This window comes from Rhipicephalus sanguineus, chromosome 10, assembly GCF_013339695.2.
Source record: "Rhipicephalus sanguineus isolate Rsan-2018 chromosome 10, BIME_Rsan_1.4, whole genome shotgun sequence".
In the NCBI taxonomy this organism is placed as follows: domain Eukaryota; kingdom Metazoa; phylum Arthropoda; class Arachnida; order Ixodida; family Ixodidae; genus Rhipicephalus; species Rhipicephalus sanguineus.
In genome coordinates, this window is record NC_051185.1 from 81,987,231 (window position 1) to 82,131,409 (window position 144,179).

General features: G+C 47.2%; 2 protein-coding genes across 3 annotated transcripts; both read right to left on the minus strand.

The window, feature by feature from the left end:
- Positions 1 to 17,023: 17,023 nt before the first annotated feature.
- Positions 17,024 to 77,496, minus strand: LOC119372164 (uncharacterized). 2 transcript variants are annotated; one of them, XM_037642627.2, is made up of 5 exons: positions 77,374 to 77,496; positions 58,346 to 58,482; positions 58,221 to 58,288; positions 31,869 to 31,931; positions 17,024 to 18,026 (listed from the first exon to the last, which is right to left on the minus strand). In XM_037642627.2, exons 1-5 carry the CDS (start codon positions 77,476 to 77,478, stop codon positions 17,875 to 17,877), a joined length of 525 nt encoding a protein of 174 aa, XP_037498555.1. In that variant the 5' UTR covers positions 77,479 to 77,496; the 3' UTR covers positions 17,024 to 17,874. The 2 variants fall into 2 exon arrangements, 1 of the variants encoding a protein (XP_037498555.1); XR_007417785.1 differs by lacking the exon at positions 31,869 to 31,931.
- Positions 77,497 to 83,218: 5,722 nt separating this feature from the next.
- Positions 83,219 to 114,275, minus strand: LOC119406987 (uncharacterized). The gene is made up of 5 exons (XM_037673807.2): positions 114,213 to 114,275; positions 106,303 to 106,439; positions 106,164 to 106,231; positions 100,041 to 100,127; positions 83,219 to 83,441 (listed from the first exon to the last, which is right to left on the minus strand). The coding sequence occupies exons 2-5, from the start codon at positions 106,434 to 106,436 to the stop codon at positions 83,290 to 83,292; spliced, it is 441 nt and encodes a 146-aa protein (XP_037529735.1). The 5' UTR covers positions 106,437 to 106,439; positions 114,213 to 114,275; the 3' UTR covers positions 83,219 to 83,289.
- Between the last annotated feature and the right edge of the window lie 29,904 nt (positions 114,276 to 144,179).

Below are 144,179 nucleotides of genomic sequence, written 5' to 3' on the forward strand. Positions count from 1 at the left end.
CGACGATAAACTGCTCATGGTTGTGATGCGCCGATACATCATACATCGAGAGAGAGAGCGAGAAAACTTTTATTTGTGGAGGCCTCAAGGATCATCCTCGTTGGGTGGAGCCCTTAGTTCAGGGACCCATTGGCTCGCGCCACACCACGTGCCCGCTGGATCAGCCGACGCTGCTCCTGCGGCTCTGAGCTACATCGAACTTTCCAGTCTTATCACTGGTTGTCGAGCAAGCACTGGAATAATCCAGACTATTCGCGTCCTGCGCGCAATAACCGTCCTTGCTGGTCAAACCCGAAAACATCAAAATAAAAGAAGCGGGTGTGGCAATATAAACAATGACAGCAAGTTGCCAGCACTGGTCTTGTGTAGTCTCCCCTTTGTCTCCTGTTACTCAATATTTGTTCATGAATGCTACCCAAGTGGCCCAGGTGCCTCCGGGCACCCACGTACCCCCACCGGCAGTAATGTGACATAATTATCCGGGAACAGCGCACGTTCAACAATGGCGAATGCAAAGCAGGTAATATTCCGGTAATAGCAATCTCAAAAAACTATGTAGAATGGCAGAGCAGATCTTAGAAGCATCTGAAACACACACAAGCTGGTGGGTAAGGTAAGCATCGGGTAGCATTTTATAAAAAAAATACTTGAAGTACATGATAACATTGGCAGCATAGCTTGCCTGCTTTGTTTCTACTTCAGTGCAATACATTTTGTGGAAATTCGTTGGATAATTGCGTTTTCTCAGAAGTCCGCAAACGGTTCGAAGATAACAGTAATGAACCTAAGACTTATTATTCTGGCGTGCCTAGCAACACCCTCAAAGTTTATTGCGCGTATGCGCACGAAGTTCGCAAGCTGGGATTAAAGAATGAAATGTAGATCCATGGCATAAAGCATAGCAGAAATTCGGAACGGGACATTACGTATTAACAGAATACGAGAAATATTACGATAATTACAACATGCACTGGTGTGAGAAATACCTAAATTAAGAACCTTAGGACCAGAGCTATAGAGGATACTCCTCTGAATTACACGATTAAATAATGTTTACTACTTTTTCAATTCGAAGAAATGGAATGGAAAATGATGAAGGCACAATTTCGTTTTTGGATATAAATTTCAAAAATATTGTCAGGTTAACTGTATCGACTTCTATCCCTCAAATCTTTCGAAGGGCAGCAAGCCGATGCAAACACATTACCGATTGTTGTATCAATACAAGAACAAGCCTATGTAAAATCAAACCAGTCGGCAAGTGTTCTTGAAGAGCCTTTGACTGTCTAAATCTATTACCACAACCAAAAAAATGCAAGAAACTTTACAAAAGAACCAGAGCAATGTAAGGGTAGGAATGCTGTTAACTAATTACGGGAAAGTATTACAGATTTCACTGTACCATCATTTCTCACATACATCCAGTTCCTGTGCAGTGCATCAAATTGCCCACGCAGACTAACAGTGCGCCTGTAAAATAAACATTAGAAAATAGTCAATTAGTAAATTATTACATAGACACAAGAGACAGCTTACCATTCTCTGCCGTAATAAGAGGTTCTGTTGTAAAACATTTCCTGCGGAGTTATCCTACGCATTATATTATACTGGCAGCGGGCGCGTCCTCCTTCACTAATTTTGTACGTCCATAGACGTCGTGGCGTATTTACAAACTGAAATATGAATACAGGAGAAATATCAAAAACAAAGTTCGCACTAGCATTTCCTACGAGATTTAAAAAAAAGGCATATTGCCTCCAATTGAGCCGTTACATTAAAACCATCGTGTCAACAAGGCCAGCAATGAATTATGAAAACTATGTTAATGAGCCCAGTGACTTCGTCGATAAAAGGTGCGTCGGTGTTTCAGCGTATAGGCCGGTAAACGTAACGTCCATCCAGGCGCTGATCTTGTCTTCGAGAAAGGCCACATGGGGTTCAAGAATCTAGTGCTCAATTGCATAGAGGTTAATTCAGGAGGTCGGCATCTTGCTCGTAAAATAGTATTGCGCTAAAAAACGACGAGCACAAGATGGGGAAACAGACAACGGACTGACGCCTTTCGGTCGTCGTGATTTTTTAGCTCTATATTCTGTTTGTATTCATGGATAGCCAAATAGCCCTACGGTGCGCTCTGATAAAGTTCATCTTGTAACATTCACCAAAACAAGCCATTCAGCCATTCGTGCATTTCTCTCTTTTAATAAAATCCAGCTTCGCACGAAATGGTGCTCTTCAAAAAAACACAAAATACTTTAAGGAAAACTATCACAGATATATAGACTTTCTTCGTACTTAGCCAACAGAGACTAATGTGCTTCTTTTCGCAATTTTTCTCTGGAAGTTGAGAAAGAAACACGCCAGAGTTTCGTTCTAGACCCTCGGCTATTTCCGTGGTGAGTTATTGTTCTTGTGATTCCTGCTTATGTAAAGTGTTAAGCAGTTCATTGCGTATGAATCGCAAAGCAGCGTTCATGTGCCATTTGTGTCACCTGGATACACGAATGACCACTGGGGTCCACACTAGACGCCAAGGTAAACTGCGCCCGCTGTTTTCTGTGTGGTGTCTGCTGGTGCAGACAGCATATTTCTAAAATAACATCTAGATGACTTAACGTGCACCTGCCCGCAGTGCGTGTTCATCGGGACCTCCGTCCGCTACGCGGCAACCAGAATCAACCACTGGGATATGCCCACCACTCTTCCTAGTATTTCGGTCATGTGCCTAGAGTTTTTCTATATAAACTCCGGCCTACTGCTATACATTAGAGCCAAAGGTGTCAAACTGCAAGTGTTCTTTCGCACTGTTTTCGAATGCGTACAACTTTCTTACGGTGTGTGAGTCCCACAAGGAACATCTGTTTATTCTTTTTGTCGGCAGTTTGTCTTCACTTCTTGCAAAGCTCACTGCTCCTTACGCGCAGTGAGCCACAAAATAGTGCGGACCACGCACGCACGGCGAAATTGCCGTCTGCGCTGTCTAGTGGCGAGCCTTCTGCAGTTGAGAGCGTCGCTCTGGCCGCGCAGCGTCAGAGCAATGCTCTCGACAGCATACGGTCGACACTAGAAGGCGCAGACGGCGATTTCTCCGCGCACACGCATAGTCTGTATTATTTTGTAGCGTACGGCGCGTGCACCATGTCCACATAATCGGAGAATGAATTTCCCTTTTGAAAAGTAGACTTCCTATTTCTACCGTTATGTGTAGCATGCGGTTGCATTCGTACACGCTAGGAGCCCTCACGTCGGGGCTATCCTAGTTAGTAGATATGATTAAGAGGACACTGGATTATGCAGGCTGAGCATGTCGACAAGATGAAGTCGAGCCTCAGAAATTTGGAGCTTGGCGATGGTCTATGCTGTGGGGAACGTTTTTCTCTAAACAAAATTTCGTACTTGTTGCGGTAGCACTAATTTTCGTGCTGCCCTTAGCATTGGAGCATTAGTTTGGAGTTGAAGAAGTCAGGCAAGCCCTACACGACCTAAATGGCAAATCGGCACCCGGTCCAGACAAGATCACTAACAAGGCCCTAAGGAACCTGGATGACAAATCAATAGAGCACCTCACTGAGTTCATCAACATGTCATGGAGCAACGGAAATGTTCCAGCACTATGGAAGAAGGCCACCGTCATCCTTATTCCCAAGCCTGGAAAGCCACCCAGTCTCGACAATCTTAGGCCCATCTCGCTCACTTCGTGTGTGGGCAAGGTAGCCGAGCACGCAATCCTGAACAGGCTCTCCCGATACTTGGAAGACAATGACGTCTATCCCCACCACATGATAGGCTTCAGACCTGGGCTTTCTACTCAAGATGCCATGAAGCTAATCAAGAATCAGATCATTGATCGCAACACGAGGGACACGAGAGCCATTCTTGGCCTTGACTTGGAGAAGGCTTTCGACAACATCCTACACTCCTATGTTTTGGGAACGATCTCGAGCCTTGGTCTGGGCAAGAACTTTTATGACTACACGAGATCCTTTTTGGCGGGCAGAGAAGCCACCCTCAAAGTGGGAGACCTCGTTTCAGACTCCGTTAAACTTGGTTCTAAAGGTACGCCACAGGGGTCGGTCATATCCCCGACCCTCTTTAACCTCGCCATGATTGGTCTGTCCAAAAAACTCTCGGAGGTCGACGGCATTAATCATACTATATATGCAGACGACGTCACCATATGGTGCACCGGGGGCAGCGATGGCCATTTGGAAACTGCGCTTCAAGATGCCATCGAGGTCACAGAAAGCTACCTCAGACCTACTGGACTCCGATGCTCACCGCGGAAATCAGAGCTGCTACTTTACAGCCCCAAGCGCAGGGGCCCCAAACCGAAAGGTTGGAGGCCTGTAGAGGACATCGACATCACTCTAAGGACAAGTGAGGGTGGTATCATTCCCAGGGTGGACACCCTCCGCGTTCTGGGTATGATGATTGAGTCAAACGGTTCAAATAACCAGACTGTACTGAAGCTTACAAGGAAAACAGACAACGCCCTGAGGTTGATAAGAAGGGTTGCTAACCGGCAGCAAGGACTATGCGAGGACAACCTCATCAGGTTGGTGCATGCTTTCGTGATGTGTCACGTCACCTACGTAGCGGCAATGCACAACTGGCAGAGGTCGGAGCGGGACAAATTGAACACGTTGATAAGAAAAGCGGTGAAGAGAGCCCTCGGGCTTCCCATGTATACGTGCTCGGAGAGGCTGCTTCACCTCGGCGTGCACAACACGCTGGAAGAGATAGCTGAGTCACAAGAGAGGGCGCAGTTTACGAGACTTTCTACCACCAGTGCCGGGAGAAACATCCTGAAAGAGCTTGGAGTTCACCCGACAGAAATCGATACCCGCTACTGCAGCGTTCCTCGAGAACAAAGAGAGCGTATTACCGTGGCACCCATACCTCGGAATGTTCACCCTGAATACAATGTAGGCAGACGACGGGCTAGGGCTAAAGCCCTCCTGGAGAGTGCCCATGCACATGCCCGGAGTTGCTGTTTCGTTGACGCTGCACGGTACCCAAACGGAAAAGCATTCGTTGCAGTCACTGTTGATCAAGATGGCATTATTACAAACTCCTCGTCGGTCCGGACCACAACGGCTGAGGTTGCCGAACAGGTCGCAATAGCCTTGGCCCTGCTAGACGACGGGAGAACAACAATATACAGTGACTCGAGATCAGCAGTTCGAGCATTCGGTAGGGGCACCATCTCAGAATCAGCCTTGCGGATCCTGCGAAATAAGGAGGTACAACAACACACAATCGTCTGGTTCCCAGCTCACATGGGACAGATCAAGGGCGCTCCGTCCAACCTCAACGAGAAGGCCCATAGAGCTGCGCGAGGAGTCGTCGACCGCGTAGCTACTGAACGGCATGACGATGAGGTTGTTGACAACAAAGATCCCCCAACGACGTACAATGAACTTTGCAAGAACTTTTATCTGAGGAGGCGAAAGTATCCGCCACCGCACAGTAAACTGAACAGGCCTCAGGCATTGACGCTCAGACTCCTGCAGGTCGGGGCATATCCCAGTCCCGCACTCTTGCACAAAATTTACCCAGAAATTCAGACGTCAAACACGTGCGCGCTTTGCTCAGACTTTGCCAGCTTAGATCATATGCTCTGGCGGTGCCCTGCGTTACGGGTTCAAAACGTTACATCGTCAAAGTGGGATGCTGCGCTACGCAGTACGGATTTCAGGACGCAGCTATGGGCAGTCCAACGGGCCCACGACGTGGCGGACAGGTTAGGCCTATCTGTCCCGACGTGGGAGCGGCCCGCTACGTGCTAGTTCACGCCCCGACGGACCTAAATAAAGTTTTTCCATACCATACCATACCTTAGCATTGGCTATCAGCACTAAGGTGATAACTGCCTTTCCAGCAATGACGTCACCATTATTGACGCAGTAATGGTGCCTGCCGTGCAGAGTTTACAAACTACTGGTTAACACTGCCTACGCAGTAAAACTACAGTTGCAATACCTCATTCTGTGTGGCATACGTGCCGCAGCTCTCCGGTTTTGGTCAACACAAATAGCGCATTACGCTTGTCCGAGCCTTAGTTGGTCCTGGTGCACAAAGTGACGCCAACCGCCTTGTTTCCTTGTGCTGTTCATGTGAAGTCCATAAACTTGTTTGTGTTAATTTGTAAGAAGAGCAGGCCTGACTTGACGCTTATCGTACGACATCATGGCGTACGGCTGCTGTGTCCACTCTCTCGCACCTGCTTAGTTATCATCGCGACGGATTACCTGAGAAAGAGAGAGAGAGAGATAACTTTATTTCATAAGTTCGACTTTTGACGCACAGGTAATGTTCAGACAGTTCAGCTACATCTTCAGTTCTGTCCACAGTCCGGAGTTGTGTCTCAAGACTGGCATTGCGGTGGATCCCGCCTTACTAGGTGGCGCGTGAGGGAAAGGTCAGGAGGTCTTTCGGTAGCGGGTTGTGCTAAAGCCTCACAGGATGTGTGCGAGGTTTGCAGTTGCACGTCGCCTCGTGCAGCTTTGGTCGCGGACGTAGGGGTATATGTGACTGTAGAGCAGAAGATTTGAGAATGAATATGTCGATTTTGACAAGGTTAGAGCCGCACAAGATGCTTCGGTGGAGCATCTCCTTTCCAATTTGACTTCCTGCATAATTATCCCACATCAAAAGCAGGCATTCGAATGACTTATTGGTAACGCTTTTAAAAGAAGGCCTGCATATATGCGCGGTACCGAAAGCGTTGCCACCGCTCTGGAAGACTTCAGATGAATAGACAACTAAAGTTCGCCAACCACAAGACTAAATGCGTGGCCTCGTGTTACGTTGGTATTAATCGTGACCAGTGACACGTACATTGTCACTGCAGTGTTTGCTTTCAGCACATTGACTGCCACATGAGGAGGAGGATGAGGAGAAAAAAAACGGAAAGACAGGGAGGTTAGCCAGTTCTTAGACCGGCGGGCTACCCTGTGCTGGGGAAAGGGGAAGGGGGAGTGAAAGATGATAGAAAAGAGAAGAAGAAGAAGAAAACAAAGAACAAAAATAAGATAAACGACACTGCTTAAGGTCTGTCTATGAGACTTGTGCGCAAAAAACGCGACGCTTTCAAAGCTTTCCATGCCGAGGACGGTTTCGGCCAGTGTCCAAAGATCTTTTCCTCCGACAGTGGACGGTTGTAAAATCTACGAAACACTTTGGACAGTTCTCGTCTTGGTGCACTGAAGCGAGGACACTCACAGAGAAGATGGGCCATTGTCTCCTCGCAGCTACAGTTATCATATGTCGGGCTGCTGGCCATTCCAATTCGAAATAAGTAGGCCTTCCTGGAGGCCACCACGAGCCACAGGCGGCCACACGATATTTCCCATTAGAGCTTGTGTAAGGCATAACGCATGAGCTCACACAGCATATTCGAGCAGCGTTGACGTTGTACTGCTCACAAGGAGCCGCAGACACAGGGTGCTCTAACTCACTTCAAAAGGCACGCCTGAAATCACGGCTATAGCTGAATGGAACCAACAGTTTTTGTTACGAATATGTGGTGTTCCCTCTACCATAATCTTCGTTGGCTCAATAGGCTTGCTAGACAAGATTAATCACCAGGCCAAATAAACACCGACGAGCACAGCTGCACACGCTCAGGCATCATTCACAAACACTACTCTGCGGGTAGTCTCTCTGACGGAGGGCCATCGACTCCCACTCGTCCACGATTCCCAGCAGATTGTGACAGGTTCATCTTACCACATGCTAAAACAATTTCAAGACTGCTGGCATGGTGCTTGTGGGTAGTACCCAGGGTGTTCTCCGGCACTACGGATACTTCTGCTGTGCTTATTTTGACGTTTTCTAGAGAACACCTGAATATTGCTACAATTAGCTTAAAAGCAGCGCGCAAGGTTCACCAAGACCAGCTGCAATAGCGTGTTTAACGATCACTGAGGCTGCACTTTGCTCGGGAGATTTTCCAGGTGTGTTGCCACTACACACTCTGGGAAAGAGAAAGCGGTCAGTGTCACTCACGAGATGTAGGCAAGCAGAGAAATATCTGTAGATTCTAGAGAAATAGGGAAGAAAAAAAAAGCCTGGAATGTTGTATAGGGAGGATGGTTAGCGTAGAAAAATTCACTTTCAGTTTTGAAGGATACCGTTGTACCTTTAACACTTACGGAATTGTGCCTTAATTTAAGCAACTCCATGCCTTTCCTAGGGCATGTAATTATTCGCTGTAATTGTTTACATTGCTCCAGAAATACACAATAACTAAAATACCTGCGCTGTTTCCTTAACTTGTACGTCTCTGTCTCCGTAACTCATGCAAGCCAGTGTCTGGACTGCATGTTTCAAATAATCATCTGACGGTGGATGTCAGAGCGTAAAATATGGTTGGTAGTGAAGTGGACTCTCTGTATTGCCTTTTTACATATTAATAATCTTACTATCGATTGTGCTGAATTATGGCGACCGCGCGGTGAACTGTTGTGACGACTCTACTTTATATCTAGCTCAAAAATGGATTCGGTGGAGGCTTATATTTCGCGTAGTCACCATTGTGTCGTTGAGAAAAGCCGTACCTAGTAATACATGACTGCTTGTACAGCAAAAATCTCGAAAGCAGGCATTCATTGCTCTAAAGTGGGGGATCGGAATATAAGCATACAGTGGTCCTTTATGGACTGCATTTCCTGATTCATTGTACTTCTCCTTGGCAGTGTCAAGGCAAGCCAGAATTCTCCAAAAATACTTCGCGAATCAAGCTTCTTTGTTACCTCTGGAGACTTGCTCTTTGCGAAGCCCAATAATAACGCTTAATCGTCAGTGTCCAATTGTGCACGCTCATGCAGCTCGCGGGGACGAACGTGGAAGTATGCCGCTGCGGAAGATCCACGTGGCATACTGGCGCGGCTCGTGTGGCTGCAGTGAATTCCGAGACACTGCAGTGTGACATGCTTATTACTATCCGCCGGCACCTACAATAGCAGCACACCAACCTACATGTCATGCGTGGGTATTGGTTACCCGTGACCGCTGCGCTCTCTATATCAGACCAGCAGAAGGCAGGGTTGCAACCGTTGAGCGTCGGGTGCGTGTGTTTGCAGGACCACAGGCATCGCCTCGGACTTGCCTCCGGCAAGCACTTCTCAACATTGTGAATTAGAGAATTGCACAACTGTTCCAGCAGTGCAGTGCCTCTGAAACAACGCGGGAGGACTACCGAGCTGCTACCGCTCTCATGGCCTGCCGATAGACAGGCGGAGACCCTCCTATGGCCTTGCGCCCAATTCTATGAATGGGAAGGTGGGAGGGTGCTCACTGAACTCTATAGTGATATGCCTGAGCAGTCGGACCTCACCTGCGGACTGCTCTTCATGACGTGACAGTGCCAGCGTGCATGACCTGGTGGCAAACTGTTTCGAGCAGGTCATTTTCGGAAGTGAAATCATGCATGACGTCCTTCTGTGTACATACGTAAAAAGCTATCACACCCATCTGTCGACTTATGTAAATAGTCCTCTTGTAACCTCTCTCTCTCTCTCCCTGTCCTTTTCTCTCCCCTCATCCAGTGATGCCAGATATTCAGGTGTCAGCTGCTCGAGCCAGAGGGTTACAGCGTGGTCATAGTTACATGCTCTTTCCTTTTGTTTCTTCCTTTTACCAGCGCAGCCCTATAAGCCGACCGTTAGTCCGTGTAGAGAGAACAGAAACCCGTCATCATCCTGAACCGGCACACGTTCTCTTTGTCCTCTTTTTTCTATTCGTCCTCTTCATCTCCAGCTTCGCTCCTAGAACACGCGCACCGATTCGTCCGGCGTGGGATGCAGTAAGTTTGACGGGCGACAGAACTAGGACAGATATCGGTTGAATATGTTTACTTCCGACAATTTTCATATGTTTTCATTGCAAGTATTTCCACCAAATGCTTTTGTAGCGTGGTGATTGCTCTACGTTGTGCGCACGTTCCGCGCATGTGTTTCAACATAAAATGACGTTTAATTCACGATCAGTTTTTTAAAAATTTTCCAAACGTGATGTACCTTTTCTAGAAAACTTTCCGACCGATCGCGCTGAAATTTCCTCAGGTTATACTTAACCCTTTCGGCCCTGGTGTCGTCAATTGACGACACCGCACAAAAGTTCCCCTAGCACCTCGGGAACAAAACCAAAACTGCTATTTCTTGGGGCAGTAATTCTTCAGTAATCCCCACTGCGATTGACACCACAAGTGTGGCATTCTTGTGGGGCTGGGAGCCACAAAGAACAAGAAGCTTGACCGTAGTCGTGGATGACGCCGAGGCGGGTACGCTGAGGCGTGTAAGCCCCATTTTTGAGTCGACGTAACGAAGCTGTTTCAATGAGTATCACACTGAAAAATTAGACGTGGTTCACATTTTGTGTGCTCTAGTGAGTAGCAGGAAAAAAGAGGCCATATTTCTCATTTCACAACCGCTGAGCCCTGATGACCTAATTTGATGCAATGTCTGTAAATCCATTAATACTTGCACCACTGGCTCAATTTTTCGTTTTTAGTCTTCTGAGATCCTAAATATTAGTAAAACACACACAAAAAAAGTCTCCAACCAAAATAAAAAATCCAGGGCTGAAAGGGTTAAGTCCTTTCCAAATTGCCTGAAGCTAATACTAAAAAAAAACACAAAATATGAGTCACGCAAGTAAATATTCTTTGGGAAGTCTCTCTCAAGGCACGTGACAAGTGAGGACAATATTTTTTTTACCTGTGAAGTAACCGTAGGAGCTCATTCTTATTGATCGCGCAAAATACGTACCAATATCATGTGGAATAAGTATGTCAAAATTCATAGTCATACTGCTTTTTTTGTTTCTCGGAAAAGGTATATATATTTCGTACACCAGACTAAAATTTGGTACTCAACCAGAAAAAAATAATAAAAGCTACATAATCACAATTGATCAAAGTGAAGGCCACACGCTTTCTTATTAAGCACGCAAAATTTTACAATAAAATAAAGAACAGTTCGTGAGATATCAAACTAAAACCAGGACATCCTTTTTACCCTAACATGCCCCTTTAAAGAGACGTTCCATTTGTAACAATAACGTTACTTACATTCATGATAGAGTAGATAATGGGCCGACGCCTCGGAAAACATTGCATTGGACTCGTCTAAATTGGTGCAAAAAAGGATCAGCATCGCCAGTGACGGTCGCACGTGCATCTTGTAACAGTTCATGGCTCGTTATTTTAGTGGGCACTTGTTCTGAATAGGAATCGGTATGTCCTTGAGTACACTAGGTTGGCGCACGCCTATATATATTTTTTGCATCTGGACATGAACAATAGAACGCAGAGCTAAAACAATGCCGACGTCACCTTGTCAATTTCTTGCTTTCACATTTGCGTCACTCAGCACGTACGTATCGCGTCATCTGGGTTGGAGGAGCTAAACAAAAGAACACGAGTTTTACATAATGCAAGTTGCACTTCCTGCACTCTTTGGGCGCAACTGTGGAAACAACTGACTAGCAGGGAAATTTTATTTCCTCCGAATGTGGCCAATTTTTGGTAAAGCCTTTGAAAAGCTGCAATGCCAGAACCACCAAGGCGTATTACGCCATGCTATTTCCCGTACCTCTGTGGGCACTACCACTACAGGTTGAGCAGAGGAGGGTGGCGGGGGGGTTCGGAAATGCGCAATATTACTTAGTTGACAGAATGCCAGCCCCACTTACTGAGCATCATGTATATGGCGCCAGTGTTAGATATATTGTTACCAAAAAGGCACAATTCGCCTACAGTAAAGGGGTAGAGTAAGGGGTGGGAGCTTTTTTGGTGTTAGATGCGCGCACCGATGACACTGAGCATTAAGGTGGTTGGCCGGCACATGGCGCAGGTAAGTGATGGCGAAAGAAACCTGCAATACAGCGCAGCATAGTAGCGACAATCCAGGCGAAGGAACGACATGGCGCAATCTGCTGCACTTACACATATCCTTCTACGTTTGAGTAGTGACTCTCTTGTGAGTCGCCCAGAGGTCAGCTTCAATCTGGCTCAACAATTGAGAGGTAGTGACAGCCGGTAGGGTGATTGACACATCGCTCCTTCGGAAGCATTGTGTTTTTCGCTTGGGCAGGGCTTTATATTGCCATCAATTCGTAGGTTAGCCGTATGTATGGCGAGGTTTGCTTCAAGCAGGCGTCATAAACACACGTAGGTGGATATTTTATGTTTAGACCATTTCTGTAGATAACACCCGATACTTCCCTTTGTATTAAAAGAAAATTTAAGCGGGATATTTTCTTATGGAAACACAGCTATGAAAGAAGCGGCAGCTTGAGAGCAATGCTCTCAGAAAAAACTCCCCGAAAGTGGGGTAAAGGAGCCCAAAAATTCGCCGCGAGTAAGCAGAAGGCAGCAAAGCACAGATGCATGCAATGTAGAAATCCGAAATACTGCATATTTTCATTCCGCTCCCAGCCCCATTCATCTCCACCTGTCTGCAAGCATTTGTGAAGGGAACCAGGTGTCCGAGATGTTGGCTATCTTCCCAATTTTGTTTGAGGCTGCGTGTAGTCCTGCCTCTCCCGCTTGTCAATTTGTCCTAAGGTGTCAGATCTGCGGCATCGAATTTTGTTTCACCGCGCCTATGTGCTCTCGACACGCCTCGCTGAATTTCACCGGCGTTGTTACAGCACTGCGTCGTCTCCGATAGATAGAAAGATTTGTCGTGGACACACTCCACGACAGCTGTTCGACAAAAACCGTAGTTAGCATGATTCTGTTTCCCCGAGGTGTCACCTACCCAAGGAAAAAAGCGACGAGAGCGACAAGGAAACCCCAGCGCTGGACGGCCATTCCGCTGCTCAGTTGGACACCCAGGTGAATCTCCAGCGTCTCCCGCTTCCTCAACACGTCGCCGTTGCTTGGGCCGTCGCTGTCGACTTCGGTCCTGGCATTAGTGATGCTGGCAAAACAGTGAGAAGCACGAGGCGGGGCGGTGTAGGTTAGTGGCACTCCAGTTACAGGGGCTAAACACTGAGGCGCCTCCGAGACGGTGGCGACTCAGCCGTAGGTGTAACAAAGGGGCGGAGTGGCCGTCCACCGGTCCGGCTTCGTGCTTCAGCTCGTTTTTTTCTTCCTCGCACGCGCGAACCTTCGGGAATGCAGAATTACGTAGCCATTTACTCTTGCGCGTAAAATAGCTATTGTAGCTGTATAGCAGGATCCACCTTAAACATTTTCCTCTGCGTAGTCTTCAGCCTGGCCACCGATAAGGAAATATATTTTAAAGTGAGAGTACTTGCTGTGCGTGAACTTGCATGCCATGGTGCTGTGAGAGCACTGATCTCGCTGGCCATCCTGGATTTCTGCTGGGAAATTATTTGTCAGAAATGTGCAGCAAATGTGTCCAGACTGCTCGTGGCTTTGGTAATACAAGGTTTACCTCAGTGCATGCGTGTAATATTTATGGTAATATGATGTTCAGCTGCGTAGATGACAGAGATGTTTGCAAGAAACTGCTTGTTAACTTTTCTAATCTATTTTCCGCTCCCGGCCTACTTTTGAAGTGGAGTTATTTCATGAGATTTTGTAATAGTCGGTCAAAGGCAGGGAAAAGCTACAGCAGCAGGAAACTCATTTTCCCTGTGCATTGCTCGCCTTTGGTGTGTTTCTGGCTCTGCTACACGACAGTTGTGAAGCAAAATATTGACAGTTATCAATCTTTATTCACTTTTTTTTTACCGCGGCGCCTTTTCTTGCAATAAGAAATACGTGGACACTATCGACGGGCTTTTGTCGTCGCCACCATGTTCCGCATAAAGTCGAAATTGATAACATCCCCCTCCGCGCATCGCATGATCTACCCGCGGTGGCGAAGAACGCGGCTGAAGCAGAGATCAAACGATCCGGCCCTTCTCCCTCGCTCGGAGGGCCAAAGCGATAACATCCCCTCGTGTCTAAGGAGTGCCGTTGAATGCTGCTGAAACATAGAGGAAACGCCCCACCCGTCTTTAACGAGCATGAAAGGATGCGGGAGAGGAAATCGGCGGTTGTCGCTGGAGCAGCAGCTGTGAACTTTGATTCTAAGGGCGCGTTCCTGATCGCTGGCTCGCGCGCTATTTCGGCGGGCATCAGCGGACTACTCATCTACCCTTCTAGGTGCTGCGCTCTCCACCCGAAGAGACTGCGAAATCCGCTTCTCACCCTGGAGGGCTCTATTTTACATTAGCGTTTTGTAGAGTTACGCGAGACTGGATCTAAAATATTTGCTGCAAGCTTTTCTTTGCTTAACATTACAATTTGTTGCTTTCGCACTCATTGCTTCGCCCTTGCGGTGAAACTGTGATTTCTTTTGTTTGCTTATTACTCATATTATAGGCCTCTTTGCGTTAAAGCACAATTCTATAGAAAAGGCGAGGAAAGCTCACTTCTGCTTCAATATAGGCTGAACGAGTTGCTCGGGAGGCTAAAACTCCGAATTCCGTCTCTGTTTAATATCTGGCCAGCACGATGCTTTCCAATCTGCGTTTTCTTGACTCTTCAGACCTGTGCATAATGTGAGAAATCAGCTACAACCGGAATTGGATAGCTATTATAGGTACACAGAGGAGCATGCAGTACTGTGAGCTATCCCTCCTGTTTTCGCATGCAAAATTATGTTATGCTATAAAAACACATGGGGCCAAGGATATAAAGACATAGTCGCTTTCAGGTTCTATATGGAAGCAGCCAACCTAATATAATTCGCTGGTTTTCATTGTTGCCATAATCCCACGCTAGATGACTACACTAACTTCGGAAGAATTGAAAATCATAGCTGTCATTCGCTTCATCCTCTGTGTTTACAGGCGCACACGACAGTGGTAGGTGCTTTGGTATTCTCTAGATTTCGCTATGCGGTTCCATGTCTTATCTGCGTATTCGAAACGCAAAGCCATGAGCTGTCCTTCTAGGTGATGATTGAAATGTGAAGCCAAGTACATTATACATTCGCGAATCGAGTCGTTTCCCATTCGATTGCACTGCATTCTAGAAGGGCCGTCAAGGGCCGTTTCCTTCGGAGCGTAAATAAAGAATTCTTTTTTTTTTCACTTGAAGATACATACCAGGAACCACTTCAATCGTACATTAATATGCAAGAAAGACAGAGAGATGCTCTAGAGTAAATGCAAAAGGGGTAATGTAGAACGCACTCAATAATCTATTTCCAACGCCGATTAGCCATCGCACCTACCGCTATATCGAGGGCGCCCACGTTGACACGATCACATGCACAAGCTCGAAATAACATTTAAAGCGCAGCATGTCTGAAAGCTATTGCCCCTAGAAAATATCAAGTTATTGTGTGCTGTATCTTCATGCCACGACCACAACATGAGCGACATAGAAGCAACACTTTTTCCTTTCTGAGATAAGCTGTCTCAGTTGTAGTAGTGTAGTATGCAGTAGTTGTGGTAGTAGTAGGTGTCAAGAGGGTCGCGTGACCATAGAGGGAGTGAGTAATGAAAAAAAAAAATAAAACAGACTGATGATGACGATGCTAAGTAATAATGAAGGCGACGAGGCTAATTGATGATATGATGGTACACCTGATCTCGCTCCCTTACATCTTCGCTCTCCGGCGGTTGTTTTGGCATGGAACTGGCTGAATTTTTACTTTTATATAAGTGAGCATTTGTTTAAAAGAAAGAAAACTCATGGTTATACAACAGTAGACGGTACCATATTCGAATACAATTTAACACGCTTGTGGAGGCCCCGCCCGTGTAACCCAAGAGCAATCACCTATGCCTCTGCGAATGAAGAAATAGTCTCGCTTATGAGCCGCACGGTGGAGTCACTGGTTGTCTAGTCTACAACGTCAGTCTAGCAAGCTCGTTCATTCGTGCAGGCTGATATTCATCCGCCCCTGTCTGCTTAAGAAATTTCATTGTCTGCTTAAGTTTTACCAGACTTTAGAACTTTTTAGGAGATGACTCACTTGTGCCGTTTTCTGATGTGCTCAATTTTCTGAAAGAATGTGGTTTTTTTAAGTAATTTGTAGCACCATATTCCTGTCATAGTTATGCAGTTCTATAATCACGACCACATTGTCACTCATTGTCAGGAGACACATTTCACATCACACTCATGATTTTATTATTCATATACGTTTTATCCGCCTTTTGCGCGTGGAATTTTAGGCCCCTCTACAGCCACCTCACATAACCATCGCTCACACTCGCTGTAATGTCATCATGAACATCTAGCTCAAGATCACTGTCAAAAGTCATCTCCCAAAACCTTGTGGCTGGCGCATCATAGCCTGAGTTGCTTTTGCGCCAAAAAACCCGACTTAACTAACTAACTTTAGAACTTTTGTTAGGCCAGATTATCTCGAGCGTATCGATAACGGACTATCCAACCAGGGCCGCTCGTTTAAAGGGAGACTAAAGGCAAATATTAAGTCGACGTTGATTGTTGAAATAGCGGTCCAGAAACCTTGTAGTGCTACTTTAATGCCAAGAAAGTGCTTATTTTGAAATAAAATCACGTTTTAGTGGGTGGTCCGCATTGCGTTAGCGCACTTCAAATCACCCGCCTGAAATCAGACTTTCATACGTCACTGCTACCGTGCCCAACGTTGCCCTCCTTTACTGTGCGGCCGCCGATACTAGTAGCAGCAGAGCGAAAGTAGCGGGACCCACAGCAGCAACAACGGCCATCGAAGCTTGCCGCAATCGCCGCAATGGAAGTGGACGGAGAACTTGACAACGAGACATTGGCTCGCGAGGCTGGGCTTCAATTCAGCGACTTGAGCCCCGGTGAACGTGGTTTGCTGCTGAGGGCTCGTATTGCCGGCGTCGTTGCATGCGGCATTTTGTCTAACTTTCTGTCAGAGCGACTTTCACGAGCGCGCAAAACACACGCGGCAGTACGCGATCCCGAAACTACCACTGAGACGCGACTGCGTGAGCGAAGCATTGCGCCGTGCGAAGCGCAGTTCGGCGAAAACGAAATCTTTGAACCACGCGCGCCGTTCCACATGGCAACGCCACAGAGGATCTTTTTTCCACGAATCAAACGGAAACGAACAAACATCATTTTATTACGTCTTTTGATGCACGGAAGGTTCTTTTTTTATTGCTGCTAGTTTGATTACTAGTGATTTATTGTAGGCAGACTCTCATACGTCATCGGTATCACTTCGAAAATGTCCCACTCGTGGCGCGCATCACGTGATACATTTAGCTTAATTTCTCGGTAAGTAGGACACTGCTGTTGATAATATTGCAGTTTTAGAAGTTGTCATACATTGAGCTTTCACTCTGACATAAATTGGTATTTGCTTTTAGTGTCCCTTTAAAGCAAAGTGCGGCGTGTTGCGTCGCGCTTAACACATATGCGCAAGTGGGAACGCTGTGTTTGCAATTTCATCCGCGTTGGCGCTAGTAGACGTACAGCCATGCACTTTTAGAAGAAAAATTAAACAAAAAACTACAGCTGTGACGTCCGTGAGACGCTATATGTCCGCCATGCCGAGGAGCCGCTGCGTTTCATAGTACCATTAAACGACAAGAAAGGATGTCAACGTCGGCGTCCACAAGTTATTGTATGTCACTGAATGGCTTTTAACGGGCAACTGATGAAATAGGAAATCATTCTTTCCAAAAAAAGTAAAGCGTACGAAGGAGTGTTGGCGACCGGATTGCCGATGATATTTTCCAAGAGTTCGAGACTTCTGAAGAAAACCCGCAAAACAAGGACACTCATATTTTCTTTAAACCACCTTAGTGCGACCCGTACTGCGACACCGTAGCGGCAACGCACTCAACTATAGGCTGCGCCCGTTGTTTTCGGGGCACGCATTAGGCCGCACCTGTTCTTTTTAATCGAGCAGTTGTGGTCCAACGTACTTCGTGATGCATTCAGTGGCGTAGCCCTAGTAGATGGTGACAGTCCGGACTGTAAGTAAGCATTTCAAAATTAGCGACACGGCGGAAGCGACTCGTACATTTTCGATCAGGCATGGCTCCAATGTATGCGTTCTTGACACGAAGCTCGTAATAAGTCGTTCCATCTAGAAAATATAAATACCATCACGTCACATTAATGAGATATACGCTTCTTTCAATGTTGGTGACACAAAAAGGAGTGAAAATTATTCGGAAACAAGAGAGATAACAAGCAAAGTGAATGCAGTCAGACGGATCATTGAGTATGCCTTTTATATTCTTTCCGCATGAAAAACAGCCTTATAGCTGTCATCTCGGAAGGCACCATCTTCTCACGAATAAGCTAGTTTCACCCCCGTTTTCTGGGTTCAGGAGCCTCATTTTTTATGTTAAAATTTAAGTTTAATAACCCCCACCGTAGCCTGGTGGTTATGGTGCTCGACAGCTGACCTGAAGGTCGCGAGATCGAATCCAGGCCACGGCGGCAGCATTTTCGATCGAGGCGAAAATGCTTGAGGCCCGTGTACTTGGATTTAGGTGCACGTTAAAGAACCCCTGGTGGTCTAAATTTCCGCAGCCCTCCATTACGGTGTCTTTCATAATCAGATTGTGGCTTTGGGACGTGAAACCCAAACACTTATCGTTAAGTTCAAGTTTATCGCTTTCTCAAAGTACTGCATAGCAAAAAAAATTATACGGAAAGATGTCCCAGAGTTAAAACCTGTAACGGGACATATTACATATTCCAAGTTACATATTCCTTACAATGATAAAGCAACATAGGGTAGCGCCACACTACACTGCATACCACCAACGAGACAAAAAATACACTGAAAAGGTAGAGTTTGGCAAAGAAAAATGCCGCAGATCCCACCCTTCGTGGTATTCGGTTTAATGCGAAGCGGTCAACGAGTACTTCTGAGCTGTATTTTATGCCTTTGAACCAAATGTTATGAGGGGGATCGACGTGTTTTTGTAAGTGTAGTAGCTTGTGCGCACGTCGTGCGCTTACCAGGCACGCGACAACACTGGCGTTTAAAGAGTAGGTTGTGGTGCGACGTAACGTCAGCCCTCACGTTAGAGTACATACGTCAGTATTATGGAAACTAAGTGCACTTTATGGTGCAATCATGTGAATATCATACGTAACTTTTGTTAATGTATTCCTCCGGGGTCGAGCAATGCTTCACTATAGCTTCATAGAAATTCAAATGTAATATTTATTAGAAGGGTGTAAAAGCGGAGCCAACACTGGAACCACGGACGTTAATCCGATATGGCGCCCGTATCGTAGGAGCGCATATGTAGTATTCATTGCTTTATTATAACATTAGATAGCCAGCAATGCAACCACAATCGACGTTGCACTGATATTACGTCTTCATAGGCTGTTTTTCTAAACCAGTTTTTCCAAACCTCAATTGACTCTGTGGTAGACAGGGCTTAAAGTCTCACTTTATTATCACTTCATGTATGTATGTATGTATGTATGTATGTATGTATGTATGTATGTATGTATGTATGTATGTATGTATGTATGTATGTATGTATGTATGTATGTATGTATGTATGTATGTATGTATGTATGTATGTATGTAGGTAGGTAGGTAGGTAGGTAGGTAGGTAGGTAGGTCGGTAGGTAGGTAGGTAGGTACATATACAGGGTGTTTCAAGAAATGTGTCGAACTTTCTAAAAAATCAGGAAAAAACGATATTTGATTGCTGCCTTCAGAATTGGTTTTTCTGTAGTGGCATGGATTTTAAGGTGGTTAAAGAAATTATTTGGGTCTGTAACTAAAAAAGTTAAATTAATTAACTTTTTAATTAGTGGTGTTAGGTGGTTGTGTCAAATGGGAGAATTGAAGTTCTTCATGCCAGAAACCCAACCCAACTTTGAGATTTCGAAAAAGTGGCATCTAGTAATAATTACAGAGGAATGAAATTCAACCGAATCCGATGGCTTTCGCTGTTGAAAGCCTTTGCATTTCGTTGAACTTCATTACGCCACAACAATTACTAGAGGACGCTTTTTCGAAATCTCAAAGCTCAGATGGGTTCCTGGCATGAAGGACTTGAATTCTCCCATTTGACAGAATCACCTAACTCCACTAATTAAAAAGTTAATTAATGTAACTTTCTTAATTACTATCCTAAATGATGCCCTTAACCACCTTAAGATTCCTGCCGTTACAGAAAAAGCAATTCTGAAAGCCCCGAGCAAATATCGCATTTTCTTGATTTTTTGAGAAGGTTGGACACATTTCTTGAAACACCCTGTATATATATATTATATATATATTTCACAGATTTGTTTTCCAGGGTCACAGTGTAGTTACGCCAACTGTCACTGTTATAGACGCAATGCTTCTTGCACTTTGGGCATTTATGCAGCGTGCCAATCCAAGAAATTGGCATTTTGAAAACGGTTTTTAAAAATAACTCGGCGCATAAAGGGCTAAAGATATGTGAGCTGAAAGCAAGGAATTCAGAGAAGATAACATTAGTTGACTCACTGCATTGAGAACCTCAGGCAGGAAAGCTCTGTACTTTATTTTCACACCTACTTGCCTAAACAATTAGGCAAAATACATGTGTTTTTGGCATTACGCCAGACTTGTAATGCATAACTAAATCTATTAAAACTGACTGGTAACATAGGGAGACGAAGGTGAACCTTCACTGATTCACGAGCTGGTAGCTTTACGCTCAGGTGCCTCGTTAAATATGCTGTGCCAAGAAGGTTAGTCGAATGTTAGTCGAATGAAAGAAGGTTAGTGACCCGTGGTGTGCCCGGTCTCAGGAAACTGCATCTAGCAGTACAACGGTGAACGTCTTTTTCTCCTTTTCTGAAGCCCCGTCAATCGAATAATCATCACTGTGTAAATATTAAGAAAGTTGGACAGTTATAAACTTCCCTCAAAAAGCACTACTCCAAAAAAAAAAACTCCAACGCTTATGAAATAGGTGGCACAGTGCTACAGTTGACCTGCCGGCCCCCCCTCCTTAAAAACCGTAGGGGGGGGGCTGGGCCACCCTGCCCCCCCTGACTTTAATTCCAGGTGATAGAATACCTGATGGCCCCACAGAAGTATTCGGTTCGATTCATGCTGGGATCCTAATTTTTATTCTTTTCATTCGTCGAGTCAACGCTGCCGATGTCGGTTTTTCCTAACGCTCTCGCATTTATATTAGCCATGTCTGTTCTCGAAGTCCTGGGTAGATATAAACTTTCAATCATTTGTGGCACATACCCGTATACCGCAGTCCGTGGTGGACGGGTATGTGCCACAGGTGTCTGGAGGAAAGGGTTTGACGACGTACGCGACCGGATTTTCACGTTATTCATGTCATGACCCGACGGTCATATTTGTTAAATCTTCTTACCCTCTCATGCCAATGTTGGTCTACACCAAGTTAAAGGGACAATCATGAGAGCACCCAGACGTAGGCGGCTAGATAGATACGTAGATAGAAACGCTCATAGTGCCAAAGATTCGCAAAGAAATGCTTCACAATTATTAATGAAAAAAATTGAAAAGATTAAACAATTCGTCAGATCCCACGTACCGTGGGAGTCGATGTTACGCGAAGCATGCGGCGGGAAGGTGACTGTGGCATAATTTTTTATTGAGCAAAGGTTTACACAATCACGCTAAAGATTTGCATAAATTTTATACGCACATATATATGTTGAAGAGACGCATGTGCGTTACATGGCCAGTTGTTTACGTTTGGGTAACGCTTAAAACGCCAGAAGCGGTAAGCTGGTATGTAGTGCTTATACTAATCTTGTACGTTATGATCACCGTGGTCAGTCAGAACGAGCAGGTGGTCATGACTTCTTGGATCCGGTCATGATCGCGGTGACGAGGGGTGCATGTGTAGGGAAGTGTGAGGTATAGTACAGCTGTTGGAAATCGTAGATGCGTCGCTCATTTCGTCGACAAATTTTCTATCGATAGAGCCGGCGACATGTCGCAACATGAAGTCACCCTTCTGTTGGCGAGGTATTGGCCGTCGAGGATTGAAGGCCTGGATAGTGCTACGTAGACCAACATCAAGAGATGGCCCTTGTCCTATTCGTAGGCTACCTGGGCGTATGTGGCCTACGTAGTCTTCTCTACAAAACGGCTGTCAATCATAAGGCATCATCCTCGGTCAGCATGAGGCCATCGCCCAGCCTCGTAAGAAATGAAGAGGACACTGCGTTGTTCTGGTGGGCAAAGTGCGTTTTACGTTGCGATGATGTGAATATGACACGTAAGTTTCGTTAATGACATCCTCAGGGGTCGAGCAATGCCTCAATATATCTTGCTGAATCATAGGAATACAGATGTAATGTGATTATAAATAAAAGGGGAGCCAACACTCGAACCATAGACGTTAATCTAATATGACGCCTGTGTCACACAGTAGGAGTACCATGTAGTGTTCATTGCCTTCTCGCAAAAATAAATAGCCAGTACCATAACCACAATTGACGCTGCACCGTCGTTACGTCTGCACAGCCTGTTTTTCAAAGCCAGTTTATAGACCTGGCGTGGCTCTGTGGCGTGACCTGACTGCCACGCAGAATGCTTGGGTTCGATTCCTGTTGGGATCCTAATTTCTATTCTTTCCATTCGTCGGGTCAATGCTACCGGTGTCGGTTTTTCTTTACGCTCTCGCATTTAAGATACGAATGTCTTTTCTCGCTGTTTCTGGGTAGATATCAACTGTCGGTCACCTGTGGCGCATGGCCGTACACCGCGGCCCGTCGGAAACGGGTATGTGCCACGCGTGTCTGAAGGAAAGGGTTTGACGACGCACGCGGCAGGACTTTAACGTTATTCATGTCATGACCCGAAAGTCATATTCATGAAATCATCTTACCCTACCCTGCCAATTTTGGTCTACACCAAGTTAAGGAGACGATCATGAGAGCAGCCACACGTAGGCGGCTAGATAGATAGATAGATAGATAGATAGATAGATAGATAGATAGATAGATAGATAGATAGATAGATAGATAGATAGATAGATAGATAGATAGATAGATAGATAGATAGATAGATAGATAGATAGATAGATAGATAGATAGAAACGCTCAAAGTGCCAATGGTTCGCTAAGAAATGCTTCGCATTTATAAAACAATGACTAGGTAGAGCTTGCAAAGAAATATTATCAGCGTTGAATGATCGTTGGTATGATGACTTATCATGCCTGATATGTAAATGGCGGACGCTGATGATGGCTGATTTGTTCTACCATATGTTCAAGGGGACGAAGATGATCTTCATGGTAGCCCCACTAAAAGTTTCTATTGATGTACTCAATGGGGCAGGGGGAGGTCATATATAAAACGGAGAAGAAAAATGATTGCTTTTTCATCTATTTCCCCGAGAAAACATCTCGGATGGCTATATTTTATTCTCCTCCGCACATAAAACACGGTACTAACCACAAATATTTAGGTGTCACCCTTTCAGCCACATGCCTTGGAACCTTCGTGTCCAAGATGAAAACATTTTTATTTGGCCAAACCTGTGGCCAGGAACGAAAAGTCAATCTACAGCAATACTCACTGCATTCTGATAGCGGCGAACAGAGCGCCGGCCGTCGATAAAACTCCACATGGCTGGGGCGCGCCATCTTTTATACATCACGCATCCAACTTTCCAGTGTTATCAGTGGTGGTCACGCAAGCTCTGGAATAATCTATACTATCGGCGTCCTGCGCGCAATCTTAACAAAGTGATTTACTACAACTGCGAAGCTTCTCGAACACTGCGGCGCGGTCAGCTTCGAGCGTTGCTAACCGTTCTTGCTTGTCAAACCCGAATACATCAAAATAAATGAAGAAGCAGTCGTGGCAATGCCCCCTCTGAAGAAGCAACGTACCGATGCTTGTGACGGAAAATAGACGGGAAAAAAAGAAAAAGTGCATACACAAATAAATTACAATAACAAAGGAGAAACTAGAGTCCCCAGGTTCGTTAACGCGCAAAAAACGGCTTAAGGCGCACGACATGCACGACTTCAGGTCGTGCGCGGCGTCGATGGCAGTTCGTAATGCCGTCCGGGATGACCTTGTAGTCAAGAGCGCCGAGACGTCGAAGCACCTTGTATAACCCGAAGTATCGCCGAAGAAATTTACAACTGAGCCCACGTCGGCGTTTCGGCGTCCAGGCCCAAACACGGTCTTGGGGCTGGTATTCCACGAAGCGTCGTCGAAGATTGTAACGGTGCCTATTGTCATCTGCTGATTCTTTATGCGTTGGTGGGCGAGCTGTCGGGCTTCTTCGGCGCGCTGGATGTAAACAGTGCTCGACGTCGACGTACAGTGGTCAACTCTCATACCTATAACGGCGGAGCCTCGTGCTCCGAACTGCACGAGCGACATCTACAGTTGAAAACGGGTCACCTCTGAGCATGCGCAGCCCCACTGATGCGCCTACCTTGCATTTTCGAGCGTTGGTTATCACCGCGAATGCAACAACTGCTTTGGCCGTTGGAAGCGCTGTCAACAATTTATCACAAAAACAAAAAAGAAAAAAAAAGAAAAAGGAAACGAAGCGAAGCGAACCGTTCTCAGCGCGCGATGAAAGCTATGCTGCGTGTTGATTTGCCGTTCGCGGTCACATTAGGCGGTTTTAGAATAGCGTACGCAAAGCTTTGCGTTGGCTTTTCGCGCAACTGCGCATGCGTCGTACGCTAACCGCTTGCGGGCGCCCGTTAAGTGACGGAAATAGCGGGCCGCAAAAACTAACGCTAACTTAGCGTACGCTATTCTAAAACTGCCTATTGTCCCAGCAGCAGATTTGCGTCCACTTATAAATTTATCCATTGTCCGGAGCACTTTCAGTATGATATGATACTGCGAACCGAGAATAAGTGCGCAGTATAAAACACGCCGATCCGGTGATTGCACTCTCTCTTTTTTTAGGCGCTATACGGTTGTCAGCGCTTCTGGCGGCGAAATCAGTTGTCGCGGCAGCGGCGATAACAAAGACGGAAATTACATGGCGAGCGCGTCAGTGACACTGCGCATGCTCTGATGTGGCCCGTTTCAAGCTGTAGATGTCGCTCATGCAGTTCCGAGCACGACGCTCCCGCGTTATAGACATGAGAGTTGACCACTGTACATGGCCAGCATGTCGGCGATGGTCTCGTTTAGACGCTCCGTTAGGCCATTGAACTGTGGGTGGTCCGGTGGTGGCTTGTCTGGCTGTATCTCGAGATTGCTTGAGTTAGCGCCGCAGTATATGCCGTACCTTTGTCGGTGATGAGGACCTCTGGTGCGCCATGACGCAGGACGATGTCCTTAACGAAGAACTTCGCCACCTCGGCGGCACTGCCTCTAGGTAGGGCCCTTGTCTCGGCGTAGCGGGTGAGGTAGTCGGTAGCTCCTATGATCCACTTATTTCCGCACGTCTACTTTGGGAACGGACCCCGTAGGTCCATCCCGATTTGCTGGAACGGTCGGCTGTAGAAAGCCTGCAGGTCTTCATGGCAATGTCTTTCGTCGCTGGCACTTTCGGTATGTCCTTACGTAGCGAGTGACGTCGGCGGCAAGGCGCGGCCTGTGGTACTTCTGTATTTTGCCAGTGTGCGGGAAGCACCGAGGTGTCCAGCCGTCGGGTCGTCATATAGGGCCTGGAGGACTTCTGGTCGCAATGCTGAAGGCACCACGAGAAGGTTGTGGGCTCGAAGGGGCAAGAAGTTCTTCAGGACAACGCCGTTTCGCAAGAACGACGCCAGTCCATTCTTGAATACCTTCAGAACAATGTTGGTCCTGCCCTTGAGATACTCCACAAGGCCCCTGAGTTCCGGGTCGGCTCGCTGTCGGTTAGCGTAGTCATCGGCACTTATGGTTCCCAAGAAGCAGTCATCGTCCTGGTCGTCCTGCGGCGGCGGGTCGACGGGGGCGCGAGACAAGCAGTCGGCGTCAGAGTGCTTTCGTCCGGACTTGTAAACGACGGTAATGTCAAATTCTTGAAGTCGCAGACTCCACCGTGCGAGGTGAACTGAAGGGTCCTTGAAGTTAGCTAGCCAACACAAGGCGTAGTGACCGGCCCCGGGTTGGGCCAGTGTATCGTCGGCGTTGGGGTGTGGCGTAGCGTCCTGGCGATGGCGATCGGCAAGCCTGGCGACGGCGATCGGGTCCTCGGGGCGGTCCACTGCGCTCCTGCGAGATAGTCGGTAATGTCACGTGGCCGTTCACCTTGTTATGGACCTGGCGCTTTGTTGGCGAAACCACGCAGTCCCATCTGTTGGTACTGGTAGCGGCGGTAGGTGTAACCAGCATCTCCGCAATGTTAGCAGAATGGTCGGTGGTCGGGGGCACGGCAGACGTCTGTCTTCCTCGGGGTGTAGCGCTGGCGGACAGGCGGACGGTAGGGTGTCTGGGGCGGCGGCGGCGAGTGGCGACTGTACTGCGGCGGTGTGGCGCTTTGGCGTGGGCGTGGAGGAGGAGCATGAAGGCGGGGTGCAGCAGCATAGCTCATAGCTTGCGCCTGCGGCTCTGCAAGCTGAGGCGCACTCAGTGACTGCTGGATCGCCTGGCGTACGACGTCGGCGAAGGTAGCAGTCGGCTTGTCCAAGATGAAAACTTTTTTATTTGGCCGAACTTGTGGCCGGGGAACGAAAAGCCAAACTATAGCAATACACCTGTATTCTGATAGCGGCGAAGAGAGCGTCGGCCATCGATAAAACTGCTCATGGCTGGGAAGCGCCGTCTTTTATACATCACGCATCGAACTTTCCAGTCTTATCACTGGTGGTCGCGCAAGCTCTGGAATAATCTAGACTATCAGCGTCCTGCGCGCAATCTTAACAAATTGATCTACTACAATCGCGAAGCTTCTCGAACACTGAGGTGCGGTAAACGTCGAGCGTTGCTAGCCGTCCTTGCTTGTCAAACCCGAATACATCAAAGTAAAACAAGAAGCGGGCGTGGACATATCTCTTTCACCGCTTTCCATCAACTGCTTTCTGATATGCAAGGTTCAACAGCCCTACGCTCTGTTAGACTCCTCGCTAATAACTACTTCATTGAACAGAAGCTCGAGTGCATCTCTACTGTCTGGGATCTCAACTCATAATATAACATAACTAGATCGATTACAGAGGCATGCTATCCGGTCGAGGTTTTCTTCGTCCCTTTATAATTTCAGATGTTTCAGATGTTAAGTAACCATATCAGCTCGCAAGTGCCATTGGCATTGTAGGTGTGACTGCAAAAAACCCCGGTGACTGCAAAGAAATGCGGGCCTCGAATGTGCGCGGTCACATGCTTGTTTGTATGCGCGGTTTTTCAATAATTGAATGTTCTCTCGATCGTGGGCTTATCGGGGATCAACCATCTCTAATACGGGAACCAGATCTTTTATCGAGGTTACGGAGGTGAGATGTAATTTCTCATGCCAACATTTCATTCTTGCCTGGGTATGAATGCATGACCATCGTTGATGCCTGTAGCAATGAAGTGTTGCGCTCCTAAGCACGCGAATGGTGGTTAATTCCGCGGCATGGATCAAGGCAACAGTACGCAAGAAGCATTGTGTGATGCAATAGAAATGAGGAAAGAAGCAACGAAAAACAAAAAAATGGAACGTAGTACGTCAGGCACACACGCGGGTCTTCGCTTACCGCCATTTTGTCACTAGGGCTAGGGCTCCTCATTTTTTAAATAGGCTTCGGATCCATGCTCAATAAACGGCAAGCATTGAAAATCGACAAGAGTATCATATATGTAAACACGCTAGCACGAAAGGAAAACCAAAATCACACCTGGTATTGAAAGCAGTAACGTCTATTAAATGCGAAGCATTTCTTAGCAAACCTTTGGTACTTTGAGCGTTTCTCTCTACGTGCCTACTTTCTATCTATGTAGCTAGCCGCCTACGTCTGGGTGCTCTCAACATCGCGTTCTTAACTTGGTGTAGACCAGAATTATTATGGGAGGATACGATGATTTGACGAATATGACTGTCCAGTCATGACATGAATAACGTGAAAATCCTGTCGCGTACGTTGTCAAACCCTTTGCTCCAGACACGTATGGCACATACCCGTTTACTACGAACGGCGGTGTACCGGTATGCACCACAGGTGATTTGACAGTTTATATCTACCCAGGAACGGCGAGAAGAGACATTGGTTATTTAGATGCGAGAGCGTTAAGAAAAACTGACATCGGCAGCGTTGACGCGACGAATGGAAAGAATAAATATTAGGATGCCAGCAGGAATCGAACCCAAGCATTCCGAGTGGCAATCAGGTATTCAAACACATAGCCACGCTAGGTCCAGAAACTTCTTTCGAAAAACAGCCTCTGAAGGCGTAACGTCGGTGCAACGTCAATTTTGTTGTGATGCTGGCTATCTATTTTACAAGAAAACAATAAACACTAGATATGCACTCCTACGATACAGGCGTCATATCAGATTAACGTCTGTGATTCCAGCGTTCGCGCCGCTTTTATAGCAGTTTAATAAACATTACATTTACAATCCAATGATTCAGCATGCTCTATTGAAGCATTGCTCGACCCCGGAGGAAAACATTACCGAAAGTTTCAGTGATGTTCACATGATGGCACCATAAAGTGCATTTAGTTTCGATATTATTGACGTATGTACTCTAACATGAGGGCTGACGTTACGTCGCACCGTAAAAAACCCTTTAAACGCCAGTGTTGTCGACGTGCCTCGTACGCCCACGATGTGCACACAGCCACTACACTTACAAAATCACGTCAATCCACATCGTAACCCTTAGCTCAAAGCCATAAAATATTGCATAGAAGTACTCGCTGACTACTTCGCACGAAACCGATTCCACAACGCGTGGGTTCTGCCGAATTTTATTGCTTGTACTAGGCTTTTGGGCACACGATATGCACCATTTCTAGACGTCCACGGTGCCGTCGCATGGCGTTGTCTCATTCCAAACAACTTCATTGTCCAGTTCACTAACATGACATGACAACTTGCAATGTCCGAAATAGCGCCGCAACAACTCTTCACCGAATCCTCGGTGGCCAATAGGCGTCCTAATCCACACAGTCACTGGGTTTGTATTCCGTGTGGCGGTGCGCTGAGCCGGTGCGCTCCGTTGCGCTGTTGGTCTTTAATCTGGAGACGTGCAAGTATTCTGCCTTGTTCTGCGCGTTGAATGTGGGTGCGACGTCATTGTTCTCTTTTGTGACGAATGGGAACATGAAGTTAGGCGTCTTAGCGTCCTCGCTGCCGTAAACTAGGATAAATGGCGTCATACATGTATTCTGTGTATCCGTGTATACTTGTATCTAAATACGTCGTATGCAAGGACGTTATGCCAGGTTTTATTTCCTGCATCGGCATACATGGCAAGCATGTTCCCAGTGCCATTATTCAAGCGTTCCACGTGATTGTTAAATGCGAAGCATTTCTTAGCGAACCTCAGGCACTTTGGGCGTTTCTATCTACGTATCTATCTATCTATCTATCTATCTATCTATCTATCTATCTAGCCGCCTACGTCTGGGCGCTCTCCTGGTCGTCTCCATAACTTGTAATATACCAAAATTGGCACAGCAGGGGATCAGTGTATGACGAACACCATTCACTGGTCATGACATGAATAACGCAAAATACCTGTCGCGTACGTCATGAAACCCTTTCTCTCAGTCACGTGTGGCACATACCCGCATACCAGAGTTCATGTTATGCGGGTGTGTGCCACAGGTGATACAAAGTCTCAACCAACACAGTAACCGCGAACACACACATTGATACGCAAGGAAAGTGATAAAATTAATAATTGTTGGGATCCCAAAACCACGATATGATTATGAGAGACGCCGTAGCAAAGAGCTCCGGAAATTTTGACTATCTGGTATTCTTTAACGTGCACCGAGATCGCACAGTACACGGGCATCTAGCATTTTGCCTCCATCGAAATGCGACCACCGCGGCCGGGATCGAACCCACGACCTTCGGGTTAGCAGCCGAGCACCGTAACCGCTACACCACCGCGGCGGACGCAAGCAAAGTGAGGAAGCTGACGACATAACACCCCTGGAAGACGCTCAACTACCATGCACTCGTTCATGTGGTCCGCAACGTGAACCCCGTTGATTACGCAAAAAGCGGGGTCAATGCTTCCTACAATAAATCTGCTGAGAGAACCAGGCCTCTATCATTACCAGTGAATTAGACATTGATTTATCAAGACCCAACAACGCCTGGTCTTTATACTGCGTGAAAGGCGGCATGAATGTGAACAGGGCATCGAGAAACCTCGCTGCCACGCCCGAGGACAGGAGGCATCATAGATCATTTCATCCTAAGACGCACCCAGAATTTCCACCAGCTTTGCTATACCTCGCACTTCACTACACTTAGACCCATCGCAGCCGCGATCACAAGCGGATCCGATTAACAAGTCCGGTCCAGCTACTGGTGCTCACTGATCACGGTGATAATGACCTTCTTCAAGAACTGTCAAGAATCCCTTCTACACATACACACGGGTTCGTGAAACGTGCGTGCGTGTCCGTCATAACGGACAAGTATAAGCATAACTGTAACTGCGACTGTAACGTACGTGCAGTGCGCCTGCGCGTGCCACTCGGCTGTGTGTATATCTAGGGAAACATTCCTGAATGAAGCTTAGTTGTGAGTAACGGCTGTCTTGTGCATCTCTGTTCCTTCTTTGTCCTGTTGGGATTCGCGCTATCTAGTATTGAAGATTATAACCACTACATATCAACTTACCGCGTCCGGTGTTGGTAACACTCATGTTGGCATCGTCACGCAACAGTGAATAACTGGTTATGTAATACACATACTCTTCAACGCATGAGTGTGCGTATACCACTTCCACATTTGTCTAGAGTCATTCCGTAACGTTTCGCTCAATGTGAAAAATTACGCCAGTCACCATCACGCGCATGCTTCGCATGACATCGATTCCCACGGTACGTAGGATCTGCCGAATTTTTTTTTTTTCTGGGCTTGTCTGCAGCTGGTTTGATCAATAAAGTGATGCAGGATAGCTTGTGTCAGCTCCACCGTGACCGCCGTTACCCTCTCCGTGATAAGCACCTCTGGTGCACTTTGGCGCAAGAGTATGCACTGAACAACATATTTCGCGACCTCTTCTATGGTTCCATTACGTAGGGCTCACGCTTTGGCATCAATGGTCAGGTAGCCAGTTCCCTCAATGATTATTCTGTTCGGTCATTTTGGCTTTGCAAAGGCGCCAAGAAGATACATTCGAAACTGTCCGAAAGGCTTTGTTCGGGGTCGTATTCGGTTAAGCTGACCTGCTGGCCTGATCATTGGCTTCTTTCTTCGCTGGCACTCGCGGCAGGCCTTTACGTACCGTGCGACATCGATGGGCAATCGTAGTCAGTAGCGCTTGTTTTAGATTAGGGGGGGAGTACGGGCATATCCTAGGTGCCTAGGCGTTGGTTCGTGGTGGTGCACCGGAAGAATCTCTTCTCAAAGGCGAATTGGTCACTCACAACCATGAAAGGTCGTTTGTAAACGTAGTGGCAGAATCTCGTTCTCGCCTAGACAATTTCCAGGCACATCTCTTTAGTGTTTGAATAGTGACACATTTGACAGCGGGCGGCTAGCGCACGCTATCACTTTTTCGAACTTACAGTTTCTCTGAACAAGGACAGCGCCTATACCCGCTCTGCTTGCCTCAGTATGAATTCATTCGATTTTCGGTATGTTTTTTGCAGAAATAGAGCCGTTCGTTCGTTCGTTCATTCATTCATTCATTCATTCATTCATTCATTCATTCATTCAAATGAGAGCTTAAGCTTTGCTTTTGTCTTTTGCGAAGATGAGCATTTGTATTGATTTTTTACTCAAATTCACAAAAGAATACTTCAATGTAGTGATTAGAGTTCATGTGAGCAGGTAGTGTTGTGTTCTTAAAAGTATAAAAAATTACCCTTCCCTGTAAAAGGAGAAAACGCCAAACATACTTCTTGCGGGCTCGATCCTCACAACTCCACATGCCGTATTATTAGCCAGATATATCAATGTTTCTGTAAAGAAATATCGGTTTTGCATACCTGGAATATGTAACGAATACGACTTGTCATGTGTTGTACATATTTCAGCGGCACTGTTCTTACACCTAGATAAATGAGAACAAAGTATAATAATAAAAGCATTCAAAAACTAACACTGTATGAAAGATGTATCTTCCAGAGATCACCCATTGCATGACTTAGAACAATATTGAATCACTAAACATATTATTTTATCATCACAGCTCTATCTCTGCTAAATACTGTAGAACTGGTTTTGCCTTGCCAGCCACCACCTGTTTTATCGCAATAGCAATTATATGGGCGCTCTCCCCTGATTTCCCGGATATGTGTATGTTTTCATGTATAAATAAAAGCCACAAAGAAAAATAAATGAGAAGAAAACAATTTCCGAAGCGCGCCACCGGGATTTTAGCCTGCGACCGGTCGCTCCGCAGCGCGCCACTTTTTTTTCTTTATTGCCTTGTTGACTACAGGTCAAGATAGTGTAACAATCACACATCATACCCGTTTCATGTGCGTTAATGCATCAAACAAAGATATCACATCTTCACCGCAGTCAGTCGCCTTGTACACATCACGCACTTTGACAATTTGCACGAAATACTTATGAACAGAACAACTTTAACAACACAGTGTCTATAGCCTAACATGCTGCGCCATAGCGAATGCACACCCAATAAAAAGATAACATGCAAGTGCGGAGAAGAACATTCAAAGGCGAAAAGCGAATTGCGTGGGTATTCATCATCATCATCAGCCTGTCTACGCCCACTGCAGGGCAGAGGCCTCTCCCATGTTCGGCTAATCAACCCGGCCCTGTGCTTTCTGCTGCCACGTTATACCTGCAAACTTCTTAATCTCATCTACCAACCTAATCTTCTGTCTCCCCCTCACGTAATTGCCATCTCTTGGAATCCAGTCAGTTACCCTTAATGACCACCGGTTATCCTGCCGACGTGCTACGTGCCCGGCCCATATCCATTTCGTCTTCTTGATTTCAACTATGATATCCTTAACCCCCGTTTGTTCCCTGACCCACTCTGCTCTCTTCCTGTCTTTTAAGGTTACACTTATCATTTTCGTTTCCATCGCTCGCTGCGTCGTCCTCAGTTTAAGTTGAACCCTCTTTGTAAGTCTCCAGGTTTCTGCTCCGTAGGTAAGTACCGGTAAGATGCAGCTGTTATATACCTTCCTCTTGAGGGATAGTGGTAGACTACCATTCATGATTTGATAATGCTTACCGAATGAGCCCCATCCCATCCATATTCTGCTAGTTATTTCACTCTCACGGTTCGGCTCCGCGGTTACTACCTGTCCTAAGTAGACGTACTCCTTTACAACTTCCAGTGTCTCGCCACCTATCGCAAAGCGCTGTTCTCTGCGAAGAGTATTCCACATTACTTTAGTTTTATGCATATTAATTTTCAGACCTACTCTTCTACTTTCCGTATCCAGTACAGTAATCACGAGCTGTAATTCGTCTCCCGCGTTACTCATCAATGCAATGTCATCAGCGAATCGCAGGTTACTGAGATACTCTCCATTAACTCTTATCCCCAATTCTTCCCAATCAAGGGCCCTGAAAGTCTCCTGTAAACACGCGGTGAAGATCGTGTCTCCCTGCCGTACGCCCTTCTTTATTGGGGATTCTGGGTATTAAGAGGTAATTATTTCTTTAATGGGTCCTCTGCAATATGTCACAAAACAATATGCCATTATTACAATCAATGAAGACATGTTCAATAGTTTCAGGCGTATTACACAGGAAACACATAGTTCCCCATGATACATAAATTTCTCTGTCTTCCCGCCACGTATTCACTGCCAAGGTTCCTGGATGCAACTTGAAAGAAAAGGTCTTTACATTAGGCCGTATTCGCATATTTTTAACTCGTTTTAGAACGTCTTGGCCGAGTGCTTTTTTAAGCATTAACCGGCAAGCGGGTACATGTAATACATTCTGAATTAGATTCGTCATAAGGCTCTTTCTTTTCACGTGAGATAAGTAATCCATAGAAAACCTTGCCCTTTGTAAGCGATCAGACAACACAACTTCGTGGAAGAACAGCGACAAGGAGTGTCGTTCTCCCCTCTCTGACGATACAAAGAAGTCAGGTATGTAATATCATGCTTTGAATTAAACAACATAAAAAGGCATCTCTTTGATCCCCTATCAGCATGAAATGCGATGACACAAAGAAAGCCCTCCTTGCTTAACTAGACGAAACATATTAGTACTTTATGTGCACTTTCATGCAGAGCTCCAGCGGAATGTATCAAATATCCTGCTAATTGCTTTAATGTTTTACGCGTACAACTAAGTGCTTGCAAAATGTACATAATTCTAGCAGCCAGAAAAAAACGCTACATATTGCGGACCGAGAGGAAATCGATAATTCTCGGCCACCCCTTGCTTCAGCTGTCGCACGCAGTTCCTCTGCCTTGCGAAGCCAACACGATTCGCTGTCCAGTGATACCCCGAGATAACGGCTAGGTATCGTGAGCCACTGAATATTTCCAAAAGAAGTGGGCGTGAGGTCCCAGTTATATGCCACAAATCTACACATTTATCCTTATTCATCAAATTTCCACTTGTGTCGCAAAACCTTTCAGTGATCATCACTAATGAATTGACGCTCTCTCTATCAACAGCAAAAAGAGCAATATCGAAACACGCACGTCACATGCCTGTAACATAAACCCTTTAATTCCAGCGCTGCTAATAACGTTCCCACAGTTTAATTTTGAAAAATAAAGCAAAACGTAAAGGGCTTAATAGACACCCCTGGCGCACAGAGGAAAGCACTTGTATGCGCTGTGAAAGTTCTCCATTCACAATCAGATTTGCAGTTTACCTTTTGTATGCCATTCAAATACATTTACACAGTACCGAAACAATGCCAACTTATTCAATTAACATAAACAGAATATTGTGTGGCACCATGTCAAAAGCTTTGGCTAGACCTATTTTAACATGGCTACTTTAGGAAGTGCAATATCGCAATACTCCAAGATGCTCCTGGCGACGTGAATATTAGTAAATATGCTCTACCCTTAATGCCGCAGGTCTGATGCGGCCTAACCAACCTGTGTATAACTCCCTGCAACCTCCTCGCCAGCACGTCCATTAATACCTTTAATTCATGTTCGTCAAAGTTATTGGCCTGTACCCTGTCACTTTATGCAAGACATCTTTATCTTTTCCTGTTGGAATCAATACAGTGGGCGCACGATCGAACGATGGAGGCAAAGTCTCCCGATATGAAGACTTTGAAAATACCTCATGCATTGCTGCGGCTATATCTGACTTAACCGCTTCGTAAAAAGCGGCAATAATCCCATCTAGACCAGGTGACTTGCCCACGCTAAGATCTTCTATCGCCGTCTCAATTTCTCCTATAGGAATAGTCATTTCTATTAGTTTTGTTTCCTCGTCATTAAGTATCGATATTTCGGTCAAGAACTCATCTGCATAGTCCGGCTCATCTTGCTCACGATAAGAAAACAATTGTTGAGAGTAACTTTTGAAAGCTTTCATGATGTCATTATGTTCTCGCAATATCTTACCATTCATTTCTATTTCTAGTATTTCTTTACCTCGCGCGTATGCTTTTTCATCTGAGAAGGCTCGCTTTGGTGGGGCTTCACCCACGAGGTAGTTCTCGGCACTAGCACGAATAATTGCCCCTCTAATTTATTCTTTTCTAGACATTCAATTTTGTTTGTTGTTAACGACCTGTATTTGATGCGTCAATAATCCCGGGTTTTCTATTTCGATTTTCACCAAATGATCTAGCTCCAACCGGAGGTCGCGTTCCTGTTTTCCAGCTTGATACTGCATTGGCAGCCCTTCTCTATTTTCATCATTTTTATCATTTACTTAAATAATTCCCATCTTTCCGCCGTACTGCGTTTTCTATGATTAAAAATTTGTCGATTTCCATCGTGTTATGGCCGCGCCACCGGTTCTTTGAGGTACTAACGCAAGCTATTTCTATTGACCACTTAACGCTGGCAGCACGCAGAGCTCCGGGGTGCTTGTGCGTCTGCAGTATTTTCTGCAAAAATTCCTGAAGGGCGTGCTTTAAAGCAACGCTCCTATAGGGTGCCTCGATGCGCTCATTCCCTCCGCTCCGTTCAGGGTGGAGCAAGCGCGTCGTCTGCTACAGCGGTCGCCATTAATGATCCCAATCGTCAATACGCCTTCTGCCAGCGCGTGGATTCGCAGCCTTTTTCTCATTAGTAAAGGCACTTTGTGGTGGACTTGCCTTCGCAAACGCAAAATCATTCGCGGATCTTAATAGTTATAGGTGAACCATCACAACAAGTAATGGAATGCTTCGCACCTAAATGCGTTGCAGAACGTAATGACCCTTGCTGCCAGCGCGGCTGTTGGGCTGCTGCCTGCGGCTGAGTGGTGCACAGCTGTTGTGGATCACTAAGAGCTGCAGTCATCACTATTCACTTTTATACTTCGCGGGTGTATATGTCTGTATGGTTATTTTTTGTTTAATTGTATTGCGATAGCAATTATACGGACAGTGTCGGGCTGGTTTTTGCCGTCGCCGTCGCCGCCGTCATGCACCGTATATATATTGTGGGCATTTATTATGCACATCTTCTTCATGTGTACATTATCACCATCATAATGCATTTGGTTATGCATCCTCATCTTCGTCGTGTATCATCATCATCAGTGTGGGTTGATCGTGCCTGTTCGCTGCCGGGTCTTCGGGCCAAATAAACGTCTGCTCTACCAAGACCTCATACGTGGTGGAGGTTGCTTCTGGATCCGCCGTCCTCTACTCGTCCGCTCTTCCTCCTGGAGCTTCGCTCAGGTCGCCGTTTGCGCCAGCTGTCCAGCAATATGTCACACAGCACGAGCAGGTCGCTGCTGCTACCGTCCCCACTCTGGCACCGCAAGCCACGCCTTCACGCGTCGTAAACAGCCCCCAGCGCGAACCTCATCTCTTCGCTGGTCTGCGCGGAGAAGCCGTGGAGGACTGGCTGGACGATTTCGAGCGTGTCAATTCTGCTAATCGGTGGGACGACACGTACAACCTAACTCACGTCTCCTTCTACCTTACCGGTGTGGCGAAGACGTGGTTCTTCAACCACCTGATTGACATCCCCGACTGGGCTACCTTCAAAGAACAGCTGCGCCAAGTCTTTGGCACACCGGCCGTTCGGTCGGCTCTCGCCAAAAAAACCCTCGAGGCTCGGAAACATCTCGGCGAGTCGTACACGTCCTACATCGAGGATGTTCTTGCGCTCTGCCGACGTGTCAATCCATCAATGTCAGAGTCGGACAGGGCACGCCACATTCTCAAGGGCATTACAACTGTCGCATTCAATGCTCTTGCCATCAAGAATCCGGCTACCGTTGCTAAAGTTGTCACAACGTGTCAGCGCCTCGACGAACTCGAGTCTGTTCGCCTCCCACCGGACAGTGACGAAACACGTTCTACAACGGACGCAGACCTACGAGGCATGATAAGGGCACTGATACGTGACGAATTGCGATCCATGGGATTCTCAGTGCCTACACTATGTCCCAGTCAGCCTTCCGGCACGGCCTTGCGTGATGTCATCAGGGAGGAGCTAGCGTCCTTGACTCACTCGGCGCACATTCAACCCGCTGCTTCTCGCCTCCTACCAACATTCGCGCAAGTTGCTGCCACACCTCTAGGGAACGCCAACTCGACGTTGCAGCCATCAACATACGCGTCGGTTGCTGCCGCGCCCCCTGCGAGCTTCCCGTCACCGCCGGCTGAGCCCTCCTCTGCCCATCTGATTGCGCTATCACCCGGTGCCCCAAACCCTGCCTACTACCCGCCTTGGCGATCATCTCGCCCTACGTGCTACTATTGCGGCTATCGCGGCCACATCTCACGCTTTTGCCGCAAGCGCCAGCAAGACGAGCGTCGAGGATACGACATGTGCGAGCGTGACTTCCCCGGATAAGCCTTTTACCAAGGCCGCCGTTATTCGTCACCTCCACGTCGGTCACCATCTCCGCCCGCATCGAGTGAAGTGCGCAATAGTTATCGGCCAACCAGACGCCGTTCACCTTCGCCCTTCCGTCGCTCCTCGTCTCCGCTTCGGCCTGCCTCCCTCACCTCTGACCACCATCCGGAAAACTAAGCGATGCAGTTTTTGGAGGAAAAACTGCATTCACACACAAGACTCAAATTCCTCCAGTACGCCCTTGCAATATGATTTCTGTAATAGTTGAAGGAGTGCACGTCGATGCCTTGGTGGACACTGGTGCTACGTTTTCTGTTGTTCGTGCTGATTTGTGTGCCCGTCTCAGGAAAGTGATGACGCCTTACGATGGACCTACACTGGTTGCAGCCCAGGGGAACACAATTCGCCCGTCCGCTCTGTGCACTGCCCGCGTGCTAATCGATGACATTCTTCACCACATAGAGTTCGCTGACGATCAGTTTTCGCATGGCGCACCTACCGACTTTAAAGGGACTGTCTACCGCTAGGAAATATTTTCTGATTGTGGTGAAAATCAGATCGTTCGTCACATCGGTGGCAACGAGCATGCTTTTGCCCCACGCTGTGCTGTACCCGTGCTCTCACCAACTCATTTTAGGATGGGATTTTCTGTCGTCTGCTTCCGCGGCTATTTGTTGTGGCCAACGTGTCGTTCACCTTACCGACACAGACTACTCGCTCGGCGACGACATCTACAAGCCACTTCGCCTCGTCGCTGCTACAGATACCGAGCTGCCACCACGTGAACAGCGAATCGTAACGGTTGTGTCCAACGACGTCGACTCTGGTGACGTATTGGTCACCCCGTCACCCCGCTGCCTTAGTAAAGGCATAGCTCTTGCATCGGATGTCGTTCGCTTCCACAATGGTTCAGCTCTCGTCGCCGCCACGAACGCAACATCGGAAAAGATTTTACTTCCGCGGGGCACCACGGTAGCCTGCGTTGCCGATCCGGAGCCTGTATGCGTCGTGCCCTTACGCCTGTCTGCTCCAAAGGCCACTCTACTGCTGGTCGTACTTCTTCCTCCGCCCTTACAGCAGTCATCAGCAGTGACTTGACAGATTCGCAGAAGCAGCAGCTGGTTGCTTTGTTGAACAAGCACGCAACCTCTTTCGATGCCTATTCGTCCACCTTGGGCCAAACTACCGCTGCAGCACATCGCATTCAGACCGACGGAACATTTATTGTGCACCGCCGCTCGTACCGCGTGTCTCTAGCCGAGCAAAAAATCATCGACGAAAACGTAGCCGACATGCTGCAACGGGACATAATCCACCCCTATATTCAACCAGACCACAAAAACTGGGACGCGATTTTACCATTCGTCACTTTCGCCTATAATACAGCCATTCAGCGGACAACCGGCTATTCACCGTTTTACCTGGTTTACGGACGTTCCCCTACTTCCCTTCTGGACGTTTCTTTCTTTACCTCCAACGTAAATCCGTCGCCATCCTCTACCGAGGAATACGTTTCATGACTCTCCCAGTGCCGCCAGCGTGCTCGCCTGAATACCGAAGCCAGACAGCAAGACAGGAAGATTGTTTATGATGAAGCGCATCCTGCTGTCTCTTTCCGACCCGGTGACGAGGTACTGCTCTTGACGCCTCTTCGCACACTTGCTTTGTGTGAGAAGTTTCAGCCATGTTTTATCGGGCCGTACACAGTTCTGGAACAGACTTCACCTGTGAATTATGGCGTGACGCCACTTGTAACCCCAGCAGACCACCGTTACCGTACTACCGAGGTTGTCCACGTCTCCCGCATCAAGCCCTTCATACGACGTTCCTCCTCTCCTTGACCTGCAGCGGCCAGGCTGGCCGCTTTCACGTGGGGGGAATTAGTGTGGGCATTGATTATGCACATCTTCTTCATGTGTACATTATCACCATCATAATGCATTTGGTTATGCATCCTCATCTTCGTCGTGTATCATCATCATCAGTGTGGGTTGATCGTGCCTGTTCGCTGCCGGGTCTTCGGGCCAAATAAACGTCTGCCCTACCAAGACCTATATATATATATATATATATATATATATATATATATATATTGTAGCGATGTTGAAGCACAGAGACTAGTCAAACAAACGTATTTATTACGGGCGAACCTGTGCCCACAACTACGGTCGTAAAAACTGCGCCTCAGTCGAACACCATAGAGGTCATCCCCCGCCGTCTTCCTCTTTCTCTTCATCCGAAGTCCAGAGCGCGTGGCGCATGCGAGCCGTCTGCGACCAAGTGTGCGTGCCACGATGGTCCTTGCGCAGCAAAGACAATACGGCGCGCATGCGTGTCCTGTATGCGCGGGGATGGCCGCGTTATTTGAATGCGGCCAAGATGTCGCGGCATTATGCCTCTCCTCATACGCATCGTCCCGATGCGTCAGACAATAAAAGGATTCCTGGTGTGCCTCACTCGTTGTCGAATGATCTTTCATAGTAGGGCTTCATGCGGACCACGTGTACCACCTCCGTGGGATTGCGGCGTCTTGGGCTGCCTTGTCCAGGGGACTTGACTTCGTAAGTGACGTCGCTTACACGATGGAGTACTTCGTAAGGGCCGAAGTATCGGCTGAGAAGCTTTTCAGAGTCCACGGCGGCGCACTGTGGTCCATATCCACACTTTGTCACCGGGCTCATAAAGCGCTTCAGTACGTCGCTGGTTGTACCGACTGGAATCGACGCGCTGTTGGCGGCGTATTCTGTATCTTGCCATCTGTCGTGCTTCCTCGGCTCCTTGCAAGAAATCGTCTACCCAGGCAGCACACGACATCGGGCCGATATTGGTTTTACGGCGGCTGTGCGCGGCCCCACCTCGGGCCAGCATTGCCAGCCTGGCGCCGATATCGGCGGAGCCGTTGACTATTGCCGGCAAAATTGGGCCGATCTTGCCGCCTTTCAGCCGATGTTGGTCTTTCACCGGCAACATTGGGCCGAGTTATCCGGCCTCCTGCCGTCATCCCGCCGATATCGGCTTAGCCGATTTCTTTCACCGGCAACACTGGGCTGAGTTTGCCGGCGTTTTGCTGTTCTTCCGCCGATATCGGCTTAGCCGATGGCTTTCACCGGCAACATTGGGCCGAGTTAGCCGCCGTTTTGCCGTACCTTCGCCGACATCGGCCGAGCCGATGGTTTTCACCGGCAACATTGGGCCGAGCATGCCGTCATTCTGCCGTGCTTCAGCTGACATCGGCGGAGCCGATGGCTTATCGACGATGTTGGAACTTTCTTGTCTCCCTTCAGACAGTTATACATGCCCTGTTGAGAACGTCCTCCTGCGTCGCGGCGCTCCAAAACTCCTCGTCACCGACAGGGGTACGGCTTTTACGGCAGAGCTAACGCAAACCATCTTGAAATATAGCCACACAAGTCACCGACGGACATCACCCGCAGGCGAATGGTCTCACCGAGCGGCTAAATGAAACCCTCGCCGACATTCTGGCAATGTACTGTACGTCTAACACATGACATGGGACGCCATAATATCTTCCGCACATAACCTGAAGTTAACACGGCAGTGTAAGAAACGGCGCACATATGACGCCGTTCAAACTAGTTCACGGACGCCCCCCAACGACGCTGGACGCCGTGTTGCCGGCCGTCAGTGACGAGAATAACCTCGACGTTGCGCTCTACCTTTAGCCCGCTGAAGAAGCCCGGCAGCTCGCCCGCCTAGGATACAATCGTAATGCAATAGAGCGTTAGGCGCTTGAATATTTGTAGCTTAAGCTGTAGAATACCGCTACATGGATTGCTGTACTAGCACAAATAGCAAAGTTCAAATATTGTACCGTGCTAGCGCCGCACGTACGACTCGGTGCGCGAAGTATCGCCGACTGAATATCTTACATTCTCTTATGAGTTTCTGCTATGACAATGACTAACAACTATCACTAGCACAGTCACTTTTCTACCAAAAAAAGGTGGTCTTTAGAAGAATAACTGACTGAAATTAGATGGCCACTTCGTTGACCAGTTGTTCAACGCTATCAAAAATGTTGAAACGTTATAACACATACCATTAACCTCATGGGCCAAATTCGAAGTACTTCTGTTTCGTAAATGTTTTTGCCACTGGTCGGCCGACTTCGCTAATGTATCCAGCATCAAAATTCACCCAAACATTCCCGCACGAATGCTTTTAGAGGAAGAAGTTTTATGTGAATAATAATTCTGTGCATAAATCGAGCCTGTCATCATATTTATAGCGCTATATCCTTTCAGCCGCTGAATGTGTGGCGCCAGCGCTCATATACTATACGGACAGTTTCCAATCTCTGTGTTTACACATATTTACTCACGCGCGTGTTTGGGTGAAGCGTAACAAGCGCATTTGCTTCAGGGATGTCACATAATTTATGAAAATAGTAAAAAGCTCAGCAAGGCGTGTTGCTGAGCTAGTTGGTTCATTACTTGAGAAAAATAGGTATGGTGCAAGAAATACCGGGCGAAGTGAAGACACGTTTTGTCATTTGAATGTTTCAAAATCAACTAGCCCGCTGACCATCTTTAACGAACTGACAAACACGTGTTTGCCACGTGTTTGTCAGTTCGTATTTGCACTTCGTTGCCGTCCATTTTGTGACATACATATCTTTTTCAACTAAAAATCTCGCTCAACGATTGCTTCCCACGTGCTTTCAGAAACAGTCGCATAAAATTATTATTATGGCACGTGAAATACGATGAAAAATGCGGCTACAACGTGGTGTACGCAAAGTTTTCATGTAGCGACATGTGGCAACAAGTGGTGCACTGCAAATTCGACGAACGCGTTTCTCAAACGGCATGCCCATAGACATGTTGGGGGGATCGCACACCATTGTGGTAGGCTGAGCCGTGCTTTCAAGAAGGGAGAATTCGCATTTTTTTTGTCTTCTTCAACCTCTACACCCCCTCCCTCCCTTCCCCTCGTTCAGCGCCATTGTCGCGAAACTCGCTTGACCAGGCAGGGTAGGGTAGCTGTCCAGACGGTGGGACAATCGTAGCTGCGGGAGCAGGTTTTTTTCACTCTGACCAGCAGAATTCTTCAAGAAGTGCGGTGTGTGGACATGTGTGGTGGAAAGTCAAAATCGTGCACGAGACGGATACGCGGCAGCATTCCGGCATTGTTTTCGGCAGAGATCACCGCAGCGAGAAACCAGTGGCCCCCTGCTTCCATGTTGAACCAGTACTGTTACGTGTCATCAGATTTTTGTTCTTTTCTTATCGCGTATTCTCTATTGACCATCGTGTTTTGTGTATTCTGATATGGTGCGCTTGCATTTTTTATTCGCCCGTGTTTTTAGCGATCCAACGGGCACACGTGAGTGGTTTTTATGCACGATTCCTTTCTGTTACAATCTTACCTTTAGATTAGAAATGCGTGCGTGTCTATCTCGTTTAGATGTAGAGTTCATGGGATCTTGTGGTACCGCTCGCAATGTTTCTCGCGTCGCGCGCAGCAGTTTATCCATCTTTTTGGCGCTTAAGATATCACTGAAAAATTGCAATTCCCGCTTAAAGGATAACGCTAATTTAATTGCCAGTCATGTGTTGCGGAATGCCTACGTTCCTTGGTGAACTTAATAAACGTGGGGGGGGGGGGTGCTCCTCTGCTCGTAGTTAGCTCACGCGTATACACAATCTTCTATTCTAGTTGCCACTCTTAATCTCGCTTTTTCGGCAAGCCGCCTAACATTATCTTTCTTTTCTTCGGGTCCGTCTTTAATCCTACTTTAATGCTGCGTTCGTTTACACCTCAGAATTTTTTTCGTGATTCGGCACCGTCTTTACTGAAAAGCGCGATAACGTCCACAAAACGCAAGTAGCTAAGATATTCTTCGCTAATCCTTATTCCTATTTTTGCCCGTCCTAGTTCTTTCAATATTTATAGTGAATGTGCCGCGCATAACGTTGAGGAGATTGTAACTCTTCGCGTAGGCGTGCGCACAGTGGGGCAGGGGGGCGGCCGGCCCCCGTAGTCACCTAAGAAGAGGTGGGCGCAAGGTCTGCCAAACACATTGACTTAATAGGGAGGAGGGGGGCACCGCGATGAACCTTCCCCCCCCACACCCCCTCTGAAGGGGAACCCTGCTCACGCCTATGATTTTGCGCCTGATCCCATTCTCGATTAGGAGTGTCCTGCTTTTTTTGAGGAATACGGTGGCTGTGGGGTTGTTTTAGATGTTGGCTACGGTATCTATAGATGTTTAGATATTCCTTTATGGCATAATTATTCCGGAACTGCTGGCGTGTGTTCATATCTCTGAATAAATTTCTGTTTATCACCTTGCAAATGTGTTGCTCCTTAATTTCTCAGACGCATGCGTAGTTGGTGCAGCAGGCCTTTCATCAATTTAGTTGTGTTAGAGACAATATTGACTTTCGTTCTCGGCCTTGCACGGTTCGACAGAATTGTGAGTCTTAATCGCACACTAAGACATCAGTGGAGCAGTCGTTCTAATTAGGAAGCATTTTTCGAATGTGGCACCAACGGCAGTCGATGAATGTCGTTGGGCCGTGAATAGTCCATTTTAGCGCTGCTGACTTACAGTACAGTAACCACAGTAATACCGAACTGCCGTGGTCGGCACGCAACCATTTTACTTTTATAACACATGTATCAGCCTGCCTGATAAAGTTACTTTACGCATCGAGCAACTACCGCCGGTGTCTCCATATAAACGTGCCGACCACGACGGTACAGTACTACCGTACTTAACGCACGATAAGCCACCACTGCTAAAACATAATAACGGGTGTAAACGGTCACGCCGGCGGCTACCCGACGTCGGCGGGGCCGACACCGCGCCAGCATCGGCTAGCATACATAGGCCCAATGACGGCTTGCCATCATCGGCTGAATAACGGCAGGCCCGTCTCGGACCGACGCTGGCTAGCCCACGTCGGCCCGAAGCCGGCAAGCCCGCATCGGCCCAAAGGCGGCTAGCCGACGTCGGGCCGATGCGGGTGAAAGTAGCGCGAGCGTGATTTGCCGACGTGGGGCCAATATTGCTGCCGTCATTTGCCGACGTTGGGCCGAGATCGGTCCAATGGCGGCGTGCTGCCTGGGTAGGTCAGCTGGATAGCTGCTTTCGTCATCTAGTGGCAACATGGCATCCAATGGAGTAGTTACTCTTCGGCCGAATACAAGTTCGAATGGCGCAACTCGAGTTGTTTCTTGAACGGCTGTATTATATGCGAAGGTTACGTAGGGCAATATTTCATCCCACAGTATATGTTGAACATCATACATTGAAAGCATGTCAGTTAGAGTTCTGTTCAGGCGTTCCGTTAATCCATTTGTTTGAGGGTGGTATGCCGTAGCTCTTCTATGATCTGTATGTGTCATTCGCGTCAGACATTTCATGAAGTCTCCAGTAAAAAGCTGTTCCACGATCCGTAATAACTGCGATGGTCGCACCATGCCTGAGGACTATGTTGTTGACGAAGAACTTGGCAACTTCGAGAGCTGTTGCATTGTACAGAGAATCAGTCTCAGCGTAACGGGTCAGATAGTCTGTGGCCACAACGATCCACTGCTTGCCTGTAGATAATGTCGGAAAAGGTTCTAAGAGATCCATCCCGACTTGTTGGAATGGGGCATCCGGCGGGTCGATTGGCTGGAGAAGGCCTGCTGCCTTTGACATTCACGACAAGTTTTTACGTAGTGCCGCACTGATGCTATCAACTTAGGCCAATAGTATTTCCGACGAATTCTGGCGAATGTACGGCTCACACCCATATGTCCAGATGTCGGTTCGTCGTGACATGCGTGCAGAATTTCTTCTCGCATAGCTGTAGGTACGACCAGTGAAAACGTTTCGTCGTTGGGCTCGAAGTTCCTCTTGTAAAGGACACTTCCTCGAAGGCAGAACGAACGGAGACTTCTGGAGAAAATGCGCGGGACTTGAACGTCGAGTAACTGGAGGCGTTGTATAAGCGACAGCAAATCTGGGTCATCTCGTTGTTGTTGAGCGAGTTCCGATGCGTCGACGATGCCTAGGAACGGGAAGTCTTCGTCCTCTGGCACATTTGTGTCGAATGGTGCGCGTGACAGGCAGTCGGCATCGCTGTGTTTTCTCCCGGATTTGTAGACCACAGTAATATCATACTCCTGCAGCCCAAGGCTCCATCTTGCTAGTCTGCCTGACGGATCCTTGAGATTTGGCAGCCAGCACAGGGAATGATGGTTACTGAGTGCTCTGAATGGTCTACCATAGAGATAAGGTCGAAATTTACTTATTGCCCTGATGACCGCGAGACACTCTTTTTCGGTAGCAGAGTAGTTTGTCTCAGCTTTCGAGGGCTTGCGGCTGGCATAGGCTAACACTTTCTCTTGACCGTTTTGGCACTGGACTAGGACGGCGCCGAGGCAGACATTACTCGCATCGGTATGAAATTCAGTGTCCGCTGTCTCATCGAAATGGGCAAGGATTGGAGAAGCTTGTAGGCGTTTCCTTAACTCGTCAAAGGCTTCCTGTTGTCCGATTTCCCACATAAAGGGCACGTCGTCTCTTGTTAGATTTGTACGAGGTTCGGCAGTCTTGGAAAAGTTTTCCACAAATCGCCTATGGGAAACGTGCGGCACCTACAGGTGGCGCGACAATGCAGTGCGCCAGCGCGCCGTCAGCGCCGCGAGTGGCCACTCAGTTGTCAAGTGTCGTGCTACGAAATCTCGTCTCTCCTGCTGCGCCCGCGTTTTGTGGACGTGCGTGTGCGCGACGGCGACTGGTGTTATAAAGTGCGCAGCAGGCACGTTTGCAGTGTTATGCCGCAGCAGGCACGTTTTCGACGTGACGGAAGAGAGCACGGTCGGACAGAGTATTCTAAAAGGGAGATGCGTGCAACAGGCCAACGTGAAGCAGGAAGCATATGCCGTCATCATCGAGCTTTGTGCACGCTTTTTGATCATTTTACCTGCTTATTACTCAGTAAACGATGGCATTAACGTCAAACCTGTGCTGTAGCGAGATGTTGTCTTGAGGGCAACCGAATGCGATCGGCGCAAGTAGTACGTACGATCGCCTCCCGTGTTGCATTTAGTGATGCCGTAACAATTGTGCGAAGCTTTCTATACTGCAGTTCCGTTTGTGGACGTTGCTCGGGCTGCATGAGTGCTTGGGTAAATCTGTTACGTGTCATCTTTGTAAGCGATATCTTAGCCGTCACGTAGCATAAAAACAGCGTGGCGCGGCACCCCTTGCATGCGCAGCGCTATCAAGGGGCAAATGTAATACAGGTGTAATAAAACTTAAAATTCGCGCGGTCCCCGATGCATTGTGCCACGCATCCGGCTCTTGTTTCTTACTGTTCCCGTTTATGAACTGCGCTGTCTGCTTATACGTAGGGCGTACTAATAACATTTTTTACCTGCAAATGAGCCTGACTGAATGATGCTCGCCTTTATGTGCCTATGAAATTGTCTGAACTGCGGTCCACGTAACAATAACGCACGTACAGCTAAGCGACGGCGTCCAGTAATTTGGCAATATGGTCATCGCCACGAACTGTTGTTCTGGTGCACGTAACTTTAAGTGCACGCGCTCTGTGATATGCATGTGTACTTTTCAGCATTAATTACTTTAGACTATCAACACCAAAAACACGCTTTTTCAATTGCACCGCCCAGAGGCCGGGTGTACCTTGAGTAATCTCTTTTCCAGCTTGATGCTTACTATAGGCTGGTCACCAGAGCTCACTGCAACTGTAGGGGTGGTATTGAAGGCCACTGCAAGCATGCAGCAGCAGTTGTAGCTTTTGTCAACAGTGAAGAGTCAGCGAAAAAACAGCAGGAGCGTACGAAGGAGAAGATGGATCCGTCGATGACATTCTGCCAACAAAATGTACACTGCAGACCCGAAACCATTTTGCCGGCTGCCACTCGGTTCTGTTTGCACACTGTAAAAATACCGGTTCACTTGTGTGGAGCGTAAATTCACAGCGAACTAGCTACAACGTGTACTTCATGACCATGCACAGGATCACTTACTTCACACGCCGTACGCTGCGAATCCACCGTTCCCGCTGGTCTATAGGAGGCTTTCTCGCCCCGGAAAACGGAAGAAATTTGTTCCAGGAGGGCATTTCTTATATCTATTAGCGCAGTTGACGACGCAGCAACTCATGCGCGACATTGCAAAACTCCTCCAACGGCGTGACACGGCTCGGCGCGTGGAGCGGCTGCTGCACGTAGCACGCCAATTCGTTTCGTTCACTCCCGCATAGCGGCGCCACCAGCTCAGTGCACGTTCCCCATAGAACCTTTTCGAAAAAGGGCGCCCCTAGCGCCGGGCACACAAACTACAGTCTGCCGCCATTGTGAGGGCACCGCAGCAGACGACGAAGGCTTCGGCAACGTGCCAGCGCGTGACATTCCAGAAACGCCGAATCGTGAACTGTCATCAACGTTTTTCGTAGAGATGGCGTGCTGCAATGGTGCAGACGTGCTGCGTTCCCATGTGCCACCATCGAGGATATCGCGACGAGAACAGCGATAAGGTACGCAATAAAGCTTGAACAACACACGCACGTGCTCTCTCCGTACGTGATGTCAAACGCACGTGCAGAAGGGTGCCGTTTTTTAAACGCGCTACAGAAACGGACGTGCTTATTTCACAGCGCCATGTGTAGCCTTGTATTTACGAATGAATAGTCTTCTCACGAGTGCCTGCATGCGGTGAATTGCGATAGATTGTTTGTGCAGAAATACTGCGAGGGTTCGTAAGGCCAGCCAGAAAAATAAAAATAAAGTTGCGTACCGCTCATTCAGTAGCCACAGTACACGCATATTGTAAGCCACGTGCCAACATTTTTAGTACAGACAAACAGAGGCGTAGGCAGCAATTTCTTTCGGGGGGGGGGGGGGGGCGGCACCACTTTGATCTGGAGTGGGGGCCGGACAGCCAGATGTGGTCGAGTGTCATTTTGTGCTTTGTGTGCCATGGCAAAAAAAAAAAGAATTCGGGGGGGGGCACGGGCCCGGTGTGCGCCCCCCCCCCTCCCATGGCAACGCCACTGTATACAAATATACCCAACGCGTGGCGTCCGGAAAATAGTTGCCTGGTGTGGTTTGCGGCAGACAGGATTTTCACCGGTTCCGCGACAGTGACGTCCTTCCTTTCCTTCGGTAAGAAGTTTGTAGCTTCGGCGAGCCTTTTTTTCCCGGTCCGGGCACGCACGCGAGTTGGCTGTGGTCACGGTCCCGCAACCGCGGCAGTCGAGCCAAACTGCTCGTCCAACCCGTTGAAGGGTACAAAATGTTGTTCATTATGCATCCGAAGCACCTCAGAAAGACCAACGGAGAGTACTAAGAACTCGTTCAAGCACACAAACGGTGAGATTTCAGCGGACGACACGGAGAACTAGCCGCCAACACAAACATCACAGCACTCACGCATTTGACGGCTCGCTTTCCGTGCCCTCACGATGGCGCTGGCTATCCCACGCTCCTTTGCGAAGCGAAACTGACGAAAAGCACACCGTCAGGTGGCGTATTTATGAAAAGGGTCTATAGTACGCGAATAAACCTAAAAAAAGACGTACTGATTTTTTGTCTCTGGGTGTCGGAAACCTCGCCACAGCAGCCGTTTTTTCGGGATCTGGACGAACGCCTTCGGAACTAACGACGTGTCCAAGGAATCGCAGCTCTTCAAAGCCGAAGTGGCATTTTTCTGGTTTAATTGTCAACTCTGCTGAGCGGATGGCTTCCAATATTATGCGCAGTCGCTCTAGATGCTGGTCAAATGTTGCGGAAAACACGACAACATCATCCAAATACACCAAACATGACTGCCATTTCAATCCCGCGAGGACAGCGTCCATCATTTTTTGAAACGTCGCTGGCGCGGTACACAGGCCCAATGGGAGTGGTTTAAATTCGTAGAGGCCGTCTGGGGTTACGAATGCCGTCTTTTCACGGTCCCGCTCATCCACCTCTATCTGCCAATATCCGCTCTTGAGATCCAGGGAGGAGAAAAATTTTGCACATCGCAGCCGATCTAGCGTATCATCGATACGCGGCAGAGGGTATACATCCCGTTTAGTTACGCTGTTCAGTTTTTGACAGTCGACACAGAATCGAAGTGTGTTGTCTTTCTTCTTAACAAGCACTACGGGAGACGCCCATGGGCTGTTGGAAGTCTGGATGACGTCATCTGAAAGCGTCTCCTCGACTTGCTTCTTGATGATTTCTCTTTCCTTTTGTGACACTCGATATGGGTGCTGGTATATCGGTCTCGTAGCATCTTCTGTTATAATCCTGTGCTTCGCAATAGGTGTGCGTCGCACCTTCGAGGAAGTGGAGAAACAGTCAGAGAATTCCTGTATATGGGCGTATATCCGTTTCTTTGGAATTTCTGGGAGGTTATGGTTGACGGTAACTGATGTGTCGACGTTGCAGGTCCCTGGTAGAGCGGTTGGCATTGTTGTTAAGCTGCATAGTTCAGTCGCCATGCAGAACTCGTGGAAATAGGCGATAGCCGTACCTTGGGCGATGTGCTGACATTCGTTCCCGAAATTAGTAAGTAGGACATCTGCGCGGCCATTGGTTAAGTGTACCAGACCCCGAGCCACACAAATTCCTTTGTTCAGAAACAGCCCTACGTTTCCATCCGCTATTCCTTCGCGGTCGTGAAATGCCTCATTCTCCACAAGCACCTTTACACTGCAACGTGGCGGCACAGTGACGTCATCATCAACAACGCGCAGAGCAGTAAGGCGTCGCTCCACCGATTCCTCCGCAGACATAGCTTGCTCGGTCGAAAATGACACACTGGACCTACGCAGGTTAATTATGGCGCCGTTAGCTTGCAGAAAATCCATTCCTAATATGAGCTCCCTTGAACATTCCGACACTACAATGAAGTCGGCAACGTAAGCAAAGCCTCTTATTTCGAGCCTTGCGGTGCATCTGCCAAGGGGCGTAATAACGTGACCACCTGCTGTCCGTATCTGCGATCCACTCCATTTCGTCACAACTTCTTTAGTTTCTTTGCCATTTTGTGACTTATTACCGAATAATCAGCGCCGGTGTCAACTAAGGCGTTCAGCTCGCATCCGTCTATTTTCAACCGCAAATCTGAAGTAATCTTTGCACTGCTACTGTTATCTGCTGGAAACATAGCCTCGTCACTCTGGAACCATGATGGAGGATCTTTGTAACTGTGGTTATCAGCGGCCTCACCTCTACAGGTCGCTTGCTTCAGTTTTCCGGGTGTGGGCTTGGAGAACGACGCCCAGGCAGTCTGGGAGATGTACGTGGGCTGAGTGAACGGTAGCGCATGGGCGACGGTGATCTTGGCTAATGTTGGCGTCGAGCAAGTGGACTCTGGCGCGTGAACAGGTACTCTTCTATCTCTGCTGGTCGTTCACCGTTTCGAGGACATGGTGCATGCAAGGGAAAGCCCCTTAATCCAGCCTGTCGGTAAGGACAGAACCTATACAGGTGACCTGCTTCTCCGCAATGGAAGCACAAAGGCCTACGCTCGTGGTCACGCCAGACGTCACTTTTCCGGGGCCTTTGCTCCCCATAGCGAGCAGACGGCTTTTGTCGTGCTGGAGGCATGTAGGTAGGCGCTGGTTCAGGCGGACGAGGTGCGTTGCGTACTGCGGGTGGGTAAGGAGTTGCCATCGCAACTTCTGCATTGCTGTATTCCATGGGTTGCCTGAGTACCTCGGAGTACGTTGGGGAGCGTCGAATTGGCTGCGGCGCACGTTCCGGCTCCCGTATGACCTGCCTCAGTTCGTCCCGCACAACGTCGACGACTGATAACGCAGCTGTAGTCTGAGGTGTTTGCAACTTACTCAGCTCTTCCCTGATCACTGATCTGATGAGCTCTCACAGGGCTTCGATGTCGTTCCGCAGGCTTCCGGAGAAGACATGTGCAGGTGCACAGTTTATCTCCCGGTTGTACTGCCGAGCCCGCTGCTCCAGCGTTCTTTCGATGGCCGTCGCCTCCGAATAGAACTCAGCAACTGTGTGAGGTGGGTTGCGGACGAGAACAGCGAATAGCTCTTGCTTCACTCCACGCATAAGATGGCGTAGCTTCTTGTCTTCGCTCATGTTCGTATCCGCACGCTTGAATAGGCGGGTCATGTCCTCGATGTACATTGCCACACTCTCGTTTGTGAGCTGGTTCCTCGTTTGAAGAGCAGCCTCCGCCTTTTCCTTGCGGTCTGTGCTGGCGTATGTAGATAACACTTGCCGACGAAATTCCTTCCACGTAGAAAAAGAGGACCCATGGTGCTCAAACCATGTTTTTGCAAAGTCTTCTAAAGCAAAGTATACACGACGAAGCTTCTCCCTCTCGTCCCATCCATTCAAGTTCGCCACTCTCTCGAAGAGGTCTAACCAGTCCTCCACGTCTTCGAACGAGTCGCTATGGAATACTGGCGGCTTGTGAAGTTGATTGACGACCACTTGTGACGGTGTCGCCTGACTAGTCATAGTGGTGGCGTCCGTCGTCTGAGTTCCCCTTGGCGTGAAGTGAAGAGGACTGAACTCAGGCGAGTCACCTCGAAGACGACGGCTGGCCCTCTGGTGCACAGGTGTCAGCTCCACGCGATCGACTCGCTGTTGGTCGGAGCTAAGCTCTCTTGCGTTGGTGGGGCTTAAAAGTATATGCGCCTTCATAAAAACAACTGTTTATTTTGTCTACGTTTCGACGGGAGCCCCGTCTTCTTCAGGACATAACAATATTTACAGCGTGTGTGTGTCCTCTTATAGCATGTTGAGAGTGGAAGAGAGAGGACAGAAAGGAAGGGCAATAACGGAGAAAAAAAGAAAGGGGGGGGAACCACGACAACAACAACAACAACAACAACAACGATAACAGCAATACAAAAAAAAGAAAAAAGCAAAGAAAAGTCTGGAAGGTCAGTAAGAAGTGTTTTGCTTGTCGCGGACATTGTGTTCGTTTAGGTAGCGACAACAATAGAGCCTCTGCGCACCCATCTTCCCCCAAACGGGCAATGTAATGACCACGCGCATCTAGTGTGGCCCCTTCCGGTGTGGGGCCACGGGTGGCGTTTTTGACGTCCTTCTTCGTCGTTTACCGCGTTAACGTAATTGGTGGGGTGGACAATGAGGGCTTTCAGCGTATGCTTTTCCGTGTCGGCCTGGGTGTAAGACCCGAAGTGGCCGGTAGTGTTGTCGCGTCGTCAATATTTATTAAGCGCATCGGCTCTTTTTGGAAGAGGAAAAGATGTAGAAAAAGGTAAGGGTTGTAAAGGAAAAAGACCGACTAAAAGCTTGTTCGTGTAATGGCAGTTTAAGTGCAGTGCTGTACACAACACTGTACGACGTCCGGGACCACTTATCTGTGCATGCCGGCTGTGACTGAAGTGGCAGATGAATCCTGGTTAGTGAGATGCATAAGCTCAAGGCTGCTCCGAGGAGCGCTATCAATCAAAACATTGTTATGCTCGTACTGGGCGGCAAAGGGCCGGGGACTGATTAGAGATTGGCGTTTGCGCTTTTTAATGATCGTAATGCGGAGAGGGTTCCCGGGTGTTCATTGATTCCACTTTTTATCGTGTCGAATTTGTATATAAAGTATGATTCACGTTGCTCCCTTTCTCTGGTTGTTCGAAAATTGTTTTCCAAGAGTGTAACCTTGATACCCTCGAAACTGTGATCTTTCAATGCGACATGTTTAGAAAGTGGAAGGCCAGGCAGGGAACGTACATGTGACCGATGGTTGTTGAACCTAATTCTAAAAGGCGTGTCTGTCTGGCCTACGTATTGCATGTTACATACCCCACATTCCAAAAGGTATATCACGTTGTTTGAGTCGCGGTCAAGTGCACCACTTATTTTGTGCTTAAAATTTGAGTGTGTGCTTTCCGCCACGGTTGTTGTCTGCATGTGCTTGCATACTTTGCATCTTCCTTTTCCGCAAGGGCGACACCCGATTTGGGGCTTTGTGCCTATCTTTGAATTTATTAAATGATCCCTGATACTTCTTGGCCGCCTGTATACCACACCCGGAGGAGAAGTGAAAATTTTGGATAGTCGCTTGCTCTGTTCCAATATGTTAAAGTGTTTTTTTAAGATCTTATTAATGTTGGGTGGGTTGTTTGTGAAAGTTAATACAAGATTTTTCTTGCGCTGCTGATCGGTATCTTTTTGTTGGTGTATGGCGGTCCAGATTTGCCGCTTTTTTGATCGCGTCATCAATGATAGCTGGTGGGTATTCTTGATGGAGGAGTACCTCGCGCATACGTGCGGTGTTTTTTTGGAAATCCTCAGAGCGAGAGCAGATTCTTTTGAATCTGTTTGCTTGGGAATAGGGAATACTGGTCTTGCAGTGGCGCGGGTGGCAGCTTTTGAAGTGCAGGTACCGTTGCCTGTCCGTAGGTTTTCTGTATACACTAGTGACTAACGCGCCATCCTCTGTTCGAATGTGTACATCCAGGAAGCTTATTTCAGTGTTAGAGTAGGAGTACGTAAAAGAGATGCTGGGGTGTGCTTGGTTAAAGGCATGTATGAACTCCTCGGTGCAGCCTTGAGCTTACGCATCTCACTAACCAGGATTCATCTGCCACTTAATTCACAGCCGGCATGCACGGATAAGTGGTCCCGGACGTCGTACAGTGTTGTGTACAGCACTGCACTTAAACTGCCATTACACGAACAAGCTTTTAGTCGGTCTTTTTCCTTTACAACCCTTACCTTTTTCTACATCTTTTCCTCTTCCAAAAAGAGCCGATGCGCTTAATAAATATTCACGACGCGACAACACTACCGGCCACTTCGGGTCTTACACCCAGGCCGACACGGAAAAGCATACGCTGAAAGCCCTCACTGTCCACCCCACCAATTACTTTAACGCGGTAAACGACGAAGAAGGACGTCAAAAACGCCACCGGTGGCCCCACACCGGAAGGGGCCACACTAGATGCGCGGGGTCATTACATTGCCCGTTTGGGGGAAGATGGGTGCGCAGAGGCTCTGTTGTTGTCGCTACCTAAACGAACACAATGTCCGCGACAAGCAAAACACTTCTTACTGACCTTCCGGACTTTTCTTTGCTTTTTTCTTTTTTTTGTATTGCTGTTATTGTTGTTGTTGTTGTTTTCGTGGTCCCCCCCCCTTTTTTTTTTCTCCGTTATTTCCCTTCCTTTCTGTTCTCTCCCTTCCACTCTCAACATGCTATAAGAGGACACACACACGCTGTAAATATGTTATGTCCGAAACGTAGACAAAATAAACAGTTGTTTTTATGAAGGCGCATATACTTTTATACTTATAACCTTGCGGCAACCGAAGTTACTCTTCCGTATTTAAGCCTTATATATATATATATATATATATATATATATATATATATATATATATATATTTAAGTCCCAAAGAAAAATAATTTAGAAAAATGCTTCCGAAGTGCGAAATCGAACCAGCGACCTCTCGCTGCGCAGCGCTTGGCGCTAACCACTACGCCACAAAGCGCAGATCCTTGAGGTAGCTAACGGCGAGCGTTATATACACACCCTTTACCGCGGTCAGGACCCAGAAACGGCATGCGCTTATAAGCGTTTCTTCATTACCAGCGAGATGGCGAGATGCGCGCAACGGGTACATTTAAAAGTCGTCGGCCAGCTCGCTTGCTTGTTCTAATATGTGCGCAGGGAGAACCTTGCCCTTCCGCTGTCAGCGCGCGCGGTAGTTGCTGCCGGGGGGTAGATGTTTCTGCAGCGTAGCAGAGCGTCCATCACGGGCCGCTTTTCTTTTTATCGCATTCATTGCTTCGCTCTTGCGGTGAAACTGTGACTTTCTTAAGGCACGAAAGGTTAGCTTTATAGAGGAAAGTTGGAGATGCGAAACATCGTCTATTAGAAATCAGTAGAAGGGTATGATTCCCGGGACTGTCATAGCGAAAAGCGGTGCAGTAATGCGCCTGCCATTAAGGCGCATAATATGTGCTTTTACGTACGTCTGAAATTATTCCAGGTCGATTTCTAGAAGGTCGACACGTAGTAATAAGAAGCGTAGTATAAATGTGTCCGTCTTTCTTAATTTGAGCGAGCAACGCACCTAGTGAAGCGAACGAATCAGCGAAATATAAAAATGTGAAGACAGCGGCCGCAGATTTTACGGTGAGATTAGATATCTAGTGAAAATAAACCTAAATGAACTATATTAGAGCACAACATTTCCGTTTCATTCCCTAATTACGGGCTCACTCAGGCAGGTTCTGGTGTATGCCTGCTAACTCCGCTACTAGCTAGCATGAACTAGTGACATTGAACCACATGGGAAGTCAGCTTGAATATAACTACGCTTATGCAAATTACGTTTTGTACAGCTGTAGGCAGGCGGTCGTATGGTCTTACTGCCGCAATTGCAGGGTAGCACTGAGTGCACAGTAAGCGCCAAGGTTCAAACATTGCTCATCTCCGGCCACACTCATACATATGGTGTGGGCACAGACACGCCAGAGTCGTGGGAGTCCCTCCTGCGTGCCTCCGAGCCAGCACACTAACGCCGGCTCATTGATCGCACGTTAGAGGCTGCGGTATCCCCAGGGAACCCCGCCGACCTCCTCTGAGCCAGCGCAACCAGTCTCCGTACTGGTCCCCTCTTTTTAGGCGTAAGGGTACGAACACACTGGCGGCGCGGCACTCTCCCGCCCGCCGCTCACCGCTCGCTCGATGCCGCTTTTCTCTCTTTCTCCCGCGGAGCGTCAAAATCTTTCTCCCGCCGACTCGATCGCTCGGGGACCTATTTTCGCCGCTACCGCCGGCTGCCGCGCAAGCAAACCACCAATCAGCGCCTGCTTTACCTCCTCTTCCTTCTCACGCGGGCTGTCGTCATAGCAACCAGACATTGTTCTCCTCACCCGCGCAACTCCTCTCCGTCTTTCTGGGAGAAATCGCGAGCCGGCAGCAAGCCGGCGGGTGCGCGCTCCTCGACATGTCCGTTCTTGTCTCGTGATTCTCGCGCCGGCAATGTGGACAGCGTGTTGCTGCTTGCCGCGCGGAGGCGCCGACGGGCGGGACGCCGCCGCGGCATGCTTCCCGCCAGTGTGCACGTACCTTAATAGTCAGTCCACCGCCACGTCCCACGGATTCTCGGTTCATGGAATGGCCATGTCGTCTCTTTTAAGAAAGAACTGATTGGCGGGCTGTTTCGGGGCCAGTGCCTCCAGCGCTTGAGCCCGGAGCAGTCGCTCTGGTGCCCCCTTGTGGGCGGGAGCATTTTGTGTTGATGTACAGAACATGCCATTTTGATGACAACCGAGAACTTTGCTTGATTATCTGTTCTCATAAACACTGTGTCTAGCAAAGAAAACGAACCCTTAAATTGCCTTCTTTTGTTAATTTATAGCTAGGCTCACGTTTTCGCAGACTTGATGCCTCGGTGCAGTATGTGCAGGGTTATTAAGGCGAAAGCGTCAGATGCCTTATCAAATGCGAAATCTGGCCGGCGTCTCGCGCCGTCCGCGTCTACCTCCCGCGGCGTCGGCGCCCACGCGAGTGGTGCCGAAAGTCATCACGTGATTACTTCACCATTAGACGTCGTCACAACGTGACAGATCGCCAAAGCTTGTGATGTCACTATGACGTCACCGTGATGTCACATGATGATGTCACTGCATGATATTATCGCTTGGTCAAAGTTGGGCCAACCACGGAGGAAGTGCAAAATCATCTAAGGTGCCTCCGATTCTGGAAGCAGTGCAAAATGACGTTAGGTGCGCATAGATTTCGGTGGGTGGCGGGGTAGGATCAATACATAGAATGCCCAGAAAAAGGCTTTCGCCTTGGAGTCCTAGGTGAATGAATAGGGGCCCTGTGACTTTCGTCAGCTGCCAATTCGTAAAAAGACCACGTGATATGCGACACCTGCGGGCAAAAAAGAGTGTTCCGCAATCGCCGTCATGGCTACCAGCGGTGCTAACACTCCCAGATTTAAAAATGCAGAGATAAAACCAATAAAGTGAATGGGAGGGCAACCGCCGCCGTATAAGAACTGGTAGAGCGTTGGATGCGTTATTTGAAGGTTTTCTGTTCCGTCTTTGCCGGCGGCATATGTTTCATCTTCGTCTACTTTTTTCTTCACATTTATATCACATTACTACAAATATTAACCTCTATACTTTCCTTGGTTTGATTGTATCATTACCGGTGTGGCTAACAAAGAAAACGCACTTCTAACTTTCGTTCTCTTGTTCAACCGAAAACCAAAGGCATGACGTGAGCGTTGCAACTACGACTATTATTTACAAGCGCTATTATTTACAAATTAAATGAACTACTTAGGCAAAAGTATTACACATCCTTACTTTACCTATGCTTCTCACATCCATCCGGTTCTTGCGTTGTGCATCGAAATCTCCTCGCAAGCGAATGCTTTTCCTGTGAATGAAAACAATAAAGAAGATGCCCCATGGAGTTTGATAGGAATGATCTTACCTTTGTTCACGGTACCAGAAGGTTCTGTTGTAAATATAGTGTTCTAGGCTTATAGAACGCATTTTGTTGTACTGGCATCGGATGACTGTTTGTTTGCTGATTTTGTATGTCCATATATGATCTCTTGTGTTAACAAACTGAAAGATGAATAAGCCAGAAATAAAAACTACAACATTCACATGGACAATTTTGCGTTTGCGCGTAACTGCTATTCGGACGACTGCCCTCCCCTTGTAAGCTTTTCGTACCTTAAGCGTCGTTTAGCGTTGCCTTCCTGGATCAGAGTCAATGGAAGCTTTCTGCACATCGCGTGATTTTAGATGCGAAGCAGCTTATGGTGGAGTTCAATCCGCTGTTGTGCGGCGTGACCACCATTACTGCGCATGCGCATTTTCGTCCCCCTCCTCTCCTCTCCTACGCCCCCCCCTTTTCGCGCACCTCATTCTCTCCTGGGCAACGCCGCGATGAGCGTCGGCGCATGCGCGTCCCCTCCCCTCTAACTACTCTCCTACGCTTCCCCCCTTTCTCCTGCCTGTCGACCGCGTTTCCCGCTCGCCCTGTGAGAATTAACGGCCAGGCTAGAGGCAAGACATGACGCGTTACTCTTTGCGTTCCACGGCGTTTTGAATGGATGGATGCAGCTTACGGCGCGGGACTTCGCCACGGCTTAATAACCTGGCGAGCCAGCTCCTAAAAATTACACCATCTCCCGCTGAAGCGAACTATTTCCCTGCTGCTTGGCATCCACACATGTCTTCCTTTAGTGGGAGATGGTGTACATTTTTCGCAGTGCCTCCGGGATCGGCAAACATATTACCAAGCGATGTCATCATTTGAGGTACCTAATGCGACGTATCACACATTTTCTCGGTCTGTGACATCATTACGACGTGATCGCTGAGGTCATCACACGATGGTGATTTTTGCATCACTCGCGTTGGCGCGCACGCCGATCATAAATTTTTGGCATTTACCTAAAAGGCATTTACCTAAATAATACAAACGTTAAGCTGGCATTGCCCTACGAGCATGGTATGTTGTTCCTCATTCAGCTCGTACCATAAAGCCACAGCGCACTCAGTGCTGCCAGCACTCCATTGTTAAAACTCCAGTGTTGGTTTGGTGTATCAAGCCGATGAAGTCCTGAAATCTTGTTCATTCCAACGTTAACTTTTTGTAAGAAACGAGAGTAATGTGCAAGGAACGAGCACTTAGAGGACTTGAATTAAATTTAGCAGGGTGGTCGCCATGTTTCTTCGCCACAAATAAGCATTTCTGCAACCCATGCTTTCCCCTCTGATATCAAGTGCCAATTTCGCGGAAAACGCTACTCTCTAAAGAAACAAAATCATTTTCAAGAAATATATGCCAACATATGCATTTTGCCTACATCACTAAAGGAACAATACCATTCTTTTCAGATATTATTTTTTTAGAAGTTGGACCTCCAGTATTGCAAGGCTTCTTTCAAGGCCCTTTGTTGTCGCTGCTGTATATTCTCTGTTTTAAAAATGCTGCTAATACCATGCTTTAAGCAGTTGATTGCCTGTCACTAACAAAGCCGCAGTGATGTGCCATTTTCGTCACCTGCCTACACTGACGTCCACTTGTGCGGTGTCCGCTGGTGGGCCAACACACTTTTTTGAAAAAACCTCTAGACGTCTTAGCATGCCATTCGCCGCAATCTCTTTTCGCTAAGCAGCTGCCACAGCCACAGCCAGACATTTTCTATGGCTCATTTTGCCACGTGTGTAAAACTCTTGATATATCCCACATACTTGTCATATGGACGACATCTCTGTGGTGAGGAGCAATCTCTACAATCATCTTCCTATCTTCAGTACTGCTATCATCATCCATCAGGTGTTGTATGCAGCCATATTTACAAGCCACGCTGACAAATCTCTGTGTTCCGTCTCCCCATGCTGGGCAGTATAGAAGATACATGTATCTTAGATACTCATTGGGTATCTTGTATCTTATCGAGATACGTATCGCAAGACATGTATCTGTATCTGTATTTCCGATACAATGAAGAATATATCGTGTATCTTAAGATACAAGATAATGCGATCGGACAACTACCGTGCGAAAGAATAAACGTTGGCCGAACTCCGCTTCTCAAGCTGACACTGCTGCCACCAGAATTAAACTAAAGGCAGTGACATTATTTTATCCTTCCACCACAGCTAGAGTGACCTAGAATAGGGGGAGTGTCCAAAGCGCCGCGCGAATACATGAGAGGAGCGAGGGCCTTTTGCGGTGAACTCCCGCGCCGCGGCGCTGCCGTGCAGGACCCGTTAGAGTTACTGTATATGCTACCTTTAGGTAGCAGAGTTGCGCATCTGTCTTCCAAACGCCGCTAGCAACCATGCATTGCGGAGAAGCTGACGCTCGGGCCAATTTCTGTATTTTTCGACGCCGCCGCTCAGCGAACTCAATTAGCACTAGTCATCGACAGTCAATGTTTATTGCCGGTATTCGATACATCGGACATGTTAATCGGCGACACGGTAGGCATGTCGCCTACAAAAACGGAGTGCGACTTTACCGCATAGCTGTGGTTGCTAGCCAGACCTATGCGCAACTCTGCTACCTGAAGGTAGCATATACAGTAACTCTAGGACCCGTGGGCTTTCTCCGCGGCAGAAACCGCGTCAAAGCGGCGAGCGTCTGCTACGCGCGTGATATTTTGGCCGCTATTAGCTGAAATTGCGGAAATTTTGGCAATATTTAATACTGCGTCACTGCAACATAATACTGCAGCGAGTCATCACACAGAGAACGCGTTTGTTAGTTTGTGTGTTGTGAAACGGAGATTTGGTACATATCCTTTCAGCCGGTTTGTCACCGCATTGGTCCACACTTCCGCGGCTGTTTGAGGAACGCATCCTGCACGCACGTTATCGTGAGAAAAGGCGCTTAACTTACTTTCGTGTGGAATGACGAACGTAAACTTGCTGCAGGAGAGAATAAACTGGAGATAACCAGGAGAACGTAGCACATATGCACGTAGTAACTAGCTCATGCATGGTAACGCGTTTGCACCCTTCATATCCTATCTTTTATTTCGTGCATTCGATATATTTTACAAGGCTGCCTCCGGCGCTCTGCTGTTTCAAGCCATTTCGTGCGAAGCCGAATGTGTCAGTCGGCGTGGCCGCGGTACCAAAAGTAAAAAATTACTCGCGTAACTCGCGTCTCGTTCACTTGGTATACACGAAAATTGGCACGGAGGGGCACGAATGTACAGCGGTGAGCACTCTTAGGTTGAACACGCGAGCGCGTGGCCGACGGCTCTGTCGGCGCCGCATAACGGTCATCGGTGGAAACATTGCGCATGCGCATCATGCGTTCTACGAAATACTCTTTCCACTGCGCGCACGCAAGCGTATCCCCGACAAGCATATCTATGACGCAGTGCGCGTGGTGGAAAGAGTGTATCGCAAAGCACATGCTGCGCATGTGCAATGTTTGTAACGATGGCTGTTACGCGGCGCTGATAGTGCCGTCGGCCACGCGCTCGCGTGTTCACCCTAACAGTGCTCACCGCTGTACGTATGCCCAACACGATCGATAAGTCATGGCATCAACTTGACATGCTTGCCATTTGTGTAACGACTAACAATACTATTATGGTGTGTGGCGCGCAAACCCGTTTTCTTTAGCCAGAAATAATTCTGACAATGTGTGGTCTGACGATTTGTTTCAGTGAGGGGATAAAAACGTGGTGGTCACCAATATCGATGTCAACACTCATATATTTTGAAGAACTAACCGCATAGGTAAAATGTATACGAAAAAATTACATGAAAAAGAAAAATAAACACGGTGCCTTGTGCATTTGCCTGAGACAACTCAAAAACGAAAGCCATCTTTTTCGTCAGTCGATGCATTGGTCCTCCCTCGCCCCTCTCCGGAAGCTTTCTGCACATAACGTGGTTTCGGACTGCTGATAGGATCGAAGGCATTGCAAGCTTTCTGCACCTCAACTGCTTTTACATTGCCTCCGTGATCGGCCCCCCGGTCACGGAGGCAATGCAAAGCGACCATGTTATGTGATGGCGTCATCATATGACGTCACGTTGAATGATGTCATAGTGACGTTACAAGTTCTGTCGACGTCATCGCGTGACGATTTTGTGCATCACTCGTGTTGGCTACGCGGGACGCCGACGGTCAATTTTTGTATTTGATGAGGCCTTTAAAACAAAGACAAACCAAAGAAAATGAAACGATAACAGTGCAAGATCGTGTATGCTTCACTTCATGTTGCGAGCGGTCGCCCGAAAACAAACGTGATTCTCAGTTCAGAGCAGCTGATTGCACGCGTCTGCGGGACGGCTTGCTTTACCGGTCTGCTCATATCTCTTTACATTTATTCATTCAAGATATGAGCAGACTCGCTATTTAAGTACTCCGGAGCTTCAGCATGAAATTGTGGTGGACGCTATATTGAGGTCATCAGGAAAAAGCGGGAAATCGCGGTCGGGTGCCCTGTTGGCGCGCACTCAAGTGCCGCGGAAACAATTGTATTTTATGTAACTACTCGTCCACATCTTTTTGTAAAGTCTCTGAAGCGGGCGAACGATAACCTCCGAGAACCGTGAAAACATGTGAAGTTGAAAATGAGTTGTTTGAAACTGTTTTCATTTCGTATGGTGAAGGCTTGAAGCAATGCACGCATCTCGCACGAACGTTTCATACTGACGTTCAGCAATCCAATGCAACATGCGATAATATATATATATATATATATATATATATATATATATATATATATATATATATATATATATATATATATATATATATATTGTCGCATGCTGCATTTTTCAGGCTATAGGTGCATAAGGGATATCTGCATTTGAACAATTTTCTTTTCTGAAGTGATTGAGATATTACACTTCTATTTGTCAATTTCTTACCGTATTTTCATTCAGGCAGCTTGTACAGCGAGAATGGGGGCATTTGAACTTTGTTTCATGATATCTGGATATTTGTAAAGCATTTTCTATAATACGCCGTTTACGCAAAAGCCTGTGGAATGAGGTTAGTTTACCTGGCATTGCTTCTCTTTCAAATGTTTGCGCACAGTGAACCTTGTTGTACACTACCCCAGAAGCAAAGATAAGCCAACAGCATTGCGGTCGTATGGCCGTCTCTACTCTTTTTTTTTCTTTGCGTCTTCCCGGTGTGCTCCGTCCGTAATAAAGAGTTAGTGGAGGCTAATGAATTGTCGAATGAAGCGGTGTGCATATGGCTAGCAAACCAGTGGGGACCATTAGTAAAACGCTCGTAGTGTGAAGCGGTCACTGCGCGCAAGTATTTCAGCTGACTCCGCGTCCAATTAACTTTTTTTATTACTCTTAATTCGTGCATGCGTGGTGCTATCGCTCGATTACTCGTGCGAACAAAGTTTTTTTTTTCGTTCTTTGCTTGTGCATGGCCGTTTTGCGCGTTTTTACACACGCACCAACGTTCTCGAACTCTGTGACCGGAACTAGGCCACGCTGATGCCGCTTGACACATGATTCTTTGCATTATGTTGTTGCCCCAGCACTAACACAACGCTTAAAGATGGATAAGCACCATTCCGCACCGCATTATAAAAGTTAAGTAGACTTCAAGTGCCCTGTGTGGAAACGCGGCGCGAAAAACTACAGCGCGTAGCAGACGCCCCTCGCTTTCCGAGCGCTTCCCGAGCGCGGAAAGCCCACGGGTCCGGCGCAGCAGTGGCGCGGCGCGGGAGTTCACGGCAAAAGGCCCACGCGGGAGCCGGCGCTTTGGACACTCCCCCTATTCTAGGTCACTCTACCACAGCTTTCCAGCGAGGATAAGCGATGAGCTTAGAGCGGCCCTATTGGTGGGTCAAAGTCACGTGGTGACGCTCGCGTCGTCTCGAAAAATGTGCGTGCGAAGTGCCTTGACCCTTTTGTTTTCTCGTTGTTTTAGCTTTGCGAGTTCCTGACACTAGGTACTTAGCCGCTGTTCTGTGCCGCATACTGCAATGTGTGCGGCGTCTTACTCACACATTCTGATGCCGCTGTAGTGCCATGATCGAGATTTCTCTAGCGTGGTGCTTCGTTACGAAGGCTGAAGACTGCAAGAATGGGGGGTTGCTTTGCGTCTCGTGCCCTTTACAATTCGGCGAAGAATTTTGTGGATGTGTTTGTCTTACACGCAGTGAGATTGACTTATATGCAAAGAACATTCTAACAGCTATAGCACCACCGGTATCGATGCTGGACCTAACAGAGCAATCATTCACCTAACAGACTCTATCTTGGCGTAAGTCTCTTTTTCTTTTGCACAAAGAGTTTTAATATCATAATTTGACTGATAGCATGAGTCCTTTCTTAGCTGTCCTTTTCCACCCAATACACCTGTATAGGTATATTGTTTTTCTTTTCGGTCTGCTCACTGGGATATGTCTTTAACGTTCTGCCAAAGTAAGCTGTTTGCTTTATTCTTACTTTGAACTGTTTGCGCCAATTCTTCTTCTGTCTAGATACTTATATTCCTCTTGAACTTAGTGTTATGTAAAGGCGATGTTGAGAACAAACATGTAATAATCCGGTCATACCTGGAGTACACAGTAACAATAATCCTGCTTACTACTAGGTAAAACAGCGAAATTGACTTTGTATTATGATAACGCAAATGATTAGGAGCCATCTTGACTACGTTAGCAAAGGTACACGAGAGACATTGTTATTCGATATGCTCCGTTTTTCTGATAAGCCTAGTTAGTTAGTTAATTCGGTTTTTTTTATGGCGCGAAAGCAGCCGAGGCTATGCTGCGCCAGGCACAATATTCTGATGAGCGTACCAACGAACCGTTTTGCGCTGTTTTCCATAGGCACTGAACTTATTTGTCATAGCTGTTAGGGGTTACCCGCAGTGGCTATGGTGCTTGACAGCTGACCCGAAGGTCATGGCGGCCGCATTTCGATAGAGGGAAAGAAAAAATTCCAGAGGCCCGTGTGCTTATATTCAGGTTTTAGAACCCTAGATGGCCGAAATTTCCGGAGCCCTCCATTACACCGTCTCTCGTAATCAAATCGTGGTTTTAGGACGCGTAAAACGCAACAATTACTATTACTTCTTGTGAGTTCCGCTGTATCGTGTTTCTATACTTATTAGCGATGTTTGCTGCGGAACCGATTATTTATTTTACTTAGATATATTCGTTTTCTTTGTTTCAGGCTTTCTAATATTATGTTATTGTTACTAACCACCAGATAATCGGAGCTATAAGTGGCAATAAGTGTGAATAGCGGCGGTGGCCTGCGGCGCTTTGGGTAACTGTACTATACGTCCGAAACGTTTCTGGGCTGCACATGTTCTTGGCGACGTAAACCTGTCCGGTGATACGTTATTGCAAAAACAGCAACACGTTTACGGCCAAGGAAGAACCCCACAGCGCCATCGCGCGGGTGCTTCTTATTAAAGTTCCCGTGATTAGATGACAACCCTCTAGCAGGTCGGCAAGTAGAGCAGCGACTCCCATCAATTACAAAAGCTACAAACAAAAACCGCTGTCTGCGATGTGTGCAAAGAGCTGTCATGTTAAGCAGCAAAAGCAACGCCAATAAGTTGTTTCGGAATGCAACGAATATACCTTGAGCAATAAGTACACAAGTTTTGAGATACCAACAAACATTTCATTCGAATGAAGCTAAATTGGAATGAAGCTAAATAGGCGAATATTTAGTGCATAGGCGTTCAGTGCTACATTGTATCAATATATAAAAACAAATTTCGAAATGTATCGAAGTATCTTAAGATACATTTGGAATGTATCGTATCGGATACAACCAGTGTTGTAGTATCTTGTATCTGTATGTGAAATACTTCTTGCGCAAGTATCTTCTATAGTATTGCGATACAATTTCAAAGTATCTTTGCCCAGCCCTGCGTCTCCCCAAGCCCGGTTCCCTGCCTTACACTTCAGCTCTACAACCAGAGGTTTCAAATTTCGAGTGCCTACAAATTTATTAGGACGCGTAATTTCCATAAAGCTTACGGGCTTGTTATTTCTTGCCTAAAAATGTCTGTTTCTAACAAGTTCCACAAGCAACTTCTCTTAACATCCGTTGACCATATCCAGATAGTTCGAGATTAAACTCGCTTTTATAAATGAACTTGTGTATTCTACAGCTGTACGTGTAGTTATCGTTTTCTTTCGTACAGACTTGTGTTCGGAGTCTTGACTGTCGTTCCTGTTAATGATATGGTTATGCGACCCGCCGATAATGCAGGTCATTAGCTGACCATCCGCAAAAGACAGTACGGCGACTAAAAAAAGAGCTTAGCGATAACGTGGAGTTCTCTCTGGCGAAAACTTCTCTGTTGTTACTGGCGACATTCTGCTTACGCTCCAGCAACAGAAACTCGACTCCGAGCCGTCACCAGAGGCACCGCCATCGTCGTCGACGGGGAGTGGGACGGGGCGCGGGTTAATCCACTCTTCCCCCCGCCTCGCTCGAAGGAAACTACTGGACCAGCTTTAAATGTTTCTTTTTTTTCATTCATTCATTCATGCAACGATGAACTACTAGTAACCATATTTGTAGCGCAAAAAAACCAGACGTAGACACAAGTAAGGAACACATACACAGGACGGGCGCTGGTTTTTTTGCGCTACAAATATGGTTACTAGTGATTCAAACCAACTAGCCCGCATCACCGCCTTGACGATGAACTAACCATGCGGTGCTTCCAGCTTTAATATTTTCCTGTCGCCTTTGGCGACGACACCCGGCCCTAAGACGACAACTACCATTACCGCAATGCTGTCAACATTACTGGTACCTTCATGATGCCAGTAGTGCTCACTTTATAAGCTACTGATTAACAATGGCTGCTTAATTACAATTACGCAGCCCTGTGCCAATTTATGCTGTTAGCGTTCCACAACACAACAGGTTTACACATCTAGAGCATTACAGCAGCTTGATGCCTAGATATTTTGGCGCACACAATGACGTCTACTGTTATGTATCAACCTCCGCTTCTTTTCATGCCTATACACTTACTCGTTAATTGTGTACAAAACAGGCCCGGTTTCAAGACTGATCGTACGACATCATCTTGATGTGTCGATTCCCTCGTACTCGGTTATTTATTCGCGCATCGCGTTTCGTGACGAATTTTGCAATGGTTAGAGCAGTATGCGGTGCTTCAGCCGAGCATGTTCTTTCCATTATGGCTGCCTGCGTAATTAACCTGCACGCACAACTAGGCTCCCTGACGGCTAATTATTGGACACTGCTTTAACTACACATGTTTAAGAAATAAATAAGCGCACCGTACTGCGAACTTGCACCGTACTGAATAGGCTGCTAAAATGCAACAACCGCAAGTCCAAATACATTTTATTGTGTTACTTTCAACCTAATCACGAACATTAGGGTACAACGTCGTCATCGCTGCCTTTACTCTCAACTCCTTGCCAATAAAGCGATATGTCCCTTTACAGTTTCTGTACGGAAGGACAAGAAGGCTCACACGGGATATTTTAGCGGCGTAGATGCTATAGTGCTCATTAAGGAGCTGCAGACTTAAGGTACTCCAACTTACTTGAAAAGGCGCACCTAATATCCTAGCTACAGCTGTGCGGAATCAAAATGTTTATCTTAGCGCATCCCAACATCCTTTCAAGACTGCTGGCACAGGGCTTACCTGCAGTAACCATCACGTTCTCCGGCACTACGAAAAGCTTATGCCACGCTTCTTATGATGTTTCGCGTTAGAGAGCATCTGGGAGTGCTTACGATTCACTTAAAATCAGTGTGCGAAATTCACCGGTAAACGCTGAAATATCCTGAATCCGGCTTATTGGAGCCAGCTGAGACTGAATTATGCTCAGGAGATTTTCAATGAGACGCCACTACACAGTCTTCGTGAGACGGAGGGGCTGGTGTAACTCACGAGATATTGGCAAGTAGAGGTATCTGGGCAGAAATACATAAGGCAGAGAAATTCTACACCTTTTTTAGGAAAAATGGTAAGCATAAACATTACGTTTGCATTCCTACAATTCAGGAAGCTATATTTAAGCTTTGTTCGACCCCCGAGGAATATGCTAACGAAAATTAGGCATGGTATTCACATCATCACACCGTAAAGTGCATTTGGCTTCGATAACACTCACGTCTCTGCTCTAAAGTGATTGTTCACGTTACGCAGAGCATAAGTTACCCTTTAAACGCCAGCGTAGTCGACGTGCCTACTAAGGCTCCAAGCACACAGCTAGTACACTTACAAACACACGTCAATCCACCTGTTACGCTTGGCAGAAAGACAAAAAAATGCAGCATAGAGCCTATGCTGCATTTTTTGTCTTTGCCATAGACAATTACTCGCTGACTGCTTCGCATGAAACCGATTCCCACAACGTGTGAGATCTGCCAATTTTTTTGTAATACTTATTTCGTAATATGATTTTGCCATGCTCATTCGCTCTATTCAAATACACTTGTGAATAAAGGTAGTGTAGCTTCGTTTTAATTCTTCATAATAATCATCGTTGGGGTTTATTGTCCCAAAACATTGATATGATTACGAGGGACGCCGCAGTAGAGGGCTCCGGAAACTCCGGTAGAGGGCACCGCAGTAGAGGGCTCCGAACACCACCCGGTGTTCTTTGACGTGCACCTAAATCCAAGTGCGCGGGCGTCAAGGATTTTCGTCTCCATCGGAAATGCTGTTGCCGCGGCCGGGTTTCGATCCCGCCACCTTCGGGTCACCCGTCGAGCACCAGAACCACCACGCCACCGTGGCTTCCACGTTTTTATGTTTGAGGTACACATCTATGAGTGTAAAACCTGTAGGTCAGCATATTGTCACGTGGTCGTGACGTCGACGACGGCAGCAGTCAGCACGTCAGAGATTAAACTCTTTATTTGGCCGAACTTGTGGCCGGGAAACTGAAACTCAAACTATAGCAATACACTGATAGCGGTGAACAGAGCGTCGACCGTCGATCAACCGACAAGCGGGGAAGCGCGTCGGCATTCATACATGTGACGTCGAATATTCCAGCGTTATCGCTGGTTGTCGCGCAAGCTCTAGAAGAAGCTCGAGTATTCGCGTCTTGCGCGCAATCGTAAGAAAGCAATCTACAATAATCGCGAAGCTTCTCGAACAATGAGGCGCAGTTTGCGCTGAGCGCTGCTGACAGTCTTTGTGGGCGAAAACCGAATGCAGGAAAAGTGATAATAAGAAACGCACGTGGCAATGCCTCGCTCTGAAAAAGCATTGTCCCGATGCTTAAAACAGAACACGCGGGGGTGGCCAATGCATGCAACAAGAATAACAATATTAAGCAAGAATGTACAATAAACAATGAGCAAAAGTACAGTCCTCAGATTCACTAACGCACGACATGGCTTGAGGCGCACGACAAGTTCGTAATGCTGTCAGGGACAACCTCGTAGTCGAGTACGCCGAGGCGTCAAAGTACCCTGTACGGTCCGAAGTATCGTCGGAGGAGCTTCTCACTAAGTTCCCGTCCGCGTGTTGGCGTCCATACCCATACACGGTCACCGGGTTGGTATTCCATGTGGCGTCGTCGAAGGTTGTAGCGGCGGCTGTCAGTCGTCTACTGGTTGTTGATACGTAGGCGGGCGAGCTGTCGTGCTTCTTCGGAGCGTTGCAAATAGGCAGCGACGTCGAGATTGTCTTCGTATTGCATTGCGTCGAGATTGTCTTCGTACAGCATCGTACAGCGACGTCGAGATTGTCTTCGTACAGCATTGCGTCGAGCGTCGTTGCTGGGCTCCTTCCGTAGACCAACGTGTAAGGCGTCACCTGCGTCGTTCCTTGCACAGCGGTGGCATCCCACGTCTTGTGCTCGACGTCTGCGTACATGGCCGGCATGTCGGCGATGGTCTTATTTAGCCGCTCGGTAAGGCCATTGGTCTGAGGGTGGTAGGCAGTGGTACGGCGGTGGCTTGTACGACTGTACCTCAAGATCGCCTGAGTTAGCTCCGCAGTAAACGCCATACCTCTGTCGGTGATGAGGACCTCTGGGGCGTCATGACGCAGAACGATGCCTTCAACTGTAGAGAAGCACTGGAACGCTGTAATGGGCCGTTCTCTCGAGCGCCTTCTAGTGGGTCACCTTCTTCGCCTCTTCTCGGAGAGCACGCCCCTCGTGCTCGTGTTCGTGAGAGTCTGGGCTCCGTCGTGACTGTTGTGCATCGTCCCCGTCCATCCAGCCGTCAATAAACGCCTTTACAAAGTGGTGGAGTGTTGGAAACGCCTTTACAAAGTGGTCCATCCAGCCGTCGATAAACGCCTTTACACAACGAAGAACTTCACTACCTTGGCGGCACTGCCCCTAGGCAGGGCCCTTGTTTCGGCGTAGCCGGTCAGGTAGTCGGTAGCTACGACGATCCATTTATTACCAGTAGTCGACGTTGGGAACGGCCCCAGGAGGTCCATCCCGATCTGCTGGAACGGTCGCCGCGGTGGCTCGATCGGCTCAAATAAGCCCGCTGGTCTTGTTGGCGGTGTCTTTCGTCGCTGACAGTCTGGGCATGTCCTTACGTAGCGAGTGACGTCGGCGGCAAGGCGCGGACAGTTGTAGTTTTCTTGTATTCTTGCCAGCGTTCGGGAAACACCGAGGTGTCCTGCTGTTGGGTCGTCGTGCAGGGCCTGGAGGACTTCTGGTCGCAATTCTGAAGGCACCACGAGAAGCTACTTGGCTCGATGTGGTGAGAAATTCTTGTTGTGGAGAATGCCGCTGCGTAAGAAAAACGACGCCAGTGCTCGCTTGAACACTTTCGGAACGACTGCGTTCTTGCCCTCCAGGTATTCCATAAGGCCTCTGAGTTCCGGGTCGGATCGCTGTTGTTCGGCGACGTCGCCAGCACTTATGGTTCCCAAGAAGTAGTCATCATCCTGGTCGTCTTGCGGAGGCGGGTCCACGGGGGCACGAGACAGGCAGTCGGCGTCAGAGTGTTTTCTTCCGGACTTGTAGACGATCGTAATGTCAAATTCTTGAGAAGTCTCAAGCTTCATCGTGCGAGACGACCTGAACGGTCCTTCAAGTTAGCTAGCCAACACAGGGCGTGGTGGTCGCTCACAACTTTGAAGGGCCTGCCGTAAAGGTAGGGGCGAAACTTTGATGTAGCCCAGATTATGGCAAGGCACTCCTTTTCTGTCGTGAAATAGTTGGCTTCCGCCTTTGATAGCGACCGGCTAGCATAGCTCATTACCCCTTCCAATCCGTCAATCCTGTGCACAAGGACGGCGCCGAGTCCTACATTGCTTGCGTCGGTGTGTACTTCTGTTTGGGCATATTGGTCGAAATGCGCGAGTAATGGAGGCGTCTGTAGGCGTCGTTTTATTTCTTGAAATGCTTCCTCCTACGGCGTTTCCCACTTGAACTCGACGTCGGTCCTGGCAAGGCTAGTAAGTGGCTCGGCGATGCGGGTAAAGTTTTTGACGAACTGCCTGTAATGGGCGCTAGGCCGAGAAATTGACGCACGGCCTTCTTGTCTGCAGGTGGCGGGAATGTAGCGATGGCGACTGTCTTCTGCGGGTCAGGGCGTACTCCGGACTTGCTGATCACGTGTCCCATGAACGAGAGCTCCTCGTACGCAAAGCGACACTTTTCTGGCTTCAGGGTGAGTCCGGAGCTCTTTATTGCTTGAAGTACAGCTTCAAACCGCCGTAGGTGTTCGTCGAAGTTTGAAGGCAAACACAACGACGTCGTCCAAGTACACGAGGCAAGTCTGGCACTTCAAGCCAGGCAGTGCTGTATCCATGACACGTTGGAAAGTTGCGGGTGCCGAACATAGACCAAAAGTCATGACCTTGAACACGAACAGGCCGTCTGGTGTTACGAAGGCAGTCTTTTCTCGGTCTCTCTCGTCGACTTCGATTTGCCAGTAGCCGGTCTTGAGGTCCATCGACGAAAAGTACTTGGCGTTGTGGAGTCGATCTAGGGCGTCGTCTATTCGTGGGAGAGGGTTCACGTCCTTCTTCGTGACCTTGTTCAGGCGACGATAGCCGACGCAAAAACGTAGGGTTCCATCCTTCTTCCTCACTAACACCACAGGTGAAGCCCACGGACTCTTGGACGGCTGGATGATGTCGTCGCGTAGCATTTCGTCGATCTGTTTCTTGACGGCCTCGCGTTGTCGCGTCGAAACTCGGTACGGGCTCTGACGGATTGGTCGGGTACTTTCTTCTGTTATGATGCAAAGTTTCGCGTCTTGCGCGCGATCCTAAGAAAACAATCTACAATAATCGCGAAGCTTCTCGAATAATGAGGCGCAGTTTGCGCTGAGCGTTGCTGACTGTCTTGGTGGGCGAAAACCGAATGCAGCAAAAGTGATAATAAGAAACGCACGTGGCAATATGGATTCCCCGTTTCAATCAATCATCAGGTGTTTGACGTTAAGCTATTGATATGGTTTCCACCAGACGGGCTTTCTGTAATGATTTTTTTTTAACAGAGAACAAATCCTATGTATGTATTGTGGAAAATTTTAGTACCTCTCATTGAACTGTTAGAACGATTCCACGATTGCATGTGTTTCAAAAACGGCCACGTTAGAGGATTATTTTTCCATGGCGAACATTTTGCTATCCATGGACCCGTAATTCGCAATGCGAAATTACGTCGTAACGACAAAATAACGAAGAAGGCACTTATTACTATGTAGTCCGGGAACCGCGTTTTTCGGTTACAGTGCTCTATGGGAGACTGCATTTCAGGGGTGGTTGTACCACTGTTTGTCAGTGTCAGCGCGAGCGACAATGCTTTAAAAGCACTTCACTGAAGAAACCTCTTTTGTTATTAGCGGACATGTCGATGGCTTATGCGTGAGTGATGGAACATATATGCTATACCGGTTCTCGGGAACAGCTGCATAAGCATGCCCCTGTGGTAGAAGGTCCTGTCCCTGCTCGTACTGCTGCGTCTGTACGAGCACAATGCCCGACACGCGTGCAAACGGAATTTTCGAAGCGACAAATACAGTAGCAGGCGCGACAAGCGAAATACGTTATTACATGGACAACACCAAAACCATCTTCCATAAGCCCTTTCAATTGTGCAATTTAATATGCGCAGCTCATTCTGTGTTACAGGAGTGTAACAGAGGCTTTCGTCTCCTTGTGTTACAAGCGTGTACGTCCTGGTGAAGTTTTCATTTTTATTGCGATAGCAAATATATGGGCACTCTAGGTGAATTTTTGACGTCGCCGTCATGTCGCGTGTATGTATATGTATGTGTATCTAAACTAGAATCGCAAAAAATTAAGAAGAAAAAAAAATCCCACAGGCTCGACCGGTGATTCGAACCTGCGACCCCTCGCTCCGTTGCGCGCTGGCTTGGACAATTACGCCATTTGTCATTTTTTTTTTCTTTCATGGTATTTATCACACTTAGTATTACAGTGCACAATAATAGCACAAATAAAGCAAGCAAAGGTACAATCACATAGCGACAATATGCGCTCAAGCGTTACTAAGTGCACACTCGATGGCTAACACAACGTGCAGTAGAACGGTGAGAGTTCTTCACATCGTGTTATACTAGAAAGGTGGTGAGGCCGAGCACCTCACCAAGAGGGGGTACCAGTCCGGTCTAAAGTCCAGGACATCATAAATGTCCTTTAGCTGAATAGTCATGCGAATGAAGTGCATGCTTGAAGAAATGGTGGGTTCTGCGTTACGGTCCTGCATACGTGTCTTCCATAAGCTATGCATACCCATGAGGAAAAACATATCATATGGCACTTCATCAAGCGATGTTGGTATAAGATAACGTATGGTGTGAGAATTGACGACAAAACGTTTCTTCAGTGCTCTCTGAAGGACATCCCAGAACAGAATAGCGTCTTTGCAGCTAATAAAGCAATGTTCTATTGTTTCCGGCACATCACATAGACGGCAGTTAACAGAAGAGACAAAAATACCTTTTCTTTTCAACCATGTGCTTACCGGAAGTGTTTCAGAGTGGAGTTTATAGAAAAATGTTTTTGAATTAGGAGGAATATACATTTTGCGCACACGTTTCAACACATCGTGGCCTGAAAGATCGGAGTACAATGAACGGTACAGCGGAGGCGGGAAGAGCATAGTTAGTAAATCCTTATATAGTACCTTGCGCGAGACTGTGTACAGGTATTCCATGGAAAAGCGAGCTTTAAGGAACCGAACTGCGAGGTAAACTTCCTGTATGAATCCCCACAAACACGGGCGTTCGGAGAAGTTTGATGAAACAACTAAGTCTGGCAAGCAATCAACAAGTGTAACCTGCAAGAATGAACGGATTACGGGGTGGGAATTGTCTCGAAAAAAGAAGAATCGTGAAACTGTTTGCCATAGATAAAGATGTACTAATCCCAACCCACCCTCACTAACTGGCCTGAAAATGTTGTCACGACGCATGGGCTCAAAAGTCGAAGACCATATGAAAGTAGCAAAAATTCGATGAAAGCGTTGTATATAAAATCTCGCGCAATGGATAAGTTGCAATACGTAGTAAAGCTTTGTTGCTAGGAAAGTATTGCAAGCTTCAGCTCTCCCGAATATTGAAAGTCGATGGGGAACAAATGTCTGGGCCTGTCGTTCAAGCTTAGGAACGCGCTCCTTCCAGTAATGCGCACTGAATCTATACGCGTCCAGTGGTACTCCGAGGTATTTTGGCGGGATTCGTGTCCAATTAATCCCTGCGAACTGATTCGGCGTGGTACCCCACGAGCCAAACCATAGTCCTAAACTCTTAGAGGCATTTAAACGCGCTCCTGATACAACGCCAAACTTTTCAATTATAGATACCACATTTTCTACACTTGGTTTATCTGTGCAAAAGAAAGCGACATCGTCTGCATAAGCTAATACTTTAACTTCACTGCCTAATATACTAAAGCCGCGAATACAACTGGACTGTATTATGCTTAAGCACAGCGGCTCTAGATAAAGTGCAAACAGAAGTGGTGACATCGGGCATCCCTGTTTCACCGAAGAGCAAATAGAAACAGGTTTCGAGAGTTGACCATTAACAATGAGACGAGTTGAGCATTCATTATAACAAAGTTTAACACCTTTAAGCACGACTGTGCCAACATTGGCATGCTCAAGTAGAGAAAAAAGGAACGAATGACTAACACGATCAAAGGCTTTTGCAAGGTCTACCTGTAGCATTGCAAGCTGTTTTTGATAACCATAGCAGAAGTGAAGAACTGTTCGAGCAACGTGTATATTGTTTTGTATAGATCGGCCCCTAATTCCACATGTCTGATAAGACCCAATGAGAATAGACATCGCAAATTGCAATCTATTTGATAATACTTTCGCAAAAATTTTGTAGTCCACATTTGACAGCGATATTGGCCTGTAACCTTCGACGGAGCGAAGCTTTTCCTTGTCAGAGGTTGGCGTAGCTTTTTGCAAAAGCTACGCCATTTGTCATTTTCTTTTCTTTATTGGTTCTCCATGATATTAACGGCTGATACAAACGCACGCATCGTCGGGTGAAACTCACGGGACGCGACACGTGGCGAAATTAAAGTTATGCTAGACGCGTGCCATGGTGCATCGGCGCGGCGCAAACGGAGCGCCGCGCCACTTGTGGCCAGCCGACCATGGAAAAAGAAGAGCGTCCTTGTGGCTCGTGGTAGCGCGAGCTAGCGGAAACGCTTTGGCTGTTGCAGGTTTATGGCACAAGATGGAAGAAACGAGACAGCTGAACAAGAATCACTGTATAAATGTTACACCGTGACCAGTATCCTGAGCAAAATTTACAGCGGAAACGCACAAGACACCCACAAAGAAAAGAATCGTACGACACAAGCGCTCTCTAACAAGTGATTCATTCTTTCATACGCCAATGCCTGTGTAACCCCAAGGTAACCTTACCGCCCATGCGCACACAACAATAGCTCTAAACCAAACGTGTACCAAAAGTGATAGCGTATTAGATACGCGAAGACATGAAATCATATTCAGATGGGTGCAGCGACAAAGAAGTAAAGATGCAAGGAGGACAAAGAAGTGCGTTCGCTCTGTAGTTCTTATTATTATTAGTGATGCAAAGTGCTGGCCTGTGCAGGACATGAAACTTTAACTCTGAGAAAGCGAAAAACAAACGCCTAAAGTTTCCAATGAGAAAAACTAAGCAAGGCCAGAACACTAGTCTTTTTATGCACTAAACAAATTACGTAGGCTCGTTTCAGCAGCAAATAAATATATTCCTGAGTGAACATCAGCAGAAATAAAAAAGTCACTAGAGTTCTACGACGTAATTTAAGCATCTCAAGAACGACTATTCAACCACCTTTCAAATGCGAAGTCCTGATTGAACTATGACCACGTATTAGCTATATTCATATTTTGCAGTAAGATTGCAAATGTTGCCAATCCTACAAACATATGAAGCCGAATAAACAGGATTTCTGTGTAAAAACTCATCTTTGGAAACTGTGTTAAATATATGTCCAAAAGGGTGCTAAATACATATTTTTTATGCCACGCGTTGGTCGATTATAAGCTACACTCTTCATTCCGTTGTCATTGCACGCTCAACATCAACCAACTGTATACAATTTTGTGCTCGATGGATTTATTAATGAAGCGAGTTAGTACCCTGACATGGGCATATAAGCCTAATTTTGAGTCATGTGCGTCATAGTAGGAGTGTACTGCAATATTGAATCACAATTGTATTCTATTTTTATTATATTGAATTACAATAACTGTCTGTCCGCGGTGCAATATCAGCTGTTATATTATTGTTTTCACGAGTGCAGTCAGCAAGAATTCCTGACAAGTCCTGAAAATAGTCAACGACGTTTTTTTTTTCTCACAGTAATAACCACTGAGGGTACAAAAACACAGTCATCAGATAGCTTGGTAGAAGTCTTCTCAATATGGAAAATAAGAAAGAGCGCCGTGAGACGAATGAAAGGCTCTACAATATGAATGCCCAATCATATAGGCGTGGATATATAGGCTCGAGCGCTCAATCAGACGCTGCACCAGTAATAAGAACATTACTTACATCCGTGATAGAGTAGATCGTGCGGCATCTCGGAAAGCATTGCATTGGACAGGTAGAATCGGTCCAAAAAATGACCAGAATCACGAGTGAAACTCTCACGTGCATTGTATAACAGCCTACGACCCGTTAGAATATGGTGCCTTTGATGAAACCCGAAACTGCTTTGTATTTTGAGTACACAAGGTTGAGGCACTTCTTTTCTCCTCATGAACAATAGAAGGCAGTAGCGACAAATGCGGCTGTCTTTTTTTATTTTCATCATTCATCACGTACACATACGTCGCATGGATTGAGCACCGTTGAACAAAAGGATAGTTGTCCCTACGACAAAGTTTTGGCACGAGGTCTTGAAGTTGTCACACTCTATATTTTCTGTATTTTTCATTAGACCACAGGATTAGCCCTATGCGTGTCATGCATTTTAGGGGCGAAGCTCCTTAGCGTGTCGGTCGTTCCTTCCTCTGTAATAGTAGTAGTAGTAGTAGTAGTGTGTAGCCACCTCTAGTTTATGGATTGCTCAATAGATGGCGCTGTGAGTATACTAGTTTATGAATGTTACAATAGATGGCGCAGTGAGTATACGAGTAAAATTGCATAGAACAACACTGGATGGCGGCAGTGATGGGCAGTATCGATGAAACATGTATCCTAGATACTATCTCAGATACTCTTTGGGTATCTTGTATCTGTATCGCGATACGTCTAGCAAGACGTGTATCAGTATCTGTATTTCTGATACATTGAAGAATGTATCGTGTATCTTAGATAAAAGATACTGCGATCGCAACCCCACGGTGCGAAACAATAAACGTTGGTTGAACTCCGCTTCTCAAGCTGAAACTGCTCCCACTAAGCCACCAGATTAAAACTGAAAAGAGTGACATTATTTCATCTCTCCGCCAGAGTTTTCCAGCGAGGGCGGACGATGAGCTCTGAGCGTCCCTATTGAGGGAGCAGAGTCATGTGGTGGCGCTCGCGTCGTTTCCACAGACAAACGCGCGAACTTCTACGCCCAGACGACCTTTGTTTCCACGGTCTCTTTCTTTTCTTTTTAGCTTTGTCAGCGCTATGACACTTGGCTCTTTGCCTTTGTCCTGTGCCGCGTACACCAATGCGTGCGGTGTCTTTTGCATAAATTCTGATGCCGCTGTAGTGTCGTTATCGAAGTTTCTCTTGCGTTGTGCTTCGTTACGAAGTCTGAAGAATGCAAATAAAAGGGATTTCTTTGCGTCTCGTGGATTTCACACATCGGCGATTTGAAGTACTTCGTCACTGCAAGTTTGACTTACATCAATGTGACCGACTCATATGCAGACAAGATTCTAACAGCTATAGCACCACCGGTACTGATGCTGGATCTAACAGAAGCAGCATTCACTTAACAGAAGCTATCTTGGCGTACGTCTCTTTTTTCTTTTATTCATTGAGTTCTCAAAACTATATTTCCATTGTTAGCACAAGTATTTTTTTAAACTGCCATGCTTCATCCCATACATTACCTATGTCTCTGTATTGCTTTTTTCGGGTCTGCTTACGGCAATATTTCTTTAACGTGCTGGCAAGGTAAGCTCTCTGCTTTATTCTTACTTTTAGCTGCCTGCATCATGCCTGGTACTGTTTACAGACTTATATTCCACTTAAGTTTACTGTTATGTCAAGGCGACGTTGAGAACAAATATATAATAATCTGCGCGTGCTTGGAGTATACAGTAACAAAAATTCAGCTTACTGCTTAGTAAAATAGCGAGAATGAGTTGTCATGATGACAACGTAAATTATTGAGAGCCACCTCAAAGTTGTTAGCAAAGGGATTGGAGTAAACATTTTTTTTTTGCAAAATGCTCCGTTTTTCTAATGAGCATGCCAATGGGCCGGTTTAAGCTGTTTTAAATAGGCACTGAATTTTCTGTGGTCTTACCTTAAATGGCTAACTGCGGACATATCTACTAGCGCGAAAAACACACAAAGGACGAGGTAAAGACGGCAGACAGGACGCAGCGCTGTCTGCCGTCTATTAGCGCTCTGTCCTATCTGCTGTCTTTACCTCGTCCTTTGTGTGTTTTCCGCGCTAGTAGATATGTCCGCAGTTAATACGCACCAACTAGCCCAACTCGCTTCTCTGATATTAAATGCCTAATTGTAGCTATAAGGGGTTACCCGCCGCGGTTGTGGTTATGGTGCTTGAATGGTGACCCGTACGTCTCGGAGGCCGTATTTCGATGCCCGTGTGCTTATATTTGAGCTTTAGAACACCACGTGGTCGAAATTTCCGGAGCCCTTTACTTCGGCGTGCCTCATAATCATATCGTGATTCTGGGACATAAAACGCAACAATTATTATTAGCTCTTCGGGGTGCCTCCTGCATCGTGCTTCAATACTTATTCACTGCGTTCGATACGGAACCGCTTTTCTATTTTACGTAGTTTACATCTGTTTTTCTGTTTTAGTCTTCACTAATCACCAAGGAATTGAAGCTCTAAATGGCAATATAGTGTGAATAGCGGCTGTGTCCTGCGGCGCTTTGTGCAACTATAGAATACGTCTGACACGTGACACGTTTTCTGGGATTTATGTCATCTCATAGAAGAAAAACCGTTAAAAGATAGCCCATTACTGAGTACGTCACTAACAAAAGCTTTACGCCAGCAGGTATATAGAATATAAAAGTCATTGCAGTTTTATGTCCTCTGCGTAAGCACGACGAGTCGCAAAGAATGTCGCTACTAGCGTTGTTGCTGATGTTACCTGTCCGGTGATCGGGTATTGCGAAAACCGTGATGCGTTTACGGGAAAGGTAGAACTCCACAGCGGTATTTGCACCTATGTGCGGAAGCCTTATTGCAGTTCTTGTGATTGGATGGCATCCGTCGGCAAGCAGAGCAGCGACTCCACCCAATTACAAAAGCGACAAGCGAAAACCGCTATCAGCGATGTGTAGAAAGAGCTGTCATATTAAGCAGCTAAAGGAACCCCAATAAGTTGTTCTGGAATGAATGATATACTTTGAGCAAGAAATACAAAATTTTGATGTACTAACGGACATTACATTCAAATGAAACAAAATTGGTCGCAGTTAGTAAATTCTCAAACAAACACTTTGTGCACCGGCTTTAAGTGCGACATTACCGTATATACCATATATAATAACAAATTCCGAATGTATCGAAGTATCTTAAGATACAATTGGAATATATCGTATCGGGTACAATCAGCGTTGTGGTATATTGTACCTGTATCTCAAATACTTCTTGCCTGAGTATCTTGTATTGTATCGCAATACAATTTCAAAGTATTTTGCCCAGCCCTGGATGGCGGTATGGTTATCTTGTAGTAGATTAAAGATGCGAGATGGCGCTGTCAGAAGCGCGTCGTGAAGCTGCGAGACGCCGCCGCCAAGATCCTGCCGTACGACAGCGGGAGGCCGAAGCGGCACGGCAGCGGCGCGAGGATGCTACCGTACGAGAGCGGGAGGCCGAAGCGTGTCGTCTGGCTGCGCGAAGACGCCGCCAAGATCCCAGCGTTCGAGAACGAGAGGCCCAAGCAGCACGGCAATGGCGCGAGGACCCTGCCGTACGAGAGCGCGAGGCCGAGGCGGCACGAGAACGGCGGCAAGAGAAATTGTACACGCTTTATGTGCAGTAAACGCCGTGCATCGTTCGCGAAGCCGAAACACTTGCACGATCGCGTTCCGTTGGCTTTCGTTGGGCGTGCTACCGACCTCGCGTCGTGGAACGCGAAGAGGAACGCTACGCGCGTCGTGTCTTCCTTCCCTCTAGCCTTGCCGTAATTCTCATAGGCGACCGGGGAACGCGGTCGCTCTTGGCCGCTTTCTGTTTCGCTCGGAGTCGCGCTCGCTCTTGGCGCGCTTTGTCTTTCGCTCGGGAGCGGACACTTTCCCTGCATTTCACCGATCACAAGCGGTGATAATGAAGGGACCACGTAAACCAACAATACAATAAAAGTTTGACGTTTATTACATACACGGTGTTTCAAACTCCTTATATGATGTACTGGGCGAATTTCACGGAAGAGTTTTACGGTTTACCGATGATTCCCTCCGGAGCTTCGTCCCACTCATCATCATTCACCCCGTAGATATGCTGTGATTTTTTTGACAATGTTGACGAACCGTTTTTGCCGTAAATAAAATGGCTATCCACAATGCATAATTTTCTTCCAATTTTCCGTTGTTTTAACTGTTCTAAATTCATTATTTTTACTAATAATTTTAGTGAATTTCTTACCACTGCGACCTCAGTTTTGAGTTAAGCTACGTATTTCATAGTTCGCGACAATAAAACTGTTAAGCGCACAATTGCAATTCTGATGCAGTAGTTGTACGCCGTTATGCAGAATAAAGCGAGACATAATCAATTGGTTACCTTGTATTACATAGGATATAGTGTTACCGGAGTAAAAATGAATAGTTTTGAGATAATTAAAGTAATAGTTTTGAGATAATTAAACTATTACCTAAGTATTTTTCGCGATAATTGAGTTTAAAGTACGGAAACACCTGAAAAGCGAACATCTTTTGCCACAAACACCGCTTACCAATTTTATTTCGTCGCTAGGAGCTTGGTAGTCTTTGCCAAAGTCATTTTTTTTGCTTTGGAGCCTGTCGTTTGCTTGCCATCCTTGTTTTCTTAGCTGTCGTGCAGCTCTGCACGCAACGTATTGTCGATTGTGGTGAACCTCTTTCAACAAACTGACTTCGTTTTGGCTAGGCTTCAATCCTAATGATTAGAGAATTTTCGCACTTGCAATACTGCCGTCATCAAACGAAAGAACAGCCTACAATGTCACAAGCGCTACTACTCTGAAGCCTGAAAAAAGACAGCAAAGACTCCGCGAAGCAATTTCGATTAGCTCAACATTTCCGTCGCACAGTTCGCACGCTCACTTTTGTCTAATTCCAACACAAATAATATTCATGTCCATTAGAACATACCCATTATCAACCTGCACAAGATTCCTCTCGAGGGATGCTGAAAAGGCTGAGAAGTTTGACGATAAAGAGTTTGCTGGTTCAGCGTTCGGCCCCTCAGTCCGGCATTTATTCGCATTCAAGAGAACTGCAAGGGTTGCGGGGAAACGTAGCTTGCTGAAGACCTTCTATACCCTCGGCATCTCACCTTATTGACAGACATGACAGGCACAAGGTGTAATGAAGCTAGGAGCTGAAAGTGTTCGAACAGACATGCTCCGAACCACAAATGAGTATAAAAGGCCCAGAGCGTCTTCGAATTGCCTGAGCTAAAACATCAGGTGTGCAAAAGTTGCTAGAGAATTTCTTATATATAGCTCACTCCGGACAAGGATTTCGGGCTTGCGTACACAAGTTTTAGAGCGCATTTCTTAGGCGCCCATTTTAGCGTTGAGCGGCGTCGCCGTCGGCGTAACCGATAGACATAATAAAATAAAATGACAAAAAATATCCAGGATCCAGGATTGTAGCGACGAGGCAAACAGGTAGGTGCTAGAATAGACAGGAGCGAAGATAAAAAAAAACAGGGCGTCTGTTTATAAAATAGCTGACACACAACAGCGCGTGCTCACCTACTAAATTCGTCGTTTTTGTCCAAGAGGCTACCCACTTCACTTGCCCTCTACCTTGCGCCAATACGACTTCGAGAAATAGCGTATTGAAGGGAAGTTTCAAGCACTTGTTGTTCTTTGATGTGCCCCTAAATAAAGTACACGGGTCTCTAGCAATAATGTACATGCTAGTGTTGGCAGCACCTAAATGGCACTGGGAAATCATGCGCGACCATAGGGGATAGGTTACTTGTCTTTATTTATTGGTTGGGAACGACACTTGAGCGTAACAACAGCAATTGTCTGTACCGTTGCTTGTAAGCTGAAATGTTAGTATAGTGGAGGCGATACAATTGTCTACGCAGTTTATTATTCATTCACTTGCGTGCATGAACTTCATGTTGGCATAGCGGAGTGTAAACATGTATTTCTTGACGCGCGACACTGTAAAAGTGCCTCCAACACTTTCCATCAATGATGCGTTCGATAGAAGAGTTTTTCAATCGGAGATCATAATAGCATGCTGCATCTAGAAAAAGAAAGAACATAACGCTACATTAGGTAGGCGCACGCATGTGTTACTCATGTTGTATCAGCAGGTGTAAAAGACCGGTCTGTCACCCAAGAGACTTACTGTCAGTAAAATTGAAATTTTATTGACATTGTTTTTCTATATTATCGAAAACAAAAACAATAATATAACGGCCTTCTCAAGGTAGGTTTGCCACACATGCCAAGATTAGAATAGCGCTTATGTCTATATAAGAAAATATTTTAGGACCCAAAACTAGCCCTTCGCGTCCGGTCATTTTCTATGCAATGCTAGAAAGGGTTGGCTGCTTAGAAATATCATATTATCCCATAACAGCTCACCAAATTGCTCAAAAACGCCGTTGCTAGAAAATTCGCAGTTTGTAAATGTGAGCACGTGAACTGCCGCGTAAAACAGACGCTCAGATGTGAATTATTAGTGTAATTAGAGGAACAGCCCGAGCGCCCCCGCCGACTAGAGATCACGGGCTCGCGTTTGAAACTTTCTGGAACCCTTCACTGGTCATCATGTACCAACTGGCCCACTAAACCACATTTCTAGACCATCTCACCATATCACCACCAAGGACATAGTCGAAATCACTGTGAAGTATGCTGCCATGCTTTTGACGTTAGTACTCCATCCCCACAACAGCTTGCCTTTGTAGTCAATACTAATCTGCGTTCACACTTTTGTAGCGCGTCACGACGTTTAGTGTGGCTACACATTATGCTCCTAAGCTGTTCATACTGAAGCAATGTTTTTACATTGATTCAGTATCAACGGCACAGAAGCTTCATTTTGCGCTGTTTGCTCTCATCCATGCGCGAACTCAAAACGCACCTGACCTCTCCCGAGTGACGATGGCATCACGTAGTGACGCCATCGAGTGATATTCTCGATACCAACGGTCTATTTTTTACAAAACATAACAGCATTCAAGTGGAATCTCTGGCGCCCTCTATGGAGCGGAGTAAGAAATTACTGAATTCGAAAGAACTTCCGGGCAATAAAGAAGTATATGCATCAAAAATAACAATATTTTTGGCGGTAGTGGATTTGAACCCGGCACCCATTTGCCCCCCCCCCCCCCCCGAACTGAATGCCAGTGTCTTAGCATGGAGATACACGCGCATTCTTGAAGAAAGTGAATACATCTGAACTATGTGAAGTCCCTATTGAAAATTTATCCACCATGTGGAATTGTCGATTTCGCCATCCATCATTATGGTGGATTATAGTGCTGGACGATGGTGGCATATGGCGTATGCTGGATGCTGGCTTATGATGAATGCTGGCTTATGATGAATGCTGGAGAATAACGGACCCTAAAGCGGCTCTACAGCGTGACGAACATCGCGCCTAGCTGTCACACATAAATAATCCTATAGAAGGCAAGGTAGAACGCATTAGTGCAAAGAAAGGTGTATGAAAAAAACTTCCACTCCTAGGAGTCGAACGTGCCACCTTCGGATCGCGAGCTGAATACTTTACCACCACGCCACGCTGACGGTTTGCTTTCTGTAGAATGACTAGTCAACATTCTTATACAACGTTTGGCTTCGGCTTTGTATGTCTCATTCTCGAGACACATGATCTTCACCTGCTACTAAAACTTGCATAGTTATTAAACGCAAGCAAACTGCTGCAGGTAACCAATGGCACGTCGATCTTTCTTTTACAACTTAACTCCAAAAAATATTAAGTGGACCGAAAAGCGGGTATAGTTTATCGGCTGTTACTGCCAAGTTTAATAACCGTTTCTCGCTTTTTCCAAAGGGCGACATGTGCAAAGTTTTGTGCCGACTCTAATCTCATTCGAGAAACTACGCACGTACAATTGATTGAGTGTTGTGATGTTTTCTCCCTCAACGTACAGCGCGGTCGTGCGAGTGCACTGATCTGACGCTGTATCATAAGCTACAACTACATAACAGCTGGGCCAAAAAGAAGTGCAGTGCGCGGAAAAAATATGCCGTCATATTGTTTTCAGTAAGTGTGCGAATTGGGAAGAGTATGTTCTCGCACACGAAGTGCCGGCGAGTGTGACCGGCGTCGGTTGGTGAGCGGAGGCGTTTGCTGGAAACGCGTCCCATCGACGCTGATCGCTTCTTGTGCGGACACCATACAAGAAACAATGCTTCATTTAGGTTAGCCGATACCACGCTGTGCTGTAAATTCATTTGTACTAATCGGAATTGTGTATCCTGAAAGCCAGAACCACCGGATGACACGTAGACGTACTCAGTCGGTACGCTATGCCTAACCTTTGGTGGAAACCATGGTGGTAGAATAGGATGGTGGAAGTCATGCTTTGTGGCGCTTATCTCGACGCAGGCCGAAGGTACAAGTTCGTGCATTTTAACTTTCGCATGCATTTTTCACTGTTACCTTAACTGCCGCTGAGGTTAGTCAGCGTGCAAGAATTGCCAGATTGAGTTTTCTAGCGTGGTGGTATCAAGCGACGGCTTGTTTTCCTGTCTATTCGCTGGAAGGGGCAATGTGCAGCCAGAGCTCATTACTTCTCGACACTCTGCGGCTATGTAGCACAGTTACTCTCGCTGTTCAAACTGACACCCTCTAGTCTTGTAAATATCACAACACAGCCACATATCGCGGATGTAAACCTGATAAGTACGTGCGCAAAATGTAACATTCACGGCTCCTGTGCTCCACAAACTTGAGGTGGTTATTGACGCCTGCATGAATAAAAACAAATGCGTGCCAGAAAGCGTAATTATCGGCGTTTGTCTTCTTTTGAACTGTAAACATATTGTTCTGCACGTTAAACAGTAAAACATTAGAAATGAAAGTGATTTCACATTATGTCCCGTGCACTTCCATCGTGCATGAAACCATGATACCATGCTTCCATGATACCACCGTCATCCAGTTTCTTTACCAGGCCATCCACCACAGCATGTTTTGCATCGCCACCATCAACCAGCATTTTCCACTTAACAGCAAAAGAATCTCACCACCACCACCACCATCTGCCACCATTTTTTCCACTCTTGCCATCATCAGCCATTATGACCACCACAGTTTCCACCACAGCCACTACTCTTTCCACCTTGTCCACTATTGTTTCCACGATATCCACCAACAGTTCCAGCATCCACCAACCCAGGATTTTCAACTGGCGTGTTTGTACACGTGCAAAACAAATGTAGAAGGAAGAGCACTTTCTAAGAACGCTTCATTGATTTCGTGGGGGTAGAATAAAGCTGATCTGAAAGACAATACATCAAGCCGACCTAATGAATCGCACACGTCAGGAGCATTTCGGTTTTGTAAAAAAAAGCAGCTCCCGCGCGTTTTTAGGGGCCACTTAAGACGCTAACGAACGCTAGAAAGATTATGCCACGTCGATGACGCCCGGAAAGAGAGTTCTAAGGAAGGACGCAACCTACTATAAACTCTGCGCTTACGCATCCGTCAGAGTAGTCCGAAAAAGAATGTTTCGTCTGTAACACCCGCTGGTCACCCAACTTCATAGGATAGAATGGCTGTAACTTTTTGACGCGAAGCTGTTGCCACGCTAGTTTCCCGCGGATTGTCGCGTGGGTTTATGAAAAACCGCTCGGTCTATTGTTGTGACCAGCATGGCATTCCCCCAAAAGGAGGAGGGGGGAGCTCTGCCGCAGGTGTGCATTTTTCGGTGGCTGGTCCCGCATGTGAACCACCTTGAAGACGTTCACCCACGCATTCCCTTGACCACTGGCGCTACAACGTAGCCGTTACCTGGTGGGCTTCCCTGCCTTGGGATCTCCGTGAATAGCAGCACACACATAGAAGAAAAAAAAAGGGGAGCGAATACGACGACGCCTGCGCGAGTTCAGCAGGGTTACTTACATGCTACCCCGTCTCCGATTAGATAATGCCGCGCGAGCGCTGTGGACCTCCTCCCAGCCTTTCCATCGGCCACCACAAAAGATGAGGAGGCTAGTCTTGAAGAACAGGGCAGAAGACTCGGCGTGGTCAGTCAGAGATTTTGAAGATGCCTCTGTAAATCATTTTTACTTACTGTAAATGTTTTACAGACAGTGGTTTTGAAAGAAGAGTGGCCCTGAATTTCGGGTCTTACGCTCTGAGGTGTAACAACTCTTCGTGTGGCTTTGGCATCCACGTACTCTGCCCCCCAGTCGCAAAAATACCTTGGGAACAGTGGCTTATTTTCACGCATTAAAGTGGAACCTCTTTCGCCCCATATGGAGTGGTAGAAGCAACTAATGCATTAGAGAACAAAATGACGCCCGCGGAGGTAAAAAATAAATCATTAAACTAGATGACCTTCCTTGCAAGGCTGAATTTCAACTCCAACACGCTCCAAAAGCGAGTGCCTTGACAACTGGGCCACACCCTGACGCTTGCATAAAGAGAATAATCTTAATCGTTATGAAGGCGCTGTACCCGCGGTTCAAAACAAATGCAAAAGAGATCACTTCCAATGAATCAATGAGGCACTCCTTTGTGCTAGTTGGTACAAGTTTAACATATTGCGCTGCATGGGCGAAACAGCGGGTCATTAATGTAGGCACAGAAAAACACAACCAGAACAGGTGGGCGCGAACTATCGACTGTAAAGGTGCTGATATACTCCAGCGTAACGTCGACGCGCGCGCGTCACGGTGACGTTACGTAAGCAAAAAGCAGCCCTCTATGGTCCGGCGTCGACTGACCGCCGACGCGGCCGACGGCTGCTGGCGCGCTCGGGCTTTGCTCGGCTCCGCACAGCTCCCGTTGCATTTCGCGCCGGCCGCGCGTGGCCGCACCGGACTCGCACGTACAGGAACCTGGGGTGCAATCGCGGAACGATGCTATTCCCGATTCCAATGCCATATTCTATGCTATTCTTATCATCCACCACTCGCGGCTGGCCGATCGCATTGATAACGCGGACGGACCGTCGTTCTGACCAATGGTCAAGCACGAAAAGCATCGGAATAAAAAATATAATCGCTCCGCGATAGCACCCCTGCTTCGCGGGTTGTTTCGTCGGTTCCCGACAGGTGGCACGGCGCATTTTTCTTTACTGCGCATGCTTCCTAGAGATGCCATCGCGCTGGCGTGTTGGAACGGGGAATACTGTAGCGGAGACTGATTTGCGCCTGGCGTAGCATCGCCGGCTTGATGTGATGAAACGCAAGGTTCACGCGCGCGCGCGTCGGGAAAGTCGGAGTTTAACAGAGCGTTGAATCTTTAGAGAGGCGCCACCTGAGGCTGCCCCACGAAAGAAGGAAAGAGAACAACGGAACAGAACGTTAGTGTCACTCGCGAAGCATCCCTCAATTCTTAGCAGTCAAGAGCAACGTACATGTTTTTTGGGGGGGGAGAAGCTGAGTCATCGAGCGAAAAAAATGTGGAACAACCTTGTACGCTTCTTACCAAGAAAAAAGCCGAAGGCCCAATTTCAAGAAGCACAAGTTGTCAACACGTCTGGACAACCGTTTCTCACTGCGGTTTTGGCATGTTTGTAAAAGCGGCTGAAGTTCGCTGTACAACCTGGAACGACAGCGGCAGACATCAGTGATATGCAGGAGTGTAGCAGACAAGTCGCCAGAACGGAACGAGAAGCTTGCATTTCAGACGGAGTAGAAACCTTGAAGCACGCCATCCGACACCGATCAACCAAAGCTAATAAACACGCATGACAAGCACAGTCAAGTGGGCGAGAACAAAAGCTAAAACTTCTAACCTCAGACAAGAACGGCGTTTTAGTGATTCTGCGCAACAAAGAGTATGCACAAAAAGCAACAGCTGCAATTACAAACAACTTTGAGCCCAAAGGTGCCACATAGGAGGGATACTGAAAGCAACTTGAACAGAAGCGTTAGAAGATGTTCGAAGAAGCAGGATTACAAAAAAACTGCAAAAGACATCAAGAAAAGCTACAATCTCTGTCTAAACCCTTTCTTGAAATGCGAAATCTCACAAGGACAACAAGCCTTTCAGGGTAATCGTCGAAGGCAAGGGGTCCTGGCAGCGATGCACGGCGAATTCGTACAGGGTGCCTTAAGAACCTCCCGGTCGACGACCCACTGATGATTAGGAACTATGCAGAACTGGTGGAATTTTCCAAATTATTGCCCACCGTGACTTGCTTCTCAGTGGACGTAAGAGACTTATGTACAACGGGCCGCAACTTGATGCTTCCCTAGCCGTGGAGGAGAGCGCGGGCGCCTACAGAAGTGTGAAGTTTGCCACCTTTTGGGGGGTGAGTGCTTGCGACTTCATGGAGCTGTTTAGGACGTTTTTGACGGCATTATATGTCAAAGTCGAGGGATATTGTACAGGAAAAAGACGGGATATCTATAGGACTATAGGAAAACTCAAGTGCTCATCCAGTCTATGGTAGACTGGATGAGCACTTGAGGTGTTTTGAAATGATGTATCAAACGTCAGCGATTACATTGTAATCCTTCCGTGTCGCCAAGTTTCAGAAGCGAAGCGCCTTGCGATCCTTGACCTTTTTCACGCTGCCCACAAGTGATTAGAATTTACATCCGAGAAGAAATAAAACATTGCAGTGGCTTAGCTCGGCTATACCAGCATATACGTAGCGTTAGCTAAGGTTCAGCTAATTATTCATAACTTTCTTGGATGTCAAGCGTCTCCGCTTTTCTGCGCCGCGTAGCAGCACTTGCGCTCTCCTTTTCCATGGATATACCACACTGGCAAACGCCAGGCAGCCGGTCTGACAAATGGCTAACCTCCCTGTCTTTCCGTTTTAGATGCGAAGTATCTTAAGGCGGAGCTCAATCCGGCGGTGGTGGTGGTGGTGGTGGTGGTGTGCGGCGTGATTACGCTTACTGCGCATGCGCATACCCTCTCCACACCCTCCTCTCCGCTTTCCCTCTCCCCTTTCCCTCTACTATCCCTCTCCCATCCCCCTCTCCCATATCCCTCCCCCTTTCCCCTCTTCCTCTGAAACGCGTGCTAGACATGCCGAAATTCTCTCCTGCGCAACGCCGCGATGAGCTCGAGCGCATGCGCGCCCCCTCCCCTTCTCTCTCCTCTCCTACACTGCAACCCTCTCGCCCGCCTGTCGACCGCGTTCCCCGCTCGCCCTGTGAGAATTAACGGCCAGGCTAGATGGAAGATACGACGCGCGTAGCGTCCCTCTTCGCGTTCCACGACACGAGGTCGGTAGCATGCCCAACGAACGCCAACGAAACGCGATCGTTCAAGTGCTCCGGCTTCGCATCAACTCATGGTCCCCTTTAGCGGGATGGTGTAATTTTTTCTTTCCTCCCCCTCCTCCCCACTGTATGTACACCCCCACTGATACGTAAGCGCGCAATGCGTATGCGCACAAAATTAAGGGCCTGATATACTCCCGCATAACGTCGACGCGCGCGCACGTTCAGCACAGCGACGCTACGCTAACAAACGCGCAGCGGCGCGACCGACGCCTCCGGCGTTTGTCAGCGCGAACCGGCTGCAGCTGGCGCGAGATGCGACATGCTGCACTCCGCGCCTGCGACGTTACCCAGACTGCACTGCGTCTGCGTCTCTTCGTGAAGAAGGGATGCCGAGTGCGCTCAAATGGGCATGCACAGACAAGCAAGGCGCGCGCGGCGGCGTCGGCTCCGGTGGGACAGCTGTGCGCAGTGTGAAGTCACTGTTCCTCGCGCATGCGCAGCACGGCTCTTGTACGTGCACGTGAAACCGCTCCGGCTCTGCCTGTGCAGCTAACGCTACAAAAGCAGAAATATCCAGTATATAGACTTACTAATTCAGGTTGGAGAATCCCACGCATGATGGTCCTGTAAACTAGGGGGGGGGGAAGAGGGGGAAACCGATGCTGCCGTTCGACTCGGACCGCTCAAAGATAATGAAGAGAGGCGCTGTATCAAGCTGTTTCACACAGGTCTTGAAAATGTCACGCTTCCAAGCACCGAGAGCCGCCTCAAGACCAGTGGTTACGATTGCGTTCAAGCTGGTTTCAACACAGGTTGTTGTTTCTATAGCACAGAAATGCTTGAGAGAGCTGAGGCCATGGCATTCTCGGAAGCAAAAGAGGGAAAAGAAAATGTTGTCGGCAGTCATTCCTTATATACACAACATTTCACACAAGCTTAAGAAAGTTGCTGCTAAGCGCTATGTGGGCGTAGTGTTCTCGGCCCCACTAAAATGCAAAGGTATTTGCAAAGATTGAACCAGGACGAGGCTAACACGTCGCAAAAATCTAAGTGAGACACCAAACCAAATTTGTCGGTCCGTTGGCGTGCTTTTACCACATTCCCCTGACCTGCAACAACAGCTACATTGGACAAACATGTCTGAACATGCCTGAACGCCAGACTACGAGAGCACCGCATGCATGCAACAGATCAGCGGGTCAGAGAACTTGGCCTTGCATTGCAAAGTGTGTGGGTCCAGGGCCTTGTTTCACAGACCAAGGTCTTGTTTCGCACGAAAATCAGCAAAAGAGGAAAACAGTTGATGCCTACAGCATGACATCGGGTGAATTCGGCGCATGCGTAAGCACTCCAACTTTCTCGCTAGAAGAAGAAATTGAATTCTTAAGCGATACGTTCCAGCATTGTCGAAGGCGAGCGAGCTGGGGAGTGCTGTGCCACATTACTATGCGCACCATGTTTGCTATCTGTTTCACTACTCTAGTTTGGTTTCTCAAATATTTATGTTCACCCTTTGACCCCTTCTCTCATTCCCTTTCCTTCTTTCGTGGGGCAGCCCCAGGTGGCACCTCGCGCAGGATTTACGCTTTAGAGTTTGCGCTCACCTGTTCTGGCTGTGTTTTTCTGTGCTTTCGTTGGTCGCCCCCTTGTTACGCTCATGCAGCGAAATATTCGGTATACTCTAAACCCTTCGCTGACTTTCGTGGGAGTCGAATAAAGGTCTCTGCAGGACAGCATACAAAGCCGACGTCGATAACTGTGCACGTAAGGCAAATTGCTCATTTGGTAAGATTTCACGCCGTACAATAGTTTCGTTCCTCGCCCTTCGAACAGGCCTTTCTACGCTTTTGCGACTGTCGTATTTAGCACTGGAATGCGTGTAGTAGCGAATGCCGAGACGAACGGACACAGAATTACGAAAATTGGTGAAACTGATGTTATTAGTCTTTAAAGTTCAAAACTCGAGCAGACGACGACAAGCAACGTTACATTTCGCATTTCACTCTCCCGCTGACGTCAAAGGCCATTTGCTATCACCGCGCGCCTCTCATAAAGACATACCGGAAGTCTCGCCTCATGATGACCATCACGCAGTGCCATGCCACCGCTCTTTTTGACGCCGTTGCAACCATGGCTACGACGAACCACGTTCGTCGCCTAGCAGACGGTCCCATAGTTTGTTGTGTAGTGCACACGATGTGTCTGGATGATCTAACAAATTTTGAGCGCGAGCTCTTCCGACGCAGCAATGCCCTGCGTGTAGTGCCGTATCCGGACATGCCATTGTAAATTGAAAGTGCGCCTGAGCCCAGCGCAACGCGAGCATGGCTCCGAGGGACCAGACGAAACGCTGCCGCCCGATGACGCGGAGGGCGTCGGTTGGTAAGCGTTTAGAATTTTTCTTTTTTTCGTTTACAGCATTGTGCCGTACTGAGCGTTGCGTGTTTCGCAGGTGCCTGTGTGGCCAATGTCCCCCGATGCCGCAAAAGGCCACACGCGGACGAGTTTCGCTTGATTACCACTCCCACCAGTTCCACATCGCACGTGCGTAGCGTCGTGTAGGTTGTTTTGACAATACATCAGTTAGAAATGATTAGTTTCCGATAAAACATAAAGGGGGTTTTTCTTTTAGGGCTCAGTAATATGGCCGAGCTGCCACCATATGAATATACATGATACTCGTCGCGTCAAGTCAATCAAAACGCACGGCCTTTGTCGTCGCTGTCATATGACGAAGCATACTTCCCTAACAAAAATAGCCGATGCGTGTCGCTGTAGTCCGAAATCAAGGTAGTCTATTGGATGTAATAAAAGTATAACGGCTTTGTTTTTGGCTATGCCACTTGCGCAGCGATGTCGCCGCATTCCAGAGTACCAGAATAGCGTTGCAATTGGCATGCTTATTTGTGTCTCAGGGCCCTTTCAAATGGCTGCGGGAAATTCTGAGGAACGCTAAAAAGCAGCTACGCTCGTTGCATGGGCGTGTTGGTATGACATAGCGGAAAGGAAACAGCGTGAAAGACAGAGTTTGTGTCTTCCTTTTTCTGTTGTTCCGTCTTTCGCGCTGTTTACTTCCCGCTTAACAAGCAGACGCCGCTGGTGCCCGCAAGCAGCGTTCTTGTGAAGGCCGCAACTTACAAAAAAAACTGCACGCTTGCACATCCTTTACACAAACCTCAAAGGAGATTTTCCGCCCTTGAGCATGGCCGGTCACCCACCTTCACAATGTGGAATATCATTGAGTGTTTTGCAGCGGAGCTCTCAACAACATCTGGTGTTAACGTCCCAAAACCACGATATGTTAGGAGGGACGCCGTAGCAGAGCACCTGAGGTTGTTTAACGTGCACCTAAATCTAAGTACACGGCCCTCAAACATTTTCGCCTCTATCGAAAATGCAGCCGCCGACGCCGGGATTCAATCCCGCGACTTTCGGGTCAGCAGTCGAGAGCCATAACCACTAGACCACCGTGGCGGCGCTACGGCGCAGCTGTTATCCTATTCGTTAAGCCAGTACGCGTTCCCAAACATTATCACCATCATGAACGGTCTCTACCTTTCTAGCCATTTGTTTCTAGCGCGCGCAAGGCAATAACTCGGCTGGCGCGCGCTCTCTTGGTCCTCTCCTTCATCTTCTGCTTCACTCCTCGAACGTGCATCCGGCGAGCTCTCTCCCGATGTGCCGATTTGTCCGGCGTGCAATGCAATAACTCGGATGGCCGAGAGAACGAGCACAGGGAGAGAGAAAGAAGAGAAAGAGAAACAAAAGAACTAAACAAAGAGGAAGACAGAAATAGAGAGAAAAAAGGGAGGAAAATAAACAGAAAGAAATGCACAGAGAGAGAAAGAGATGCAAAGAAATGCACACAAAAGAAATGGAAAAGCCAGAGCAAGAGAGAAAGTGAAAGAAAGAGCTAAACAAAAAAGAGAGAGAGGGAATCAGATAGAAAGAGGAAGCGACGAGTGGACAGACAGAGGTAAAGAAAGGGAAGAATTGAAAAAAGAGAGAAAGGAAGAAGCGGATAGAAAGGAATAGACAGAGAGCGAACGAAGGTAATAGAATGAAACATAGACAATTAAGAGATAGAAAAAAGGACAAAAGAGAGACAGAGGAAGAAAGAGAGTACGAAAGAACGAGAAAAGTAAAGAGAAATAAGGGCCGCCCAGCTCTGTTGGTACTTCAGACTTGGGACTACTAGTGCGAAGATGCCTTATTTTTTTTAGTTAGGCGCATACCTATGCTGCCTTCGTTCGAGGTGCCTCCCGTAACCCTTTGCACCTCAGGAGCGGGTGTACCGATAAGACAAATCACATAACGCCTTCGGCTGCAAGGACTAAAAGGCTTTTCAATGTGCACAACAACAAACAGTGGCCTCCTCCTTCCCGAACACGGCGTAAGAAAATGATTTAGTTGGTGACACTCCGCCTATGGCGCTTCCAGATAATGTTCGGCGCTTTCGGTCCCTCTCTACGCCCCCAAGTAGCAGTGCCCCACGCCTAACTGCGGCTGGCGCATGTACTGTAGAGTGACCTTAGCGCCCGTAACAGTGTGCGTACGTGAGGAGGCAGAGTTAGAACCGCGGTGTAAGAAAAACTAATTTACTGTTTTTTTTACTCCGTGCCGTGGATGCAGCCACGGCCTTCGCCGCACGTAACGTTTTCGGTTACGCGTGTATGCGTACCTGCACTGCTAGCGCCATGCATTTCTACTCTAGTTGCTAGCGTGCACGGTGATTTAAGAAACTACAAGGAGAAAAATAGAAAACGTGCGTCGCCTCGTCCCTTTAGGCCACTACGTCGTAGGGCCACTTCACTTTAGTGCCAGGACGCAGTGGCCGGCCCATAAGCGTGCGCAGGGTTGCCCTTCAGGGGGGCGAAGGTTCGTCGCAGCGCCCCCTCCCTATTATGTCAATGTTGCGGCTGCCTTTGCGCCCCCTATCGCCCCCCACAATGTATAGGGCTGACTTTGCGCCCCCCCATTCTCGCCCCTTTGCCCCCCTGCGCACGCCTATGGCCGCGCATATGGTATAGCCGAACATTTTCTCGATGCGTTCTCTGTCGAAGGAGGAAAAAACTTATTAGAGGTACATACGGGAGTAAGGGCGAGGTGGCCGGAGGGGGCCACCCCTCACAAGCATTAGGTGGGCTCTCATTACAGGAACCATTGGCGATCGCCGCGACTCGAGCTCGGTCGACCAAGGCCACTGGTCGCAGGTCGAGCAGCGGAGCAGGGCTGCCTCCCAGTCCTCCCGGGTGGGGTGGTGCTTTGGGGGTGAGGTTCGGTGCTGAATGGCATGCACACACCATGTGGTAGACGTCCGAAGATTCTCCTCACAGTAGGGCATTTTCCTGTACAGGCCGGATCAAAATGTTTTAAACTGCCGGGCACAGCAGTGTTTTGGTGTAAAGGCGAGGAGGTGCGTTCCTCCACGTTTGTAAGGCCCTTACGGGTTAGGTTAAATTGTGGCCGAATTGATAGAATTGAACCAAATTTCTCGATACGTTAAGGCCGGATTGGGTTCGGGATCCATTCGAAGGGTCTGAAGGCGTGCCGGAGAGTGAGCTGGGCAGCGGGCGTCTGCCATTTCGTTGCCTCGAGGCCCATATGAGCTGGAGCCCCATGATCATCGGACGCGGGGGCCCCGAGTAATTGCTATCTTGCAGGATGCGATACGCAAGTTGAGGAGCGTACCCTGTTCATATTTCTGCAGGCCCCTCTCGAGTCGGTAATGATGACGTGCGAGTCCTGGTTTTGCGGCAGCTAGCGCCATGGCGACCCTCCGCATGGGTTACATTTTGTGCCCTGAATGTTAAGCCGTTCACTGCGACGTTTGGTGGACGACTGCTGCAGCCGTGTACACCCCCCTGGTGAGGCCGGAGGATCCACGTAAAGATACCGTGTTGTCCTAAGGCCGCGCCAGGGCCCTCCGCCCGCGCAGGCGCGGTGGGCCGAAAGTGTCCACACCTAAATTATTTTTCTTACACTGTGTTCCTTCACGACAACAGGTCACAGCGGATCGAAGCATTAACTAACAGTAATCAGCATAAACAAGCAATGTTTTAAGCGAAGGAGAAGCTTTATATTTGGTTGAATCCAAAATATTTGAACAGCGTGAAAGAAGAAGTTGCGTACAAAAAATAAAAGGGGCATGGATGGTGCTGGCTTTGGACTTGTTAGGTATTTTCGTAGCATATGCTTTTACAGCTCACGCGGACACTGTAAAATGTAACACTGAGAAGAAATGCAGAACAAGAGCGATAAATAAGAGCATTATAGAATGAAATTAGCCCGAAATGTACCGGCAGCTTATTAGGTAAGTGCGGTATATTTCGTGGTTCACGTTACAGCGTGGTTCACGTTACATTGTCTTGCGACGATAGGGGCCATTAGTCTGACAGTGAAAAACATCACTGAGCGTTGTAGCAGTGCCTTTTACGCCTTGTCAACAGCATTCCTAATCATCCTAGATTAATGTTCACCCTTGTTTTGCCCACCGTTGCGCTGTTCCTCGCCACATTGTTCCTCGAGGCTTTATGCCCTGTTCCTTCAACGTTCTTGTGGAGGACCGGCCCTTGGGATGCTGTAGCTAAGTTGAGGTGGGTATATGTCAGGCCCTCAGCCACCACGCCGCTTCGATTCCTAACAAATGCTTCTTAAGGAACCGAAGCAGCGTCTGAAGCTCATTCTCGAAAATTGTTTGTCTTTGTATAATTGTACACTCTAAATATCGCCAATGCGATGCTATAGTAGTGATGAATTGTTGTGTTGGTGCATCACGCCGATGTGAACAGGATGCATACAAATGCAGGACGTTCTGTATAGGGTGACAAGCAATGATATAAATTTTTGTGGTGTGTTGAAATTAATGTTTTGTTTAAAACGATTTATTACAAGTTTATGTGTTAACAGTGTTTAAAAACGTGGTTGTACCTCAGCTGCTGTCCTTGACTGCAGGGGCGAAGGACTGCCTCAGGCATTCTTAAATGCCTTAAATGGCTTTTTCCTTCGCCTCCAATCACATGTGCTGTGATAATTAATGATAATAATAATAATAATAATATAAATAATAATAATAAATAATAATAATAATAATAATAATATAATAATAATAATAATATATATAATAACAATAATAATAATAAATAATAATCCACTTGACAGAGACGTTGCCGCTGCGCTCATTTGAAGCCTCTCCGGCGGGGTACGAGGTGACTAGGCTTCAACGCCCCACTGACGCTCTCCTGCTCCTCGGCCGCCTTTCGGCTATTATAGTAGCTGACTGGGCTAGTTCGTCATTCACACTAAAGATGAACAACGCAACGGACACACAGGACACGCATTCCGCTACTCCAGCTGCCATCGTGGCGTCACTTGTCTGATTAGATAATGTCTCGACATAGACACTGTCTAGTGGTCGAACAGAACCTGCCTGCAAGCAAGTGCGCGCGCTCCCGGTCTTTCGTCTCACACGATGAGAAGGAGCACTAGGAGACGTAGAGAGGCGAGCAGACGAACGGAGCCTACCGAAGGAAAGAGCGAAAGGAGCTAGGTACACACTTCGATTACCAAATGCCCGTAAGTCCCCTTGGGTTCGCCGTGGACTTCTGCACAACCGCAACGGCACAACTAAATTTCGACCTCTGAGTGGCTTCACCATCAGATTTGCAGTAAAGCCTAGCTTAACGAAACACTGTAATAATAATATATCCGGGTTTTACGCCCCAAAACCACGATATGATTATGAGAGACGCCGTAGTGGAGGGCTCCGGAAATTCGACCATCTGGTGTTCTTTAACGTGCACCTAAGTCTAAGTACACGGGCCTCTACCATTTCGCCTCCACCGAAATGCGACCGCCGCGGCCGGGATCGAACCCGCGCTTCGGGTCAGTAGCCGAGCACCGTAACCGCTATGCCACCGCGGCGGACAACGAAACACTGTGTGCATAGCTTTTGCAAGACCAACTAAACGTACCTGCCGCGTCTAATACCTAGATTTACAAGCGTTAAACCTCAGCCAATTTTACATTACGGTAGATGTACGTATTCTTCACGTATCTAACCCATTATACTTGCACCTGTGAATATTGTCGCGTTTGTCATCTCTGTATTTTTCAGTAAGTGGGCTGTACTTCACACGTACCTTTGCTCAAACTCTATTATTCATTAGTGAGTTCACAGAATATGACATCCGAACAGCAGAAGGTGTGCATATATCTGTCTGCATGAGAATGAGTGGGCCAGTATTTACTGCTTACACTGTGTGAGTGATATGCCGACATCGTTGCTCTACGTCAACTAATATTAATAGAAAACAATACGTGGCATCGCAAGTAGCCGTGGGGAATGCGACGGCTGTTCTGCACAAACGTTTCCGTTGTAACTTGTATGCATGCTAAAACATAAACTTCAGCCAACATGTTCTCTATGAATCAGTAGAGCAGCAATTCTTTGTCCGAAGTAAAAGCGAAAAACCGAACTAACCTATTCGGTAATGTCATTCGAGGAGATTAAATTTTCAAATATAGTTCTCCACTAACATCCGTACTCACAGTAATATGTTTTATTTAAACCACCGAAAGCTTGTCTCCCGACGTAATGTAAGCTAATGCCTATTCAGCTATTAGTAAACGAGGCACTGTGTAAAATGTGAGTGGAATATTTTGCAGCGTATTTTGATTAGCGTTGTCATCAGATTTGTGACCACGAAAGCATGGAGATCATATCGGTGTTGCGTTAGTGGGAAGCGAAATGCCGAAGTGGTCGGTAGAATCTGTGGTGTTGAGCACTGCCGAAGTATTGCTTTTAGATGCGAAGTATCTTAAGGCGGAGCTCAATCCGGTGGTGGTGGTGTGCGGCGTGACCACCCTTACTACGCATGCGCATACCCTCCCCACACACCTCTCCCCTTCCCCTCACCATTCCCCCTGTCATCTACCTCCTCTCCCCTTTCCTATCTGCACTCACCCTCTCCCCTTCCCCACTTCCCCTCTCCCCTCCCCCTTTCAACTCTTCCTCTGAAACGCGGCCTAGACATGCCGAAATTCTCTCCTGCGCAACGCCGCGATGAGCTCGAGCGCATGCGCGTCCCCTCCACTTCTCTCTCCTTTCCTACGCTGCCTCCCTCTCACCCGCCTGTCGACCGCGTTCTCCGCGCGCCCTGTGAGAATTAACGGCCAGGCTAGATGGAAGATACGACGCGCGTAGCGTCCTTCATCGCGTTCCACGACGCGAGGTCGTAGCATGCCCAACGAACGCCAACGGAACGCGATCATGCAAGTGATCCGGCTTCGCATCGGGTCATGGTCCCCTTTAGCGGGAGATGGTGTAATTTTTTCAAACCTCGTGGTTCGCATAGGTGGCATCAACTTAGCGAAACGCATTGTCTGCTCGTTGAATAAGAGCGTATTGATCGGGTAGTTGTGACACTGAGAAAGAAAAGAATACACATACCTCGTCCTACTGGACCGATCTTCAGGACACCACAGGATGAATCCGGAGCCTCATATATCAATGTTTCACGAAATAGAGCTTGCAAACCTGAAATTTGCAAGCACATCTATAGTTGTGTCAAACACTTTGGGGTCTGTAGATTATCATCAGGCGCTCTACACCAAAAGTGTGCAGGGTTTTGCGGCTGCATCTAGCCCTGAACCCTTTAGAGATGAGGCCAAAGACCCAAAGAGATACATTTTACTGGTCCAAGCCTTGGCCGCAACTGCCCGCTGCCAGCGGCTGCCGCGTGACACGAGCGCACATGCGATTGTCGTTTTCTTCTACGCGCTCACATCCGCCGAGCGCCCCCATACTGCTCCCTCCCTCGGAAAAAGTGAGCGAGAAGTACGCGGGCCACTTCACGAGGGTAGCGCGCGCAAGTGTCTGTCCTGGCTATCTTTGGGCACGGCGGACTGCACGTGGCACACACGACCACATGCCGGCGCTGTCCGCCCACAACTCTCTGTGGGACCTCATGGGCTGCCAGTCACGGAACTGCTTACGCGCGCAGCATGCAACTCTGCTGCCGCCCGAAGACGGAGGCGCACCGGACTCGCTCAGGTTGACGACCACGGTCGTCAGCATGACCATGGTCGAGAGCATGATGGAACGCCGAGGCTCCTGGTGCAGCACCGGTCCCAGCGAGTCATAAGCCGTTGTCGTTGTCGTATGTCGTTGCCGTTGTAGCCCTCCAGACCATTCACGTGCGGGTGGCGGCTGCTCCTCCAGGTAGTAGTCGTTGAACGCCAGTGACCTTGGCAGCGACGGCAGCGCGACGTCCCCAACGAAGCCCCGACTGCATATGCCTCCGGTGCGCACGCCTCCCTCGCTGATGTTGCGATGCGGGTCAGGCACGCTGGTGCAATTCCGCACGTGCGCGGCAGGTTCCACCTCGAGTGGATCCACCTGTTCTGCCGTTCGTCTCCGGGATCCCAGCAGCTGGGTTACCGCTTTCAACCTGGATTGTTGTTTATCCGCTTGTTGCTGTCTTGCCTCAAGCTCCTCCATCAGCCGCTTGTTCTCGATCTCAGCCGAGGCCAGCACCTGGTTCAGCTTTGCAAGCTCTTGCATGGTCTCTAGTTCAGCGTCTCCTCTTCAGACCGTGCTTGAGGATTGTCTACAGTCCGACGCCAGATTGAGCTGCTTCTCTAGCTCGGAGACCTTTGCCAACAAGTCCTCGGCCCTCCTCGAGCCCCTGGATCTGCTCCTGGTTCTCCTTGCACTCTGCCTCCTTTTGGTTCAGTTTCAAAATTAATGTCGGCGCTTGACTGGCCTCTCGGTCGCGGTCCTGTTGGGCCTGGGCGAGCTGCGCACGGCGAACAGTCGCTTGCCTCCGTAGCTCGTCATGGGAGTCCTGGAGAGTGCGCGTTGCCGCTGCAGCTCTTCTTCATGGCTGCGCGCATGTTTGCCAGTTGAGTGTCCCGCTCCAGAAATTGCTCCTCAAACTTGGCACACTGCTGCTGCTGATCCTTGAGGCTGCTGAGCATCTGCAAGCAGCCTCTCCATGCGACTGTACTCCAGCGAGTCCTCGGCCACCTTCCAGTCCATGTTCAAGATCTGAGCTTAGGGTCTGGATTTGTCACTCTAGGATGTCTTCGCCTCGAAGAAATTGCCGGACTCGTCCAGCTGCTTTTCGAGCTGTTCCTCCAGAGTACGGACCTTGTTCCTCAGGCCAGAAATGTGGCAGTCCTTTTCATTAATCATGGTGGTGGCCTTCGCTTTGTAGACGTCGTGCTCCCTCCTGAGACACCATATGCAAGAATGTGTCAAGTTGACAAACTCACGTTCCAGCTGGCAGATGCGGGTTAGCATGCTGCGATGTGTCCTGCCTGAGACGATCTACCTCAGCTCAAAGGGCAGCCTTGTCCCTCGAGAGGTAAACGAGTGCGGACCACCTCGGTGCCGGACTTCCGATTCGTCTAGTGTTAGTCTCGTGTCCCTGTGCTTCCGGTTCCTCCTCTTATTTCTCGTCTTCTTCCTTTTCTTCACGGCCGCCGCATTGTCGTCATCCTGGGACTTCCTGACCTCTGCTTCAATGTCGTCGCAGTCCCCGGCCGTGTCCCCAGAAATCGCGTCGTCCACCGCCGTGTTCGCCTCACCGTTCCTGGACGCTGCACCCTCGCTGGCGGACGATTCATCGCCATCGCGTCGCTGGTCGTCCCGCGGTGCCGGCCCGCCGCATGAGCCCGCACGAGCCTCGATGCCGACCTCGTCAGCGCACGCATCGTCGCCGCCTTCGTCGTCGGCCCCAGGTATCACCTCGCCGCACGAGCGCGCCACAGCCTCCATGGCCTGCGCGGGCAGCGGGACGCCGAGGTAAGCGCCGAGGTGCTCGAGGGCGATGATGGCACGCCGCTGCTCATCGGGGGTCATTTGCCCGGAAAGGCAGAGGCGCATGAGGGTCTCCACCGCCTGAAGTAGGAGGACCAGGTCGTAGACCCCGTAGGCGGCCATATCCATGAACGCCCGCTTCAGCGCCCATAGCTCCTCGAAGGCGATATCGCCGTGCAGGAGTCAGGAGGCCGAAGTCAGGAGCTGGTGGCATTCCGGCGTACGTTGATCGGGCGAACATGTCGGGGCGCGGTCCTTCCCGTTGGGTGCCAGATGTAGGGTTTTGCGGCTGCGGTTAGCCCTGAACCCTTAAGATATGAGCCGAGACAAAAGGGGCACATCTTTACTGCATCAAGCCTCGGCCGCAACTGCCCGCTACCAGCGGCCTGCCGCGTGACACGAGCGCATATGCGATCGTCCGTTTTCTTCTACGCGCTTCACAGCCGCCGAGCGCCCCCATAAGTGAAAACCTTTTTCCAGGCAATCTCCTGAAGCATTTCGCCTTGGGCCAGCAGCATTGATTTTTATAACCTGATTTATGACGCGAGGTTTGACTTCCCCGTCTCTGTCAAGGCGATTAACGGCGGTTAACGTTTGTTTCGTAATAAACCCTGTAGCGCTTCTGTCCTAATGGCCAGGTTTCTCCTCGTATCTAGCGTACGTCTTACTGCGAGCTGAGCTATCTCTTTTCAGTGTATGTCTATTTAGGCTTGCCTGAGCCGTATATCCCAGTTTCTAAAAGGTCTGAAGTCGACAACGCTCCTTGTAGAAGGTGCTTGAGGAGGTGACCGTGGTTCCCGAGCATTTTATAAAATCTGTGTTTCTAACCACTGTAATTCCAAGCACTAACTCCTAGCGCTAGGAAAAATAGGACTTGAAGACACTACAGAGCGGTTTTGAAGTAACAGACGCTGGCTTAGAACAAGCATGGTTAAGAAATACGTGAAAATATAGTGAGAAAACAGCGAAACAGCTACGTCGCCATGTCCAGTAGTGTTCTGACCTATCGCTGCAAGATAGAGTAGCTAAAATTACCACGTCGACAGCAGTTATGAGGTACAATATTGTTGCGTGGTAGCGACGGTGAACAAGCGGCGTTCACACTGGCATAGGAGGGCTGTTTACTGGGTGAGCCTGCTCCCACAAAAACTAAGTATTTGTTCTCTGAGTGTAACATTTCAACATACATCATGATCTGGTCAACATAAAAAAAAAACACAGTAGAGTTTATTTGTGTATAGAGTGACTTTCTTTGCGATGCCATGTTTTTGTTGAGTAGCGCTTTACACCCAACGTTACGACGCAATGGACACGGAGTTAATTATGACAAACCAGGGTTTTATTATCCCGCACATAGGCATAACACCAACGTCTGCTCTTGCATTTTGCCGAAATGCATTCACTTAATCTAGCCCCTATAGCAACACTCGCCCTCGTGCTCGAAAGGTCTACACCGTAGCTACTAATATGTGATGGCGGATATATTTGCACTTGTGTACATAAACAACATCTTCGGAATAGTGTTGTGGTCAGAGTTCCACTTTTATTTTACTCTGAAATGCAACTTTAACGTATATTTATGTGGTTGAAATTTGTGAGAGACATTGTCTTTGCTAGCGGCAACAAGCGCATATGGGATTATATAAGAATTGTGCTACTAAAATAGAGTGATTATTATAGCGCAATGACATCCGCAAACGTGCATTGCAATTTTCTAACTCAAAAATACCATGTTCAAGATTAAGGAAGTTTTCTTCGTTTTTATTGCTATTATTGAACCAAACATTTTGCTCGTGCTTCTGCTCGCTAAAGCATACCTTTTTTTGTATAAATTCCAAATATTCAATGGGAGGTACATAATTTTTGAAAAGGAGATAACCTTGTATGATAAATTTGTGTGTACCACACAGGCATTGTGTACAAAATGTCATCGGCTAAACAGCATAGAACAATTTCAAATCAATTTTAAAGTTCCTGTCGCTGCAGGCGAAGCGTCCCACCTCATGACATCGACAGCAGCTTGTTTTAATGCAAACAACCAACAACCACCTGTATCACCAGTTTGTGACGACTGCCATGCTCCTTGCGACCGCTCCTTCCTAGCAGACCTTTTCAGCGTAAACAGAGAGCAGCTTCTATATGGACTTGCACGGGGTACAATGGCTGGACGTTCTTGCCTCGGCAGTGGGCTTGGGGAGGTCGCACATGTTCCAACGTACCAAAGGAGATTAGGTACCCAGGAGTCTTCGTTTAACAAAGTTATGAACGTATTGATCATGTCCAGGCGGTTTTGTGAGCGACGTCGGCTCTATGTTTACATCGAAACCCCGTTGGTTCTCACCTTACTCGGCGCTCTCTGAAACCGAAGCTACGACTGGGGGATATAAAATGTATCCAGATATTAACCATCGCGCGGTTGAGGAAACGAGGTTTCCATTCGTGATAAGTGGGTCGCTAGGTACTCATTGTCACAGCAAAAAAAAGCATGTAAAGTATTTGTGGCAGGAATGCTTTAAAAACAAACGGGCAAAAGAAACTGCAGCGTGAAGAGCGTTCGCTGTTTTGCTGTGAACGTTTTCGAAAAATACTGCGCATTGGTATGTGAGTAAATGAGTTCTTTAAACTAAAATATCAAGGTTACAATTCCCCACCTTATCAAGCAAGCACAAATATCACAATTTTAGCGTATGACGTTGAAATAGCACAGAACGTCTATGCAGATTAAATTACTCTAAATTTAACCTTGTTTTCGAAAGCGCCTTCTTCTGGCATTGTGAAGTCCTTTGCATACGTATCACTTTTCTGTAGGTAGAATGTTTGTGCATTCATTCCTGCTTCTATAACAAAGCGACATCAACCCTTTCGCAGTCTTTTGCCAACCACTCCAGAACTGTGGTACATAAACAGGAAACCTAATGACGTTTACCTATATGAAAGTAAACCTCAATAAGTGAATGGAGCGGTTTTAACTGCTGTCTTATGAGACCTATTAAAAAGCAGAAAAAACCGAATAAACTAGATTCTGAATTGACGAAAACAAATTTATATAAATGCAAGCGGCTCTCCGAACAAACAATAGACGCTATAGAGGTCAACGGGACACTAAAGCGAATAACTGAATAAGATTAGATTGACGAATTAAACACTGAAAACTATGTTGTCGCTAAGTTCATCCTCGTAGGTTGATTAATAGGATAAAAGATTCAGGTCAAAGTTACATTTTTAAACATCGCGCGGAAATTTCTGCACGTGATGTCACTCATTTGAAAATGTTTTATTCGTATTTCGGCCACACAGACTCAACGAACTTGTCTGAGACTTGGCATTCTAAGTATCTGACCCCTTCACAGGACAATTACTGCATATTTACAATTAGAAACTACGTAGGCACTAGCAGATGCCGTCGAAAATTCATGACGTCACACGATTGGGGTGGAAAGCTCAACGTGTCGTCACCGCCTGCATTTTTTGGCGTATTTTCCAGCTTACCAAGTGTCTCATCGTGGTAAAGGTGGTGATTTTTGTACTGTGAAGGAGCAATTTACTAATTCGAGAATATTTTTTTGCTCAGTAGTGTCCCTTTAGCTTCATTTCTGAAAGACAACTGTTGATTTAAGCTGAACAGGAAATATCCCAGCAGATGTTTGTTGTTGTAAAACTATTGCAGGCAACTAGTACCGTCATGGAGGCAGGACGCTCTTGCAGTAATTGCGTAGGAAAGTTAGTGATGAGTGCCTATATGGGTTGTACCTAGGGTACGGACATCCATCATATCTGTGTGTCGTGGATCGATGTCGCCGCGCAGTTGCATGGTAGTCCTGTCAAATGGAAAATAAAAGTTCATTTGAATACATCAATAGGCCAGAAAGAAAAAAACAAGCAACCATACCTTTGCCTACTGATCAAAATAGTTCTGTTGAAGAAAACGGTCAGTGGTTCTATAGTAACCATTTGGTCATACTGGCAGCGGATCCTAGTTGATTTGGATGTTCTGTACGTCCATATCGGCTCTAGGCAGTTCATAAACTGAATAAAAAGTGCACAAGAAAACAGTGCTCGTATTTTATCATAATCCTATACACTTCACCACGCTACCTATTATTCAGTAGAGTATCAAAGAAATGCAAGTTAGGCTAGCGAAGTGATTTGCTTTTTAGCAAAAACAAATGCTAATACATGACACAAATAAATGAAACTTGCGGCATAAGAGCTCCCCCCATAATTATCGTTCTTCGTGCCATGTGAGCTCTGTTTTCGCTTGCACGATATTTTAAATGTGTTCGTGGTTCTAATGGTTTACGCGGAAACCGCGGAAGCACTCGTTTGTCTTAGTGTGTGAGGCCGAAATGATACTCTTCATCGAAATGCTCTATTGCTAGGGGTCCGTGGATATTATTCCAAAAAAGCATTGAACATTCACGTTCGAATTGAGCAAGGCACAGTTCAGCACCTTTTATGAGGGCATGTGAAATGTTTATTGGTGTTTAAGGCACCGTCCACTCACCAGAGGGAGCTGAGTTGCACGCTGTTGCACGTCCCAAGTTCGCTGACATTGGCCGCTAGGGGCACGCAGAAAAAAGAGACGCGCACTCGTCTTCCTTCGAGCCCGGCTATGGTGGCTAGCATAGCCTGGCCGCAGTGCACCCACTCATGCAGGGGGGGGGGGGGGGGAGACGCGCACATGTCGTTCCATTTTGGTCCGAGCCGTCTCAATATTGCTTTTCTTATCCGCTGGCTACGCGGTTTGGCACCGCAGCCACACTGAAACTCCACCGCATGGTGCCTATAGCACCGTTTGACGCAGATGAAGCCACGTTGACGCATAGCGCCACATCTCTATCCAACGACTAATGCCCATGATCATGATTTAAACCGTTGGTGGTACGTGAAGTTGTTAACGTATAGCTGAACACAGCATATGCTGAATCCCGCGCAAAAATGGCATAGACAAGTAAATAGTAAATATTCGTACTCGATATGCACTAATTCAGAGAGAAGCGCCAAGGTGTGCGCTCCCGAGTAGTAGTGTAACCTACGCCTGTTCCCATCCATATACCACACAGCGCTTCATGAACGCGAGAAGCAGAGTGCGTTGCTTGAGCCGCGAACGCGCGAAGGCGTTCCGCTTTCGACGGCGTGTGTCTCGCTCCACCAAGGCGCGACATTGCCGCATCGACACCGTTGCGTTTCTGCGGTGCTTATTGCAGCAGTTTTTAGATGCGAAGCAGCTTTTGCGCTGGGCTTTGTCCGTAGTACCATTGGCGACCGTCCGCTTTCTAAGACCTGCCATAGCCATCTGTAACATATTGACCGCGTGCTCGCGCCAAGAAGTCTTCGTCGTCTTGTTCTTCGATCGCCTTGATGATGATACGTGCAGAGTGCGCCCTCGCGCCAAGGAGAAGTCTTCTTCGTCTTGTTCTTCGACCGCCTTGATGATACGTGCAGAGCACTTTGGGGCCCGGGCTGCCATATGCTGTCCTAGCTTGGTGTAACGCAGACAAAACCACGTGTGCTGGCACACGCTAAGCGCGTTTGGGGCCTGTGTAAGGAGCTGGGTAAAGACGCCGTGGCCACTCGCACTTACACCTATCTCAGGAATCATGCGATGGCGGCGGCGAACGAGATCCTGCAGAACGCGCGATGAACCAACACGTTGTCTCCTAGTCAGAAACGCGCTGGCACACGCTAGCGCGTTCGGGCCCTGTGTAAGAGGCTGGGAAAGACGCTGTGGCCTCTCCCCCTTACACTCTCTCCAGCAATGACGTGATGGCGTCGGGGAACGAGATTCTGCAGACGCGCGATGAACCCGCGTGGCGTGCTCCAACAAGAGTTTCAGGACGAGTAACAGCAGCACCAACTACAGTGAATTCATGGTGTGCTCCACATGCCAAGGACGCGTTAGCGCCGGGCAAGGTGCCCGTGACGAACGGAACAAGTCGACCATGCGCTCCTTCGCATCCCCACATGGTTCCCTTTCGTGGCAGATGGTGAAACGTTTAGATGCGAAGCACCTTATGGCCGAGTTTAATACGGTAGTGTGCGTCCCGGACAACCCTTACTGCGCATGCGCAAACCCTCTCCAGACACCTCCTCTCTCCTCCCCACCTTCCTCTCCTCTCCCTCTCCACACCCCTCCGTCTCTCGCGCGCCTGTCGACCGCGTTCCCCGCTCGCCCTGTGAGAATTAACGGCCAGGCTAGATTGAAGACACGACGCGCGTAGCGTTCCTCTTCGCGTTCCACGACACTTTCACGGGATGGATGCCACTTACGGCGCGGGGCTTCGCCGAAGCTTAAGATCCTGGCGAGCCAGCTCCTAAAAAAAATTACACCATCTCCCGCTCAAGCGAACCATCTCCACGCTGCTTCGCATCCACGCATGCTTTCCTTTAGCGGGAGATGGTGCAATTTTTTTTAGTCGGTGCTATCGCACTCGAAGCAGTAGGCGGCAGAGAAACACCGTTGGTGCTGTGGAAGCAGCGCTATTGCAGCGAGCCATCACACGCTAACAGGACGCGAAGACAAGGCACATAGCTGCGTCGTCAGCGGACCGAATCACCGCATACGCACCGAAACCTCGGTTGTGCTCAAAGTGCCGAAGCGCTCCCTGTTCGCGCTCGTGAGCGTCATAATGCAGTGCTTCACTTCACCTTCCGAGACGGAGGACACCGTACCGCGCCAGCAAGAGCACTGCAAGAGGGATGTGGGAGAGATTTAAGGCGCGTTTTACAGTGAAATCTGTTATGAGATCATTCACCGGCCGTTTTTGGCGCCGTAGTTGTCCGCCGCCGCCGCCGCCGGTGTCCGTAACCAGTATCGCTCGAAATAAGAAAAAAAAACGAATAAGAAAAAAAATTCCAGGATGGGACGAGGTTCGAACCTGGGCCCTCTGCGTGGGAGCCCAGTATTCAACCTCTGAGCCATGCCGGTGCTTGAAACTGTTTGCAAAATGGTCCTATACAGGCTTCATGTCGGGAAGGAACCACGTTAGCATATGCAATATAGCGTGGTAGAAGAGTAAAATAAGCACCAAGCGTCGCACAACGCGAATTCTGTAACCAGGCGTCACACAATGCGAATTGCGCAACGAGTAGGTTGTTGAATGCTTCCAACCCATTACAAAGGGTTCTTGCCTTTATTCTTCGTCGTCATCAGGCACAGCATCAACAAAGTGCGCATAATGCCTTGCATGCGTTTAGCAGGTACCACGGCTCTCCCTAGAATGACGAAAATGGCACAGTGCCTGCTGCCCTACTTCTCAAAAATTACAATGTTTTATAGCGTAGTGGGTTCCTCGCAAGTGCACTTGTAATGGTTGGCAAGGAAGCCCATAAGCGCATGATCCATTTCCTCGGGTCTCAGTAAAATTACAATGATTTATAGCGTAGTGGGTTCCTCGCAAGTGCACTTGTATTGGTTGCCAAGGAAGCCCATAAGCGCATGATCCATTTCTTCGGGGTCTCAGTAAAGTTCTTCGCCCCCCCCCCATCTCTCTCCCACGTCAACGTATGTTATACAGCATGACGGGAGAGCGAAATAGCGACCGGGCGTCACCCAATGCAAATTACATAACTGGTGGGCCGTTTAAAGCTTCCAACCCATTACAAAGGGCTGAGCCATAATTCTTCATCGTCATCAGTCGTCGCGTCAACAAAGTGCACATAATGCCCTACAGACGTGTAGCTGGTGCCTCGCTTCTCCGCAGAATGACGAATAATGGCTTAGTAGGTGCTTACCAACTTCACAAAAATTGTGATCTATGGCGTAGTGGGTGCCTTGCTAGTGTGCTTGTATTAGTAGCCCCGAGAGAGCTTACAACGGGCTCTAGAAATACCGCTCTTCCAGCTTTCGCTGTGACTGTGCTGTGGTTTCAGCACAGGCCTGGCTCTTTTTGAAGCCTCGTACATGTGCGCCGTTGGCCCAGTGGCAAGAGCACCCGGCACCTGTCGTGGCGGACCGAGAGCTCGTGGGTTCTACTCCCGGCTCATCCGAATTCATGAAACATTTTGTTCTAGTTGTCTGCGTCACCTGTATTTCACTGACGTATTTCCGTCACTGAAATACGTCAGTGCCTTGAGCTTTCCTTCACACCTTGAGCTTTCCGTCATGGAAATACGTCAGTGAAATCTTGGTTGACCCTTGCATAAAATGCGTTTCTGTTAATAAAAAAAAAAGAAACGAGACGTCATGCTACCGGTGGGTAAGCGTTAGGACAGCGTGAATGAGACATTCGAATTACTCTTTCGGATGTTCCGAGTGAAAACAAACCTCTTGGTCACCATTACAGGCCGGTTCCTCGGCCGGCGAACGCTGAAGTTTCCCGCCTTTATCGCGTTGATGACGAAGACGATGCCGCTGTCGTTGCGTATACTGATCGCAGTGTTAGAGGCGCCACAATTCATACCGCTCTTTTGTGGCCAATAATAGCAAAGGCTGGCCAGACATGCGCGTATGTAGCGGATGCCACACCATTGGCCATCTTGCCGAGTTTGCCGCAATACGTCATGTTCGGCTGCGCTGCTTCCTTGCCTTCAAGGTGATTATATTAGCAGCTCAACATTCGAACTGGCTTGACAGAAGCTATCCACGATGTACGCAGACTGTATCGGTCTCTCTCTATCACTCTCGGATAGCATTAGCCATCTTGCTGCCTCCAAAGCTGTATGCATGCGTGTTCAGTGGGTGCTTCCGACCGCTTTGCCTGAGCTTGTTCAGCTGATTTGGCAACCCTCCCACAAATTACACTCCACCCCCCTTCAGCGTTTTCCTGAAGACGCTTACGGAACGAGCTCCGGGAAAAGAAATCCTTCGACGTACTTCGGGAGCTCTTATACCTCCGTGTGGGTAAGACCTCCATGGTGGTTTAACCCACCAAGAGGAGGTTACGCTGTGGAGGCTTCGCGTCGGGGTTGCCCTTACCTCACCTGTGGCCACGGCCCGGTATTACCGTGGCCCATATGGCACATTGTGCCCATTTTGTGACGCCCCAATCCGCGATATGACTTGGACCCACTCGCGGTGGTCTTGTAAGCCCTACAGTTAAGCCGTATTTTCCATCTCCGTGCAACTGGCCTCAGGCTGGACAGACAAACCCGACCTCGGCCGCTGGATTGACGGACCTTTCCATCGTTCACTGTTACACTTTATACATGAAACAAATTTGTATGCGCATGTTTGATACCGTTCATTACTGTGGCTAAGTGCAGGCTTTCAATTATAAAAGAAAATTAGCTCAATTCGCGGCTCAACTCACAATTACCGTGCACACCTTGAGTGCTGCGTACGCGGACGAGGTCAAGCTTCCCAATGTGATAACCTAGCAATATTGGGAATCTTTTTACAAAAAAGCTTTAAGGAATTTCCAACTTAACTGATTTTCAGGAATTATTACTCTGAGCGAAAATTGTTTCAGACGTAAATAGTGTCAAATGGTGTGTACGCCTGGCACTAAAGTTTGCAATACAGTTGATTTTCGCACACGTTTAGTCGGAAATTTAACACTCAGATGGTCCTGTGAAAAAGAGGCTATCATGTGCATTTCCTAACAGCATTCAAATTCTACAATTCAGAAAGTGCTATCATATTACTTTTTTTAAGCGAGAAAAATTGTTTTTGAAATTCTGTTCTTGCCGGTCTATTCGCTTGTGCATTTTAGTCTATGTAGCAAGCAATTCTAGCGGTAAGTTCTACCTGTGCGTCCGCGAGGATTGCCACAAAACATTTACACAAAATAATCAGCTTTGAGCGTGCCTATTTACAGCCTTTACTGGCGAATCTTAGATTGAATAAAAGAGAAATGCTAACCCTACTAGAGTGCACTTAAGTGAATGGGACTGTCGAATGACGACCCGCAGAGCGTGCTTACTAGCACCGGGAAGGGACACCGATGTGTGCAACCCTCCGTTACCTGTGCTAAAATCTAGACTTTGGATGAATAGCACGATTAATAAAAGCGCATTTCGATGAAACTTGGCGGATAAGTTGCACTTATTGACCAACACATGGTCATTGGTTAAGCATGGTCCCTTAAATACGATTGTGTTAGTTCATAAGTGCAATTTACACCTTGTTTTCTAGAAAGCCATAACGTTCAAGAAAATGTTCCAAAATACAGGTTACATGCAAAAATGATTAAGAAAAGCCATTGCTGTAAGCTGCTGCGCGACTCACGATATAGCGTGGAATTTCATAGCAGAGAGAACTTCTTGGTTGGCAGGCTTTTGGGAGAGACAGGTATTGATTGTCGAGGGAGACAATCTATACTATCAATGGGAGACATTCGCCCAGACGAATGTCTCCGACGCACCACACGAGCGCCCAAAACCCTGTGTGCGTCTCACCTCCCTGGCGGGCTTAGCCATGTAGAGCCTGTGGTGCTTCAGAGACTTAGCGCTCGGGTGGCGCTTACATCAGCAGTGACCGCCTACTGCCCGCCACACTACCGCGCAGCGTACGGAACCACATGTCCATCTTGTGGCACTTCTATAACGGATGTGGACGTGACACTTGTAAAGTGAAGTGGACGGGATACACTTGCTGTGGCCGTGCCCGGGTCTACAGCAAGCACGCCTTCGCTACCTGAGATCAACCAGCCACCATCCCGGTCTCCACCTGGACTTACAAGGGTGGCCACAAGCACAATTACTACGATCCTTATAAGACTTTATGCGCGAAATGAACTTGTTTGGGTAGTGCTATGTAAATATGTTATGAATAAGGGCAGTATTTCAAATAAAACAACTCACATGGACCCTTATGCAGACACCAAAGACGATGCGAATGCGGGAGCCATCTTCCGCAGGTGGTTCCTGCGCTGCCACCCTCCGAAAGCTTTCTGCGCCTAATGTGGTTTTGCATTGCCTCCAGGATCGGAGGCACCTCACCTGGTTTTGCACAGCCCACCGTTGACCTAAGATTATGTAATGACGTCCTCATGTGATCACGTTATAATGACGTCCCAAACTTTGGCCATCTGAGGCGTCATGATGACGTCATATGGGGATGTGAACACGTGATGATATTTGCAGTCACTTGTGTGGGCGCCGACGGGAGACGCCGACACTGGACGCCGGTCAATTTCCTCGTTTCATGAGGCACCTAAAGCTTTTGCCTTAAAAAGGAAATGCAACCGTGGTGGCCGGAATCGAAGCCGCGGCTTTGAGGTGAGCAGCCGAGATCCGCAACTACTGTAGTAATGAGGCGGACGAATTTCGACATTAGACGTTGCGACAGGTGTTTGGATAACGAAAGGAGTTTCCGCTTCACTCAAATCGCGTGGCCTGCTTTGGTTTCATACGCCTTATAAACATTACCATCTTCAAAGCGTACACTCTAATCTCAAAGGCACAGGTTTTTATTACCGGTGATGGCAGCCACATTACAATAAGGGCACGATGTAAGAGCAACCGCTTGATTCAGGTCGTCAAAACTAATCCAGAGACCAGGACAATATCACGCCTCCCAAATATATTATGGTTTCGGCACGTAAAGCCGAGCAGTTTGTCATTCCAATGTACGCTTCCTTTTAATATTCTCTCCTGCCGTATCTTCTGAATTAACGGGCTATTCATGTCGTGAAGGCTATGCTCTCAGAATGGTTGGTCATGTCTAAGAATAAGGTGCGGCATATCATTCATTTATTCAGAAAATTGTATGATTTCTGACCAGTAATCATTGATAACCGGCAAACGACAACGACATAAATGTGTGAAAAAAAAGTACTCGGTAACTTCACGAAACAGGCGATTACTTAAGCCAACGTTCGATCGAACGTTCTAATAAAACCGAAAATAATTACATACCTGCTTGATTCGGTAGACATGCCGACGACGTATCGGGAAGCAGCTGCGCGTTGTGTTTGTATTCGTCTTACCGACCACAAAAAGAAGAAGAGGAGGAGGAGGAGGAATAAACGTTTATTGTACGAAACGGTGTCGCGGTGCTAGTCCCGCGTCTACCCTAGGTGGGAGGTCTCCTCATTCCAGGAACCCTCTGGCCTTCGCTGCCTCTTTGGCCCTGGCGACGAGACGTTGTTGTTGGTCCAGGTCCTCTGAGGCGAGCTTGGCCTCCCACGTTTCGAGAAGGTCCTCGTTTTCTTGAGCGGCGTTACTGGCATTCGGCGAAGGCGTTGCATCTGTCTGTATGCTGCACGGGCACGCGAGGATCATGTGGGCCAAGGTGTCAGGTACGCCGCAAATTGGGCAGAGGTAGTCATGCAACGTTGGGTACACTCTGTGCATCAGTATACCGTGGGTGTAAGTGTTGCTCTGCAGTCTTCTGAGTATGGTGCTGTCCTCTTTGTTGAGCTTTGAATGTGGTGGGGGGTACTCTCTGCGTTCTAGCCTTTGATGTTGCAGTATTGCAGAGTATGTGATGGGTACGGGCTCAGCCTCCGCGGACGCAGTCCCGGCGTCTGGAGAGTGGGAGGGGATAGCCCGGTAGACGTGATCGCGGGCTGCGGCGTGTGCCGCCTCGTTCCCCTCCAGCCCCTCGTGCCCAGGAACCCATGTCACACAGGTGTACGGCATCGGAGTGCTTCGGCGCTTCAATATCTTCAGTGCTTGTACAGACACACGACCTTTGGTGTAGTTTCGTATTGCTGCTTGCGAATCTGTGAAGACGACAGCTGCATCCAAGCACGTGGTGGTTGCCAATGCGATTGCCGCCTCTTCTGCAGTTTCTGGGTTTCGGGCGTGAATTGTGGCAGATGCGAGCTCTACGCCCCGAGAATCTACGACGCTCAAAGCGTAGGCGTTTCTGTCGTGATATTTGGCCGCGTCTGTATATCTGGCGTCCGGATCATGGCTGTGATTTCGCCGTAGAACATTCACTCGGGCCTGTCTTCTTTGCTTGTGATGCGTAGGGTGCATGTTGCGCGGGATTCGTGCAATGCAGAGAGATTCGCGCATGTTTGGCGGAATTCTTTCTTTTCGGTCCGTGGCTGTGTCGGCTACAAAAGTTTCGCCGTAGTTCAGCCGTTGAAGCACTGATCTTCCAGTAGGCGATAGCTTTAGCCGTTCTAGTTGACTAGCCTTGTGCGCTTCGGCTAGTTCCTGCCAGGTGTTGTGCACGCCCATCTTGAGAAGTTTCGTAGTGGAAGCCGTGAATGGGAGCCCCAAAGCGATTTTGGTGGCCTTACGTATTAGGATGTTGAGCTTCTCCACCTCTGCATTCTTCAGCGCGAGATAGGGAGTGCCATAGGTTATTCGACTGCTGAGGAGAGCTTGCATCACACGTAGCGTGTCTTGTTCTTTAAGGCCGCGTCTATGGTTCGCAATTCTCCTGACTAGATGCGTTAGCTGCGATAGCGTGCGCTGTAGTCGAGGGAGTGTGGCCGCCCCGGACCCATCTTTGTGGATGTGGAGCCCCAGCACGCGTAAAGTTTCCACTTTTGGGATGGGCTGTCCGTTTAGGGTGACGCTGGGATCGGGTTCATTGTAGGCGGCTGGCCGTCCTCTCGTTCTAGACTTCAGGATGAGATGTTCCGACTTTTCGGGAGCGCATCGGAGGCCGCTTTTTTGTAAATACCTCTCGACGGTATCTATGGCTTCTTGTAGGCGCATTTCTTGCGTTCCGGTATTTGAGGCCCTTGTCCATAACGTGATGTCGTCTGCATAAAAAGCATGTCGTAGGTCTGGTATAGCGTCGAGGAGGCTGGGTAGTTTGATCAAGGCAACGTTGAAGAGCAACGGCGAAATGACCGAACCCTGCGGAGTACCTCTGCTCGGTAGTCGGAAAGTGTCACTGCGGAGGTTGTATATGCCCACTGTGGCCGTGCGATGCGTGAGAAAATTCCTCACGTAGTTGTATATCCGTGACCCGCAGTCCAGGTGTTCGAGATTGCAGAGAATAGCGTCGTGACTGACGTTGTCAAAAGCTCCCTTTATATCGATGGCTACAATTGAAGATTTGCTTTTGGTGCTCAGATGATCGATAAGGTCTTCCTTGAGCAGAAGGAAGATGTCTTGCGTTGATAGGTGTTGCCTGAATCCGAACATTGTGTTCGGAAAATATCCCTTGTCTTCGAGGTACGGAGTTAGCCGGTTGTGTACCATGTGCTCGAATAGTTTCCCTACGCACGAGGTAAGGGAAATTGGTCGCAGGTTCTCGATGCTGAAGGGCTTGTTGGGTTTGGGGATCATGGTGATCTCCGAGTGTTTCCACGTAGCCGGTATTTCTCCGCTTTCCCAGCATTTGTTGAAATACTGGAGTAGGGCTTCGCTGGCCTGCTGCGGAAGGTTCCGAAGATGCTTGTTGATAATGCGATCCTTGCCTGGGCTGGTGTTTCTGGTGAGTGTAGATAGTGCTGCGAAGAGTTCAGCCTCCGTAAAGGGTTCGTCAAGTTCGGGGTTTGGTTTTCCACTGTAGGCTCTGTCGTGTGCCGTCGTGGTTATGGGTGGGTCTCCACACAGCTTCTTCTGAACCTCTCGAAGGAGGTTCTCCTCTGATCCGGCGTAGTTGTGTACGAGCCTGCAGAGGTTTTGTCGCTGTTGCGTCCTTGTAGGTCCGCTGTTGAGGAGAGCGCGAAGGATGTGCCACGTTTTCTTCGTGCTTAGAGTTCCCTGTAGTGCGTCGCAGAATGCATACCAGTTCTGTCTTCCTAGCCTCTCCGCATATTCCTGCGCTTGTTCAGTGAGCAGGGCGATTCTCTTCTTGAGTTGCTTATTTAGTTTCTGTCTCTTCCATCTCCTGAGAAGAGATCTTCGGGCTTCCCAGAGATGGAGGAGGTGCGTGTCAACGGCTGGCGCTTCCTCATTCAGCTGAATTCTCTTGGTGTGACGTTCCGCCGTGTCGAGGACATTCTTCATCCAGTCGTCTATGTTCTCGATGGTGGTCTCAACATTTAGATCATCTCTGAATAACTTCCACTCCGTTATTTGGGCAGTGCCTATCCTGGCGGGCTTGCGTGATAACAAAAACATGCTTGCGCATCGTTCTGCAGTATGTAGCTCTGCACTAAACTGGGTGCATAGATATATTCAAAGTTTCCAATCAAGCCTGGGGCATTCAACGTCCGCAGTCTATTGCTCTTCCGTTCTGAAGCAATGGGGTGGGACAAGGAAACTGGTAGTGTTATTATACAAGCTTATTTTGTGTCTGCCTATACGGATACTATAACCATTGCACAATGAGAGGTATGGACAATGAAGTGTGCCAACCTCTCAGGTCAGCATTCTGGAGATGACATCTTCAAAAATACATAAATTTCGCTTTGTTCGGGTTTGATCGAGTACGTAAGAAGTGACTGCATAAAGAAGTTTGACCATGGATACCACTGGACAGCGTCAATGGCATTTTATTGTGTCGTACGCTGCGCTCTAAGGAATTGTGAGGCTGTTGCCGCTACATCGACGAAATTGATAGCACGCCGACATGCTATGGTGGCAGCTGGACAGGTAAATTCACGGAAGTCTCAGCGCGGGATGAATTATGCCAGAGTCCTCGCAGATAATATGGATGGCGGTATCATCTGAAACACGCACTTCGTGGCGATTACAATCATTAAAATAATACCTAAAAGGCGATAACATTGCAACATAAACCTTGATTAGTTAGCTAGCAGGTAGGCGGTGCAGATTGTCTCGAGGGTCTGACGGAAGACGACCTGTAGCAGGCGATTGAACACATGGTACATTCAATGTAGATGATTCAGAAGGACACGCGTTATACAGTCCACAAGTACAAAGAAAATCTATATGGCACCATACACGACAAGTTTTGTCAGACAAGTCATACGTTATTGCCGCTTCCACCCTATATGCCCTACGTTTCATCAATACTCCTTCTTGGGCACATCGGTTCATTATGGAGCAATTAGTAGCGCAAACGGACACCCGCCAAAGAAAGAAGACACGTACACACAAGCACTCTACGCTGTTGCAGCAACTTGAAACAAAGCTTTACACAACGAAAGCCAGGTCTGCCACACTGCCTTGAGTATTTGCCCCTCATCAAGCCTTTAGACAGAACTTGCCCAAGCTATCATCTTGCACTACACTTCCCAAACTGCTCGCACTCGCCATATGGTGAACCTTACATCGCAAGCCGTGACAGCCGCTCTTCGCGATAGTAATAATGCTGTATGATCCCCCATCTCCTTAGTTTCCCGAAAATTATGCTACGCTGAGTGCCGATACAGTATTTTATGACAGGGGCTCCTCACCACCACTGAAGTGTTTGCGGCCGTTTCTTCGAAGGATGCAAGATATCCTTGCGCGCTTGTTGCTTCAGGGAGGACAATCGGGGCTATTTCGCTTCGTTTCCGCAAACTCCCCCGATCTTCCGCACCCAATGCTATTATTTTTGTTCTCATCCCTGGTACCACGCCGGGATTCGGCTGAGCTTGGCCCGACGTTAGCAAACCTTGGCATAAATAGTGGTACTACATTTGATTTTGGGATCTTGCTTCACCTGAATGTGTGGTGGCCCACTGTTGGAAGGAAATGAGTGGTCGATTGTTGGCAAATGTGGCTCTAGTGAACGTGGCGTTTTTGTTTTCTAAAAGAGGCACGTCCACTAACTAAAAGTGAAAAAAAAAACATTGCTTTTTGCTACTGATAATAGAATTGGGCTTGCCCCAAAAAAGGTTCTGCCATTGTGCGCATGATGATGATGATGATGATGATGATGATGCAAACTTTATTGGGGTCCAGAGCATGTCCACAAAATACGTTATGTACATTGCGGCGAAAATCCATATTGTCCCGTATCCTCGGTATTCAGGAGTAGAGTTTGCATTTCACTCCTACAGAGTGGAACATTTCATTTGGGCTTGAATCAGCTCGTAAAAGAAGCCTAAATCACAGTGAAAGAATGATGTAGCAATCTATTGCTACAAATATAACACCATCCTTGTGCTTTCGTTGGTGCCGTCCTTCATTGCATCGGTATAATGGCGATCACTAGACTTGTAGAGCGAGTGTTCCTTCCAGGCAAGTCACACCAATGTTGCCTGCCGGCAGTGTTTTCTTGAATATCGTGGGTACAGCGCAACATCAGAAGGAAAAGAAAACGACACACAGGAAAGAGCGCTGACTTTCAACTAGACTTTATTGAAGGTGCTTCGGCCGCTTTTATACATGGTGCAGGTACCGTGCGCATGCTCTATAATACGTGTGATAGTATGTAAGATTACGCTAACTAAGAAAAGAATATTCTATATCGGATAAGTGAAGAGAAGGTGTACTAATGCACTGATCCGAGGCCTTCCTGATAAAAAACGCTTCTATAATTTCTCTTTCATGCTTCGTTTTTGCTTTTTTCAGAAACCTTGTCTTATGGAATACAGGACTGCACTTGCATTCCTTGCAATGTATGGCCATATGGCTACCATACCCATTCTTGACATTGTACGCATGCTGCCTAGCTCGATCATTAAAACATTGCCCTGTTTGACCTATATATAATTTTCCACAGGTTAACGGTATCTCATAGACAACATTTGATTGGCATTCTGTGAAGCTGTGCTCATGACGTATATTACATGGTCGATCATTCTTCTTGCAATTCAGGACACACACTTTTGAAAGCTTGCACAGGGCGGAAAATAACAAATTGATATCATATCTGGTTGCTATTTTCTTTAAGCTGTGAGACACCTTATGTACATAGGGTATGACATGCAATGGTCTTTGATCCTTTTGTTTTCCCTTTGGTCCCGTGTTTTGGCGCTTTACTTTCTGTAGGAGGCTTTCGCAAACGGGTACGACGACGCTGTTGGGGTAGCCAGCAGCTTTTAGTTTATCAATCTGCGTAGTGAGACTAGTCTCAGCCTTGTGCTCACACGACTTATGAAGGGCGGCCTGAATACACGTGGTGGCAATGCCTCTTTTGATTACCTTTGAATGGCCACTGTCAAAAGGGAGGACATTCTTAGCGCTCCTAGGTTGATAGCACCAGCAAGTATGCCTATTGTCAGAGAATGAAATGAGAACGTCTAAATATTGTATGCACTTGTCTTTTGGCAATTCAAATGTGAAATTGAGCCCCCATGAGTGCTCTTTGAAGACATTGAGCACGGCCGTAACTTTATCATTAAAACACATTTGTCCGCTCTCTTCAACAAGCACAAGGTAGTCGTCAACATAACGATACACTCGGCATACAGGCACACATGCAAGGCTCGCAGAAATGCGGTTGTCTATTACGGATAAAAAGATGTCACAAAGAAGTGGGGCTAGTGATGAACCTATACATATGCCGTTGCGTTGGATTAAGAATTGCCCATCGTGGTTGATGGTTGTCGAACTAAGATAAATTCTAGGAGCGTGATAAAATTGTCAGAGTTCAAGCCTATAGCGTTCTGAAACTGCGGCTCCTGTTCTTCAAAACACTTCCGCACTGCACAAAGAAGGCCATCACGTGGAACTGAGTAATAAAGGTCCTCAATGTCTATTGAAAATCCCACGACGTTGGAATGGTACCCCATCTGTAGTTCCTGGACCAGTTCAGTGGAGCTTCTTATTAGGAACGGATCTTCAAAAGTCAGCTTTTTCAATTTGTCCTGAAGAAACTGTCCTACATGTTTCTGCCATGATGATCTCTCCGAAACTATCACTCTGAAAGAATGCTCCGGCTTGTGCGTTTTGCAAGAGAAAAAGGCCTCCAAGTAGCCTCTTTCAGACTTGCCCACTAGCAAATTGAATTGAAACAAATTGAAAAAGCTGACTTTTGAAGATCCGTTCCTAATAAGAAGCTCCACTGAACTGGTCCAGGAACTACAGATGGGGTACCATTCCAACGTCGTGGGATTTTCAATAGACATTGAGGACCTTTATTACTCAGTTCCACGTGATGGCCTTCTTTGTGCAGTGCGGAAGTGTTTTGAAGAACAGGAGCCGCAGTTTCAGAACGCTATAGGCTTGAACTCTGACAATTTTATCACGCTCCTAGAATTTTATCTTAGTTCGACAACCATCAACCACGATGGGCAATTCTTAATCCAACGCAACGGCATATGTATAGGTTCATCACTAGCCCCACTTCTTTGTGACATCTTTTTATCCGTAATAGACAACCGCATTTCTGCGAGCCTTGCATGTGTGCCTGTATGCCGAGTGTATCGTTATGTTGACGACTACCTTGTGCTTGTTGAAGAGAGCGGACAAATGTGTTTTAATGATAAAGTTACGGCCGTGCTCAATGTCTTCAAAGAGCACTCATGGGGGCTCAATTTCACATTTGAATTGCCAAAAGACAAGTGCATACAATATTTAGACGTTCTCATTTCATTCTCTGACAATAGGCATACTTGCTGGTGCTATCAACCTAGGAGCGCTAAGAATGTCCTCCCTTTTGACAGTGGCCATTCAAAGATAATCAAAAGAGGCATTGCCACCACGTGTATTCAGGCCGCCCTTCATAAGTCGTGTGAGCACAAGGCTGAGACTAGTCTCACTACGCAGATTGATAAACTAAAAGCTGCTGGCTACCCCAACAGCGTCGTCGTACCCGTTTGCGAAAGCCTCCTACAGAAAGTAAAGCGCCAAAACACGGGACCAAAGGGAAAACAAAAGGATCAAAGACCATTGCATGTCATACCCTATGTACATAAGGTGTCTCACAGCTTAAAGAAAATAGCAACCAGATATGATATCAATTTGTTGTTTTCCGCCCCGTGCAAGCTTTCAAAGTGTGTGTCCTGAATTGCAAGAAGAATGATCGACCATGTAATATACGTCATGAGCACAGCTTCACAGAATGCCAATCAAATGTTGTCTATGAGATACCGTTAACCTGTGGAAAATTATATATAGGTCAAACAGGGCAATGTTTTAATGATCGAGCTAGGCAGCATGCGTACAACGTCAAGAATGGGTATGGTAGCCATATGGCCATACATTGCAAGGAATGCAAGTGCAGTCCTGTATTCCATAAGACAAGGTTTCTGAAAAAAGCAAAAACGAAGCATGAAAGAGAAATTATAGAAGCGTTTTTTATCAGGAAGGCCTCGGATCAGTGCATTAGTACACCTTCTCTTCACCTATCCGATATAGAATATTCTTTTCTTAGTTAGCGTAATCTTACATACTATCACACGTATTATAGAGCATGCGCACGGTACCTGCACCATGTATAAAAGCGGCCGAAGCACCTTCAATAAAGTCTAGTTGAAAGTCAGCGCTCTTTCCTGTGTGTCGTTTTCTTTTCCTTCTGATGTTGCGCTGTACCCACGATATTCAGCATGAACCAACTCGCCCAAATCAAGCTCTTGTTAGTGTTTTCTTGTTCTTGGCATCTATTGAAAACCATCAATTATGCTTCAGCTCTTCTTCTTCACTCGTTTTATACCACGCCGTTTCGTATCACTTGGAATATATTGGTACAACATCTTAATTTCAGTTGTATTCTATTTCAAGTGTATCATCTTGTAGCGAAATGACGACATCATACCGTAGGGCGAAACTGGAACCGAAATACTTAGAGGCAGAAAGAAGTGGGAAATTTGGCCTCCTACTATTTTTGAATCAAGTTTCGCCCTACAACATAATGCCGTTCAGTAAGTACCAACTCGCCCGAGAAAAACTAATTGCGCAGCGAAAGTGCGACAGCAATGCAACTAGGGCACAAGTGAAACATATTGGATGCGGCCATGCTGGTTGTTTTTGGTCAAGATTCTTGACGCAGCGCTGATTTATTGGATCTGGCTTAGTTCGATTCAAACATGTGCAGGATTTGGCTCATTTTGCATTCGAAACTGCATTTCGAGTTCACGTTACAACCAAAAATTGATTCCGTTTTGATTATGTTTTAGAAGTTACAAATACTTGGGCGCGCTTTACGCTCCCCTGAAATTTACCTCAGTTTTGGTTTCTGGATTTCGCTCTTTCAGACAAAAAACGCCACAACCATTTTCTATCTAACATATCCGCAATATTGGCAAAGACGGCTTCACCCACATTGTCTGTCATACGTATCACCTATATTGCATTAATATTGGCAGCATCTCTATTTTAACGCGATAGCGTTAGAGAGCTCGTGTCGCAGAAATTTCGACGTCGGTGTCGGGACCGTTGGTTGTGAGCGAAAAATCATCCGTGAGCGAAAAACCGAGAAAGGAAATGGACAACTATGTCCATCTAGCGGAAAACATATCAAGCCAATGCCGCCTTTCACGGCCGGGCTAGACCGCACGCGCGCGCTCGCTTGCGGTCTAGCCTTTCCAGGGGAGGCGTTGATCAAGCAAACAGCAAACGCTAGATAATGTGCTGCCATCTGTGAGGCATTGTGAGACTCTTCATGGCCTCCGAGATGGCAAGCGCGCGGTGTATATCTTGAAGGCCATGCGACTCTTGCTTTAGATCAAAAACCTGTATGTACCATTCTCGCGCGCGCGCGTGTGTGTGTAACAATACACAATCATAAGTATGCACTTAGTGGTTGAAGTGCGCACCAGGGGCCGGATTTCGCTATTGCGTTCAACTCTTAAAGGCGAAGCTTAAGGGTCCCCCAATTTTTTTTGCCAGTCTTACTGGTTGGCTCTTCCATCTTTCGTTTTTTTGCCAGTTTTGAACATCGGTTTTCCAACCTTTTCGTCGGCTGTGTCTGTGTCTTTCGGACGTTTTCCACTGGCTGTGTAAATTAGGACGCGCAATGTTTTGTGCGAATATAAATAAATGCACGATGTCCACGATACTGCCTTTAAGCAAGCAGAAAGGATATTCAACGTAGAAAAGCTGAGGGCAAGGATAAGGATATTCTGTATATTTACGTATGGATAAGATACTGCAAGTTTTGCAAAGAATTACGCGCTTTATGTTCATCACTTGTTTGCAGATGGCAACCGCATATAAATGCCCTTATTTTATGGAACTTCGCCCTTATATTACAAATCGCGAAAAAGACGGCACTTACACACACACACACACACACACACGCACATACACACACGCACACACACACACACACACGCACACACACACGCGCGCACACACACACACACACGCACACACACACACGCACACACACACACACACACACACACACAAACACACACACACACGTACTCACAAAATATCCCCTTGATAGCACTTGTTTTAGTTGTCAGTTTACCGATGGTTCAGAACGAAGTGAGTAAAAAGCAAAGTGGGATATAAAATGAGGAAATCAATGAACACCTGCACTTGAACACGGACTCAATGCAGCTGAGATCCATATGTACTTCGAACTGCCAGAAAATACCTGACATATTACTTTATAAAACAGTGACTGCGGGTAAAACTTGAAAGATTGCGGTAATTCCGAAACTAATAAAAAGCTGAGTGTCAAAAATTAAGCGTTTCCTAGCTGAAAACGAGCGGTGAAAGGCAACTGGAAATTGTGCGTGCAACTAATACACGACAGCACGACACAAGAACAATTTAAAAGACGCACATACGTCGACAAATTAGGTAAGGGCGAGGGCTTAACCTACAGCGACGGGTACAATTAAGCCAATCGCACGTGTATTAACAATCTAAAAATCTAAAAAATATGTGCTTGTGCAGACACTAATGAATGCAGCACATACTACACTTAACAACTACACAAAATTGAACGTGCGATTAATAAATTAACGGCTTACTTGGCACGATACAAATTCAAATGTCCAGCGAACAGATTGGGAATTCTCAAAAACACGTTGGGGCTCATCTGTGGAGAGCTCGTCAGAAGTCTAAACCCTCAGATCCGAAGAAGCACAGGGTAGCCTCACTGTGTCCTCGCTGTAAAATCGCATTCTGTCTCGGTATCCGTGTCCCTTTTTTCCGATGACTACCGACTGACTGAGTCGAGAAATTCTTCAATATAGTTTGCTGAATCATAGAAATACAAGTATAATGTTTACTAGACTGCTATAAAAGCGGAGCCAACATTGCAACCACAGACGTTAATCTGATCTGACGTCTGTACCGCAGGAGTACATATGTAGGGTTTATCGCTTTCTTGTTAAATTAGACAGCCAGCACCAGAACCACAATGGACGTTGTACCGAAATTACGCCCACATAGGCTGTTTTTCCAACCAGTTTATAGACCTGGAGTGGCTCTGTGGTAGAATACCTGATTGCCACGCACAATGCTTGTGTTCGATTCCTGCTGTGACCCTAATTTTTATTCTTTCCATTCGTCAGGTCAACGCTACCGATGCCGGTTTTTCTTCAAGCTCTCGCTGTGAAGTGACCAAAGTCTGTTCTCGTGGTTCCGGGGTAGATATAAACTGTCAATCACCTATATATTATATATATTATATATATTATATATATATACATTATATATATATATATATATACATACATACATACATACATACATACATACATACATACATACATACATACATACATACATACATACATACATACATACATACATACATATACGGTGCATGACGGCAGCAACGGCGACAGCAAAAACCGGCCGAGACTGTCCATATAATTGCTATCGCAATAAAAAGAAGAACGATCACGGGATCTTCGACGCCCGAGACGATGCGGAGATCGGACATGTGTAACTTAGGTAGAGGCCATTTTAGGCCGAGCCGGCTTTGTAGTGGAAAAAAGCTGTCAGCTCACACGAAATAGGTTATGGCCCTCGTGATGGCTATTTGAAGGGCTTACAAAACACTCAAGAGAAAAGCCTATGTCAATTGGACTTACAAATGTTAGGGGCAGAATAATAAGGCATAACATGGCTCAGTAAGCAACTGACCGGCGCACCATGGTAGTTTTAGCCGGGGCCATCATAAAAGCTAGTATAGAGGCGGCCAGTTTTAATTTACTAAACGCGGCCACCATGATCTGGGGGGTCATACTTCATTCTTGATCGCAAGGCAGCAACCCATGCCATGGGTTTCACTTGTTTTCAAGTTTCATAGGAGCAATTGACATTTTGTCTTGTGATTATTATCTCACCAGCAACATGGAGACAGGCTGTAGTGATATGCCTCTGGTAGTGAATTCCGTTCTAATATCCGGGATGCTTTGCGTTGTACCTCTACCACCTGATAATCAGTGCAATGATCTCATGACCAACATGGGTACAGAATATGGTGATAAAAATACCGTACATTGGCGCACATTGTGGGTCACGATATGCAGCCTGAGTGAACGAAATTTGTTTGTTGCCACTGCAATAGACGAAACAAGCTCGAACGGGTCTTCACAAAAAACGATAGCGAAAGCCATCTGGTGTGGCTATTTCATTATGGTCATCAGCATGTTCATCTTCGGAGCTTCTACATTACATTGGACATAGGTTACAGTGGCGATTGTTCCGAGTAAACAGGGTTTCTCGTGTAGCTGTCAGCGCAATAATATCGCCCAGCGGACATGTTTTCACTTTTAAAAGGGAACGCCATCGAACAAGGAATGAAACTCCACTAGGTTTATTGCCATTTATCAATTACATGAGCAAGCGCACCAGCATGATTTAGCTTGAAGTTAGGAAGGAAATAAAACTCAGGTAAAAATTTCATTATCTTATTTCTCTTGTCTAATTACCCGCTGACATCGGGGATTGTAAACGTAAAAAGCGGGCTGTTGTCCTATGATGTTTTGATAGTAACGTCGACAGGGATTACAGGGTTTTTTATGTGCAGATGAATTTCTCATTCGCAGGTCATAGTAGAAGTGGTGCCCTAGAAAGGAAAAAAAAGGCAGATTCAGAAAACTATATATATATATATATATATATATATATATATATATATATATATATATATATATATATATATATATACAGAGAGAGACAAAAATATGATGTGCATGCGCACGTACAAAGAAATTAGAAGCTTCCACTAAGTCGTGTAAGGCTGCGTCACAGCAGAGCTGCTGGGCCTCTAGGTGATCCTAGGTGGTCCACACTGGTCCAACAAAACTTAAAACAGGAACACACAGGCGGCAAAGACCACTTAGAGACCGCGCCTTGCAGCTTCTCTTGTCCGCCATATGTACACAGTGCTTGTACAGTCATTAAGCGCGTGCCAGTTGATGATGATCAAATGTTTTTTTTTTCACTTCTCTTTTATTGCGATAGCAATTATATGGACAGTCTCGTCTGAATTTTGCCGTCGCCGTCGCCGCCGTTATGCACCGTATATGTATAAGTATGTGTATATATATGAAAGCCCCAAAGAAAAATAATTCAGAAAAATGCTTCCGAAGGGCGGAATCGAACCAGGGACCTCTTGCTCCGCAGCGAGTGGCGCTAACCACTACGCCACGAAACTCACAACCTTCACGTAGCTAACGGCGAGCATTATATACACACCCTTTACCGCTGGACGGACTCAGAGACGGCAGGCGTTCATAAGCGTTTCTTCAGTACCAACGAGATGGCGGTAGGAGCGCGACGGGCGCATTTAAAAGTCGTCGGCGAGCTCGCTCGCTTCTTATATTTGCGCAGGGGGAACCTTGCCCTTCCGCTGTCTGCTCGCGCGGTTTTCTCGTGGTGAGGGGAAGAGGGATGTTTCACGCTTTCAGCGTGATGTCCGCGCTCATGTTACGGAGCGTACGAATGGGAACTAACCGACAATATTGCCAAAGAAAGTACAGGGGGTGTTATCTGTAGTATTTAGAATATAAATGTGAAGAAAGTAAAGTGGACGAAAAGATGACTTGCCGCCGGCAGGGACCGAGTCTCGGACCGGGTCTCGTCCTGGCAGACTTAATGCCTTCAGGTAGTATGTGAGGGATTATTGGTCAGCTGCCAGCTCGTAAAAAGATCACGTGCTACGTGACGCCAACAGGCAAAAAAAGAGTGTTCCACACTCGCCGCCATGGCTGCGATTGGCGCTGACTAACACTTTTAGGTTTAAATCAACATATATACCCCAGAAAGTGGACGGGAGGATGGCCGCCGCCGTAGCTCAGTGGTAGAGCATCGGACGCGTTATTCGAAGGTCGCAGGTTCGGTCCCTGCCGGCGGCAAGTCATCTTTTCGTCCACTTTACTTTCTTCACATTTATATTCTAAATACTACAGATAACACCCCCTGTACTTTCCTTGGCAATATTGTCGGTTAGTTCCCATTAATATTGTGTCTAACAAAGATAAACGAGCCCTTGAAAAATCATCTGCTTTCCTTCATTCGGAGCGTACGAAAGTCACTCGAGCTCAAGCGACGCCGCTAAACGAGCGCGAACTATCAAGTGTCACAGCTCGACACTTGAAGCACGCTAGTTTCCTTCGCTGCTTCGGTCGCCTTTGCAACAAGAGCGCTGTTCAAACTGAGAGTATCCACTGGCGAGCCTCACTTCGTACAGCATTAGTTTCTTGCTATCGCATTCATTACTTCGCCCTTGCGGCGAAACTGTGACTTTTTTCTCTTCGCTTTACTGGTTCTTCCGTCCATCAGCGTTACTGCGTCCCGCTTTGGTGAACTCGGCGCACGTGTTCTGGGAGTGAAGTAGAAGATGAAGAAGAGGACGAAGAAAGCGCGTGCTGGCTTATGATCACACTTTCTGTTCACGCGGCGCGAAGCAATTTCCGCCAAAGTTTAACAGCTCTGTTAAACCTTGCAGGCATTTGACATTCCTAGTCAGTAAATTTAATTTATTTTATTTATTTCAATATGTCAACACCAAATGGCGTTTTTACAGGAGTGGCTACAAGTAGAGAAAAACAGCAAATACACAGAACTGTTACAGTGAAAATGTAGATGAAGACAGAATCGAATAAGTCTGTACCATTCATACACAGATGTCTTGACAGATAAGTAGCTGATGGCATACATGCTAAACACATAAATATACATAGGTTACAATATATTCACTGAGGTTACATCATCGTAGGATTCATGGGATGTTACAGGCACAGGATACGCAAACAACTAGCAGGAAACTATTTAGGAATCAATCTGACAATGTCAAGCATCTAGATCGGTGTTGCAATGTACAGCTTGGCGAGTTATAGAAATTTTTGTGCTGTCGTTTGCAACACCGTTGATGCGTCTAGCGCATTCCACTCACGCACGGATAACGGAAAAAAAGAATAGAAAGTGTTGTTGTTGCAAAGGAATTCTTCAAGAGTGAGTAGGTGTTTGTTTCGAGTGATCCTAGACTGACTTGTATTGATGGGGTCTGAAGCTTTAATCCTAAATGAGTTGTGCAAAAGTAAATAGATAAACTTTAGACGATGGAGCTTCGATCTGCTGGATGACGTAGCGAGCCCTGCACGTCGCAATAATTCAGTTGGTGAATCTGTGCGCCGGTGCCGATTGTAGATAAATCGTGCTGCTTTGCTGCACTCTTTCCATTGTTGATATGCAGGTGGACGTGTACGGGGACCAGACAATAGAAGAACTGATAGCTGGGCCAGTTGGTGATAATACTTGAACATGTTTACCACAGCGCAACGACGACGAGGACACAAGAGAAGAGGAGACAAACCACAGCGCTGACAATACACCAGACAATATTCGCATATTCTATTATATATATCTCTCGCACATTCCAATATCTCTAAAACTATGTAGCACAAAGCCATGTCTATCTGAAAGCACAGGAGTGCAATTCCACAGATTCTTGGGGTGCGGCTGCACGTGCATGTTTTTTTACGAGAAAGTAACAGATGACCCGCCACGGTGGTCTAGTGGTTATGGCGCTTGACTGCTGACCCGCAGGTCGCTGGATCGAATGCTGGCCGCGGAGGCCGCATTTACGATGAAGGCGAAGATGCTTGAGGCCGTTGTACTTAGGTTTAGGTGCACGGTAAAGAACCCCGTGTGATCCAAATTTCCGGAGCCCTCCACTACGGCGTCTCTCATAATCATATCGTGGTTTTGTGACGTTAAACGCCAACAATTAATATAATGTTAGAGACTGTAACAGATGAACACGTGCGACTTAGAAAAGGCTCTTGCCTCCAGTTCAAAGCTGTTGCTGTTTCCCGTCCGACGAAATGGCAGAACCTTCCACGAAAAGCATAGGCGTGCGCACGAGGGGAGCAGGGGCGGGGCACCCCTCCTAATGAACTATGAGGGGGTGAGGGGCTCCATAGGTTTGTCCATAGGTTTGTGGGGGTTTGTCCATAGGTATGTCCATAGGTATGAGGGGCTCCATAGGTTTGTCCAGTTATGACGACACAGGTTTTTATTTATTTTATTTACAAAAACTGCAGACAAGAAGTCCAAGCAGGGTGAGCAACATACACAAAAAATAACAGAATCAAACAAGGTTTAAACACGCTTTTCAGACAATTCCTTTAGTCTTCAGGTAGAGGGTTACGATTAAAAAAATAAATAGGTAAGAACAGTTGAGCAACTTGGTCATAACACAACGCTAATGAAGTCGTAAAATAACAACATTATTTACACGAATAAAATGGTGTACAGGTCACAGGCGTTGGGGAAATGCTTCAGTTAGTTTATTCCAATCAGCTATTGTTTGAGCAAAAAAGAGTACCGAAAGGTGTCAGCCCTTGAGAAAAGTGGTGTTACAAAATGAGCGCAGGGGTGCCGTGCCGCTCTCATTAATAAGGGGGATACGCATGCTACAGTGTCTATGGCTAGGGTATGGTTAACTTTTTTTATTCGAATTTGTAGTAATTCAACACCGTTTGCAGTTAGTAATGCAGTGGGCGAGTCGGTAACCCGAAAGTTACTGTAAGTAACTCGTACTGCTTTTCATTGAGTTCTTTCCTGGTGATTAATTTTAATTTTTGTTTGGGAATACCACACTAAGGAAGCGTACTCATGTTTGGGCGTAATTAGGGAAAAATAAGAGAGAAGCTTAACACAAAGCGGGGCAGTCTTGAGATTTTGGCGGAGAAGACAAAATTTCCGGCAAGCGGCACAGCAAGTGGTATTTATGTGAAAATTCCAGGAGAAGTTACTCGTAATTGTTAGACCTAAGTATTTGTGGGTGGCTACTTTCAGTAAAGGTGCTTCACCTAAATTACTTGTGTAGTCTAAGGGGACTTTACTGGCGTTATGGGAAGATATACGCATTTATTTGCATTAAGAAGCATTCCCCGTGGTTCACACCATTCTTACACATTGCCTAAGCTATTTTTAGGTTCAAATAGTAATAACAATATTATCTGGGGTTTAATGTCCCAAAAGCACGATATGATTATGAGAGACGCCGTAGTGGAGGGCTCCGGCAGTTTCGACCACCTGGGGTTCATTAACGTGCACCTAAATGTAGGTACATGGGCATCAAACATTTTCGCCTACATCGAAAATGCAGCCGCCGCGGCAGGGAATCGATGCACGACCATCGGGTCAGCTGGATCAAATCTTAAACTGTAGTTTAAAAATATTTCGCCAGTTTGTCTGTTACCATCAAGACAAGCTGCAAAGGTGTAAACGATAGTAACCATTTGTGTTCAACTAGAAAATCATTTCGAAGCCCATGTTGATGATTAGGTAAAACTGACTGTTAGGTAAAACTGAAGAATTCAATTCATTTGTGACCTATTATGTGTTCGATAAGTTTGCAGCACGATGATTTTAAAGAGATCGGTCGATAAATTTCTAATAAAAGATGGTCACCTTTCTTAAATATACGGACAACTCAGGCTTACGTCCCGTCCTCTGTCAAGTCTTCTGATAACAGAGACGCGAAAAATGATGTCTAAGTATTTTGCAACAGACTCTCCAAAGCGACGAAGAAATATGTTGGGGATATTGTAGGGTCCGCAAGAAGTTTATCTTCCCGTTCAGCAGCATAGCAAAGACACCAGATTATGAAATAAGGTTATATTTGCGTCATGGTCCACATTTAGGGTGGACGATAATTGCACGATAATGGCGGCCGAAGGCCTCCTATATTGCATTCCAGGTATGGTTTAATTTACACCTCTACCGCAGCCTTAAAAAAATCAGCACGAAATAAAAATACCCAAAAAGCCACGACTCTGATGCACCCTCGTAGGGGAAAGAAACATTTCAGGGATTTATCAAAGTGCAAAAGGCCCAGAAAAAGATTGACCGATATTCAACCGGCATAATTTTGTTTTCAGTAGGAAGCACTGAAGCACGAGAAGAATATAAGCAGTTAAGGAATAATTATCACAACACATGACGCTGATCAGGTGATATTCCCTGACGAATGTTCTTTGTTCATTGAAGTGGGAATGCGCGCCGCCGCACTGAAGCTAAAAGCTCGAACTTAGCTGGGCATTGCTTAGACACTCACCTACGGCTGTGATTCTGCATGAAATCTCCTTTTCTTCGGCGACTACTATGCGCGCGGGAACCTCCGTGTTTCGAACGAAACACATAAGTTGACGAGCGCGGACGTTGTAGCACTGGGTTGCAACTTAAAGAATACATACAAGCTCTACCAGTAAAACCACGGCGAGCTTGTCAATCACCTATGTAGGAGAGTCGTGCTATCTGGTTTCTTTTTGAACCGTTAGTACATCATCAGTGCTAGATAAGTGCCACGCATATGGAAAAGTAAGGGTGCGTCATCCTCACCTAAGTGTGGCCTTTGACTAAGAAGTGATCTCTACATCTCTGATAAAATTTGCCAAGACTTTCAAGTTTTCAACTTCAACCAATGACACGAACCAGCGATGTCTGTATGAGAACTTCAACTATCTGAAACACGCGAAAATTACTTCACGTCACAAGAATTAGCCAGCACGATTGGATGCAACGCCTATGCAAGTTTTCTCTGGGTGGGAGAGGGATGGCTGTAGGTGGAGCTTGTACTTATTTTTAGGTTGTAACCATAAAGTTTCTTCCACTTACCTAGAGCGAAAACTGGCGGTGCGAACTATTTTAAGCATGTATATGCTGGGATATGCTAAATTCGGACTTGGCTCGGATTGGCATTGTGCACGAAGATCCCGGACACCTCGAAGACGCGTCTGGCTATTACGCGTTCCTTGCGTCAAAATGGTTGATTACGTCCTGAAGGAGCACGTAGTAAGCTAGTTCTTTTTTATCATTCCACAGAAACGAGTTTTGTTTAACTTTTGAAACTTGTGCGTTGATGTACAATTTTATGAAGCGGAAAGAGTAACGAATGGCCACTATACTTCGAAGGCAGAAGACAAGGCCAGCGTTCACTGTGCGACTGCTTGTCGTCTGTTTCTTGCTTTCGTTGTCTGGCTATGCCGTACAGGTGGGCGGACTTTTATTCCACAATATAATGCGCGTGAATAAGAACCGTGTAAAAAGTTTCGTTTTAGAGAAGCTTTATTCGCGCAGTCGTATCCGCTTTGTAGACGAAAGCGCGCTCAACACCAGCCAATACAAGCCTCGCAGACAAATACACCGTCATCCCAATCGCGGCAACGGCGCCAATTAAGAAATTCGCATAGACGGTCGCGCCAGATTTACCTCTAGCTAATGTTGCGAGAAATTCTATGGTTGTAACCGACTGCATTGAATGGTGCAATCTCTTTTTTCAGCGTAACAATGAATTTGAAACATACAATTTGTTAGTGACTCGACCTTCAAAACAGCGCAGGAATAGTCACATGCCAAGAAGAGCAAATGTTCAACTCTTCGGAAGGTGTCTGAAAAGAAAAAAAAACACATGAAATGATTACATGATTACCATTTATCCTCTTACAGATTTGCTAAGTGTGCGAATGAAATAACATTGTATATTGCTGTCAAATATATCCGTCTAACATCTTTTCTCAAATATATGGTTGATGAGGCCAAAGAGTGCGGATTCCAGTTGCTTTCCGGTAGAAAGATTCCGCCGTCTGAAAATCTAACTTTACATCAGGAATTTTGTAGGCCGCTTAATATCACCAGGTTCGAGTATTAGCCGTGAATGCTCAGCAGACAAGCTGAGTGCTGACACTTCTACTTGATTAATTATTTTATTTGAACATACGGCAGGCTTAAACGGCCCTTGCAGGAATAGACAGATAGAAAAAAGGCAGCCATGAACAGAAATGAATGTTTTGCACTTTAGTAACAAATGATTCTAAAGTATTACAATTCATAACACCATTAGGTAAGTCGATCCAGTGTGAGATTGCTAGAGAAAGAGTGAATATTTTCGTGTGTTGACGGGGCTTGATGTTTCTCTGATTGCCTCACTGTGGTTAGTTATTCAAGAGGGGAGGAAAGTATGAAGTTAAGAATGTCACTTTTGACGTAGGAAAGGACATGGCAAAGAAGATAAACAAATTTAAACTTTGAAATTGTTCTTCGCTGTGAAAGTAGCGTTAGGTTCACTTCCGCTAACAGTTCAGAGACACTCATTTGTCTGTAATGATCAGAGTATACGAGTCTAGCCGGTAACTTTTGTGTGCGCTCAATTTTATGTTAGGTTTCTTTGGTAGGTGCTCCTGAATAATTCAGCATATTACAACTATGGTCTAACAAGTGTTTTAGAGGCATTTAGTTTCCCATGCGGCGGTGTTTTGCGTAACTTCTTTCGTACGAAAGATAGTTTGCGTTTGTAGGTCTCCGGGATGGAGGAGACGTTATGTTCCCAATTGAGATTTGACGTGAGGATAAAGCCCAAGTATTTTACCTGAGGGCATTTTTTGAGTTCGATTTTACCAATTCTAAAACTGAAATCACTGAGAGAGATTTTCTTGTTGGTAAATATGATGCACTTGGTTATTGACGCATTAAGCCTCATGCCCCATGTATCACAACATGAACAGAAAGGTTGTAGTGAATAATTCAAACGCATTTGATCACTTAGGCTACGGACTACATGCATTTCCAGGGTTCAATCGTTTCTTCACATAGACTACACAGGAATGGGATGGACGCTTAACAGATTATTGGCGTGCACTGGACAACATGCGCTGACTCTCAAAGCGTCGGCTAGCAGTCATTACCAGGGGCCCGTGGCCAACAAGAGGCTTATGGAAGTGTGCTTTAAAAACATTGAAAAATTTTCTTGAAGAGAGTGGCAACCTTGGCCATTACTAGCGCTTTCAAGCTTCGTTTTGTTTTAACGGCCGAGTGCATATTTATGTGTGTTGACTATTTTTGTCTTGTATATGTTATGCAACAGTTGCTGTTCTTTTTTTTAACATAACCGTGTGTACACATGTATGTGATTGTTGAATATGTTGTTTTCACTATTATGTTATGTATTGACTGTTACGCTAAGTTGTATATCGTATGTTCTACGGGAAACTTGTGATTAGAAATTTCGACACTATGTACTTTATGTTTATGAACCCTGTGTACTCCAAGAGCTAAGGAGTAGCCGGCGCCTTATTTGTGCGCCAACATCTCCTTACATCATGTCAATAAAAAAAAGCAGTGGTTATGTCGGTTACCTGTCGCCTAGTGTAGGCTGGCACTGGCTGATTTTTTATTTATTTATTTATTTATTTATTTCAGTACCTTCAGGGCCCGAAGGCGTTACAGAAGGGAGTGTGTAAGAGTATACATAGTAATAAGAAAAATAAGAGTGAACCAAGAAAAATGCTGCTAAGAGTAAACATCGCATTCAACAGCAGCCTCAAAAGCAGTGACATCGGTCAATGGGGCAACAGAGGAGGGTAGGTGGTTCCATTCGTTCGAGGTAGTGGGAATAAAGGAATCGTGAAAGAACTTGGTATGTGAAAAAGGAATGTGTACTTTGTGGGGATGGTCACATCTATATGACATGTAGTGTGGTTTGGAAAGAAGGTCTTGTTTTGGTTGTGGATTGTGGTAAATTTTATAAAAAAGAACAAGACGAGACACTTTCCTGCGCGAACAAAGAAGTGGAAGGCCCAAAACTGTTTTCATAGATGATACACTAGATGTGCGTGCATAGTCTGAAAGGATGAAACGTGCACTCCGATTTTGGACGGATTCTAAGATTTCAACTAGTGTGTTAGTGCCGGGATCCCATACAGCGCTTGCATACTCGAGCTTAGGACGAACAAGGGTTTTATATAGTATGAGTTTAAGGGCTGAAGGTACCCTTGAAAAGTGTCTTCGTAGGTAGGCAAGAGTGCGATTGGCATTGTTAGTTACGTGGGTGACATGAGTGTGCCATGAGAGATTAGAGGTAAATTTTACTCCTAGATACTTGTAACATGAAACACTTTCTAAAACACTATCGTTAATTAGGTATTCGGGAACATCAATACAACTAGAGGTGCGAGAAACTCGCATTACCTTGCATTTATTAGCGTTAAGTCGCATGTTCCATCTAGTGCACCAGGAAGAAACTTCATTAAGATCTTGTTGCCACAAGATCTTACCAAAGCTGGCTGGTACAGGCTTAGTATTTGCTAATGTGACATAACTCTCGACTAGTGCCGGATATTTACGCAGTTGGTGGACACTATTGGCTAGTACAGGCTAACGCTTGTTGGCATTTCGCTAGACGTCAGCTAGAGCAACCTTTTAGTGTTGACTCATGCTTACTTAATGTTCTTTTACTGTCGGCTAATGTCGCCCACTAGAAGCGATGATCGCGTAATTTTTGTAATCGCACTTATAGCTTCGTAGTTATATAATGCATATGCGCTGACATGACCCCGCTTATGGTATTCACAACTGCACCCGCACTTCTTCTCAATAATGCAAACGTCTGCGCTCGAACGCGATTGCCGACGTTTCATCGGAGTGCACTCATTAGGCATAACAGCGCCATCGACGTGTCTCGCAAGTACGCGCCGCGCAGCCCCTACACAGCATACATAAACACGTGCATCCGCCTTGCAACGCTTTCCTCTGAACAAAACAATGTCGCATATGCAACTCAATTCTCGCAATATCCTGCTTAACATAGACTCCAAGAGTGCGTGAAAAAGTTCGGATAATATTACATTTTATTGATTTATTGAGAACCCTCTTGAGCAAACGAACACGAACGCAACTAAGTTTGCAGCAAACACGCCTGTTTCAGCATGTACGTCCAAGTACGTGAGTAATGAGCGTTATTATGTTTACAAGTGGTGTGCTTTGCTTTCTCATTTGCGATTCCGCTGCAAGTTTCATATATTAGTTTACCTGAGCGGCTGTCGATTCCTCATGTACTTTACTATCGAGAATACACAAGTTCGGTATACGTTTTAAACCAAAAGGGCCTGCCCACAAATGTTTGCTCAGTATTTCTTGGTTTGAAGTGTGACTACTAGAGAGCATGACAGTGTGCAATTCAGGGAACTCTAAGTCAGAACCAGCCTCGCTGAAGATTGCTTTGGTGAGTACCAGTGGGACTATGCGCCAATAAGAAAAAATATGCTAGCTTGTATCATGAATTAACAGGTGTTTGCCAGGTTCTCCTTACGGGTTTCAGAGAAACTATGTTCGCCGAGTCGTTAGTTTACAGTTCATGCGCGAGAGGACCCGGCGCTCAAATGGGACCATCGTGTGTAGTAAGAAAACAAGCACGTTGACTGACTTCTGGATGGACGGCTACATAGAATTTTCTTTTCTAAGAGGGGATGCATGCATCTAGTCCGTCTTGAAGTCGGTAAGAAAGCAAACACCTCAAACTGCACGCACCCGGCTCTTTAAAGGCGGCGTCACAAAGAAAATAAAAGTACGGCAGATCCCACGCACTGTGGGCATCGATGTAATGCGAAGCAGCCTGCAGAGAGCAGCTACATCACTTGTTTGTCTAGGAGACAAGTGAAGTCAATAATTCCATGGCATCTAGTTCACTATATATTGCATGTTTGACATACATGCATGCATGTACAACCCAACATATGCCATGCTATTGAAACGTATATTCTGGAATATACAATGCAGGACCTGTCATTTATGTTCATGATGAACTATTGTCATGTCATACCAGGTTTGGTATATATCCAGTAATAAAACGGCCGGAAGCGCACCATGACAGTATCATGTAAATCATGTCGTACAAGACATGAATGTCATGATATTCATGTTGCCACCTCATTTATTTTCGCCATACAGTCCCTTTGCGCAATACTAATTTTGGTGTATATCAAGCGAGCGAAATGGCCGCGAGGGTACCATGAGCGTGGCATGTAAATCATGTCGTACATGACTTGCATGTCATGATTTTTATGTGACCATGTGTCGGTTATGTTCGTCATAAAGAAATCTCTCATCATAATTTATTGATTTAAACGGCCACGAGTGCCCGAGACCATATATGTAAATCATACTCTACGTGACATTAATGTCATGACTTGTACATTTGAACCTGTCACTTGTGTTCGCCATACTCTATTGTCACGCCACACCAATTTTGGTATGTATAAAATTAACGAAACGGCCGCAAGAGCCCCAAGACCGTGGCATGTAAATCCTGCTGTTCATGACATGCATATCATGATTTTCATATCATGGCCTGGCAGTTACGTTGGTAATAGGGTCATGTTATGTCATACCAATTTTGGTATACACCACATTAACGAAACAACCAGGAGAGCTCAAAGACGTAGGCGGCTAGATAGATAGATGGACAGATAGGTAGGTACGCTCAAAGTCGCACAAGTTCGTTAAGAAATGCTTCGCATTTAAAAGTAATCTATGAAATATGCTCTGGAAGGATGCAAATGGCGGTGTGGTGGCAACTGCGAATAAAAAGGCAGCCATACCTTTGTAGAACACGCAATTCAAAACAAATATTAATTGTATGAGTCGTCGATGCTTAGATGTAAATTGTCGTACGTAGCTTGCGATCCCTTACTGAATGCGATTATATTGTCATTAACATCGTGCTGGCACAATTCAGATGCCAATTACTTTGAACAAGCTCATACTTATTCCTACCTTTGTATAGTAGAGTCATCCGCTCCTTGTGATGTATATCAAATACTCCATGTATTCGAAAGTCACATCTGCGAAGCAGAGGCACGCGAGTCTATGTGCAGGTAAGTAGTGGGAACACATCTACTTACCTACTTCCTTTGTCCAACAAACATTTTTCGAAAGTAATGGACAATGGTTCAATAGATACAAGCTTATCTACCTCGCATTTGACATGGGCTCTCTGAGTTGTTTTGTACGTCCATATTTGCTCAGACGTGTTCACGAACTGAAATAACACCAAAGCAATGATTAAAAAAAACATATAAATACATACTTTTGTACAGCTAGAGGCCACGTCACGCTGATGGATCTTTGACGTGGCAGTCACATGATTCCGTTACCCTAAACAAAAAGAGTGCGCTAACAAAACTGTTGTTTTCGTTGTTACGAAAGTTCAAGCACACGTGGGCATTTGTGGATTTCTCCACATCGATATATCAACGCCAATCGAGATAACGAATACTACACATGCAGTGCCGTAGCCCCTTATCAAGTGAAACTGTCAATAAATGAAATGATGGTTTGAACGTCATAAGAATTTTTTTCTTTTAATGTGTTTTGATAAAACGCACACTTTCATGGCCGTCAAAGCAATGTAAACTTCGACTAGTGAAAACAGGCTGCACATGCAGTTATAATGTGAAGAACGTCACTGGCAACATTTCTTACGCCGTAGAATGCGCCTACAATTCACTAATCTGAAAAAAATGTCGGCCCTATGGAGTGATTAGAGTAGTTCTAAATCCTGCTCTATATGCAGTTCCATTACTGTGAAACATATGCCTTACAATCGGAGTACCTCCAAATAAAACACCGTGTGCGAATGGCGCAGTAGTATAAAAGAATGGTCAGAGACGCGACTGTCACAATGTAATGGCTAACATGCAGTGCCCTCGCGCGGCTCTGTTGCTTTGTGTGTTGTGGCGTCACGCCTGAGGACTGAAAGATGGAGATGCGGGAAAATAAAGAGTTAGTTTGTTTTGGGCTCTCGTAGCGCTATGTCTTATTTTTGCGATCTAGTCTCCGGCTATCTCCCGGCCATCTGCACATGTATCAACTGGCGACGAAGATAAAAAAGAATGTTCTCGTGAGTTCCTGCTGCTCCACCATCCGTCCAAATGCCAAATTTCGGCAATCTTGAGCCTTTCGAGGGAGGAGGCGATGACTGGCCCTGCTACGTGGACCGGCTGAAGGCATTCTTCACGGCGAATGACATCGGTGAAGACAAGCGAACAGCCGTCTTCATCAGCTGCTGCGGGCAGAAAACATATGCGTTGCTTCGCAATTTGGTCAAGCCTGACCAGCCAAGTGACAAGACGTTGGACGAGATTCTGTTGGTGCTAGGAAACCACTACTGCCCGAAGCCTTCTGCTGTTGTGCAGCGGTTCCGTTTCAACTCGCGCGTTCGCGCTGAAGGAGAGTCCGTCAGCAACTTCAATGCAGCGCTGAAGAGCCTTTCCGAGCACTGCAACTTCGGTAAAGAGCTTGAAAACATGCTCCGCGACCGCGTCGTCTGTGGCATCAACAACGCAGACGTCCAAACAAGATTGCTGGAAAAAGCGGACCTGACTTTCGAAGACGCAGTGCAGACCGCCCTAGCAATGGAAGCAGCAAAGAAGGATGCAGGGGAGATAGCGCAAGCTCACGCTAGCACCTTCTTTTCCACCCTCCACATCTCGACAGCGCCGATGGGCGTGTCCTGTTATCGCTGCGGGGATGCACACCTGGCGTCCGCTTGCCGGCATGTGAAGACCGTCTGCAGTTACTGCGACAAACGCGACCACTTGGCGAAAGTTTGCAATACCAAACAAAAAGACGAGCAATCACAGAGTGACAGGTCTCCCAGGCCGCGTTCGTTCGCGGGCCGAAGTTCACTGTCGGCGAGCAACCGTCATCGCTTAAATACTGTCCAGGATGAAGCCTCCGCTACAGATTCGCCCGCCGAAGTTTTCGACATGTGGTTAGTTGACCACACCAAGGCGCCTCCACCTTTTACCGTCAGTGTTGAAGTTTGCGGCAAGCCGCTCCGCATGGAAGTGGACACGGGGGCGAGCATCTCAGTCATTGCCAAGTCGCGTTTGCTATAGCTTCTACCTTCAATTCCGGTGCAGCCGTCTCAAGTATTTCTGCGAAGCTATTCCGGGGATTTAAAGAAGGTACAAGGCAAAGCTGATGTCCATGTAAAGTTTCATGGCAAGGAGGCTCACCTACCGATTTTTCTGGCCGGAAACGAATCACCCACTCTGCTCGGACGCAACTGGATGCAAGAATTGGGCATCGGCGTCTCCGACGTTGAAGTGAATATTTATGCACTTGCTGATGTGAAACACGTAGTGCAAGATTACACTGAAGTGTTTGAAGAAGGCTTGGGTACGTTCAAGGGTGCGACAGCTTCACTACATATACACTGTCGTCCTTTATGAAAGGGAACACGCGAGCGCGCGGCCTGCGCGCTGCGGCAGCTAGCGTACAGCACCATCAACCGAGAGATGAAGAAAGCACGTCCGCTTTTGGCGGCATCGCCTACTGCGCGACCGAAGCGGGAGCGTAATCTAGCAGCGCTTGTCCACCGGCCATGACTCGTTATTTTGTTTGCCAATGGATGACGCCAAAAGCGGGTGCGCTTTCTTTCGCTGTCGGTTGATGGCACTGTAGGCAGCCGCAGCAGAGCTCAGGCCGCGCGCTCGCGTGTTCCCTTTCATAAAGGACGACAGTGTACCTTCAGATGCTCCACCACGGTTCTTCAAGCCACGCCCACTGCCGTATGCTTTGATAGACGGAGTCACGCAAGAAATTCAGCGATTAATAAGAGATTCCATCATTGTTCCGGTGAAGACAGCTAGGTGGGCTGCCCCAATTGTTCCCGTGAAAAAAAGAGATGGGCGCATCAGAATCTGCGGGGACTTTGGTGTCACCATTAACCCAGTCGCGACGGTGGAACGCTACCCTATTACAAGGATTGAGGACTTGTGGACTGTGCTGGCTGGAGGTGAGAAATTTACAAAGTTGGACTTGCGTGACGCATACCAGCAAGTCGTCCTGGATGAGGCCTCTAGAGAGTACGTCACGATTTCGACGCACATGGGGTTGTTTCAGTACACCCGCTTACCTTTTGGGGTCTCATCTGCTCCAGCTATTTTTCAACGCGAGATGGAGAACTTGCTCAGGGGTCTGCCACATGTTGTGGTCTATTTTGACGACATTCTCATAACTGGTGCAAATGATGCCGAGCACTGTCGCAACCTCCGTATTGCGAAATGACTGGCTCTCGAACGGTAAGAGAGGGACGCTTCTTTAATCTACAATCATGGCGAACGGTCCGCCGCTCAGTCCTGTCCCGAGCTCTCACACACTTCAGCTTTTTCCTCTTCCCTCGGGTGCCGCACGTTCTTGTTGCTCCGTTCCGGCTTATTTTTCAACATCATCCGGGGCGGGCCAGGTTGAATCAGAGGCTTCGAGCGCGCAGAGCCTTTGTACCGGGCGATTCACAACAGAACCATTGGTGAGACGAACGGAGCAAGTGCGCACTACATTGTCTCTCCCTGGCAGTAACTCAAGCACTCTGCGCAATTTCCATGATGTCGCCGGTGCAGTGTCTTCTTGCAAGAGCACTACATCACCAACTCGCAGTCTTGTTGTCGGGCATGTCGGGCGATTGTGTGCTGACCGCAGCAATAGCAGGTACGCTCGTTTCCATCTCTTCCAAAGTTCCGCTGTTACACGCTGGCGATGACGAGCCTTTCGTTGCAGATCAACCGAGGTATGAGGCTCTGATGTGGAGATCTGTTGCGGTAATGATATGCTGCGTTTACCCATCCAGAAATGCGATGGTGTTAAGGGCTGTAGCTCGTTAGGATCACTGTCGAGATAGGTCAGCGGTCTGCTGTTGATGACTGCTTCAATCTCGCACAGTATCGTTGTGAGGGCTTCTACGTTAAGACTGCAGCGTCCAAGCGATTTCTTGAGAGCTCCCTTTGTTGTACGAATGAGACGCTCCCACCATCCGCCCCACCACGCAGCTCGTTCTGCGATAAACCTCCATTGTATCCTGAGCTCCGCGGCGTACTCTCGAAGAGCAGGTAGCGCAGATCCAAACGACTTAGCACAAGTTCGGAACGTCTGGGCATTGTCAGAGTACACTATTGAGGGTACTTCACGGCGTGCGACGAAACGACGGGAAGCGAGCAAAGTCGTGGCGATGGTCATGTCCGACGTGAGCTCAAGGTGAACAGCACGTGTAACGGCACACGAAAACAAAAGTATGTAAGCCTTTGTTGAACTGCTTGTTGACTTTGCGTACAGCGGCCCACAGTAGTCAAGTCCAACGACCGCGAAGGGGCTGGTTTCCGTAATCCTCTCGCGTAGAAGTGGGGCCATTGGGGCAGTCCCCACTGTCGTTTTCCATCGTTTGCATATTCTAGAGTGAAAAATGATTTTCTTCAATGTTTGGCGCCCTCTTAATAACCAGAAGCGTTCTCGAAGCTCCGTGAGAGTTGCTTCAGCACCATCGTGGATCGTACGCAAATGTGCTGCTGAAACAAGCAGGCTGGTGAGCTTATGGTTGCTTGATAACAAAATGGGGTGACGAATGTCCTGTTCAGCATGCAGCTCTTGCAGTCGTTATTGGAGGGAAACAGCGCGAAAGACGAAGGACCAGGCAGAGAAGGACACAGACAACAGCGCTGTGTTCTCTGCCTGGTCCTTCGTCTTTCGCGCTGTTTCCCTCCAATAATGTCGTACCAACTCGCCCAAGCAACCACTTTATCTTGCAGTCGCCCACCGACGCGAATTAGACCGTTCTCATCCATAAATGGGCACAAACGAAGCACAGGGGATGTTGAAGGCAACGGCTGGCCTTTCTTGAGCGCACTAACTTCGATCAGGAACGAGTCTTCCTGCAATATGAGCAACCAATAACGTTCAGCTTGAAATATTTCTTACGCTCTAAGAGGTCCAGGTGCTGATGGGAAGCGTCTTGCGTTGCGGCTGAAGCGCTGGATCCATGCAGTTACTCTCAGCAGTCTTGTTAGAGAGCTATAGTTTTCCAGGGGCACGACGTTTTTGCGAACACTAATGGCGGATGAACAGACAGACGTAGATCCTGTAGCTCAAATGAAAAGGGAT

Coding starts and splice junctions, on each gene's coding strand:
- LOC119372164 (XM_037642627.2), bottom strand. CDS start 77,478: ATGCACGTGAGAGTTTCACTCGTGATTCTGGTCATTTTTTGGACCGAT. Junction 31,932..58,220: donor GATGGATGTGAGAAGCATAG/GTAAAGTAAGGA, acceptor ATTTCTTTACAG/AAACATTGATATATCTGGCT. Junction 18,027..31,868: donor GAGGATCGAGCCCGCAAGAA/GTATGTTTGGCG, acceptor TATATTTTCTAG/ATGGAACGACTTATTACGAG.
- LOC119406987 (XM_037673807.2), bottom strand. CDS start 106,436: ATGAACTGCCTAGAGCCGATATGGACGTACAGAACATCCAAATCAACT. Junction 100,128..106,163: donor GATGGATGTCCGTACCCTAG/GTACAACCCATA, acceptor TGCAAATTTCAG/GTTTGCAAGCTCTATTTCGT. Junction 83,442..100,040: donor GATCGGTCCAGTAGGACGAG/GTATGTGTATTC, acceptor TTCTTTTTCTAG/ATGCAGCATGCTATTATGAT.